Here is a 142,220-nt window from a genome sequence, read left to right as displayed (position 1 = left end):
TACATTGAGTGATACAATGGCCTAGAGCAATTTCTTAGAAGTAAGACAAAATAATATTGTATTATAATTACAACTAACAAGACTTATGGTATAATTTCTAATTTATATTTACACTGTCCTTTTCTACCAAAAATACAGACAATTAAAATTAAAATTAATTAATAAAACAGAAATAGAAGGTGGGTGCAGTGGTATGTGCCTGTAGTCCCAGCTATTTGGGAAACTAAGGTTGAAGTATGTCTTGAGCCCAAGACTTTGAGGGCATACCTTGGCAACATAGTGAGACCCTGTCTCGTAAAAAGAAAAAAAAAAATAGAAACAAAAAATTAACACAAAAAGTCAAGGAAAGTATATACACCAACTCCAAATAATAATAATAATAACTATTATTATTATTATTGTAGAGATGGGGTCTTGCTATAGCCCAGGCTGGTCTCCTATTCTCAAGCTATCCTCCTGCCTTGGCTTCCCAAAGTGTTGGGATTACAGGCATGAGCCACCACACCTGGAAGCAACTCCAGATTATTAAGAGGATGACTAAATTGGCAGGCAAAGAGAAAAGGGAAACAATGAACTGCCTGATGTTTCTTTTTTTTTTTTTTTTTTTTTGAGACAAAGTCTCACCCTGTTGCCCAGGCTGGAGTGCAATGGCACAATCTTGGCTCATTGCAAGCTCCGCTTCCTGGGTTCAAGCGATTCTCCTACCTCAGCCTCCCAAGTAGCTGGGATTACAGGTGTATGCCACCACGCCTGGCTAATTTTTGAATTTTTAGTAGAGATGAGGTTTTGCCATGTTGGCCAGGCTGGTCTTGAGTCCCTGACATCAAGTGATTCACCTGCCTTAGCCTCCCAAAGCGCTAGGATTACAGGTGTGAGCCACCAAGCCTGGCCTGATGTTTCTTTAGCAAACAAGAAGAAACATACTAGGACCCCAGAGGAAATAATATTTTCCTTGTTATTAAATTCTGAAAGAAAAATTATATAGATTTTATACAGGCTGAAATATTCTCAAAAAAAAATTTTTTTTTTTTGAAATAGAGTCTCGCTCTGTCGTCCAGGCTGGAGTGCAGTGGCACAATCTCAGCTCACTGCAAGCTCCGCCTCCCGGGTTCACGCCATTCTTCTGCCTCAGCCTCCCGAGCAGCTGGGACTACAGGCGCCCACCACCATGTCTGGCTAATTTTTTGTATTTTTAGTAGAGACAGGATTTCACTGTGTTTGCCAGGATGGTCTCGATCTCCTGACCCCGTGATCCGCCCGCCTCGGCCTCCAAAAGTGTTGGGATTACAGGCGTGAGCCACCGCATCCGGCCTCAAAAATATTTTTATAACAACTATGTACATACCACTTGAAGCTATATACTACGAGAGCTATCAGGAGTGCTGGTATTCTGTATAGCTGATAAGACTTGATCTGAACCTCAGAGATGAAACCATCAAGGCAATGTGATAGACTTACTTCCATAAAAGATATAAAACCAAACCAGCTTTATTATCCAAATGCAAAGGGTAGTACTTTACCAAGAATCTTCATGCTAAAGAATTTGAACTGTCTTACACCTCTTAGAAATGCTACTATATTTTTTAAAAGATAAGAAGTGTTGGTGAGGGTGTGGAGAAAGGGGAACCCTGATACGCTGTTGGTGGAAATGCAAACTGGTACAGCCATTATAAAAACAGTAAGAAGTTCCTCAAATAATTAAAAACAGAACTACCATATGATCTAGCAACCTCACTTCTGAGATTTATAGTCCGTATACTCCCCATGTTCTTTGCAGCACTATTCACAATAACCAAGATATAAAAACAACCTAAATGTTCATTGATGGATGAATAAAGAAAATGTGGTATATACATACAATGCAATATTATTCAGCCTTAAAAAGGAGGAAATTCTGCCATTGGTAACAACATGGATGGACCTTGAGAACATTATGCTAAGTGAATATGCCAGACACATACTGTGCGACCTCACTTTTATGTGGAATCTAAAACAGTCAAACTTATATAAACAGAGAGTAGAATGGTGGTTGCCAGGGGCTGGTGGGGGCAGGGAATGGAGGGTTGATGGTCAAAGTTACAAAGTTTCAGTTATGCAAGATAAAGAAGTTCTGGAGACCTACTATATAGCATAATGCCTATAGCTAAAAACACTGTATTGTATACTTCAAATTTATTAAAAGAATAGATCTTTGGCTAAGTGTTCTTATCACACACACACAAAATAATAATAACAATAAAGAGGGTGTGTGGAAAGTTTGGAAAGTGATTGACATGTGTTTTTGCTGTGATGATGGTTTCAGAGGTGTATACTTAATCTACAAACTCATTAATTGGTATACATTAAATATGTATAGCTTTTACATGTCAATCATACCTCAATAAAGTAATGCAAAAAACCTGCACCTTATCCTGAAGGTACCATAGAACTTTCTGGCGAAAAGAACAGAGCTGGAGTCCAACACGATTCTTACCCGACGAGGCTGTGCAGCCTTTTTTGGAGAACCGCAGCATGGTCCGTGTGTTCTCGGGACTCCCAACGCATCACACACACCATCTGCTGGTCATCCTTTGAAGTATTAATGGAGCTTCTACAGATGTCGCCTACACAGCTTCTCTGCTTTTTGCTCAGGTGGTCTTTCCTCTCTGGGTTGTCTCTCCTCATCTACCTTCATCCTTCAAATGTTCTCCATCATTTTTTCTTAAAAGCTGTCTTGCACAGAGAACAATGTAATGGTTGCCTAGTAGATTCACAGGCCTTAATGATGCAGTGGTAGCAAAAGACATGACCACAGTCAATGGTCACTGGGTCTCTCAAGCAGTCAAGACAGATGGAGAACCTCATCCTCCAGATTTCTCAGAGGGGAGGCAGCAGTTGTGATCACTATGCTCAAGTCCTGCAAAGAGTTCACTCTCAAAGTGAGAAATCACTTTCTAAGAAGACATGAAGAAAACAAAGAAGTTGTGAGTTTAATGAACATCAAAATGGAACCCATGAGAAAATAGTTTTTATGTTCAAACTGCTCCCAACCTTTTTTCTCAAAATCCAAAGTCCCTTCCAGAGCACTACTCAGAACAGGTTCTGGCTTGCAGTGCTTGTTAGACGAATGTTAATTTTAGGCAGCTATCTGCTGTAAGCATTTCAAAGGGTGCTCATATATGTAATTCCCCACCCCCCCCGCCCCGAGACAGAGTCTCGTTCTGTCACCCAGACTAGAGTGCAGTGGCGCAATCTCAGCTCACTACAAGCTCCGCCTCCCGGGTTCACGCCATTCTCGTGCCTCAGCCTCCCGAGTAACTAGGACTACAGGCGCCTGCTACCATGCCCGGCTAATTTTTTGTGTTTTGAGTAGAGACGGGGTTTCACCGTGTTAGCCAGGATGGTTTCGATCTCCTGATCTCGTGATCTGCCCGCCTTGGCCTCCCAAAGTGCTGGGATTACCGGTGTGAGCCACCGCGCCCGGCCTCATATATGTAATTAAGTGGGAGTATCCTAGAAGATTTTGGACAAGTAATTTCTCAATAAAGTCTAAAGGATTTGTGCCCACCTCTCAGTAGATCAGCTCAGTAAAATATATTTGCTGTAAATAATTCAAAAGTAGAAAATAAGAATTAACAAAATTTGGGCCTATATCTTAAAACTCATCTGAAAACATGAGAGCTACATATTAGAAACCACTAGGTTTTGGCCGGGCGCGGTGGCTCACGCCTGTAATCCCAGCACTTTGGGAGGCCAAGGCGGGCGCGGATCACAAGGTCAGGAGATCGAGACCATCCTGGCTAACACGGTGAAACCGCGCCTCTCCTAAAAATACAAAAATTAGCCGGGCGTGATGGCGGGCGCCTGTAGTCCCAGGTACTCGGGAGGCTGAGGCAGGAGAATGGCGTGAACCCGGGAGGCGGAGCTTGCAATGAGCCGAGATCAGGCCCCTGCACTCCAGCCTGGGCGACAGAGCCAGACTCCGTCACAAAAAAAAAGAAAAGAAAAGAAACCACTAGGTTCATCCACAGGTCTGTTATTCATACTCTGCCTGAGAAATCCCTTCATCATGGTTTAAACTAATTTTTTCAAATATGTTTTGAAACATCACAGTAAAAAAGGCACTCATGTCCCAGTCTAATATACATGCATATACACACACAGACACACACACACACAGATTTTGTTGGGTACCATTTTTCGTTATTATTTGTAATATGTTCTGATTTTTAAATTACAGTCCATTTTAAAAATGCTGGTTATAACCTGCAAAATTGGTTTTATGAAAGTAGGTATCACCTACACTTTGAAAAACAAATCAGACCACAACTTTATCACTAACAGTGACCTCTACCTACAGATGCAAACTCTGGGGAGCTACCAAGGCCTACTGAACAACCACTTGAATGTACTACTTGCACCTTAAACTCACACATCCAAATCTGCTGTCTCTCTCATTCTTCCTATTCCTCAGGAACATGTACCAATAGCCACCCCATTATCCAAGCCATTATAGACAACAGTAAGGAGGCTTCTCGAAAAATTAAAAGTACAGCTACTATATGATCCATCAATCTCACTAATGGATATATATCCAAAGGAAATGAAATTGGTATATCACAGAGATACATGCACTCCCATGTTCACTGCAGCGCTATTCACAATAGCCAAGATATGAAATTAACCAAAGTGGCCATCAAAGAATGAATAGATTTTTTAAAAATGTGGTGTAAATACACAATGGAATACTTTTCAGCCATAAAAAGAATGAAATCCTGTCATTTGTAACAACACGGATGAACCTAGAGGACATTATATTAAGTAAGCCAAGCAATAAAGGACAAATGGCACATGATTTCACTCATATGTGGAAATGCAAAAGCTGATCTCATAGAAGGAAAGAGGAGAATAGTGGTTACCAGAGACTGAGAAGGAGAGGGAGAAGTGAGGATGTACACTCAAGTGAGAATGTACACTGAAAACTATAAAAAATTGCTGAAATTGAAGAACTAAATAATTGGAAAGACATCTTGTGTTGATGGGTAGAAAGACTTAAAATTGTTAAGTTGTCAATAATATCCAAAGTGATCTACAGACTCAATTAATCTCTATCGAAATTTCGACAGCCTTTTAAACAGATATGGAAAAGCAGGTCCTTGAATTCATATGGAAATGTTCACAAAAAAAAACAGTGTTTGTAGGAAAAACAGAGTTTTGATAGGCAACTCAAAATCTATTCATCTTCATACTCATAACACTAACAAAACAATAACAATTCCAATAAAAATACTAGCATAGTTTTTAAAAAGAAAAAAAAGACTTGTTAAACTCTAAATAGATGAAAGACTTTTTAAAGGGGGAACTAGGCTGGGCGGTGACTCATGCCTGTAATCCCAGCACTTTGGGAGGCCGAGGTGGGCAGATCACTAAGTCCAGAGATCGAGACCATTCTGGCCAAGATGGTGAAACCCCCAACTCTACTAAAAATACAAAAATTAGCTGGGCATGGTGGTGTGCGCCTGTAGTCCCAGCTGCTCGGGAGACTGAGGCAAGAGAATCGCTTGAACCCGGGAGGCAGAGGTTGCAGTGAGCCGAGATCTCACCACTGCACTCCAGTCTGGTGACAGAGCAAGACTCCATCTCAAAAAAATTTTAAAAAGGAGGCCAGGTGCGGTGGCTCATGCCTGTAATCCCAGCACTTTGGGAGGCCAAGGTGGGTGGATCACGAGGTCAGGAGATCAAGACCATCCTGCCTAACACAGTAAAACCCCGTCTCTACTAAAAATACAAAAAATTAGCCAGGCATGGTGGCACGTGCCTGTAGTCCCAGCTACCCAGGAGGCTGAGGCAGGAGGATGGCTTGAACCCGGGAGGCGGAGGTTGAAGTAAGTCGAGATTGCACCACTGCACTCCAGCCTGGGCAACAGAGCGAGCCTCCATCTCAAAAAAAAATAACAATTAAAAAAATGAAAAAATAAAATAAATAAAGGGGGAACTAAAGATACAAGGGGATAAGGAAAGATGGAAGCTGCTGCTTTATGGAGACAAGGTGGAGGGACATCACCATGAGAAGCTATAGAGGATAAGCAGTTGAAGCTTTGCACAAAATGTAGATGACAAAGATGGGTAGCTCTGGATGGTTATTTTCTGCTTGTTTGTTTTGCACCTGCTTAAAAAGAAACTGATTTTTTTTTTCTGTGTTGCCACCTTCCTTCTTTCATTAAGAAGCTGCTGTTATGGCTCCAAATAGGACCTTGTGCCATGAAGTGCAATCTGCACTAACACATCTACAAATGCATGTCAATCACACCTAAAGTAGAAAAAGAAAGCTCTTGTGGAATTATTCTAAAGCCTAATGGAATTTTTCTTCCCCACTCTTAAGGGGCATCTCAGCAACAAGTTGTTATGGAACTGTGGCAACATCTTAATATTCCCATTCTCAAAATAGTTCAGAAAAAGTGCATGAAAATTGGGGGAACTACTTAGTAAGCACTTCAGGATAGAGAATGTAGCCAAAATGAGTAAAGTGGAGAAGGAGTCAACGGCGTTGTGCACAGCATTGTATTCATAGCTTGCTCCCTTAAATCATGTTTGGGACTTGGCTGCTATTTTGGTACAGCTGCTATTACTCAGTGCAGAACATTAACATATGGGGGAAATTGTATATTACACAATGCAGCTTCCACATTATGCTGACACCATTCCTCTACTTGTCCATTTACTTTAAGAGACACTTACTGATGCAAAGGAGACTGAACAGTGAAGGATCTCACTCATAATCCTGTCCACAATCTGTCCAGTTTACACCTTACCCCAAAGAGGTAATCTCTTTTGTTAATTACCTGTGTATCTTCCAGTTTTTTCCTGATAATATGAATAATGACTCTTCATTCCCTCTTTTTTTAACACAGAGGTAGCCTGTTATACAACGTTCTTCACCTTATTCTCTCACTTCACAATATATCTTGGAGATCTTACCAAAAGTGCACAGAGACCTCCTGCATTGTGATTAGCTTTTCATTGCATAATATTCTGTTGTTCGTGTGTGTATGAGTGTTTAGTTAGTCTCAAATTGATAGGTGCATGAATTTTTCCAATCTTTTGTTAAGGCAAGCAGTATTGAATAAACTTATACATAATATTTTTGCATGTGTATAATTATATCTGTAGAATGAGTTTCAAAAAATGAAATTGAAGGGTTTAAGGCTATATTCACAAACAATTTTGAAAGGTATTGATTGCCTAATTGTCCTCCAAAAGGTTTGTCCCAAACTGGACTCCTATAACCAATAAATCAAAGTGCTTGTTTCTCCATAGCCTTGTCAACAGAGGGTATTGCCAAACTTTTAGCTTTTTGCCAATCTGACAGGAAAGACATGGTATCTCCTGTAGTTTTTCTTCTTCCTCTGGTAAAGGCAAGGTTAAGTGTTTTTTCATGTGTTTAAGCACTATTTTTGTTTCCTTTTCTGAGTTTCTTCACAGTTCCCGAGACAGAAAAAAGGAAAAAGGATTTCAGCAGACAGAATTTCAACAATTGTCTGTTGAAATTCTTTTTACTTTTTCTTTCAGAGATTGCTAGTCTCTTTCTTCTCAATTTTAAGGTGCATTTTAATTGCTAAAGAGGTCATTTCTTTGGATGTGATATGCATGAAAATATTTCTATAAGTTTTTCATTTGTCTTTTGATTTTTTATGATATTTTCTGCTACTCGGAACTGCTTTTTATGTAGTTCAATTTATTAACTTTCTGTCCTATGGCTTTTAGGATTTGGAGTTACAGTTAGATAGCCCTGCTCCAAAGTTATAAAGGAATATTTCCTTTTTTTCATTGAAAACTTTGACCCATTTGGAGTTTATCATGCTATACAGTTGGAATTGTGCCCAACTTTAAATATTATTTCCCATGTAGTTATCCAGTTATCTCAAGAGCATTTATTGAATAGTCATCTATCTTTTCCACTGATCTGAGATCCCATTTTTATCATCCACTAAATTACTGTATGCTTGGGTCTATTTCTAGACTTCCTTTTATTTTTCATTGATCTGTCTGTTTATGTACCAACATCACATTCTTTTCTTTATTGAGGCTTTAGAATGTTTTCATATTTGGCAAAGCCAGTTTTCCTCAAGCTCCCCTTGTCTGAGGTTTAGTTGGTATTCTTTATTTTTCATATGAATCTTTGAATCAGTTTATCTAGTTAAAAAGAACACCTGGCTGGGGGCGGTGGCTCACGCCTGTAATCCCAGCACTTTGGGAGGCTGAGGCCGGAGGATCACCTGAGGTCATGAATTCGAGACCAGCTTGGTCAACATGGTGAAACCCCATCTCTACTAAAAATACAAAAAATAGCTGGGGTGGTGGTGTGTCCCTGTAATCGCAGCTACTCAGGAGGCTGAGGCAGGAGAATCGCTTGAGCCCGGGAGACAGAGGTTGCAGTGAGCTGAGATCGTGCCATTGCTTTCCAGCCTGGGCAACAAGAGCAAAACTCTGTCTCAAAAAAAAAAAAAAAAAAAAAAAAAAAAAGAACACCTCTGGTATTTTTATTTTTTACAAGTTAAATTAAGATTAGCCCAGAGGGATGATAACTTTATGATGATCAATGTATGTATTCAAGAACTATTTTAGGTTTTTAAAGTATTTAAGTGTTTGTTACATATAGGTATCACACATTTCAAAGTAAGTTCATTCCAGAGTATTTTATCTTTTTGTTGATATTATAAATAGTATCTTTTCTTCTGTTATATCTTCTACCTAAATGTTGATTTGGATACATGAAAACTATTTACTTCTTCCTATAGCTATTTTATCCTGCATGTTAGGGTAGAAAACAAAACTATAATAATGGAGAAAACTATAAATGAGATGACTCAAACAAAATAGTTTTATCTCCAACTCAACAGTCTTGGGTAGGTTTATCAAGATGGTGAGTGGTTGTACTCTATGAAGTCACTTAGGGATGCATGCTATTAGAAGTTCTTCTATCTTCAACATGTGATTACAAGATCAATTTGCTTCAACCAATGATGAACGGTTTCAAGAAGGGCTGAAGTTCAAGGTCTCTTTAATCTGTGAGGTGACTGTTTCATTTATCACAACTTATATTCCTTTGTCAAGACCCTAGTCACATGGCTACATCTAACTGCAAAGAGGGCTAGGAAATGTGGTTCAGCCAGGTCTCAGCTATACTTTATTTGTTTGAAAGAAGGAAAATGGATTTTGTGGTCAGTTAGAAGTCATTACACAGACCAGCAATGGTCACCGATAATCCATATATACTCTACTTTTCACATTTAGAAAAAACTCACCTCACCCCTTAGGGAAATATCTCATCCAGTTATGACATCCAGCTCAAAATCCAGGATCTTCAGGTGACATGCAGTTCTCTATTGGATATACATTTGAGTCCTCATGGTCCAGTCACCCGTAAAGTAATAAAATCTAAATTATCACCCCCTACCACATAAACACAGATAATATACAATGGTGAAGTGAGAACAGGGTAATGGCAAAAGAAACTCTTATTTAAAAAACAGAAACACACAATCATTGGCCCATAGCAATGATTAAATCTTACTGGGTGGGAATCCTAAATTATCCTTGCCCTCTCAATGGAGTAAGTTCCAAGGTTAGTCCATGTGGCTATCACTGGTCCTCTCTGTGGGAGGAACTCCTTTGTTTGTCATCCTGACCACTGGCTTTGCTTTCTGGAAGATTCTTTCTTCTCCATTATCTACCATAGCCAATATAAGAAGAACTGAGGAGTATCCATTTCTTAGGATTGCCCTGTACAGATTTTGCAGCCTGACTTCTGTGGTTGCAATTTGAGGGCCTATGAGTTATTTTAAGCTTAACCACAGGCTTTTTAATGTTAGGCTTTACGGCTTCCTTGGGAATACAATTTCTTCAAAAACTAAAAGGGCTTCTTGTTTATTTGTTTCATGCATCAATGACCACAGCCAAAGTTCTTTTCTAGGTCTGATTCTGAAAACTTTTGTTCTAAGCTCTCTTGAATGACTCATGCCACTCTTAATTTAATGGTAACAACTTTGAGTGGGAAGAAAACTCCTTTAATCTAATTGTTTCCTTAGGTGTCTGTCCTTCTGTTTGCCTTAATACAAGGCCTTTGGGAAAAGCTTAGAGGAAGGTATTAGTTTTTTATCACTGACTTAACAAATTACCGTTGCTTAAATATAAATTTATAATCTATAAATATAATATAAATTTAATATACGTAAATATAAATTTATGATAATATAATATATAATATATTTTATAATATAAATTTATGATCTTACAGTTCTGTGAGTCAGAAATCCAACACTAGTCTCACTAAGCTAAAATCAAGGTATCAGTAGGACCGCATTACTTCTAGAGGCTCACAAGGAGAATCTGTGTTCTTAGAGGCTGCCGGCATTATTTGGCTTATGACCCTGTTTCTCCACCTTCAAAATCAGCAATATCACACATCTCTCTGACCCTTTGTCCCATCATCACATGTCTCTCTCTTACTGCAGCTGGGAAAGATCTTCTGCTTTTAAGGACTCATGTGATTAAATTGGGCCCACTGGAATAACGCAGGATGATCTCCTCATCTCAAGGTCCTTAATAACATTTGCAAAGTCCCTTTTGCCATGTACGGTAACATATTCATAGATGCTGGGGACTAGAATGTGGACATTTTGGTGGGGGGACAATCATTATTTGGCCTACCACAAGCAACTAAAGCCATATTTCCTGTTATCTGACATATAAAAGCATTTCTCAATCTTAGAAGGACTCATATCTCCAGACTCTATTTCCTTCAATCTCTGCTTGCAATCTGGTCATTTCTTGCCTGAGTTTGCACTTTCTTATAATATTTTGCTAAATGCAACAAGAAGCAGGCAACACTGGAAACAATCTAAATTTCCATCAACATTTGAATGAATAGACACATTGTAGTACACCCATACAATAAACTACTATATGGCAATAAAAAGGAATGGACTATTTATATACTCAACAACATGGATTAATCACAAAATAATTATGCTGGATGAAAGAATCTAGACAAAAATAGAGTACATACTATGAGTTCATTTATGTGAAATTCTAGAAAAGGAAGCCAACCTATAGTGACAGAAAGCAGAACAGTATTTGCCTGGGGATGGGTTACAGCATGGGTTGAATTCAAAGAAGCAGGGAAAATCTATGGGGGCGGTGACAGATATATTCATTATTTTAATTGTGGTGATGGTTTCACTGGTGGACTCCTATGTCAAAACTCATCAAATTATATACTTTAAATACATGCAGTTTACTAGTCACAATAGCAAATACATGGAACCAATGTAACTGCCCATCAACTGTAGACTGAATAAAGAAAATGTAGTACATATACACTATGGAATACTATGCAGCCATAAAAAAGAATGAGATCATGTCCTTTGCAGCAATATGGATGAACCTGGAGGGCCATTATCCCAAGTAAATTAATGTAGGAACAGAAAACCAAACATCACATGTTCTCACATATAAGTGGGAGTTAAACATTGAGTACACAAGGACACCAAGAAGAGAACAATAGACATTAGGTCTATTTGAGGATGGAGGGTGGAAGGAGGGTGAGGATCAAAAAACTACCCATCAGGTACTATGCTTATTACCTGGCTGATGAAATAATCTGTACAACAAACCCCTGTGACACACAATTTACTCACGTAACAAACCTGCATATGTGCCCCCTGAACCTAAAATAAAAGTTGGACAGAAAAAAAAAAAAGAAATCTGGAAGCAGAAACACACACAAAGAGTGATGGCTCCAAAGACAACCAGGCAAAATCTGTTACTTTATCAACAAAAGTACATTATTTTCATTCCCTGGTATTTGTTGCTAATGTAAATGTTGTTCAACAACCTGAATAGAATTAAGCAAAGCTTTGGGAATTTTTGCCAGGCAGGTACAAAAATATCTGCGCTATTTTTGTTCTACATCTTGAGAGAGCATGAAAAACATAACTATGTGCAGTTTATTGAATATCAGTGGGACTCAATAAAGCTTTTTTAAAGGTGTACTAAAAAATAAACAAAGAGATATACTCATAGTATTGCATATGGGATTTCACTGAGACATAAGCTCATGAAGGTTGGTGCCTTTGTTTGGTTCATTACTGTATCACCAGAACCTATGATAGCACCTGGCACATATTAGAGGTTCAATATGTCCCATATAACTTGTAGAAGGCAGAAGAATGTCCCTCGCCCCAAGATGTCCATGTCCTAATCCCTAGAACCTGACTATATTATGTTATATGGCAAAAGAGAATTAAGGTTGCTAATTAGTTGACTTTTTAAAAAGGGAGGTCATTAGGCCCTATGAGGTCCAACCTAATCACACCAGTCTTTAATAAAAGTGGAAGGAAGAAGAAGCAGAAAGGAGTTCAGAGAGATAGGACATGAGATGGACATAACCAGCTGTTGTTGGATTTGAACACAGAGAAAAGAGGCTATGAGCCAAGGAATTCTACAGCCCTTTGAGCTGTTAATAGCTCTGTTTAAAGCCAGTAAAAAGACATGAACCTCAGTCCTCCAACTACAAGGAATTGAGTTCTGCAAACAACTAGAATGAACAGAAAACAAATTTTCCCCTAAAGCCTTCAAAAAGAGATGCAACCGGCCAGGAGCGGTGGCTCACGCTTGTAATCCCAGCACTTCGGGAGGCCGAGGCGGGCGGATCACGAGGTCAGGAGATCGAGAATACGGTGAAACTCCGTCTCTACTAAAAATACAAAAAAAAAAATTAGCCGGGCGTGGTGGCGGGCGCCTGTAGTCCCAGCTACTCAGAGAGGCTGAGGCAGGAGAATGGCGTGAACCCGGGAGGCGGAGCTTCCAGTGAGCCACGGCACTCCAGCCTGGGCAACAGAGCGAGACTCTGCCTCAAAAAAAAAAAAAAAAAAAAAAAAAAAAAAGATGCAACCACACTAGCAACTTGATTTTAGCCCGTTGAGACTTGTTTCAGACTTCTGACCTACTGAGGCAAGATAAGTAAGGTTAGGAGGCCATACTAACTTGTCCCGTCTGTGAAGCCCCATGGCTCCTTTTACAGTGAATTCTTTTCACTTGCACCCTCCCGCATCAGCACTGAAGTCTTTTGCAAGACAAGCAGTCCTGCAGGATTCTGCTAGGTGGTTACAAGTTCTTGATACCCTATACAGCCTGGGAAAGAGAACAAAAGCCCTTTGTTCATGATGTAGCTACCCCATCTCCAGCCAATCAGCACCAAAAGCCCAAGAAGCTATTAGCTACAAAATCCTGCCTTGGTTGGGGTGGGTGGAGGCGTGACTGGGAACTTCTCCAGGGTCTTGCATACACAGCTAGGCTCAAGGTTTAGCTTATGGTGACTTTTTCCTCATTGTAATAGCAAAAAACACACCACCACGTGGGGATTTCATACGCTAATGATACATGGGATGCGTTTTAGAGCAAGTAGCTCATGTGCCAACCACAGGTCTGCCTTTGCTTACTTGATCTCACCAGTATTTTATTAATATGTATGTACAGTTTCCACAAAGGAAATTCCCCATAAGGCACTAACTTCTGCCTCTAGCTTTGAGCTAGCTTTGAGCAGCCCACTCTGCCTCTCAGAGTGTACTTTCACTTTGCAATAAACTCCTTTGCCTAGTCTTATTTTGGACTCACTCTCAAATTCTTTTGTGTGGTCCAGAATCTGAATCTGGCCCACCAACGACATTGCAGAAGTGTAAGAGAATAAATCCGTGTTGTTTAAACAGCTAAGTTTGTGGTAATTTGTTACAGCAGCAATAAAAACCTACTCCATAACTAAAAGAAGCCATGTTCTGGTCCCTAGAAGCACCAAAGAAGCTGCAATGTCCTCGGTCCCCAGTTTAGGGGAATGGAGTGGATGTTGAAAGCTTCTGAGGGGAGAAAGAGCCTGAAAGACATTCTCTAGGAAGGAAAGGGCAGACTGGGAGTGGGTCAGAGCTTGATGATTGACTACACTCTTTTATCATTCATAAAGACTGTCAGAGGCATTCCAACCAGAGCGACGCCATTTTGAGTGAGGGGTAGGAAAATGAGGCTGCGACTTGCTGGGGTGCATTTCCAGAAATATAGGTATCCCTAGCCTCTAGACATTTATGGTTAAGGGAATAGATTAATAATGTTTACTAGGCCAGACAAGGTGGCTCACACCTGTAATCCCAGCACTTCAGGAGGCCGAAGTGGGTGGATCACAAGGTCAGGAGTTCGAGACCTGCCTAGCCAATATCGTGAAACCCGTCTCTACTAAAAATACAAAAATTAGCTGGGTGTTGTGACATGTGCCTGTCCCAGCTACTCGGGAAACGGAGGCAGAAGAATCGCTTGAACCCAGGAGGCAGAGGTTGCAGTGAGCCAAGACTGTGCCATTGCACTCCGGCCTGGGCAACAGAGGGAGACTCTGTCTCAAAAAAAAAAAAAAGTTTACTAAACTGACCCAGATTTAGCAATGTCCAGATAATCCTGATACCTGGAGAACAAAGGCACTCCTAATTTTGCTTTAAAGATAATAATATTGATTCTTGCAAAACATAGTAATTAAGGAAATTAATCCTTTATCACAAACTCTTATAGTAGAGCACATCTTCCCATGATCTTCTTTTACCATATATAAATATGATATATATAAAGATATATATATAAGCATTGTACCTAGGGTGGATGCATTCCTCCTCTTACTTTCTGGAACGCCCTACTCTGTCTATGGGGTAGCTGATCTTTCACCACTTTACTTTCTTAATGAACTTGCTTTTGCTGTGCACTCCAGCAGACTTGCCCTGAATTCTTTCTTGCACGAGATCCAAGAACCCTCTCTTGGGGTCTGGATTGGGACCTCTTTCCTGTAACAGGACCTCCTTCCACAAATGGACCCAGGTTCAGTGTCCACTCTGATTCACTGTCCCATGCTGCCCTCCCTAAAGCAGGCACTTTGCCACTGGTTTCACACATCTGGGGTGAAGAACTCTTCTTGGTTTGTCCAGAACCTTTCTGGTTTTGCGTGGAAAGTCCTGCGTCCTGGGAAACTCCACAGTCCCAGGCATTCTATACCATGCTTCATTTGCCAAAAACTGTGACCCAAAAAAATTGTGAACAATGATTTTACTGCAAAATGTTGGAAACTCTGTATAAAGTAGTTGTATGGTATGCTGTGAAAATAGGGAATTTTTTTTGGGTATTTGATTTTGTAACACTTTTCTGATTATAAAAGCATTAAATACACATTTGGAGGTACTTGGAGAGACAAAGGAAAGCTTAAAGCAATGCTTTTCAAGCTTTGTTATGTGTAAGAATATCTTGTTTGAAATGTAGAGTCCCAGGCTGCAACTCAAGAGTGTGCATCAGGAAGAGTGGAGTGTTGCCCCGAAATCTGGAAGGTAAGAGAAAAGGCTAGCCACTAATAGTAGCTTAAATGAGTTGAGAGTCTGGTCTACATTTTGCGTGTCTAATAGACATCTCAAAATTAGCATATCCAAAATCAGATCCAAATCCTCTCCCCTGGTCTGTTCCTGCCCATGCCCCTACCCTTTGTTAAGTCTTTCCCATCTCAGCATCCTTCCAGTTGCTCAAGCCAAACACCTGGGCATAATCCTTGTCTCTATTGTTCCTATCACACCGTACCTAATCGTGTTAATTCTATCTTCAAATGTATTCTGAACTTGACTATTTCCCACAACCCCCATCATCACTTGCCTAGTTTATTTCAGTGGCCTTCTGACAGGTGTTGCTACCTCCATTCTTGTTTCCTTGGTTCCATTTTCAACAGAGGAGCCAGAGAAATTAAAACATGAGTTAAAGCCTATAGTCAGAGCCTATCAGTCCTTTGTCCTTTTAGTGCCATCCATCTCACTCAAAGTAGAATCAAAGTCCTTAGAATGGTCCATATGGTCCTACCCAGCCTGGACCCACTCACTTCTATTGAGCTAATGTCCTGCACTTCACCTGATGACCTCATGTCCTGCACTTCACCCCTCCTTCACTCTGGTCCAGACACACTGGCATCCCTACTGCTCCTTATACTTGCTAGGCATGCTTCTGCCTCAAGGCCTTTGTGCAGACTCTTCCCATTGCCTAGAACACATTTCTCTCAGATATTCTCAAAGCTGGCTCTCTAACCTCTTTCAGGCATTTGCTGAAATATCACTTTCTCTGTAAGGACTTCTCTAACCTCCCTATTTAAAATTGTAACATTTTCTCCCCACTCCCTATTCCCCTTCTTGGTTTGTGCTAATTCATAGTACCTATCACCATCTAATATTACAATTTTTTTTTTTTTGAGACCGAATCTTGCTCTGTCGCCCAGGCTGGAGTGCAGTGGCAGGATCTTGGCTCACTGCAACCTCTGCCTCCCAGGTTCAAGCGATTCTCCTGCCTCAGCCTCCCAAGTACCTGGGACTACAAGTGTGTGCCACCATGCCCAGCCAATTTTTTGTATTTTTAGTAGAGACAGGGTTTCACCATGTTAGCCAGGATGGTCTTGATCTCCTGACCTCGTGATCCACCCGCCTCGGCCTCCCAGAGTGCTGGGATTACAGATGTGAGCCACTGCATCCAGCATATTACAAATTTTTTATTACTTTGTTTGTGGTTTGCCTTTCTCCAACAGAACACAAGCTCCACTGGGATTTTTGTCTGTTTTGTCACTGCTTCATTCCCAGCACCCAGAAGAGCACTTAGCATAAAGTAGATGCTCAATGAGTATTGGTGAAGGCATGGATGGATACATAACATATGACAGAGCTTGCAGTGTAAAACAGTGGGGAAAATTAGAGGCTGTGCATTAGATGACACTGAGATAATTAGTTAACCATATGGAAAAAAGGGGAAACAAATATATATTTTGCTCTAAACACAAAAATTAATTCCAGATCTATAAAGATTTACATATGAAAGGCAAATGTCTTAGTTGTTCAGGCCTCTATAACAAAAATACCATAGACTGGGTGGCTTAAATAACAACCACTTATTTCTCATAGTTCTAGAGGTGGGGGAAGTCTGAGCTCAGGGTGCACAGTCAGTTTCAGATGAAGGTTCTCTTCTGGGTTGCAGACTGCTGACTTCTCATTGTGTCTTCACATGGTGGAAGAGACAAGGGAGCTCTTTGGGATCTCTTTCATAAGGGCACAAATCCCATTCAGTAGTGCTCTGATCTCATGACCTAATCACCTCCCAAAGGCCCCACCTCCAAATACCATCACACTGAGGATTAGGTTTTAACATATGAATTTTGGGAGGGACACAAGCATTCAGTCTATAGCAGCTAAACTGAAAAATATTTAGTTAACAATATAGATTATCTTTGTAATCTCAAGACAAGGTAGGACTTATTAAACTAGACCAAGAGTCCAAAACATAAAGATTGATATGTTTAGCTACTTTAGAATGAAAAAACAAATGCTTCTGTCTTCTCAAAAGATGACATAAAGAGAGAGAAACGACAAGCCAGAAACTCCAAGAAGATGTTTGTAACACATATAACCAACAAGGAATTAGTGTCCAGAATATACAAAAAAACAAATATTTCCCATAAATCTGAAACCAACCCATTTGTCCCGTAGGACTGATTATGTTTTTTTGTTTTTTTTTTTCAATAAACATAGAAATTTACCCTACAAGTCTTAAAACTTGAGAAACTTACATTTGTCTTATCTGAGTTCCTTTCTCAGGAAATTGACCATCAGGGCTCCCTGGTAGTATCAGGAAACTGAAACTTACCTTTCACGGCATCTGGTAAGACACCAGATCCCTCACCCTTCATGACTGCCTAACTGACCCCAGGCTTCCTGTTGACCAACTCCTCTTCCTTACCCCTCCCTAATTCCTGTTTTCCCATATGTAGTTACATTTCTTCCCTGCTCTATAAACCCTTAATTTTAATTAGTTGAGAAGAGGAGACAGAGTTAAGACTGATCTCCAATCTCCTCGGTTGCAACACCTGAATAAAGCCTTCTTCTCTCGCAATACTTGTTGTCTCAGTGATTGGCTTACTGTGCAGTGAGCAACCTAGACCAAATCCTTGGCATTTTGGTAAGAAATCCAAAAGAAAACTAAAAATAGCCAATGGAAGAAAGTATAAAAAACATAAAAGATAATATACAGAAAGAGAAATACAACTGGCCAAAAAAAAAAAAAAAGGAAAAAAGAAAGAAAAGAAAAATGCTCAGTTTCATTAATAATTAGGAAAATGCACATTAAAACCAAATGTGATAACATTTCACACACATCAAAATGGCAAAAAGTCAAAAGTCTGACAATTCCAAGTGAAGTTTCAGATGTGGTTTAATGGGAATTTCATCTGCCACTAAAGGGAATGTAGATTATACAACCCCTGGGAAATAGTCTCCCCTCACAAAGTAACACTATATATACTGCAACCACATTCTAAGACTCAGAAATTTCATTACTAGTTACATATTCTAAAAAGTCTTGCAGGTATGTGCCAGGGTACATGTATGAGAATGTTCATAGCATCATTGATTGTAACAGCAAAACTATGAAGACAAACCAAGTTCTAAGAATAGTAAAATGGAGAAGAAAAAAACATGGGACTTTCAAATTTGGAATACCACACAGCAGTGAAAATGAACAAGCCAAAGCTATATGCATCAAGATGGTGAATCTCAAAAATAAAGACAAGTCACAGAAGAACACATACATTACAATTCCACGTATACAAAGTTTAAAAATAGGCACAACTAGACAATATCCTGTTTAGGGATACATACATGTATCAAGGAAGTATAAAGAAAAGCTAGGATGACCGGTATGGTGGTTTGTCTTTAATCCTAGCACTATGGGAGGTTGAGGCAGTAGGATTGCTTGAGGCCAGGAGTTTGAGACAAGCCTGGGCGACATAGCTAGACACCATCTCTACAAAAATAATAATAAGAAGAAAAGCTCACTGGGACCGGGCATGGTGGCTCACGCCTGTAATCCCAGCACTTTGGGAGGCTGAGGCAGGTGGATCACCTGAGGTCAGGAGTTCAAGACTAGCCTGGCCAACACGGTGAAACCCCGTCTCAACTAAAAATACAAAAAAATTAGCTGGGCGTGGTGGCGGGCACCTGTAATCCCAGCTACCTTGGGAGGCTGAGGCAGGAGAATTGCTTGAATCCGGGAGACGGAGGTTACAGTGAGCAGAGATCACGCCATTGCACTCCAGCCTGGGTGACAAGAGTGAAATTCTGTCTCAAAAAAAAAAAAAAAAAAAAAAAAAAAGAAAGGAAAGAAAAAGAAATGAAACCAAATGAAAAGAAAAGCTCACTAGGCGTGGTGGTATGAGCCTGTAGGCTGAGGTGGGAAGATCCCTTGGGCTTGGGAGTTCACATGCTACAGTGAGCTATAATTGTGCCACTGCACTCCAGCCTGGATGACTGAGTGAGACCTAATCTCTTAAAAATAAAAATAAAAGCTGGGTGCTGTGGCTTACGCCTGTAATCCCAGCACTTTGGGAGGCTGATGGGGCGGATCACGAAGTCAGGAGATTGAGACCATCCTGGCTAACACGGTGAAACCCCGTCTCTACTAAAAATACAAAAAAATTTGCTTGGCGTGGTGGCACGTGCCTGTAGTCCCAGCTACTCAGGAGGCTGAGGCAGGAGAATCGCTTGAACCCAGGAGGCGGAGGTTGCAGTGAGCTGAGATTGCACCACTGCACTCCAGCCTGGGTGACAAAGCAAGATTCTGTCTCAAAAAACAAAAATAAAAATAAAAGCTAGGGAATGATTATCACAAAAAAATGCAGCTCTAGCAAAGAGAGAGGGAGAGTGATCTATTGGTTAGGAGCACCTAATAAAAGATATTGGAAATATTTGATTGCTTAGAGTGACAGATGATTACATAACATCCTTTATTATCTCATCAATATTTTAAAATGTGTATATGGATTATATGTACACTTTTGAACATATATTTCACAGTTTTTGAGTAAAGAAGGAGAGAAAAGGAAACAGAGAGCAGGTACAGACAATATTTTCTAATTTTGCTGTAAATGTGGAGCAGGAAAATAGGAGAGTACCTGAAGCAAAAACCTTTTAAAAACTTATGTTACCGGCCAGGCGCAGTGGCTCACGCCTGTAATCCCAGCACTTTGGGAGGCCGGGGTGGGGCGGGGGTCGGTGAGGGGGTGGATCACCTGAGGTCAGGAGTTCAAGACCAGCCTGGCCAATATGGTGAAATCCCGTCTCTACTAAAAATACAAAATTAGCTGGGAGTGGTAGGGGGGCGCCTGCAATCCCAGCTACTGGGGAGGCTGAGGCAGGAGAATCGCTTGAAACCCAGAGGTGGAGGTTGCAGTGAGCTGAGATCATGCCATTGCTTTCCAGCCTGGGTAACAAGAGCAAAACTCCATAAAACAAAAACAAAAACAAAAAAACTTACGGTATCAAGGAGTTTGTTTTGTTTTGGTTTTTAAAGCGATATATTATAACATGTTTGTATGCTCATGAGAATAATTCAGTGAAACGGTAAAAAAAAATTGCTGAAGCAGGAGAGTAGATATTTATAGATGGTTAGTCCATTTTTGAGAAAACAAGAGAGGATGGGATCTAGCCTTGTCAGAGAGAGTAGAGACATCAAGGTGGTTCTGCTATGGCAGAACTTGCTGGAAACCCACTCTCTAGGGTGCAGGCAAAAGCTATTCATACTAGAGACACTCCAGTATAAAACGCCTTCAGGAGGGGTGCCTAAAGAAGCTGCTCGCTGCTGGGTGTTGCTGACTGTGACTGCAGTAACTGGACACTAGGTAAGTTTTGGGTGCTGCAGGAGCAGGTGCTGGTAAACCATGCACTCACTGCAGGAACCTGGCAAACAGCACGCCAGAACCAGGAAGCAAAATCGTTTTTCGCTGCAATGACTCTCCAGTGCCCTCTACTGACAAAGCTTCAGGGCCAGCTGGCAGAGAAAACATAATTAAAAGATTCAGGATCATTTTTGGAGCTGAGAGGCAGTAAATCCATAACTCACAAACTGGGGAATGGAGGGATCAGGCTGACAATACCTGAATCTTCCATCAACTCTACCATCACTAATAGTGGGATGAGATCATATACCTCTAAATATGATACCATATGTACACAGCACTGCTTTTGAAGTATTCTTAAAAAATTGAACCCAGCTGGGAGCGGTGGCTTACGCCTGTAATCCCAGCACTTTGGGAGGCCGAAATGGGTGAGTCACTTGAGGTCAGGAGTTTGAGAGCAGCCTGGTCAAACATTGTGAAACCCCGTTTCTATGAAAAATACAAAAATTAGCCTGGCGTAGCAGCGGGCGCCTGTAATCTTAGCTACTCAGGAGACTGAGGCAGGAGAATCACTTAGACCCAGGAGGTGGAGGTTGCAGTGACCCGAGATCGCGCCACTGCACTCCAGCCTGGATGACAGAGAGAATCCATCTCAAAAACAAACAAACAAACAACCCCAAATCTGATAAAGCCTTTTAAGTAAATAAAAATAAAAGCTAAGGAATGATTATCACAAAAATGCAGATTGACACTTACCTCTACAGCAGAGAGAGACGGACTAGTAGTATCTGGGTTAGGGACATACGGTGAAAGATACTGAAAATGTTTGATTGCTTAGAATGAGAGATGACTACATAGCATCCTTTATTATCTTATGAATCTTATCTAAGATACACAGGAAATAGAGGAACAAGTTAATTGATACCATGAGGAAGCAATCAACCAAATCCAGTACGGGGACCATTCTACGGGATAAATGAACTGGCTTCTCCAGCAAATTAATGGAATGAAAATAAGGGAAGGGTAGATTGTTATAATAAGATTAAGAGACATAATAATAAAATGCAATGTATTGCCAAAATATAATTTTTAAGAGTCAATGACAGTAACCTATACAAAGAAAAAGTGAGCATGTATCAAAGATGTACTAACAAGAGAGTAGTAAAAAAGAACTAGTTCAAAGAGAATTTGGAAGATTGAATGTACATACACTGGACATACATCTTCTATACCTCCACTGAACAAAATTCGTTGACATTGCTATTTACCAAGCATCATTTCCATTGATATTACTTTTCTACAAGTTAATGTCTACCCCTAAGGAGTACTCTAAATACCCTAAAATACTAAATCAAAGTTAAACTACCCTAGAGAATTAGATAATTTTTACATAGGCCTATTAGAAAATGCTACAGTGTCGGCTGGGCGTGGTGTATCAAGCCTGTAATCCCAGCACTTTGGGAGGCCAACGCAGGAGGATTGCTTGGGTCCAGGAGTTTGAGACCAGCCTGGGCAACATGGCCAGACCTTGTCTCTACAAAAAATACAAAAATTAGCCGGGCATGGTGGCACACACCCGTCCCAGCTACTCAGAAGGCTGAGGTGGGAGAATTGCATTAGCTCAGGAGGTCGAGGCTGCAGTGAGCCATGATTGCACCACTCCACTCTAGCCTGGGTGACAGAGTGAGACCTTGTTTCAAAAAAAAAAAAAAATTTTTTTTAAGTTGAATTTGTCATTATATATTATACAATATATTTTCACTAACTTTTGAGCTAATAGACATTTAAAAGTCACCAAATTTGGAATACAAAGTATTTTAAATGACATCCCAAGTCATATAAGAGATTGGTTCAGCCTACGCTTTCTGTTCAAAACCCAGTAGTTAATGCTATTAGCATTCAAAATGCCTTTTTTTTCCTTTTAAAAAGGACAGTTAAACCTGTTATTTTTTATCCTGCAGCCAGTTCTTAGCACAAAAGCAGGCAGATTTTAGTAGCACAAAAGTTATTTATTAGCTTATGCCTCTACCAGAAAACAGAAATGTTGGCTTAAAATTGTTTCATTGATGTAACTTTTACCTTTTCCTTTGCAGATATTCATTTATTCAATCTGGCCCTAATACCAAGGTATCCTTCACACAAAAGATTCAAACAGATTCTTTGCATCTTTACCAATGGGAGTTTCATGTTTTCAAGTTTTTTGTTTGTTTGTTTGTTTGTTTTTTGTTTGGAGGCCAAACAAAGCACTCTAGTATTCTTAAAATCCTGAGATTCTGAATGCTATGTTTTAGCTCAATATGTTTATACTAAACTTAGGGGAAAAAAACTAATATATTTTCCTTACCCGTCATAAGGTTTATGGTGAGACTCCAATAACAAAAAACAGACTAACAAGAGAAAAGCATGCACATTTATTTTATCCAAGTTTTACGTGACATGGGAACTTTCAGAAACGAAAACCCAAAGAAATGGGGACATTTGTGTAGTTGTATAGACAGGCAGATGTATGATTGCATGGACAAAAGTGTATGAGCTAATGGTGATAAACTGAGTAGTTGGAAAGGCCTATCTATTCAGTTTCTTCTTGGCATACCTGTGTGGCAGTCCCTCCCTCAGGGCGTAGGAGAGGATGCCTGTTATATAAGGGCCTTCAGATGAAGGAGGGAGAAGGAGGTAGCAGGTCAGAGAGTGACCTTCCTAGATTTTGTGGCCTGCTTCAGGGAAGAAGGGGCAAGGGGAACTCTAGTTTCTATGGCTTGCTTCAGGGCAGAAAGGAGCAAGATGTCAGAGAAACCTTCCTGTTTCTGCTATTTTCTCAATTTCCAAGGTGCCATATTTTGGGTTGGCATTTCCTGTACCCTGTCATATACAAACTCATTTTTAGACAGTGGCCTTTAGTTCCTCCTTAGGTTAAACCAGAGCTGCTCAAGGAATATACCTACTAAATCTTCTTGCTCCATTTAAGATATTTATTTCAAATGCAAATAATTATACCATACCCTTTGGCCTAGTCAGCACTGATTCACTGTTTCAAAGCTTTACATTTAAGCCTCATAATAACTGTATGAAGCAGATCTAGCTACTTCCATGTTACAGAAGAAGAACCTGTGGCACATAGAGGTTGAGCAGCTGCCGCAAAGCCTCACAGAACGTGGCAGACTGGAGAATTCAACCCAGAACTCTTACCCAGCCCCATATGCTGCCCTGGCCTCAATCTGGTATGACCACAGAAATGGAGAGCTGGAGGAAGGAATTTCAACTCTGCTTCAGAACCTTAAATGAAGCAGGAAGCTGTAGAGGGGCACAAAGCTACAAAGCTGCTACAAAGCTGTCTCCTCCACCACAAAGCAGAAATTGTGTTCCCAGCGTCCATTTCTGTTACCCTTACTTGGACTTGAGAAGCTGTATCAATCAAGATGTAGTGTGGTGGGAGACGGACTCAGTGCCTGACTGATACCCAGCCAAGCAGGGCCAGGCAGCTTTAGAAATACCCACACTGGGGAATTGAACAATGAGAACACACGGACCCAGGAAGGGGAACATCACACCCCGGGGGCTGTTGTGGGGTGGGGGGAGGGGAGAGGGACAGCTTTAGGAGATATACCTAATGCTAAATGATAACAAAACTGCACGTTGTGCACATGTACCCTAAAACTTAAAGTGTAATAATAACAAAATTAAAAAAAAAAAAAGAAAAAGAAATGCCCACACTGAGCTCATTTTATTTAACACACATTTATTTACATGGAAGCCATGTGCGTGGAAGACAGGTGTTGTCTCAACTCTCTTGGGGCTTACATTGAGGGGGAGGAAGATGGAAAATAAACACATTGACAAAGAAATGAAAAAGGTGCTTTCAAATGGCAACAAATGCATGAAGAGAGGGAAACAGAATAATGCATGATGGGGAACTGGTTTCAACTGGGTAAGGGAGGAAGACCTTTCTGAGATGCCAATTAAACAGAGACATGACTGACAAGAAGCGGGCAGCCATGCAAGGGGCTGGGGCAGGAAGTTTCAAGAACAGGTGTAAGGTGAAAGCACAGGGACAGAGGGAGAAGTGTCATGAGGGAGGTCAGAGAGTTAAGCGGAGCTGTCATGTCAGGAGCCCCAGCCCCTGCAAGGGTCTTCCATGCCCCTCTAAGTGTGCTGAGAGGATAGAGAATTTTAAGTGGGGTGGTGGATTTGTGGCTGGAGTCTGCCCAGAATGGTCTGTGAATAGGCCAAAGACCTCAGGACAGGGAGAGAACGCCTAGTGGCACAGCATTATTTTTTTTTTGCTCCAGTCCCCAGGTTGTTGTGCAGTGGGGCGATCTCGGCTCACTGCAACCTCCGCCTCCCGGGTTCAAGCGATTCTCCTGCCTCAGCCTCCTGAGTAGCTAGGACTACAAGTGGGCGCCACCACGCCCGGCTAATTTTTGTATTTTTAGTAGAGACGGGGTTTCACCATGTTGGCCAGGATGGTCTCGATCTCTTGACCTCGTGATCCGCCCACCTCGGCCTCCCAAAGTGCTCGGATTACAGGCCAGGCGTGAGCCACCGCGTCCGGCGGCAGAGCATTATTTAGGGAGCATGTTAAACACACTTTCTTCCCACAACACCAACTAAAAAAGCAGGTATCAAGAGGGTCTAGGTAGGTGCTGAGACCACCTCCAGAGCACAGGCCCGCCAGAGTTGCGCTCAGCAGGTGAGGTCTACACCCCTCCCAGCCCGGAGGGGCAGCGTGAGTTATACTGCTGGACAAAGGGGAAAAACACAAAATGCCGGGCTTGGCGAGAAGGGAAGGACGCGGGATGTTAAATGTGGGCGTGGTTTCTTCTGAATGTCCCACCCACTCCACTACACTTTGCTTAAATGCAGTGCAAATTTCCCTACCCCCAGCGGAGGAGGGGTGAAGACTCAGCAGGTTTTAGGGTGTAGGACCCTGAGGTCCTCCATTCATGAATACCCAAACAACTGTAGCCCACCCTGTCACCACTGCCTAGGCGGGCGACCAGTGTCCCCAGCTAGATCTCCACCCTTAGGAGCAGGGCACTGGCTGACCCGGAGAACCTGCGCCGCCTCTTCCCAGCCTGCTGCCAGCCCAGTGTACGAGTTGAACGCCGCTGCCTCCTGGCTGGCCGGCAAAGACGGGGATCTTGATGCGGCGGCGCCTGGGACACGGCAACCACAGCACAGGGTATGGCCCTGCGGCTGGACTGGACGCGGCGTCTGCAGGTAGAGCAGGAAGCGAGCGCAGGCTGGGCAGCGGCGTACGCTTCTGCGGCGTCAGCTTCCGGGGCCGTGGGCGGGGGCGCGCCCGAGCCTCCTGGAAACCTCCCCACCAAGGACCTGGGGAACCCGAGTCTCGGCCCGCTTTGCAGCCTCTGGTTTCTAAATTCAGCGTCGAGGAGCGGAAACAACCCCCCTGAACTGGGCCCAGATCCTTAAGCTTCTGGAACCTCAGTTTTTCCTTCCGTCGAATGGCGACAATGGCTGTCTGGTTGAACGTTATTTTACCTAGGAAGTAATAATTTTCGTAAATAGGTCTCTGAGAGTAGTTGCTTGCTAAAATCCTGCTTTGTCCTGGAAGCAAATTTAGGCCACGTTAGGGGAAGGGACTTCTTATTTAATGTTGAGCACCTGGCGAGCGCCACCTTCGCCTCAAAGCGCCCTCGGACCCTGATCCAGCATAAGGCCAGAGTTGGGCAGTGAGGGGTCTCGAGGGGTGGAGAGGGGATTATTGCCCTCTCAAGAGTCCTACGTAGGGGCCTCCTAAGCCTTACTCCCTTAGACCATGTAACTCCCTTAGACTGTGTAACTCCCTTAGACCGTGTAACAGGCCACCCCGATTACGCGCCAAACTCAGGCTGCGGTTTTTGGCGCAGCCTCGGTCCCGCCTGATTTCAGTTTCCATTTCGTTGCCCCTGGTGCCCCACCGCCCGCGGCTGTCTGGGGATTTGCCCGGTGATCAGTGACGTAAAAGAGACTAAGGTTCCTATTGGAAGGCGAAGTTCGGCAGGAGCCAATCCCGGGGCTGGTCCGGGAGAAATCTCGGCGAAGGGCCCCGAATAGCCGGGAGATTACGGGGCGGGGACGAGCTGTCGCGCTGGTTGCTCGTGTAGGAGCGGGACCCGGAACAGACCGCCGCGAGAGAGGAGGGGCCCCGGCCGGGATTCGCGGCCCGGAGCTCGGGACCGGTGAGTAGGGGGTGTCAGATGAGACACACAGCGAAGCAACAGTCTCGCACGCTCCCCGGGTTTGGGGCGACCCAACGCAGCCGCCGGGCCCGGGTTCAAAACGGGGCCAGGCCCCCGGGCGGGCTCACGAGGGGGTCAAGTTCGCTGCGTCCTCCCTGGCAGCCAGATCCCTCCTGTTTGCTTGTCCTTCCATTCTCCCCCTCCTCCTGGGTCTTTCTCGCTTGCTGGTATCCTACTCAGACTCCCATCCATTCTAGTCTGCGGAACCAGAAGTAAGCGGGGCCTGGATGACCGTCCGGTTGCTTGGAGCCTGGTAGATAGGCGACTAATCCAGCTCCCTGACCAAAGTGTCATGCTTGCTTTCTCTTTTTTTTTTTTTTTTGTTCGGAGTAAACCGATTTAACCACAAATACTTGGAGCTGTGCTTTCACTCCTTCCAGCTCATTAGCATTTTTCTTACTGATTTTCTCCCTATTTGGCCTTAGGAAAAAAAGTGTAAATTTAACTCTGTGGAGTAAATGGGAGGGACATACTTCCAAATCTCCAGTAGATTTCAAATTTTGACACCACGATTTGTGTGTACTTCAAAAGAGGGGAGAGTGACATTCGTTTATGCGTGCCTTAACCTCCTGTTTTTAACTGTTAGCTGAAATCATAATCCCTAACATATTTTTCCCCAAGTTCAAAAAAAATCTTCAAAAAAATAGGCTTTTTATGTTTCAAAAATTCCAATTTATTGTTTAAGTAGACTTTATTTCTTACTACACTTTTAGATTTACAGAAAAATTGAGAAGAGAGTACAAAGTTCCCACATGCTCCAAACCGGGTCCCCTGTTATTAACATCTTACCTCAGTGTGGTACATTTGTTGCAGTTAACCAATATCAATACATTATTATTGACCAAAGTCCATAGTGTGTTCAGATTTCCTTAGTTTTTACCTCAGTACTTTTTCTGTTTCATGATCTCATGCAGGTTACCACATTACATTTAGTTGTCATGTCTCCTTATGCTCCTCTTGGCTGTGGGAGTTTCTCAGACTTGTTTTGATGACCTTGACAGTATTGAAGAATACTGGTCGTATATGTTGTAGGATGCCCCTTTATTGGAATTTGATGTTTTTCTCCTAAGACTGGGCTTATGGGTAACTGGGAGGAATACCACAGAGGTAGATTGCCATTATCATCGCATCGTGCCAAGGGCATGTACTAACACGATTTATGACTTAATACTGTTTTGGGTGAGATAGTGTTTTTCAGGTTTCTCCACTGTACAGTTAGTCTCTTTTCCACTCTTTGCGTGTCTTGTCCTCTTTAGAAGGAAGTCACAAGTGCAGCCCATACCTAGGGAACTGAGAGTTGTATTCCCCCTTCTTGAGGGCAAGTATCTACATATTATTATTTGCAGTTATTCTGCATGGAAGATTTATTTCTGTCTTCTCCCCCATTTATTAATTTATTCAATCATTAATTTCAGTGTAGACTCAGGGACATTTATTTTATACTTTGGTTTATAATCCAATACTACTTTATTTTGTTGCTCAAATTACTGCGGCTTTTCTTTTCACATTGGCTCCTGTGCTCCTTCATAGTATTTTTATAGAGCTTTTTGCTAATGAGACACTTGTACTTACGTGACCTTGCCTCAACCTCAAATAGCCTGGTAAACTTGGCAAAATATTTTCCCCTCGTTAAGAGGTAAGGAGACTGAAGGCCCAAGGCAGTGGGTGACTTCTTAGATATCACTTCCTGCAGGGGAGTAACAGGTTGGACTCAGATTGTGTGTGACCACCACAGAAGACACTGCAAACCCCCGAAGAGAGTCCGTGGTCTGAATTGAGGCTTCTTGGAATGACTTCAGACTTGGACCCCCCAGGATCAGAATAGAAAAGACACGGAGAATGGGAAGTTGGTTTCAGAAGACAAAAACATAATCTGGCTGGCATCAGGATGAATTAGATTCTGCCAGCTTGATAGAAATGGAATTTTGTTCTTCCCCCCAAAATTGTGTGTGTGTGGAGGGAGGTGAGGAGAGATCTAGGTAATGTGTGTGGCCAAGAATGTCTAATCTAAGGAGAGCCCTGGAAGCCTGCTGCTGAAGCAGAATTTTAATGTGGGAAAGGGGGGTGTGTGGTGAAAGGCGGAAGAATGGAGATGGCAGGGCTCTGGAATTAGAGGAGGTCATTCATTTCACAAACATTTGCAGACCCCCTACTTTGTGCCAGATATTGGAGATAAAAAGGTCAGTGAGGCATGACCTTTGGGTTCACATTCTGGTGGGAGAGAAGACAGATAAAAATATCAATTACAGCCACTTATCAATGGCTTAGTTTTCCGTGGTTTCCGTTACCCGTGGTCAACCTCAGCCCAAAGACAGTAAACAGAAAATTCCAGAAGTAAACAATTCATAAGTTTTAGATGTGCATTGTTCTGAGTAGCATGATGAAATCTCTTGCCCTGCCACTGTTCCTTCAGGACAAGAAGAGTGAGTACAAGACAGTTTGAGAGAGAGAGACCACATGCATATAACTTTTGTTACAGTATATTGTTGTAGTTATTCTGTTGTGTTATTATTGTTAATCTATTTCTGTGCCTACTTTATAAACTTTATTACAAGTGTGTATGTGTAGGAGAAACATAGGTTTCAGACATCCACTGGGGGTTTTGGAATGCATCTCCTGAGGATTGAGGGGACTCCTGTATGAATGTATCTTTAGTGGATGGGGGGTGCTACTGTATGAAGCACTGTGATAGTGCTATTGTAGAAATACAGTATATGCAAAGCTGCAGGAGGAGGGATACATTCAACTCAGAGATGGGATGGGCACAGCAAACACCTCACAGATAAGGGGACAAATTGTATTCAAGCCTTCAAGGATGCGCTGGACTGGAGAGAAGAGCATGTACAAGGGAATGGGTGGAGAGTGGGGAGTGAAGAAGGGGCTGTCTTCCTGGTTCAGTGTATCTAATGACCAGAGAATTAGGTAGGACGAGGAGGGATTTGGGGCTGGATGGGTAAGTTGGGGCTAGCCGGATGCAGAGCAGGGGAGGATGTCTGTGCAATATATATATATTTTTTTGAGTCGGAGTCTCGCTCTGTCACCCAGACTGGAGTGCAGTGGTGTGATCTCGGTTCACTGCAACCTCCGCCTCCCGGGTTCAAGCGATTCTCCTTCCTCAGCCTCCCAAGTACCTGAGACTACAGGCGCGTGCCACCGTGCCTGGCTAATTTTTGTATTTTTAGTAGAGGCTGGGTTTCACCATGTTGGCCAGGATGGTCTCGATCTCTCGACCTCATGACCCGCCCGCCTCGGCCTCCCAAAGTGCTGGGGTTACAGGCGTGAGCCACCGCGCCCGGCCACCTGTGCAGTTTTGACCTCAGCTAGTAGGAGTTTTTTTGGTTTGTTTGTTTTTATTTTTATTTTTATTTATTTATTTTTTTTAGAGACAGAGTCTCCCTATGTTGCCCAGGCTGATCTTGAACCCCTGGATTCAAGGGATCCTCCTGCCTCAGCCTCCCAAAGTACTAGGATTATAGGCATGAGGCACCAAACCCAGCCTCAGCTAGGAGATTTGAAGCAGGAGAATAACAGGATGAGATCCTGTGTGCTAGAAGGATGATCCTGGCAGCACTTTTTAGGAAATATGCCACATCTCACCAAATCTAAGATGCTATTTGTCTTAATCCATTTTCTGTTGCTGTAACAGAATACCATAGACTGGGTAAATTGTAAACAACAGATGTTTATTCAGCTCATGGTTCTGGAGGCCAATGGACTCTAGCAAGAATGGCATTAATCCATTCATGAGAGGTCCACCCTCATGACCCAGTCACGTCTTAAAGACCCCACCTCTTAATACTGTTACATTGGCAATTACGTTTCCAACACGCGAAATTTTGGGGGACATGTTCAAACCACAGCACCACCAAATCTTCTATGTGCCCTTATTTTATGCTCCACATCAAAAAAATATTTTGCCAGTTAAATTATGACATGCGATTGATCATATTTCAGAGATGCTAAAATGTGATGTCACAGGTGTCTCAAATTTGATGAAAAGCACTAACTCCCTTGCTGATGGCTTAGATTCCTCCCTTTCCCTGGATTAATGGTTAGAATGTCTCCATCTCACTGACTCATAGACAGTAAGTTACCAAGGGAAAGAAGAACAGAAGCTGGGTGGGCCCTTCCCCTTCTCTCCCCAAAGATAAACATTTACAACATTTACTGGTTGGGTCGAGGAACACAATATCTGGTCTGCTGCTATTGGATTCCTTGGCCTGTTACTGGGCCTGTCTCATGCTGTTTCCTTTTGGGGAGTTAAATACACACACACACACACACACACACACACACACACACACACACACACATATGCATTCTATATCCCATCCTCCAGAGTGGCAAAAATTAAAGCTGATATTATCAGGTGTTGGTGAGGCTGTGGGGCAGCATGGGTGCTCGTAGCCTGCTGGGCAGACTACACAGCACTACAGTCACTTTGGAAACAGTTTGGCCTGCTTAGTCAAATTGAGGGTACATCTTGCCTGTGTGTGCTAGAACATGTATGCAGAAATATTCACTGAAGCAGTGTTTGTAATTGTCCCAAACTGGAAACAACTCATATGGCTATCAGTAGACTGCATTAAAAATTGTATAGTTACAGAGCAGCAATTAAATAAAATCAGCTCATAATTGCATGAATGAGCCTCACAAACATGATGTTGACAGCCCCCCACCCAAATACATGCAAAAAAAAAAAAATGGAAAAAAATTCCATTCATTTGAGGCTCAAAACCTGAGAAAATAAACTCTGTTGTTTATGGGGTGTATACCTAGGTCTAAAACTAAAGAAAAGGGAAGGAGTGATTCTCACTATTACAATTTACTCCACAACAACCATTTCCTCAGACACAGCTTTTTCTTCTCCTGGTTTCTGTAAGTTCCTGGAGCGAAACCTTGGATACGATGATTTGATGGTGACGTGCAGCCCACTGTTCTTGCTGCTACAGGGAATATGAGAGATTGCTTCTCTCTCTACCAATTTACTACCATCTTGCGGGAGAGAAAGGGCAGGTGGCTAAGATTGTTCACATTCCTTCAGCAGATGTGTAGGAAGCATCTTCTTTGTGTCAGATACCCTGTGCTTGTGTTTTGTTTTCTCAGGCAGTTTTTATTGTCTACTCTGTGCCAAGTACTATGTAGATTCTGGGGATAAGACAGACACAATCTCTCTCCTTGTTTCATGGAAAAAGCTGGTGTTAAGCGAGTAATTACACTAGTAAGTCAGGACTTAAAATTGCAGAGAAGTACAGAGTGCAGCATGGGGTGTTTTGGGGCTGTATAACTAGACTACATGTGGACCCAATCTGACAGGTCAGGAAAGAATTGCCAGAGGAGGTGGCTTTCAGCTGAGACTTCAAGCTAGAAAAGGCATTTGCTAAGTGGGAAAGGGATGGTGTTCTAGGCAGAAGGAATTACATTGTCAAAGGGCTTCGCCAGGAAAGAGCATAGCACTTTGAGGCATGGAGAGCGGTTTGGTTCGGCTGTGAGTTTGAGGTGGGGAGTGGCAGGAAATGAGCCTGGAGACACAGGCTGGGCCATGATTATCTGGGAATCCAGCTAGGATCTCCTGGGACAGCCTCCTCACGGAAGAAAGGAAGGACAGGAGTTTTGACTTTATTCCTGGAGCACCAGAAAGCCATTGAGGGGTTTAACCTGGTTGGTCACCCGGGCAGATTGGCAGTTTAACACGTGACTGAGTGTGTTTGAGGCTCAAAAGGCAAGAGTGGCTGCAGCACTGGGGCAGCAAAGGGGAGAGGAGGTTTATGTAAATCAGGAAACCCTTGAGGGTTTGATAATCCCACAGTTGGATCTGATTTCAGCTTCTAAAGGATTCCTCAGGTCACTGGATATAAGTTCTGGTAGGACAGGGAGTTTGCCATTTTTGTTCTCTGCTGTAACCTCGGTGCCAGACACATAGTCGGCACCTAATAAACATCTGCTAGCTGTTGAATAACTTTTAACATCCTGCTGCTTAAACCCTCAATGGCTTCCCAGGGCTGTTAGGATAAAGTCCAAAATTCTTAACCTGGGTCACAGAGTCTTGCATAATCTGTTCCCTCCTGTTGCTCCACCCTCCCTCTGCTCGCCTCACTGCACTCCACCTGTGGCCAATTGTCAGCTCCTCAAATTCACCGCTACCCTTTCTCCGGCAGATGATATCCTCTGCCTGTGAGGCTAACCCTCCACAGCACTCCATATGGGCAGGGAAGAGTTCATTTTCCAGGCACCAAAGTGCAGTGTATGGTGGAATGGAAGGAGCCCAGAGCTGGGAGGTGCACCTCACCCCACCTCGTGCTAGTGCTGGCCTTGCTGCCAGCCAGCTCTGCTGCTGGGCAAATGAGTCCGAGGCTCTGGCACTCACTTTCCTCCTCTGTAAATAAGGGGTTCTAGTGATTCACAGTCCTGGATAGACTTCAGAATCTCCTGGGAAGTTTGTTTTTTAATACCAGAGCCTGGGCCACCTCTGGAGATTCTAATTCAGTTGGTCTGGGTATGTTTTGAAGACTCACCAGTTTGAAGACTAAAAATCTGATGTGTAGTCAAGGTTTGAACCATTCCACAAGATGATAAAGGATTCCTTCCTGTATTCGGTGCAAAGCACCAAGTGACACTTACGAATATTTTAGACAAGAGAGAGCTTGGTTCATGATTCAACATTAGACAGATATTCCCGCACAAATATGAAGAACTCCCAATTTTCCCCTGTGGGTCAGCTGCAAGACCAGGGCACTTTAACGCCTTGTCTCATCCACCTCCCAGCTGGCTGCTACCTCCTGCCCCTCTTTGAGCCCTGTGGGGATTTCTAGCCTTCAGAGCCCTGGTGGTTTTTGTGGCCTGCACTGTGCTTCAGAGCACCACTGATGCTCAGCTCCGTGGGGAAAGTAAGCCAAGTGTGACCAGGAACGCATCATCCACAGTCACTGGGATCTCCTGGGACAGCCTGGGATCCAGGCCTTTGGCCTGGCCAGTAGGGGTGCAGTCACTCCTCTAGTATGCACATCCAGATCACTTGCTTTTTGCCCCGAATTCTGGCCTCTCCAGGTTTGCTAGAGGTGTCTCACGGAGGTTTACCCCATGGAGAGTTTGCTTATCTCAGATTAAAATACGGGGATTAATCTGGGACCCCAGGAGCCCTTAAATGGAGTACCCACAGGGAATGGAGCTCTAGGCTAAGTGCTTTGGGATTACAGGTGCTTTGCTCTTGTTTGGAGGTCCAGACGTATGCTTGAGAAGTAGCTTGGGATACTCAAGAGAGTCCTGAACTGGTACCCTGGAGGCCAGGACGAAAACCCAGGCCACTCCATTTACTTTCTTGGGTCCCAGAGTCCACATCTGGGATTCAGTGTCTACCAGGGCACCTCTCTGGGTGGCATCTAGGAGCCGGAGGCAGTCCAGAGTTTCACCCAGGCTGGAGTGCAGTGGCGCAGTCATGGCTGTCTGCAGCCTCAACTTCCCGGGCTCAGGAGATCCTCCTGCCTCAGCTTCCTAAGTAGCTGGAGCTATAGGCATGCGCCATCACGCTCAGCTAATTCAGCTAATTTCTTTTTTTAGAAACAACGTCTCACTATGTTACCCAGGCTGGTCTCAAACTCCTGGGCTCAGGCAGTCCTCCTGCCTTAGCTTCCCACAGTGCTGGAATTACAGGCACAAGCCCCCGTGCCTGGCTTTCAGCTAGTTTTTGCAGTTCATAGTGATTATTCTTGGAGCCAATAATCGTGCGTGCATCCACATCTTGAAATTATGTGGTGTCACCTTGGCCAGTCTGTTGACATATGCAGATTAGGTATTTATGAGATCCAGAGACTTATAGGGGAGGGGTGGATTTCAGGGAAAGGGGAACCTCTTAGAGAAAGGTAGGGAGTGTCTCCAGTTCTGCCTGTGAGGGGGGTACCAACACATTGCAGGGCTTGTTTGTTGCATCTTCCTGGTTCTATAGAATTGCAGCTAGCTTCTGGTTTTTTTTTTTATTTTTATTTTTTGAGATGGAGTTTTGCTCTTGTTGCCCAGACTGGAGTGCAATTGGCGCGATCTCAGCTCACTGCAACCTCCGCCTCCTGGGTTCAAGCGATTCTCCTGCCTCAGCCTGCCGAGTAGCTGGGATTACAGGCATGCGCCACCACACCTGGCTAATTTTGTATTGTTAGTAGAGACGGGGTTTCTCCTTGTTGGTCAGGCTGGTCTCAAACTCCCGATCTCAGGTGATCCACCCGCCTCTGCTAGGTGAGTGCTAGGATTACAGGCAGAAGCCACTGCACCCGGCCGCTTCTGGTTTATTGAAGAGACAGAAAAATGCCCCCTCACCCCCAGCAGGGATGTGTGACTTCTGGTGCAAGGGAGTTCATGAAGTGACTTCTTCAGGTTCAGAATTCTCATCTGAGTAAAGGGAGTGGGGGTGGAGTGGGTCATCTCCGAGGTTTTTTTTTTTTTGGCTCTAATTTTGATTTCTGTCTGCCCAGGAGCCAGGAATGGAGAGAAGGGTGATGGTTTTACCTCTTATTGTGGAAACCTGTTGAGATAATCACAGAGAATATACTGAAGGCATAAAAGGGCAGAACCATAGCAGGGTGTGGCAAGTTGGGGAAGAGTTTTTGGAGAGGGTGAATTTTGTACTGGACCTGACAGAATTGTGTATGGGGAAGGGAAGTGGTTATTCTGGTCTGCTCACATCTCTCATGCTCAACCTCATTTCTCCTAATTCTGAAATCTTGAGATCCTCCATCACTAAGAAGGAAAACTACTGTCCAACAGGGACACTTTATTGCTCACCCCATATGTGAAAGTTTGTCATAGCTAAGGCTAGGGTGCTTTTGGTCAGTATCAGCAGAATATATGCCCCTTTTCTTTTGTCAGCATTACTCCGCTTACAAAGCCCTTCCATGTAGATGACCTCATCTGAGCTTCCTAACAAAGGAGCTGGTATTAGACCCCATTTTACAGTGTGCCTGGGTAGGGAAGAGAGTGTAGTGGATTGAATGGAGGCCTTGGCACCAGACACTGCTTCCTAGCCATGTGCTCTAGGGCAAGTTGCTTAACCCTGCTGAGCCTCGGTTTCCTCAGAAGGAGTCTGTGTAAGCAAGGGAAGGGATTGGTCATGGAAGTGGTACTGTGTTTCGTTTATCTAGTTATGGCAGACTCTCAAAAACAAATGGTCCTATACAATTAACATTCTCTGCAGTTCCCCTGAATCCATTCACTTGTTCAGTAAATGTGTATTGAGCTTCTACAAGGTGTCAAGCACCATGATCTCTGTATCAGTGATTTAACCATTTTTGATGGTTACTACAGACCTCTTTAAGAATGTGACAGAAAACTATAGCTCCCTCCCCAGAAAACTTTTCTAGCTTTTTATTTTGATTTGCAGTGAGCCAAGATAGTTCCACTGCACTCTGGGGGACAGAGTAAGACCCTGTCTCAAAAAAAAAAAAAAAAGAAAGAAAGGAACCATTTCACATTAGGCGGGAGACATGGAGCTCTAAATACTACAGCATCCATTGCCTAGAAATACAGGTATTCTCAGCCGGGCGCGGTGGCTCACGCCTGTAATCCCAGCACTTTGGGAGGCCAAGGCAGGTGGATCACCTGAGGTCAGGAGTTTGAGCCCAGCCTGGCCAACCTGGTGAAACCCTGTCTCTACTAAAAATACAAAAAATTAGCCGGACGTCGTGGTGGGCACCTATAATCCCAGCTACTAGGGAGGCTGAGGCAGGAGAATCGCTTGAACCTGGCAAGCGAAGGTTGTAGTGAGCCAGATTGCGCCATTGCACTCCAGCCTGGGCAACAAGAGAAAAACTCCATGTCAAAAATAAATAAATAAATATATAAATAAATAAATAAGAAGTATAGGCATTCTCATACATAACCTCAATAAATACCATTAAGAAAATAATTTTAGACATGGTGCAGTTGCTCATGCCTATAATCCCAGCACTTTGGGAGGCTGAGGTGGGAGGATGGCTTGAGCCTAGGAGTTTGAGACCAGCCTGGGCAATATAGTGGCAACTCTTCTCTACAAAAACCTTTAAAAATTAGCCAAGTGTGGTAGCATGCACCTGTTGCAGCAACTCGGGAGCCTGAGATGAAAAGATTGCTTGAGCCAGGGAGGCAGAAGTTGCAGTGAGCCAAGATAGTTCCACTGCACTCTGGGGGACAGAGTAAGACCTTGTCTCAAAAAAAAAAAAAAGAAAGGAAATAATTTTTTAATATGATCCAACACCCAGTCTATTTACAAATTTCCCACAATAGTTCCAAGACTATTTTTATAACCTTTTTTTTTCTTTTTACAGGATCCAGTCAAGGTTCACGTATTGCATTTGGTTATTATTTCTCTTTAGTCTGTAAAAATCAAGAGCAGTTCTTTCGAAGGTTTTTTTTATGACATTGACTTTTTAAAAGACTAGGCCAGTTGCCATGTGCAATGTCCGGCATTCTGGATTTATCTGGTTCTTTCCTCATGGTGTGGTTTAATTCCTCCATCGGTACTTTTTCAGTTGTAACATACTTCAGAGTATTCCTTTCCTTTATATTTTTTATAAACTGGAAGTTAGATCTAAAGGCTTGACTAGATTCATTCAAGTCAAACATTTTTGGCACAAAAACTTCATAGGTAATGTTGTGTGATTCATATAGTGCCATGCCAGAAAGCACATGCCACTTTGCCCAGTCTGCTGATGACGCTGGATTTGGTCACTTAGTTAAGGTAACCACTGGATCTCTTCCTTATGAAGGTAAGTCAGGAAGTAATCCATTCGTTGGTGCTTTGGCACCATGGGTACTATCTCGTCCCCCAAAACCTTTCACCTAATAGTTTTAGCATCTATTGATGATCCTTGTGCTATTATAATGGCAGTCGCAAAATGATTTTCTAATTCTGTTATCCCTCTTCTACTTATTTGCTGATTAATCTTACAGAAGGTTATTCTTCTGTAATCCCCAGACAATTTTAGGTATCTAGTACATATGCAATAATTTTTAGACAGTTTCAGAAGGTTTAGAGACCATCAAACCCCAGCATGGAGCCTGGGTGATGAGGTGTCCTATTTTGCATGGAAGAAGAGCTGTAGCTGAGCTTTTCATAGTCCTTTTATTCTTCTTATTTTGCAAGTAAATTGCAAAATAAGTTCCCAACCCAAAGATAACACAGGCTATCCTTCAACAAAAAAACCCTCAGCTTTTAAACTTCTAGGCCATTTGGCAAAGAGGCATGATAAAGGGCTTGAAAGCCCACAGACACGCCCAGTACCATTCCTTTTTCCTCTCTCCAAACACTTGCAGTATGTTACAACTGAAAAAGTGCTGACCCAGGCTTATTTCCTCAACGTAAAGCCAAGGAGTTGGACCAGGCAATTCCTAGCATTTCCTTCTTTCTTTTTTTTTTTTTTTTTTGAGATGGAGTCTCACGCTGTCACCCAGGCTGGAGTGCAATGGCACAATCTCGGCTCACTGCAACCTCTGCCTCCCGGGTTGAGGTGATTGATTCTCCTGCCTCAGCCTCCTGGGTAGCTGGGACTACAGGTGCATGCTACCACACCTGGGTAATTTTTGTATTTTTAGTAGAGATGGGGTTTCACCGTGTTAGCCAGGATGGTCTCGATCTCCTGATGTTGTGATTCACCCGCCTCGGCCTCCCAAAGTGTTGGGATTACAGGCGTGAGCCACCGTGCCTGGCCAATTTGTAGCATTTCTACCAGCATTACTAACATGTAGGAACTTGATATTACTTTAACTTGACAGTTAAATTCCTTGATTCCTTCATTTGAGCTTTGAAGGTGCTTGATTTTCCCCTCATTATGTCTCTTAAAGTCACACATACCTAGATCCATTAGTGCTTCCAGTTGGAATTTATTGTCAGCACTATAATAGTCTCTTATATTTATGTAGTCCTTTTACGTTATAAAACACTTTTTATGTATTATTGTACTAGACCCTCAATGATTGGACGTTATATCCCTGTTTTGTTTACTCTTGGGTCTTATAGACTGGGGGTTTTATTTCTGTCCCATTAATGTCACTACTGACAGAGGCCATTGAACTCTGTTGCGATGGACTTTCAGCATACATAATCATTAATAGTATTGATTTGCCTGTAATTCAGGTTGCTTCATTCCAGCCTCACAGTCACCTCTGTGCCCTGCTGGTTGTCTTCCCAGCGCTGCTGTAGTTGCCTTCCATGGATCTATAGGAGAGCAAGTCCTCCAGGTACTGCCCCGTGATGATGTTGTTGAACTCTGTAGCACGTGTGTCACTGTGGCTGGTTCCGCTCACTTCCTCTTTTGCTGGCACTTTTGAATTTAACTCTTTGTTTGTGATTTGGACACTCACTGGATTTGGAAACCAGGGGTTGTGGGTTCTCTCCTAGATTTCCGTCTATATACCAGGCTTGTGCTTAGTACTTTTCCCATAATTCTTTCATATGACCTGCTTAGAAACCCTTAAAGGTAAGTATCACTCTTCCCATTTTACAGATGGATACACTGAGGCTCAGTACTTAAGTGACTTCTGTATTGTCACACAGAGTCAGGGACAGGAGGCTGCTTTTGGGTTAGATGTACTGAGGCTCATAACCTCAGCCTGGAACTGGGCCAGGACTACAAAGGTAAACAGAAGCAGAGTCCTTTCTGTGTGTCCCCACTCCCTGTACAAGCCAAGGCCTCACAGCACATAGCAGCCACAGCCACCTGAGGATTCCTCCCAGCTAGACGAGGCAGTTACAGCCAAGAACAAGTCCATTGAGGCTAAACTGTGCTCCTCTGGAGGGCTGAGTTTAGAGTCCAGCCTTCTAGGGGAAGCAAATTAAACCCAAACTATAGAACAGCCCAGGGAAATACTCACAAAGGGAAATGCTGACAGTCAGACTCCTGAAGCTTCCTGATGCTTCTTGAGTTTTGGTAAAGAACCTCAGTGCTCTTTGTTTGTTTTTTTAATGTTTTCTGGTTTTTTGTTTGTTTTGAAACAGTCTCTTATTCTGTTGCCCAGTCTGGAGTGTAGTGGTACAATCATGGCTCACTGTAGCCTCCACCTCCCAGATTCAAGTAATCCTCCTGCCACAGCCTCCTCAGTAGCTGAGACTACAGATGTACGCTACTACACTGGGGTATTTTTTTAAATTTTTAAATTTTTTTAGTAGAGACAGGGTCTCACTGTGTTGCTGAGGCTGGTTTCAAACTCCTCGGTTCAAGTGATCCTCCTGCCTCAGCCACCCAAAGTGTTGGATTTACAGGGTGAGCCATGTCACATTGCCCTCTCTTAGTTCTTGAAACCTGAAACCTTGAGGTGCAAACAAAAGGGATCTCTTGGCCAGGTGCGGTGGCTCACGCCTGTAATCCCAGCACTTTGGGAGGCCGAGGCAGGCGGATCACGAGGTCAGGAGATCGAGACCATCCTGGCTAAGACGGTGAAACCCCGTCTCTACTAAAAATACAAAAAATTAGTCAGGCGTGGTGGCGGGCGCCTGTAGTCCCAGCTACTCGGGAGGCTGAGGCAGGAGAATGATGTGAACCTGGGAGGCGGAGGTTGCAGTGAGCTGAGATCGTGCCACTGCACTCCAGCCTGGGCGACAGAGCAAGACTCCATCTCAAAACAAAACAAAACAAAACAAAAACGGGGGGTCTCTTGACTGTGTCAGGACCCCAATGACTGCTTGTGTGTCTTGTGCTTTGCATAGTTGAGTGAAGGAGCACTGTGTCCACAGTAGACATTGTAGATTTATATACGTATCATTATGAGTTTCCCAGTAGGTAGTGAGTGATTTTTCTATTACAGTTGATGCATTACAGCGATTTTCCAACAGATAGAAGGAAAGGGTGTTGAGGCTCTCCCAACAGCAAGGTATAGGCTAGTGGCTGTCCTGCTCTTCACTCTACCAAGCTAATCTTTCTGGGTTTCCATATCCTTATCTGTACAATGAGGGAGTTGGACTAGATCTATAAGGTCCTCTTCTCTTTGACATTTTGTGAGCCTTGTAGGAGCTGGTGGTGTCTGTAGATTGATTGAGTGCTGGAGCTGGCAGCCCTGTGCAGGCTGCCACCTTTGCCCCTTTACTGTGCTTGCTCCTGACTCTATGTCGCGTCTCCAAGGAGAAGTCCTCACCAGTGAACGGAGACATCTCTGAACTAAGGATACCATGGCCACGTCAGCCCCACTACGGAGCCTGGAAGAGGAGGTGACCTGCTCCATCTGTCTCGATTACCTGCGGGACCCTGTGACCATTGACTGTGGCCACGTCTTCTGCCGCAGCTGCACCACAGACGTCCGCCCCATCTCAGGGAGCCGCCCCGTCTGCCCACTCTGCAAGAAGCCTTTTAAGAAGGAGAACATCCGACCCGTGTGGCAACTGGCCAGCCTGGTGGAGAACATTGAGCGGCTAAAGGTGGACAAAGGCAGGCAGCCGGGAGAGGTGACCCGGGAGCAGCAGGATGCGAAGTTGTGCGAGCGACACCGAGAGAAGCTGCACTACTACTGTGAGGATGACGGGAAGCTGCTGTGCGTGATGTGCCGGGAGTCCCGGGAGCACAGGCCCCACACGGCCGTCCTCATGGAGAAGGCCGCCCAGCCCCACAGGGTAAGCCCTCTTCACCCCTGAGGGTGCCTTGCCACCTTCTCTGGACGCTCCACCTCGCAGTCCTCAGAGGACTCAGCCTGAGTCTCCTTCCTGCCCCAGCCCAGAGCATCCACCTGTTCCCACTGCTTGTTTTTCCACAGGAAAAAATCCTGAACCACCTGAGTACCCTAAGGAGAGACAGAGACAAAATTCAGGGCTTCCAGGCAAAGGGAGAAGCTGATATCCTGGCCGCGCTGGTAAGTGAGGCTGTTTCAGGAAGCCCTGAGGCGGTGCGCCCATGTAGGGCAGGGTGAGCCTGGGCAAGTAGGCGGCAGCTGGGAGGTGTTTCTAGGTGCTGCTCATAGGGAGGACGGGTGTCAGCCTGGCAGTAGCAGACTTGGGTTTTAGCCCAAGTGCTGTCTTTCTGAGCTGTGTAGTCTTGGGCCTGTTTCTTGTCTGAGAGACAAATGGGCTGCCTGGATGTCAGCTAGAGTCCCTTCCATTTTCTGTGATTCTCACCTTGATGGCAGGGCCCATGTCCAGCTGCTGGTTCTCTTCTGCCAGGGGACTGAAGAAGGTGTGGCTTCATTCTTCCTTTCAGAGAGGGAGAGAGAGAGAGAGACAAGGTTGCCTGAGAGTGGAGAGGGTTTAGAAGGACAGAGCTGGCTCCAGGGTAAGAACTGAGAGGGAAGGGCTAGAGAACAGCTAAGGCAGGCCTGCCAATTCTGATGGTGCTGTATGTAGTGAGGCCCAGGCCCAGGATCATGGTTGCCAGTACAGTAGGACCTCCTCCATATCTGTGGGTTCCGTACCGGTGAATTTACCCAACCATGGATCAGAAATATTCAGAAAAAAGAAAAAGCATCTCTACTGAACATATACAGATTTTTTTTCTTGTCATTATTCTCTAAACAATTCAGTGTAACAGCTATTTATATAGCATTTACATTATATTAGGCATTATAAGTAATCTAGAGATAATTTAAAGTATATAGTAGATTTTATGTAACTATTATTCCATTTTACATAAGAACTTGAGCATCCTTGGATTTTGGTATCCTTGGGGAGGGAGATCCTGGAACCCATCACCCACTGATACCAAGGGACAACTGTAGTTAGATAACAGGCAGCACATTATGTACTTGATTAGAGATGGGGTTGGGGGGAACTAATCAAATGGTTCTGATTTTCTGGGGAACTGTGTATGTTGAGGAAGTGGGCAGTGGAGGAGTAGTGGGGTCAGGGCCAGTGGTGAGTCATTAGGCCTAGGGAGAGGGAGAGAGTAAGCTAGAGACAGCTAAGTCCAAGGACCCCTCTAGGCCCTCAGTGTGCATGGCTGCCCTCAGCCCCGCACCAGTCAGCAGGGCCACTGAGGACTCCCCCAACCCCAGCTGGGGAGGAGATTTGGAGGCAGGAAAGGACATGGTCCCTAAGCACAGAGGTCACACAATTTTGCTGAGGAAGGGGTGGGGTACATATAGATATTTTAGACTGAACAGTGGGGTGCTGAAGAGAGGGCTGGTTAGGCTTAGATGACATTAATCAAGCCAAACTTCCTGGAAGAGGTGACAGATTTTGTCCAGGAGGGAAAAGTGCGTCGGCTTATGAGTGAGACCCACAGTTTCTCTAGGGGCTCCAGAGCGTACTGGTTTAGCTAGAACAGATTGTGGCTGACCAGTCAGGTGGAGACAGGGTTTTGATCATATAGTAGTGGGGTGAACTGAACTAATTCATTACTGGAGTCTTCTTTGAGGAGTGTGGACCAGGAACCCTCTATAGCTCCTCCCACTCCAGATCCTGTAGAATTCCTGAACGGAGGTAGCGAGGTGAACGAGCCAGCCTTGCACACCTCCAGCACTGGGCCCTCCACCCTGAGCAGAGGTGTCAGCCCTTCTCCCCTTCCTGCCCCCTGCAGAAGAAGCTACAGGACCAGAGGCAGTACATTGTGGCTGAGTTTGAGCAGGGTCATCAGTTCCTGAGGGAGCGGGAGGAACACCTGCTGGAACAGCTGGCGAAGCTGGAGCAGGAGCTCACGGAGGGCAGGGAGAAGTTCAAGAGCCGGGGCGTCGGGGAGCTCGCCCGGCTGGCCCTGGTCATCTCCGAACTGGAGGGCAAGGCGCAGCAGCCAGCTGCAGAGCTCATGCAGGTGAGAGGCCGTCCCTGGGCAGGGCACCAGGGACCGGGACGGTGGGTCCCAGCCCTGCCATTCACTTGCAGGAGCTTAGAAGACTTGGGGGCTCAGTTTTGTCATCTGAAACTGGAGATGATAATCCTTACCCCTGCCAATTAATCTGTAGATTGCATGAGCATAAAATGAAATAACTGGCATGCTGTCACTTCAAAAAATAAACTTTCTACACAAAACTGTTCAAAAAACTAAATGATATAGTAGAAAATGGAAGGGAAGATTATTAATATCATTTACCATCCTCCATCCTCATCACTGCCATCACAAGCCCTCTTCACAAGTCATTGGCAGACACTTAGCAGCTGGTGGAAGCTTTTTACGGTGTTGTGGTTGGGGGTGGCTGAGGGAGGGCTGACCAGCAGCTCCTCTCAAAGACCCAGAGGATCCGGAAGAGATAGGGTAACTGGGGAAGGTAGACAGAGATGGCCAGGTTTTCTCTGGGCCCGTGGGATTACCACACAGAGAATAAGATGGAAAGCAGACAAGGGGGCCTCAGGGCGCCTCCTAGAGGAGGGGGCTTTGATAGTGAGAAAGGGAGGCTTTGGGGCTGAAGAACTGGCTGTGAAGCTGAAATGGCACCACATCTCCTCCCCTAGGAGCCTCTGGGGATCACACTACCCTGAAGAGGGCCCAGCAGCCTTTGGAGGGGTAGAGGGCTCCACCTTCCTGCTCTCATAGGCTGGGACGAGAGGAGCTCTCTGATGGTATTCCCCCACTTGCACTGTTTAGGGTGGCTGGGTCTGTCTGTCAGCAGCAGAGCCACCCAGGATCTCTAGGAAGGTGGAGTCCCAGGCCAATGGCAGGACAAACCAATAGCCAGGAGGGAGAGATAGCAAGGCAGGCTCTGCAGTATGTGCACCAGGACAGACTGCAGAAGGAGGCGGCCACCTGCTCCTCATTGTTGTGAATTCAGATGTACAGAATGAGGACTGGCAGGGATTTTAGACCTTCCAGTCCAGCCCCTACTGATGAAGTCACTGAGGTCCAGAGAGTGGAAGGAGTTTGTCCCAGGCCATGGGGCAGGTGTCAGGTCACAGCTTGAGCCCAGATGTCCTGACTCCTGGGCTCTGAGCTCTTGTTCTTATTTTGTCCAGAATGGCTCTCTGGCCCCCTCTTTTCCTCCAGATGTCATTCTGTTCCCTCAGATTTCTCTCATCATACTCTTTGACTGGGTCATTTTCTGCATCTCCTTTTGCCCCTGTTTCTCTTCTCCTTCCTCTTCCCACGCCCCTGCCATGTGTGAATGCCTACTGTGTGTGGAACAGAGGCACACAGCTGAGGATGTGGTGGGGCTGAAATCCATTGTGTTTGCCCAGAGGGGTGCCTTTTCCTAATGCACCCAGAGAAGTGGCCCTCAGAGCAGAGGCCTGGCCCTCAATGAGTCAGAGCACTCAGATTACAGCTCTCCCTGGGATGGGGTAAGGTCAAGGGAAGGGAGAGAAAATGGTGTCTGCTTGAAACTAGTATAGGAAATGTTATTGGTACTGGTAGGTTTCTTTTTTTGTTTTGTGTTTTCTCTTTTAATTTTAGTGCTATGTAATGTATATATTTATGGGATATAGAGGTTTTTGTTTGTTTGTTTTTGAGACAGAGTCTCGCTTTGTCTCCCAGGCTGGAGTGCAGTGGCGTGATCTCAGCTCACTGTAACCTCCGCCTCCTGGGTTGAAGCAATTCTCATGCCTCTGCAACCTCTGTCACCTGGGTTCAAGCGATTCTCCTGCCTCAGCCTCCCAAGTAGATGGGATTACAGGCGCACATCACCACACCTGGCTATTTTCTGTATTTTTGGTAGAGTCAGGGTTTCACCATGTTGGCCAGGCTGGTCTTGAACTCCTGACCTCAGGTGATCGCCTGCCTCAGCCTCCCAAAGTGCTGGGATTACAGGCGTGAGCCACTGTGCCTGGCCTAGAGTGATACTTTGATACATGTATATAATATATAATAATCAACTCAGAGTAATTAGTATATCTATCACCTCAAACACTTATCATTTCTTTGTGTTAGAACATTCAAAATCCTCTCTTCTAGCTTTTTGAAAATGTATAGTAAATTATAGTTAATTATATTCTGCCTACAATGCTGCACATTGTAGGCAGAATTTATTCTTCCCATGTAGCTATAACTTTGTATCTGTTAACCAACTTCTCCCCACCCTCCTCTCCCCAGCCCCCTTCCCAGCCTCTAGTCCTTACTATTCTACTGTCTTACTTCTATGAACTCAAATTTATTATGGATGAATAGTACTCCATTGTGTATATATGCTACATTGTCTTTATCTATCTGTTGATGGATGCTTAGATTGAGTCCACATCTCAACTATTGTGAATAGTGCCACAATAAACATGAGTGTGCAGGTATCCCTTTGATATACTGATTTTCTTTTCTTTGGACAAATACCTAGTAATGAGATTGCTGGATCATATGGTAGTTCTATTTTTAGTTTTTTGAGAAACTCTCATACTGTTTTCTGTAACGGCTATACTTATATGTAGAAAAACCTAAAGGCCCTACCAAAAAACTCTTAGAACTAATAAACAAATTCAGTGAAGTTGCAGGATACAAAATCAACATAAAAAGTCTACTGCATTTTTAATACACCAATAACAAACTAGCTAAAAAAGACATCAAGAAAGCAACCCCATTTACAATAGCTACAAAAGTGAAATAAAATACCTGGGAATGAAGTTAACCAAGGAGGTGAAAGACCTCTATAATGAAAACTACAAAACACAGATGAAAGAAATTGAAGAGGACACAAACAAATGGATTAGAATTAATATTGTTAAAATGACTATCCTACCCAAAGCAGTCTACAGATTTAATATAATCCTGGTTATCAAAATACCAATGACATTCTTCAGAAAAATAGAAAAAAAACTAAAATTCTTATGGAGTCACAAAAAACTCCAAATGGCCAAAGGAATCCTAAGCAAAAAGAACAAAACTGGAGGCCTCACACTATCTTACTTCAAAATATACTACATCCAGGTGTGGTGGCTCACACCTGTAATCCCAGCACTTTGTGAGGCCGAGGTGGGCGGATCACGAGGTCAGGAGTTTGAGACCAACCTGGTGGTCTCAACCTGGTTGAGCCTGACCAACATGGTGAAACCCCATCTCTATTAAAAATACAAAAATTAGCCGGGCGTGATGGTACACAGCTGTAATCCCAGCTACTTGGGATGCAGGAGAATCACTTGAATCCAGGAGGCAGAGGTTGCAGTGAGCTGAGATCGTGCCACTGCACTCCAGCCTGGGCAATAGAGTGAGACTCCATTAAAAAAAAAAAAAAAAAAAAAAAAAAAAAAAATATATATATATATATATATATATATATATATATACCACAAAGCTGTAGTAACCAAAACAGCATGTATTGATATAAAAGCAGACACATAGACCAATGGAACAGAATAGAGAACTCAGAAATAAATTCACATATTTACAGCCAACTGATTTTCAACAAAGGCGCCAAGAACATACAGTGGGGAAGGGACAATCTAATAAATGGTGCTGGGAAAACTGGGTAACCAACCATACGCAGAAGAATGGTATTGGTAGATTTTTTCTGTGTGCATATTTGAGTTTGATTGTACCGTGTGGGAACTGGACAGCTAACTCCCTAATTAGCATTAATATTTTCCCAGAGATTATTTGGCTGTCAAGGTATAGTAGGAAAAAGACCTAAAATAGGGTCCAGAAGTCTGATAGAGAAATACAGGTGAGGCTGGTGTGGTGGCTCACACCTATAATTCCAGCACTTTGGGAGGCTGAGGCAGACAGATTGCTTGAACCCGGGAGTTTGAGACCAGCCTGGGCAACACAGATCCTGTCTCAAAAAAATTAAAATAAAATAAAATAGAAATACAGGTGAGAGGGAGAAGCAGCAGGACAAAATGTGTAAAATAGAAGAGACCTTTTGATAGAGGTGATAGGAAAGGAAAGACAAACCTATGGGCTAGGAACATCAAGAAGACATTAAAGGGATTGGGGTGACAGGAGAGGCCCAGAGAGACACTGCATCCTGCCCTGGTTAACCCGGGCGGGCCCTGCAGGATCAGGTGGCATGCTTGCACCCTGCTTCTGCTGCTGTACACCCCCGTGAAGAACTTTCTTGATGCTCTCTGTTAGTAACCGGGCACATCCCCTCCGGGAGCTTGCCATGACTCATTGCCGCAGCCCCACTGCTCGGCTCTGCCTGTTTCATGACAGCTTCAGATGTCTTGGGTGAGAAGAGTCCTCCAGGAGACTTGGACAGATCACTTCCCTCCAGAGGCCCCGTATGTGGCTGTGGATGGGGGCTCCTCAGTCTTTCAGCTTCTTCTCCGCAGGGCCAGCCCTGCCCTGGCTCTCAGGACCCCACCCTCTCTGGGCTGCTCACAACCTTTAACCTTTAGAGGACTCTTCTTTCTCCTGTATGATTCTCTCCCTTTCTACTGTTCTAGGGACTTCCATGTCAGGAAATATGCCCAATTGGGCCTCTGGCCCACACTCCAGCTACTGCTCCATTCATTTGCTCTTTTATACCACCTTTGTCAGCAGAGCTGTCAGGACATGCTGTCTGTTTTGTTGCCTGTCCTCTGAAGCTGCCTTGGCTTACATGTTTTGAGGGGCATGTTAGAGGACTTGGCCAGAAATGTGCTACCAGTCTCTGGGCATTTGCTTCATAGCGGGGGGTTGGGATGTGCCTCTGACTTCTTGTCTTATTCCTCTGGAGTAAAGCTCACAACTCTTCCCAAATTTTTGGAAGCAGTCATCAGCAGCCACAATTTGTTAATTCCATTTGTTTCCCAAATCTCACCCTCTCCAGGAAGCCAGCCTGCACCCCACCGGCCCCTGCTCCCATCCCCCTTCACTCTGCTCTCTTTTCCCGTGGTGCGTATCACTCACGTAGTATGATGTATTTGCTACATTGATTATTGTCTGCTTCCCCCTGCTAGAATGTCAGCTCTACAGAAGTAGGGATTTGTCTCTCTCTCTCTTTTTTTTTTTTTTTTTTAACTGTTCTGAGGCTTCTAGATGAGTGCCTGGTACCTAGGAAGCACTTAATAAATATTTGTGGAATGAGTGAAAGGAAGGCAAAAATCAATTAATACAGAGTATTAAGGAGGCTTTTGACTCACAAAAGGGAATCTGAGCATCTCAGAATAGCCCTCTTCCCACTCACCCTGCCCTACCACCTGTCTATCACAGAGATAGCACCACCATTCTCCCTCCTGTACAAACCATGCTCTGTTCTTGTTTATCCTTGACCAGTATGTCCAGTTGAATCTGTCTCTAAAATACCTGGAATGTATTGCTTCTTTTTTTTTCTCGCTACTGCCACCACCTTAGTTCAGGCCATCTTTAGCTCTCCCTGGTCCACAGCAAAAGCCTCCGGACCAACCTCCCCAAGTTCCTGTTGCCTCCTTAGTCCCTTCTCTGTGGGGCAGCCAAGTGAATGGTCACTTAGGGTTTGGGCTCGCTGCTGTACAGTGACGCAAACAGAATAGAAGTTTATTTCTGCCTCGGTTAACAGTTCAGAGGTGCAGGGTCTAGAGCTATCACAGTAGCTGTATATAAGCTTATCCAAGGGACTGGGTTACTTCCATGTGGTTCTTCTACCAGCTTCTAGATGTTGTCCTCTGCTGTGTGGTCAAAGTTGGGCTCACCACCACCATGTCCAAAATTCAGTTGGGGTAAAAAGGAAGTAGAAAGCAATTTTCTTTTTTTAAAGGACAATGCCCAGAATTATGGTCATTGCTTTCTATCACATTCCATTGGCTGGAACTTAGTCTCATGACCAGACCTTGTCGTAGGGGATCTGGAAAATGTAATCTTCCCAGGTGGCCATCTGACCAGCAATAACTCCAGAGGTTCTATTATTAAAAGGAGGAAGGGAAGAGTGGACTCTGGAGGTTACACAGCAGTCTCAGCCACATGTAGAGCAGATCACACATATCATGCCCCTACTTGAAACCCTTGGTGGGTTTCCACTATACGTGGAGCAAAAGTCAAACTCCTTACCATGCATATTCAGCCTTGTGCAATCTGGCCTCTGCCACTTTCACCAAGCCCTTTCCTGTTTTACCTTACCTCTCTTCATCTGGCCAGTACTTCTCATCCCTCAATTCTCTGCACAGGTATCTCCCAGAGAGGTTGCCCCTGTCATCCCCCAGCCATGGTGGCTTCTGTCATTGTGCTGATTTTGTTTGTTTTCTTGCTGTTTTATCCAGTGACCCCCGTGGAATGTCAGCTGCATAAAAAAGGGACCACATTTGTTTTGTTCACTGATATGTCCCACCTCTGCTACAGTGTTGGGTGCAGATGCATTGAAGTCTTATTTGATTCATATTGATACTTGTGCTTTTTTTTTCCCCCTTCTAGGACACGAGAGACTTCCTAAACAGGTAAGAGTCTCCTCTCCATGGTGTACCTCATCCCCCTTGTTTATGTTTCCTCCCCTTCTGACCAGGTGCATTTGAATTCATGGGGAGTGGTATGGTGCCAGAGGTACTCACATCCCATGGTTCATCCTGATGCCCTTCTGAGGAGCAGGACATATCCTTGAGAACTGGAGACTTGCTCTCCTCCTTATGAGTTCTCTGTGTAGCCCCAGCAACTTGGCCCACTGGCCTTATTTGAGGTGGGACAGAGCAGAGAGGTTAGAAACATGGCTTAGTAGACAGAGCACCCTGGATGTGGAGTCTACTGATGGTCTGAAGCCCTGGCTCAGCTGGTGTCTTTGGGCCACTGTTTTTCTGTCACTTGTTTGGGGATAATCGTACCTTTCCTGTCCCCTTCATAATTGCCATGAGGATTGAGAAATAAGTATGAAGGAAAGTAAGAAGAGCTGAGTAACAGGTTGTTACGTCTGTCATCTTCTCAGGTATCCACGGAAGAAGTTCTGGGTTGGGAAACCCATCGCTCGAGTGGTTAAAAAAAAGACCGGAGAATTCTCAGATAAACTCCTCTCTCTGCAGCGAGGCCTGAGGGAATTCCAGGGTAAGGGTTGGGGAGCGCACAAAGGGTGGGAGTCAGAGCAGGGCTACCTCGTAGAAAGAGCGCACCCGCTCCTTTCCATCACCTTGTCGAGCCTCACTCTTCTGAGGGCCTCCTGTCTTAGACATGGATCCCTATCAGGAAATTGATACCGCTCGAGCAAGAAATGGGCTCATAAATTTGCGAGACTTGAGTCATTGCTGTCCTTTTTTTCTCCCCAGGGAAGCTGCTGAGAGACTTGGAATATAAGACAGGTGAGTGTCTAGAGGGTGGTTCCCAGATGTACATCAAATATAGAAAACTCCGCCTGCAGAGATTCTGACTGCCCAGTTTTCCCCCAGGTAGCCTCTTTTGCAACAGGAAGAATTTCCCAGCTGCACAGTAGAAGCCCCCCTCCCTCTTTGCACTTTGTAATCAGCCTACTCTTTAGTCTGCAGTAGAGGCCTCTGCTTGCTAGTCTGATCCTTCTCTGCCCTGTGCTTGCTTTTCTTTTTCCTATCCTCACAGGTCCTGCCACCAGTCCTTTTCCTGTGGCCGAGCTTTCTCTCATCTTCCTGGCTGCATGGCTCCTATATTCAGAGCAAACAGCAGGGGCAACCTAAGGCCAGAGGCCATATCCACCACAGGCCCCACTACTGTGCTCCCTCTCAGCCCTGCAGTTAGGTTGTACACTGCATACCAACCACCAAGGAGCGCCATCCACATAGACCGAGCTGTGAATGGTGCCCCTTGGATTGTGAAGACTGGTGGTCTCCTCCTGGCCCACTTTCACACTTGCTTTCGTGAGAACCATTGAGGAGATCGGCCTGTCTGGGAGCAAACGAGGCCCTGAGAGCTCCTTCTAGTTCACAGGCTAAAATCCCACAGCAGAACTGAGTTAGCAGTGGTTAAACCTTAGGTGGTTGTAGCTTCTTTATTAATGTCTGAGCTGTCTGTGAATACCATTGAATTTTACCCCTCAGGTTATTCTAATTATAGAGAATCCTATGAGGATGATGGTGAGGATTATCCCACTCTGTCAGTACATGTTCAGGGTTTCTTGAACCATCTTACAGAGCAGCCTGGTAGTTTTGAAACTGAAATTGAACAGTTTACAGAGACCCTGAATGCTTGTGTTACAACAGATGATGCTTTGCAAGAACTTGTGGAACTCAGAGGCCACATCTGATCCAAATTTCTTTCTTTTTTTTTTTTTTTTTTTTTTTGAGATGGAGTCTTGCTCTGTCTTCCAGGCTGGAGTGTAGTGGTGTGATCTCAGCTCACTGCGAGCCCCGCCTCCCAGGTTCACGCCATTCTCCTGCCTCAGCCTCCTAAGTAGCTGGGACTACAGGCGCCCACCACCACACCCGGCTAATTTTTGTATTTTTAGTAGAGATGGGGTTTCACTGTGTTAGCCAGGATGGTCTCGATCGCCTGACCTTGTGATCCACCCGCCTCGGCCTTCCAAAGTGCTGGGATTACAGGCGTGAGCCACTGTGCCCAGCCCCAAATTTCTCTTATATGGGAGCTTACCTGTGTAATTACCTGGCCCATCATCTGACAGTTAGCACAGAGAGTAGCACCTTCCGCCAATTTCTACTTCAAAGATGTCGGACTGAATATGACATTAAATATCAAGCTGCAAAAGGGGATGAAGTTACTCCAAAACAGTTTCGTGTGTTTGTACCCTTTCTGGGAGAACTTTATCATAACCTGGAGATCAGAGGAACAAATGGACAGGTTACAAGGGCAGATATTCTTCAGGTTGGTCTTCGGGAGTTGCCTAATGCCTGAATGCCCTCTTTTCTAATCCCATGGATGACAGCTTAATTTGTACAATAAAATTGCTGAAGTTGACAGGGTCAGTTTTGGAAGATGCTTTGAAGGAAAAAGGAAGGACTGATATGGAAGAAATTATTCAGGAAATTGAAAATGTTGTTATAGATGCAAACTGTGGCAGAGACATGAAACAGATGCTCTTGAAGCTTGTAGAACTCCAGTGCAGTAATTGGGGTAGAGTCCATGCAACTTCATCATACAGAAATGCAACACCCAAAAAAGATCCCAATTACTGTGTGAATGAACCAACATTTTATAGTGTTCATTCACACAGTAATTGTGTTTCATAGTGTTCCTTTCACTGCAGCTGGATCCGGATTACCAAGAGGCGTATCAAGAGTTACTTGAAAAAGAGGACTTTTTTTCTGGATTATGAAGAAAATGGAACAGATTTATCAGGGGCTGGTGATCCACACTTGGATGGTATTAATGATGAGTTGGACCCAGAGATCCAGAGATAGAGGAAGCTTATGAAAAGCTTTGTTTGGAATCAGAGCGTAAGCAAAAACAGTAAAGTTAAATTTCAGTATATCATGTTTATAAAGCAGTTTAGTTATGGTGATTTAGCAGAATACAAAGCCAGAAAATGTGTCACACTTATACCAAATTAAGGATGTTGAGTTATATTACTAATATATGCAACTTTAATTTTGTTTAACACTGTCTGCCAAAATAAATTTTATTCCCTCTGACTTAAACAAAACAAAACAGTGATGCTGTTTTTTTTTTTCCCCTTGTCCCCACAGTGAGTGTCACCCTGGACCCACAGTCGGCCAGTGGGTACCTGCAGCTGTCAGAGGACTGGAAGTGCGTGACCTACACCAGCCTGTACAAGAGTGCCTACCTGCACCCCCAGCAGTTTGACTGTGAGCCTGGGGTGCTGGGCAGCAAGGGCTTCACCTGGGGCAAGGTCTACTGGGAAGTGGAAGTGGAGAGGGAGGGCTGGTCTGAGGATGAAGAAGAGGGGGATGAGGAGGAAGAAGGAGAAGAGGAGGAGGAGGAAGAGGAGGCCGGCTATGGGGATGGATACGACGACTGGGAAACGGATGAAGATGAGGAATCGTTGGGCGATGAAGAGGAAGAAGAGGAGGAGGAAGAGGAGGAAGTTCTGGAAAGTTGCATGGTGGGGGTGGCTAGAGACTCTGTGAAGAGGAAGGGAGACCTCTCCCTGCGGCCAGAGGATGGCGTTTGGGCGCTGCGCCTCTCCTCCTCCGGCATCTGGGCGAACACCAGCCCCGAGGCCGAGCTTTTCCCAGCACTGCGGCCCCGGAGAGTGGGCATCGCCCTGGATTATGAAGGGGGCACCGTGACTTTCACCAACGCAGAGTCACAGGAACTCATCTACACCTTCACTGCCACCTTTACCCGGCGCCTGGTCCCCTTCCTGTGGCTCAAGTGGCCAGGAACGCGCCTCCTGCTGAGACCCTGAGCCCTGACATCTGCCCCCGGCCCCACACCCTCAGATGCTTCACTTGTTTGGAATTCCAGGACTCTCAATGGGGGAAGGGATGCCTGGCCTAAGTACCTGGAGCAGGGGACCCCATATCCACTGGCAGCCACCTCCCCATCACTGTGGCCCCCTGAAATCTCACTCAGTGCTATTGCTCCATCTACTGCCCTAATGGGGCTCTTCTCCCACCTCCTGCTGGTTTCCTGAGGGAACTTCTGACCCTGGAGTCCATGAGGGCTCCTTTCCTTTTTGACCACGACCTTGGCCCCAGCTCTGCACTCTCTGTGGAGTAAGGGCCTGAAGCAGCATTTTCTTGCCCAGTGTGGCAAGACCTCGGAAAAACCAGTCGATTACGCCTAAGATCATTTTGCTGTCCTTAAACCCCCCAGGTTCCTTCTTGCACAAATCCACTCTGCTGCCCACCTTCCCTGGCATTTTAAACAGATCTACCCCACCCCAACTCAGAGTTAAGCATATACACGGCAATACTGAAAATAAACAATGAAAATCCACTGAGGCTTCCCAGGCCATTTAAGGCCTGGAGTACCAGCGCATATCATCTCATGGGGTCCAGAGTGGAGTCCAGGCTTCTCTGAAACCAGGGCTGAGCATATTTCCATAGCCAAGGAGGTGGGACTCCCTGGAGCTATCTGTGGTCTTAGGGAAGGATCCAGACATACACGGCTTTGGGATACAAGCTGTGATCACTGATCAATAAATTATCTCTGGATTGGTCCTTGTGAGGGGAGTTTTAAGAATCCAGAACATCTTGCTCTTGATCAGCACATCCAAAAACACCAAGACAAATATCCAGTGGAGCAGAACCTCTCCTGCCTCGGGAGTTCTGACCAGGTTCCCCGGCAGGGTGTTAAGCCTCTGTCTCTGGCCCTACCAGCATCCAGGTTCCACTTTCCTAGGAGAGAGTGGAGATGGGAAGACAGGGAAAGGAAGGCAGCAGGAGGCCACAAGCCCACCAGGTCTTCATGTCAAGAGAGGGAGTAACATGTCTCCTCACTGCCCACAGACCCAGCCTCTGTCCAGGCGCCCCTTATGGTTACAGTTTAACACAAGCTCTCCTGCTCCAGCCAAATTGATCTGCCAGTCTTGTCCTTACCCATTCCAAGTGCTCTGCCAGCCCCTGTTCATCCACGTTTTAAGTCCTCCACCCTGTTCTAAGAGACTGTTCCAATGGCTCTGGGCCTCAGTGGTCTCTTGACCACCATTGTCTCAGAGCTGCCCACTTTGTGTGTGTCACATGCTGCCTGAGTCACATGTACATCTTATTTCTGCCTCTAGTTTTGTAAGCTCCTGGAGGGCGGATAACATACTACTCTTGTATTCTCATGGCACCTAGTGCAGTGCTGGGCACAGAGTAGGTGCTCAATAAAGACTTGTTGAATGAACAGCCTGGAGATCTATGTCTGTAGGTCTATATATTATATCTCAAATGCCACCAGACCTCAGTCTGGCTACAGAGAAATTCCACTGATAGCAGTAGCCGAAGATTTTCCTTCTGTGCCTTCTGTAACAGTGTAACTTTGCTTTCTGTTCTCTGCATACATGCTGTCATTTCTGGAAGTCCCTCAAAAAGAGCCTACTGCGGAACACAGACCAGTTGTCGCATGGCTCCACCTTGTTATTCCTCCTGCAGTGGTGCCCTTGAGCTGAGGTCAAGCGTTTTGGAGCAAGTGATGACTCTCCCTGAGAAGGGAGACATCCAGTATAGCACACCCAAAAATTCTTTCTTGGAAAATAAGCACTGCCTCAGAGGAAATAGAATGTGCAGAGATTCAGCCTTGCATCCTAACACGGTCAACTGTTTTTCTTGTCCTTTCTGATTTATTTATTTATTTTTTTTTTTTTTGAGTTGGAGTCTCACTCTGTCTCCCAGGCTGGAGTGCAGTGGCGCCATCTTGGCTCACTGCAAACTCTGCCTTCCAGGTTCACGCCATTCTCCTGCCTCAGCCTCCCGAGTAGCTGGAACTACAGGTGCCCGCCATCACACCCAGCTAATTTTTTTGTATTTTTAGTAGAGACGGGGTTTCACCGTGTTAGCCAGGTTGGTCTCGATCTCCTGACCTCGTGATCCACCCACCTTGGCCTCCCAAAGTGCTGGGATTACAGGCGTGAGCCATCGCACGCGGCAGTCCTGATTTTTTAAATTGCCATCTTAAAGGTGGAAAAGGGAGGATTATACGAAACTACCTGTAAAATTACACTAGTGGCAAAGAGCATATTTCCTCTCTGTTCTCTAATTTGTGGGCTCATGTAAGTTTTCCCTTTTTATTTTTTATATTCATAGTTTTTAGTTTTGTATAACTATACTTGCACATATGGTAAACTTTCTATAGTGCTTCTTACAAATAGGAACATTTCCCTGCCCCATTCCTCCCACCAAAGACCCAGTTCATACCTTTTAGCAAACTATTTTGTGTTTGCCTTGATTTTTTCTAAATAACTCGTGTTTGGGGCCTTATCCTCACATTTCCCACTGTGGAGCAGGAAGATGTAGCCCTCTACTCTATCCTTTATCACACACACAGACATTCTCTTCCATCCATTACCATCCCTTCAGTGTGGTACTAACTGGTTAAACAAGTATTCAGTGTGCTTGTTATTACATCTGTGTAAAAGCTATTCACACCTGAGCTGTGCATGTGGCCACGATCATTTTTCCTTCTTGCAGAACCTTTTGTCTTCCTGGAGTTCCTTTTCCCTTTTTGCATCATTTCCTATGTCTTTATTACTTATTGGACTCCAAATTCCTTCACTGGTTGTCAAAATCTCCAGGTCCTCATTCACCAGGTGCTCTTACCAGTTTTGTCTTGATGCATCTCTGAAGCCTCCTGGCCTTGAATCTGGAATAGCTGCTTCCCCACCTGTACGTGGCTTCCTGGATATTCCTTCACCATCATACTGGGGGTCCTGGATTGCTTCTATTTCTTTATCCTATGTTTTCTCTCTTAATTTACTTCATTTTGGTGGAACATTTTCTAGGAGCTTTCTGAGAAATGGTGCATGGAAGTTGAATTTTTTAAATCTCGAATATCTGGAAATATCTTTATCCCACTTTTATACTTAATTAGGTTCCTTAAGTTTAGGATTCGTGGTTGGAAATAATTTTCCTTCAGAATTTCAAAAACATTGCTCCACTGCCCTCTGGCATCCTTTGTTGTTGAGAATTCTTGTGACACCCTGATTTCTGATCCTTTGTATATAGCCTGTTTTTTGTTTTTGTTTTTTACCAGAAGTTTTGGGTCTTATCTATGTTCTTACTCTTAAAGGTTTCTTCTCCTCCTCCTCCCTTTCCTCCTTTCTCCTCCTTCCGTGGTCCCCCTCCTTTCTTCTTTTAGAGACAGGGTTTCACTCTGTCATCCAGGCTTGAGGGCACTGGTGCGTCATAGCTCACTGTGGCCTCAAAGCTCCTGGGCTCCAGTATTCCTCCCACCTGAACTTCCCGAGTAGCTAGGACTACAGGAGCATGCCACCACACCTGGCTAATTTGTTTATTTTTTGTAGAGACGGGGTCTTCCTATATTGCCCAGGCTGGTCTCAAGTGATGCTCAGCCTCCCAATGCATTGGGATTAGAGGCATGAGACTCCATGCCCTTACTCTTAGATTTCTTGATGTGACTTTGTATGAGCTTTTCCCTCCATTGTGCTAGTTAAATCAGTGGGCTCTTGCATTCTAGAAACTTATAGCTTTCCAGTTCTGGGAAATTGTATTGAATTATATTATTATTTTTAGAGATGGAGTCTTGCTCTTTTGTCCAGGCTGGAGTGCAGTGGTGGGGTCATAGCTCACTGCCACCTTGGAACTCCTGGGCTCAAGTGATCCTCCTGCCTCAGCCTCCTGACTAGCTGGGATTACAGGTGTGAGCCACCACAACTGGCTGAATTTTTATTATTTTAGAGACATGGTCTTACTCTGTCACCTAGGCTCTAGTGATGGTGCATTCGTAGCTTACTGTGGCCTTGAACTCCGGGGCTCAAGTGGTCCTCCCACCTCAGCCTCCCAAAGTGCTGGGATTACAGGCGTGAGCCACTGTGCCCTGCCTGAATTATTTCTTGTTGACTTTTCCTCCTATTTTCTGTATTCTCTCAAATCTGTTATCTCCAGGCTTCATATGTCTCCTGAATTCATTTATTAAGTACCCGTGATGTGCCAGGATGTTTCTAGGTTACAACAGTGATAAGGTTAACAAAGTTCTGCACTCTTGGAGGTTATATTCCAGCAAATGGTGACAGGAAATATGTTAAAATTGAAAAAAAAATAGTAATTAGCACTATGCAAGGAAGTGAAATAAGTCTGTGGTAGATAGTGACCTAGTATCTATTTTATAATGTGTGATCAGAAAGGAGTTCCCTGAGAAGATGGCATGAGAGCTGAAATCTGAATGGTGAGAGGGAAGGTCTAAGATCACATCAGCTAGAGAGAACAGCAAAGTCCTAAAGCAGGGACAAACTGGGTACAGAAAGAGTGCATTTAGAGTATGGTTATGGGAGAACAGAAAGAGCCATAGATTTTCTTTTTTTTTTTTTAATAGAGACGGAGTCTCGCTCTGTTGCCCAGGCTGGAGTGCAGTGGCGTGATCTCGGCTTACTGGCAACCTCCACTGCCTGGGTTCAAGCGATTCTCTTGCCTCAGCCTCCCAAGTACCTGGGACTACAGGCTCACGCCACCATGTCTGGCTAATTTTTTGTGTGTTTTTAGAAGAGACAGGGTTTTGCCATGTTGACCAGGCTGTTCATGAACTCCTGACCTCAGGTGATCCACCCGTCTTGGCCTCCCAAAGTGCTGGGATTACAGGCATGAGCTTTAAAAAGGAACTTTTTAAAAACTGATGCATCCCAAGTACCCAGAACAATGCCTAGCACATAAGTCTTGACCTGAGGCCGGACTGATGTGGCGCTTTTGTTGTTGCTGCTACTGCTGCCACCAGGCAAGAAAGAGAGGGGAGATTGAGCACTCCCATGCACCCCCCTGGACAAATCCCATCGCCACTGCTACAGGCTGCTGTGAGACCAAGGCATGAGAAGACTGCACTCCCTGTGGCTACTTGTCCTTGCTGTCCCACCTGAGAGGGGTTCTGCCCTCCCGGTGGCAAACCCGTAGTCATTATTCTGAGAGCTCAAACACCTGGGTCTGCATTCTGCCCTTGGGCCTGGCTGGGGCTGCTGCCGCCAAGCCAAGGCTAAGTTGAGGAGGGAGAGTAGAGATGGGGCACTTCTGCACATTCCTAGGACAAATCCCACTACTGCTGCTATGGGCTGCTGTGGACAAAGGTGTGAGCAGACGACACTCCCCACAGCTACTTGCTCATGATGCTCCAGCTGAGAGTGGCCCTGCCTTCCCTGGTGGCAGGACTACAGTGCAGCCACCACAGCCAGCCCACACCTGAGCATTCTGCCAGTGGTCTGGGAACCTCCCCATCTCTGTCTATTACAGCTAGTACCTGAATGCATTGCGGGGGGACCTGAGGACAGGTCTGCTGGCCTGATCCCATCCCCCCAGTACACAAGCACATCATCCAGGGGCCCGGAAATTGCCCAGCCCAATCTACCACCACTGGCATCTGAATCATTCCTGTCAAGATCTGAGGTCAGTCCAACTCAACCTACCAATATCGCCACAGCTGACACCCATCCACACATGCTACCAGTGGGTCAGGGTACTAGCCTGCTCAACTTGTCACAGCCACCACCAACACCAGCACAGACTGCTTGGGTCCTAGCAGGTTGTTCCACCACCGCTACTGCCATTACCCATTTCACACCAGCTTCCCAGGAGCCTGAGAAGTAGCCCACATGCCTGGCCCACTGCTGCCACTGCTAGCATCTGAGCAAAGCACCTGAAGGCCCAAGAATTGGCCCTCCAAGACCCACTAACACTGTTGTCAGTTTAAGCCACTCTGTGGGCCCAAGTGCAGGCTCATTCAACCCACTGCTGCCATCACTAGGGCCTGAAGACTGGCCTACCTAGCATCTTAGTTCCCAGCCAAACTTCACCACAGCCTTCACTAATAAGTGCACCTTAAGTCAATGAGGAAGTCACAGATACCACTGATGTGGTATACTGCCAAATAAATCATATAGAGATCACACTACTATAGGCACTCAAAATCAAAGCCAAAGCACCCTACTCAACAAACAACATGTAAAATCTTCAGAAAAAAAATCCTCCCCTATGAAAGCAATTTCAAAAATGGAAGAAGTGACTGGCGCACTAAATGTGCACATATCAATGTAAGGACACAGGAAACAAAAGAACAAAGAAATATGACACCAACAAAGGAACACAATACCTCTCCAGCTACAGTTATCAATCAGAAAGAAATTCATGAAATTCTAGATAAAGAATTCAAAGTACTGATTTTAAAGAAACTCAGTAGGCTGGGCGTGGTGGCTCATGCCTGTAATTCCAGCACTTTGGGAGGCTGAGGTGGATGGATCACGAAGTCAGGAGATCGAGACCATCCTGGCTAACATGGTGAAACCCCGTCTCTACTAAAAATACGAAAAATTAGCCAGGCGTGGTGGTGGGTGCCTGTAGTCCCAGCTACTCAGGAGGCTGAGGCAGGATAATGGCGTGAACCTGGGAGGCGGAGCTTGCAGTGAGCCGAGATCGTGCCACTGCACTCCAGCCTGGGTGACAGAATGAGACTCCATCTCAAAAAAAAAAAAAAAAAAAAAAAAAAAAGAAACTCACTGATATATAAGAGAATTCTGAAAAACAATAGAAAGAAACAAAAAAGATAATAATGTAGGATATTAATGAGGAATTTACTAAAGCAATAGATTGTTTTTTAAAAGAATCAAATAGAAAATCTGGATATGAAGAATTTATTAAAGGAAATACAAAATACATTTGAAATCTTCAATAATAGAACTAGATTGGGGAGAAGAAAGAGTCTCAGAGCTTGAAGGCAGCTCTTTTGAAATAACCTAGTCAGACAAAAATAAAGAAAAAATAATTTTAAAAAATTCAATTTACTTTGCCTAGATAAAAAAAATTAGCAAAGCCTTCATGATATTTGGGACAACATAAAGCAACTGAATATATGAATTGTTAGTATCCCCAAGGATGATGAAGAAATGAAAGGATTAGAAAATCTATTTAATGAAATAATAGATGAAAACTTTCCAAGCCTAGCAAGGGATTTGGACATGCAGGTATAGGAGGCTCAATGTTTCCCAGGCAGATGCAATGCAAAAGGTCTTCTCCATAGCACATTATAATTAGACTGTCTAAAGTCAAAATAAAGAGCAAATTCTAAAAACAGCAACAGAATAGTGCCTAGTCACCTAAAGGGAAAACTCATCAGACTAACAGTGGATTTCTCTGCAGAAACCCTACAGGCCAAAAGATAATGGGATGGTATATTCAAAATGATGAAAGAAAATAACTGCCAGCCAAGAATATTAGATCCAGCCAAATTAAATTATAAAGGAAAGAGAAATAAAGTATTTCCCAGACAGGCAAATACTGAGGGAATTTGTTACCACTAGATCAGTCCTACAAGAAATGCTCAAGGGAGTCCTAAACCTGGAAGTGATAGGATGACATTTACCATCATAAAAACACACAAAAGTATAAAACTTGCTAGTAAAGCAATCACACAAAGGAAGAAGGGAAAGGACTCAAATGGTGCCTCTACAGAAATCCACCAAACCACAATGACAAGAAGAAAGGAACAAAGAATATATAAAACAATCAGAAAATAACAATATGACAGGAACAAAGTCTCATATATCAATAACACTCTTGAATGTAAATGGAATAAATTCTTTACTTGAAAGATGTAGAATGGCTGGATTTATTTAGAAAGATAATCTACCTGAAAGCTGCTTCAAGAAACTCAGTAAAGTTTCTTACCAGTAAAGACAAATATAGACAAAGTAAAGGGATGGAAAAAGATATTCCATACAAATGGAGACAAAAAGTGAGGAGTAGCTATACTTATATCAGATACAACAGACTTTATGTCAAGAATTGTGAAAAAAAAAAGCCAAAAATGTCATTATATAATGATAAAGGGATCAATCCAGCAAGGAGATTCAACAGTTCTAAATATATATACACTAAACACCAGAGCACCCATATTCATAAAGCAAATATTACTAGCTCTAAAGAGAGAGACAGATTGGAATACAATAGTAGTGGGGGACTTTAGCACCTCATGCTCAGCATTAGACAGATTATCTAGACAGAAAATCAACAGAGGAACATTGGATTTAAACTGGACTTTAGACCAAATGAACCTAACATTTACGGAACATTCTATTCAACAACTGCAGAATATATATTCTTTTCATCAGAACATGGAATCTTCTCCAACATAGACCATATATTAGGCAACAAAACAAGTCTCAATAAATTTTTTAAAATTAAAATCATATCAAGTATTTTCTCAGACCACAATAGAATAAAATGAGAAATCAATACCAAGAGGAACTTTGGAAACTATACAAATACATAGACATTAAACCACATGGTCCTGAATGACCATTGGGTCAATGAACAAATTAGGATAGAAGGCCAGGCATGGTGGCTCACACCTGTCATCCTAGCACTTTGGGTGGCTGAGGCGGGTGGATCACCTGAGGTCAGAAGTTCGAGACCAGCCTGGCCAGCATGGTGAAACCCTGTCTCTGTGAATAATACAAAAAAATTAGCTGGGCGTGGTGGCGGGCACCTGTAATCCCAGCTACTTGGGAGGCTGAGGCAGGAGAACCGCTTGAACCTGGGAGGTGGAGGTTACAGTTAGCCGAGTTTACACCATTGAACTTCAGCCTGGGAGACAAGAGCAAAACTCCATCTCAAAAAAAAAAAAAAAAAAAAAAAAAGAAAAGAAATTAAGATGGAAATTTAAAAAATTCTAAAAACAAATGAAAATGGAAACACAAACAAAACCTGTGGGATTCAGCAAAGGCAGTGCTAAGAGGAAAGTTTACAGCAATAAATGCTTACATTAAAAAAGTAGAAAGATTACAAATTAACAATCCAACAATGGACCTGAAGGAGCTAGAAAAGCAAGAACAAACCAAACCCCAAATTAGCAGAAGAAAAGAAATAATAAAGATCAGAGCAGAAAGTAGAGACTTAAAGAAATACAAAGGATCAATGAGATGAAAAATTGGTTCTTTGAAAAGATATACAGAATTGATAAGCTACTAGCTAGACTAACCAAGAAGACAGAAGACCCATATGAACAAAATCAGAATTGAAAAAGGAGACATTACAACTGACATCACAGAAATATTAAAGATCTTCAGAGACTGTTATAAACAACTAGATAAAATTGGAAAATCTAGAGGAAGTGGATAAATTCCTGGAAACATACAACCTACCAAGACTGAATCAGAAAAAAATAGAAAACCTGAGCAGACCAATAATTAATAGCAAGATTGAATCAGCAATTAAAAGTCTCTCAAAGAAGAAAAGCCCAGGACTGGAGGGTTTAACAGCTGAATTCTACTAAACATACAAAGAAGAACTAATACCGATCCTCCTGAAACTGTTCAAACAAGTCAAAGAGGAAGGAATTTTCCCTAATTATATGAGGTCAGCATTACCCTAATACCAAAACCAGACAGATACACCACAACACCAACACAAAGAAAATTATAGGTCAATATCCCTAATGAACATAGATACAAAATCATAGATAGATACAAAAACCCTCAACAAAATACTAGCAAACCAAATCCAACACCACATCGAAAAATACTACATCAAAATCAGGTGGGATTTATAGTAGAGATGCAAAGATGTTTCAATACAAATAAATAAGCATGATACATATTATCAATATAATGTAGAACAAAAACCATATGATCATCTTAATAGATGCAGAAAAAGCGTTTGATAAAATTTAACATTCTTTTAAGATAAAAACATACAACACACTAGGCATAGACGGAACATACCTCGAATTCAAATGAGCCATATGTGACAAACCCATAGCTAACATGCTGAATGAGGAAAAGTGGAAAGCACAAGGTGTGATTTCACCAAAGAACTCTTAGATTTGATAAACGAATTCAGTACAGTTTCAGGCTACAAAATTAATACGCAAAAATCAGTAGCATTTCTTTACATCAATAATGATCTAGCCAACAAAGAAATCAAGAAGGCAATCTCATTTAGAAATTTTTGCTACCAAAAAGAATTTAGGATTGAATTTAACCAAGGAGGCGAAAGATCTTTACAAGGAAAACTACAAAATACTGTTGAGAGAAATTCAAAACAACTCAAATGGAAAAACACCCTATGCTCATGGATTGGAAGGAATATCAACATCATTAAAATGACCATATTGTTCAAAGTAATCTGCAGATTAAATGCAATCCCTAACAAAATATCAACATCATTCTTCACAGAATTTGAAAAAAACAATCCTTAAATTCATATGGACCAACCCCCCTCCCCAAAAAAGCCCAAATAGCCAAAGAAATCCTGAGCACAAAGAACAAATACTCTTGGATTAAAGAGAGTTTAGTAATTAATAATTTAGTAATACTTGCTACTAGAGATGTTTTTGTCAGGTTTGTCAAATATCAGATGGTTATAGGTGAAAATCAAATCAAAACCACAATGAGATACTATCTCACACCAGTCAAAATGGCTATTATTAAAAAGTCAAAAAGCAACAGATGCTGGCAAGGTTGCGAAGAAAAAGGAATGCTTTTAACACTGTTGGTGTGAGTGTAAATTAGTTCAACCATTGTGGAAGACTGTGTGGCAATTCCTCAAAAACCTAGAGGCAGAAATACCATTCAACCCAGCAATCTCATTACTGGGTATATACCCAAAGGAATAGAAATCATTCTCTATAAAGACACATGCATGTGTATGTTCATTGCAGTAGTATTCACAATAGCAAAGATATGAAATCAAACTAAATGCCCATCAATGATAGACTGGATAAAGAAAATGTGGTACACATATACCATGGAATATTTTACAGCCATAAAAAGGAATGAGATCATGTCCTTTGCAGGGACATGAATGGAACTGGAGGTTGTTATCCTTAGCAAACTAAAGTAGGAACAGAAAACCAAATACAGCATGTTTTCACTTATAAGTAGGATCTAAATAATGAGAACATATAGACACATGGCAGGAGGCGGGGGGAATAACACACACTGGGCCCTGTTGGAGGGCGGGGGTGGGAGGAGGGAGAGGATCAGGAAGAATAGCTAATGGGTGCTGGGCTTAATTCCTGGGTGATAGGATGATCTGTGTAGCTGACTACGATGGCACACATTTACCTGTGTAACAAACCTGCACATCTTGCACATGTACCCCTGAACTTAAAAGTTGAAAAAGTTTTAAAAAAAGAAAAACATTAGGGAGTAGCTGCCTATGGGAGTGAGGAGAATGGGAATAAAAATTGGGGAAAGAGGAGAAAATACAAATAAAACCAGAAGACCTTGCATGGACTGATGATGATAGTGTTCCAAGAACCGAGAGGTATGACTGAGTCAACGCTGTACACTGGAAGTCTGAAAGAAGGAAAGAACTGAAAATGAAAGAGAAAATAAAGGCCATGAGTAGAGCTAGGAAGCTTCGTTATAGACAGGAGAATGGGCGCCACATCCAGAGCAAAGTAAGCCGACCAGAGAGACAATGCATCTGCCTAGGCTCTAGTTCCCATTACAACCAGCTCACTGTCATCACAGTTCCTGGGCTCCAGAGAGATTCCATTATAGGTCCCACCTTGGTCCTTACAATAACCCCTCTGGTTCTCTGAGGCACCTCAGTGTGACTGCTCCTCACATAGTCCAGCAGCCTAGCAGTTCTTTTGTGGGGTCTCTTTGCCTCCTGCCCAGTAGTGGACAGAACTCAGCACTTGGAACTCAGGAACACTTACAAAAAGCATTAGGGGCAAGATAGGTTGTGTGGAGGATCCTGTAGGGGAGATAGAGGACAGTTTTACATCACAAACACAGGAATACAGCCATCCTGCGGCTCCAGCTGGACCACCAAATGAATCATTTCCTCTGCTTTTCCTTCAGGCAGCTCTCACTCCTCACCCTGAGGTCTTAGCCACTCCCAAATTTCTTTTGGCTTCTAAATTTCTCTTTCCTTTCTTATGCAGAACAATTTATTAATATAAGCACACAGCCTCCAAATGTGCATATACACACTTTTAAATTATCTGGACCACTCTAAAATTAGAAGTACCAGAGACTTGGAAATACAGTGTGCTTATGGTTCATCAGTTCTTTTTTTTTCTTTTTTTTCTGTTTAATACGGAACCAAAAATGCCCTGTCTGTCTAAAACATGAATTCAATGGGTAGCAAATGAAACAAAGCCCCATTGGGATGTGTCTGTTTTAGAAGTCTGAGTGTGGTGGAAATGTGACTGCACTGAGCTCCAGGACAGGTGGATTCTACTTCAGCAGGTCACAAAGATCAGCTGTGAAAATTGTTAGACAAGTTCATTTAACTGTGTGCCAGTTTTCTTAACCACCAAATGAGAAAAACAAAATAGGTCTTATGTATTTCACAGGCTTGTTGTAAGGTTCAAATGAAGATATAATTAAAACAAATGTTTTTGACTTTATAGCCTTGTGTAATGTTTGACCAGTGTTATAATTAGCATGTGTTGAACATAGTTTTTCTTTTGGAGGGGTTGCAAAGAATATTTATGGCATAATCTAATTTATGTAAAAAAAAGAGAAAGCAATATATATTTGTATTCAAAACTTGCAGGATATACAAAAAATTGATATCAATGATTAACTATGGGGAGTGGCAAGGGGAAGTGTTGAGTGGGTGGGGAAAGAGGTTTTTATCTATACACTTTGAAAATGTTTGAATCTTCTTAACCATGAGCATATACAACTTTTATAATAAGCACTGGGCAATACTGCTACCACTACCACTACTACTACTGCTAGGTTGGACTACCAAGCCACTTGGGTCAGACAAGGATGGCTCTGCTCACCACACTGGGGGGCAGAAGAAACCCCACATTGTCTGGTTTCTTTTATACCAAGAACCTCTATTTGCCCAACAGTCAAGTTAGGGTTAATTATTCACATCACAATGACTCATGTTACAATTTTTAAATAAAATTCACATATGGGCCAAACTCTTTGAATGCCTTTAAAACATCTGAGCCATGCTTTAGGAGCAGGGCTTATGCAATAATGAAGATGTTCTTTGTTTTGTTTGTTTGTTTATTTCTTGGAGACGGAGTCTCACTCTGTCACCCAGGCTGGAGTGCAGTGGCGCAATCTCAGCTCACTGCAACCTCTGCCTCCCGGGTTCAAGTGATTCCCCTGCCTCAGCCTCCCAAGTAGCTGGTCTGCCACCAAACCCAGCTAATTTTTGTATATTTAGTAGAGATGGGGTTTCACCATGTTGGCCAGGCTGGTCTCAAACACCTGACCTCAGGTGACCCACCTGCCTCGGCCTACTGGCGTGAGCCACTGCACTGAGCCTGTTTTTTGTTTTTTGTTTTTTGTTTTTTTTTCGAGATGGAGTCTCACTCTGTCACTCGGGCTAGAATGCAGTGGCTTGATCTTAGCTCACTGCAACCTCCGCCTCCCTGGTTTAAGTGATTCTCCTGCCTCAGCCTCCTGAGCAGCTGGGATTACAGGCGCCCGCCATCTCGCCCAGCTAACTTTTATATTTTTAATAGAGACAGGGTTTCACCATGCTGTCCAGGCTGGTCTTAAACTCCTGACCTTAAGTGATCCACCTGCCTCAGCCTCCCAAAGTGTTGGGATTACTGGCGCAAGCCACCGTGCCGACCCTAAAGTGTTCTTGTACACAGGGAACCTGGATTGGAGTTGAAGGCAGATTTTCTTCAGAGGTTGGGGTGAAAGGGTGAGAATGTGAGTGTTCAACTTGACAGGAGAAAGAGTAGGGGTGGGAGGAACCATCACTTGCATAGGGATTCATACTTCGCTTTTTAAAGTTATTTTAACCTCTGGTCTGTTGCTGTGTCCAAATAATAACTGCAATAATAACAAATATTTGAGAGGTTAGTTAGACCTGAGCAAAAGCCTCATTTTATTAAACAGTGGGGCCTGGTGATTGTCCCACTGTCTGTCATCAGGGGTGTCCTGACTAAAAGAAGGGACAGGATTGTGTCTTGGTCACAGAGGGATCAGCACCCTTCCTCTCTGCATCTACTCCCTCGAGCCATCTCGGCCCTAAATTGCCAGCACAGGCAGATTCCACTAGATTTAAGCCTTTCTCCAGTCCCATCAGCGCTAATTGGACACATGGAATCCAGAGGTCTGTGAGTCACACTTTCTTAGGACATTCTCTACAAGTCCAGAGAAATGGCCAGAAGGGAAGGGAAAGGAAGGGGCCTTGGGGTCCACCCAGGGCTGATGAAAAGGCCGTAAGCCCTACAAAGGTGGAGGCATCTTCAGGTGTGTGTCAAAGTACGAAGTTAACTGCATAAATTAGTGCAAGTCCAGCAAAACCCTGGTTTTTCCCACGATGATTATTTTGAAACTGTTTAAACATTTTATTTTAGATGTCTTTTTCTTTTTTTTCCCCGAAAGCCCGCTGACTCCTAGGTTGGCTGTTGCCCTAGGCACAGCCAAAGCCCCCTGTGGTTCTGCACTCAGAGGTGCAGAGAAGGCCGGAATGTCACAGGGAGGCTCAGGACGTCAGGGAGCTGAGGGCCTAAGATAAATAAAGTAAAAACAACTGCTGTTCGAGACTCAAGTCCCCTGTCCTCTCGCCTTACGCGGGCACAGGGAGCTCCCAGGCCGCACGCTGGCCAGGGGCGGAGCTGGATCCCGGAGAGCCGCCGTCTCTGCTTCGCCGCCCTTCGCGCGCCACGCTTCAGCCTTTCAGCGTAAGGCAGGAACCTTTTTTCCAGACGGCAAAGAAAGGGAAGACTTTGCCGGAGAAAGAGGCAGTAAAGGTGAAGATGGGCTCCTGGGTCTGGGCGTTGTGGAGGGTCACCCGCCCCGCCTCGTAGTCCAGGGTGATGCCCACGCCGCGCGGGATCTCGCTCAGCGGCAGGTCGGTGCCCGGAGAGGTGCTGGCCCAGCACTGCTGGTGCGAGATGATCACGGCCCAGACGCCGTCCTTGGCGCTGAGGCCCATCTCCCCCTTCCTCCTCACCCCCTCCCCGGCCACCCCCACCGTGCAGCCGCCGCCGTCGCCCAGCTGCAGGTCAACCTGCCAGTGGTGGCGCCCGGAGGAGAAGCCCGGGAAGCCCAGAACCGCCGGGAGGCCGTCGAAGCGCAGAGGGCTGTCTGGCAGGTTCTTCTTCTGCCGGGTGTACCTCACTGACTTCCTGTCTTCCGAGAGAACTAGGCTCCGGCTGGCGGTCTGAGGGTCCAGAGTGATGACCCCTAGAGGGAGGAGAGCGCAGACATCAACAAAAGGCGGCAACCACAGATGTTCCTAGAGCAGGCAATGCGCGTGGGAGGCAGAAGGAGTACTGGACTTGGGCAGCCTGCCATTGGGCCACTTCTCTGAACCGCCCTTCTACCTAATCAGCAAGTGGTGCTGTAAGGATTTGCTTCTCATAGTGCAGCGGGAGGGACCAGCAGCATCCCCATCGCCTGGGAGTCTGTTAGAAATGCAGAATATTGGGCCCCATCCCACCCTACTAAATCAGAATCTGCATTTTAACAGGATGCCTAGGAAACCTTTCTGCGTATTAATTTTGAAAAGCACTTATCTATACCAGAGTGAGGTGATGCTTATGGAAACAACTTCTAAATTAAGCACCAATTTAAAAATAAATGTGATTTTTTAAAAATTGCACATTATTTGTTCAAATCAATAAAGAGTCCAGCACAATGCTGCTCAAAAAACTAGGGCTTGATAAGCATTTTTCAACGAGTAATATCTATACAAGTAGATGACATTAACTGAGCACTTACTATGAGTCAGGTAATATACTAAGCTCTTTGCATGTATTAATTTATTTTGTCCTCGCAGCTACTTATGGGACAGGTACAGTACTTTTATTTTCATTTTACTGATGAAGAAAATATTGTGGGACAGAGGCTTAATAACTGCCCAGTGTCTCAGAGCTAGCAAGAACTGGAATCGAGAACTCAAGCAATCAAGCTCCAGAATTCATGCATTTTATTGCTCTGTTTGCGGCCATGGATTGAATGGGTGAATGGAAGAATGGTTCCCCAAATCCCAAGCTGTTTACCTGAATCTATTTCCAGATGATGCGCCAAGTTTTCTGAGGGAAGCAGAAATAGAAAGAGAGATCTGTGACTTATTACTTCTTATAGGCACCCCCAGGGTCAAGGTGTCTTGAGTACAATGTGAAGATGAGGACAGAAGCCTCGGCTTCTGCTGTGGTGTAGTGGAGGAGAAGTGGTCCTCACCCTCCTGGACTCTCAGTCCCGCACCTGTCCTTAGGGAGTGGAGGAGATGCTCTGGGAATGGTGCCCCTGAATAAATTGAGATCACTAAGGGAAGGCTCTGGGGAAGGAAGATGCCTTGAGCCAGGTTTGGAGGGCAGAGAAGGATGGAGATGGGTGGAAGGCAGGAGGGCAGCTAACGGGACTGGGGAAAACTGCGGCCCCTTCCCCTTTACCTGAGAACACCCTCATCATCTCTGGGAGGGTGAGTATTTTCCTGTGGAAATCACGGATCTTCTTGACAAGGTCAGGAGAAATGGCCTCAGGACTCACAAAAGTCTTCATCTCACACCTACAGACAGGTTTGGTAACCAGTTAGGTCCAAATTCCAAAAACAAATGTTCAGGTGAGACCAAGTGAGGCTAAAATCAGACTAAAGAATGATCTTGGCATCTGTGGTGAATAATCAGATTGAGTATCATTTCTTTACTTTTGCTGGAAATATATAGTTACTAAAGTAGTAGGCATTTCAGTTAAACCTAAGAGGAACAAACGATAATTACTTCTCAAGAATTGGAGGTAAGCCCCTTTAGGAGAATGTTTGGTTCTGCAAGGGCTGAGGGACAGAGATCATTACCCCTTTTGGCCTCTAGAGGGCAACAGGGTACCATTTGAAAACAGCCTTAAACTACCCTTGTGTATGCCGCTATTTGTAAAGGAAAAGAGGCTAGAAGGGAAGAAAAAAAAGGATAAACGAAAATACATACTGCAATGAAAAAAACTGATTCTGGTCCCAGCTCAGTCCTCATTAGACACTTGCTGCATTACCTTGAAGACTCTTCACCCCCCGGGTCTCAGTTTCTTCATCAGACTGGAAGACCTCCAAGCCCTTCTAGATCTAAACCTCTAATGCTCTTTGAAAAGCATGTTTGGAGACACTTCCTGATTCCTAGACCCTGGGTTTATCCTCCCTGCACGTGAATAGGCACAAAGCACGTGACAAGTGCTCCCTAGTCACTACACCCCTCCTCATCTCAGTGCAGACTGCTAATGCTTATAGCAGACAGGGAAGGAAAGGGCCATGCATTTACAATGCCTCTGGCTCCTGGTGGCTGTTCTTTTACAGTAGCATTAGAAAATTCCGAAGGAAACCAGAGATGTGTGTAAAAAATGAATGAATGAAAGAACAGGCTGGTGTTCCCAGTTTCCATGCTTATCATAGTCTACAGAAAGTATTCCCCTTTTAAATTACATTTTAAGTGGTGTTAGATACTGACTCAAGTACTAATAATTTCATAGATTAAATAAATGTTCCCGGATCAACCTAAAAACATGATTATTATTTATAGCTTTACTTCTAGAGGAAAAAAATGTGTCCCCAATACCAACCAATCAATTTAAAAATGAACCTTCAGAACGCAAATCTTTAGTGAGTTTGGACTGTTTGTGCACGGTTGAATGAGACTGTGTCTGCCAGAGTGCCTTTGCTTTCCTGGCAAAATGGGTGGCAGTAAGTGCCCCTGCCCCTTCCCCTTCAGTCTTGATGTTGAGTAAAATGAGGCAGGACTGGGGAGTGGGCCCTACCTGCTCTGGTTGACTCTGACGTCCTACAAAAGAAAGACAAGAACATACATTTAGGTTCCATAAGTCCTTCCTGTCAGGGATTCTGTACATCCCTTTTCCCTTAATATATGAGCTCAAAACTCTCTTGCAGAGAATTGTCCTGTTTAATTACCTACTCATTAGATTGTTCTTTCACATCATGTTTTCTTACTAATTTGGGTTTCTGTAGTCAGTTCATTTGTGCTGGTTTCCCTGTTTCAGCCTTACTGTGGGGGTGGGTTGTGTCTGCAATGATTAGGAAGTGGTAGAGAGCAGGGGCCTGCCTTCAGTTATCAGCTGGACCTGATGTAAGCCAGGATCACATATTCATAACCACAGCAGACACTAGTTATTGAGTTCTTTCTGTGTACCAGGAGCCATGCCAAGCATTTTATATGGATTGTTTCTTATAATTCTGCAACAACTTTATGAGGGAGGTGCTATTGTTGTTCCCATGTTTAGAGAGGTTAAGAGACTCACTCAAGTCACACAATTGGAAGAGCCAACATTCAAATCCAAGACTGTCTGACCCTAAAGCCCTTAACATGACCACAGTGTATGACTTGGGCAAGTCTCCAGCCCCTCTGGGTCTGCACCCCCTTAACCTCTCTCCACTTCCCTTTCCTGCCTCTCTCCAGCCCACAGCATGGTGCCCACCCCCTTCCCCGTGGAGTCCCTCTCCTATCCCACAAAGTGGTGAGGTGTCTCTCACTTGTAGAAGCTCACTTGCTGGCTGCTGACATTTCTCCTCCAGCTCCTTGACCTGGGCTCCAAGCCGGGTGACTTCCTCAGAGACCTTTGTGATATATTCATCCCTCTCCTTCCAAATCTGCTGCTCCAGCTCCCTCAGCCTGGCCAGCAGGAGACACCGCTGTTGCTCCAGCTCCTGCTGCAGCCTCTCAAAAGCTGTTTCCACCTGATGCTTCTTGCTTTCAATCTGAGTCTGCAAGGGATAAAAGGCAGACATGGTTAGGAAGGGGCTCAGAGATAGCTTCCAGGATGATCATCTATATACTTATTATTGATTAACAAGGATAGGGAGTAACTGGTTCCAAGACTCATTCCATTTACTAATATGCCTAGAAGTAGATAGGTCTCAGGATGAACTTACCAATGATGAGGGCTATGCTATTGTCTTAGCTAGAGATTCTAATAATGCTACATTATGCTCTCAGAATGATGTTGAACTTTTCAAAAATATTTCCACAACTACAATACCATTGTAACCCTACTATCCTTCTTAGACTTAGGTTGGGAAGACTGTAGTCATTTCTTAGAGACAAAAGGAAGTTGTGATTGGAGTCAACACAACTTAGTGAGAGAGTGTGTAATTTTGGTTTTAGCCATGGAAATCACCAACTACAGGGCATACTTTGATGAGAGCTGAGGGGTGATGGAGAGGTTGTTTTGTCCCCACACTGTCTCCTTGGTCAAGGTACCAGAAATCCCCACACTGCGATTCCTCCATAACTTTATAGCATGAAAAAAGAGGCAGTAGGGAGCCAGATGTAGCCACACCGTTAGCCTACTGTCCTCAAGGTCAGCCTGTGGTCCGGACTAGAATCCCAACACTAATATATACTTTCTGACCCCAAGCTTCCCATCTGAAGGTGGTGTGTTCAGGCAGACAGACTAGGATGGAAAGAACAATGAATTAAGGGTCAAGAGATCCAGGTTCATCATGAACTTGGGCTTTGCTATGTGGCCTTGGGAGCATTGCTTTTCTGGACCTAAGTTTTCTGCTCTGTAAAATGTGATATACAAGATGGATCTTGGATTGCAAGACATCAGAACCACTTCTAGTGCTCATGGTCTGAGACCCTAAATGGCTTTGTGCTGCCACAGGAAGGTGAATGAGAACAGTTTGTCAGTTCTTTTCAGCCAGAAAACAGATACCAGCCAACAGGTTTCCCCAGAGTCTCTTAAGAAAACCTTCAAAGGAAAAGGTAGCCAGTGACGTGGCCTGTACCAGCAGCACTTGAAGCTTCTGGTCTTCTCGACACTTTACGTCCTCAATCTCATCTCTCTCCATGCTCAGAGCTTCCAATCGACTCCTGAGACGATCCTGTGGGGAGAAGAATGGGTGGATAGAGGTGACTGAATTAATAATTCAACTCACAATTATTAACTATCACATCCTGGGCACACTGTTGAGTGCTGAAGGATTCAAAGGTGGAAAAGGCCCAGTACTTGTCCCTAAAGAGATCACTATCTCAGGGAGAAGTCAATGTCAAATGATTAAAATACAGATGGATAAATGCAATAGTCCAGGGGTATACAAAGTGAGATGGGAACACAGATGTCAGCTCTGCCTGTAGGCCTAAGGGAAGGTTTGGAAAGCAGAAAACATTTACAGTATGCCTTGAAAGGTAAATTTCCAGTTAAATAGAGAGGGAGAGAAAAGGACTTAGTGCCCACAGATGTGAAGGACTTCTTCAAGGAGAACTACAAACCACTGCTCAAGGAAATCAGAGAGGACACAAACAAATGGAAAAACATTCCATGCTCATGGATAGGAAGAATCAAATATTGTGAAAATGGCCATAGTGCCCAAAGTAATTTATAGATTCAATGTTATCCCCATCAAGCTACCATTGACTTTCTTCACAGAATTAGAAAAAACTACTTTATATTTCATATGGAACCAAAAAAGAGCCCACATAGCTGAGACAATCTTAAGCAAAAAGAACAAAGCCGGAGGCATCATGCTACCTGACTTCAAACTATATTACAAGGCTACAGTAACCAAAACAGCATGGTACTGGTATCAAAACAGATATATAGAACAGAACAAGGGCCTCAGAAATAACACCACACATCTACAACCATCTGATCTTTGATAAACCTGACAGAAACAAGAAATGGGGAAAAGATTCCCTATTTAATAAATGGTGCTGGGAAAACTGGCTAGCCATATGCAGAAAACTGAAACTGGTCCCCTTCCTTACACCTGATATAAAAATTAACTCAAGATGGATTAAAGACTTAAACGTAAGACCTAAAACCATAAAAACCCTAGAAGAAAATCTAGGCAATACCATTCAGGACATAGGCATGGGCAAAGACTTCATGACTAAAACACCAAAAGCAGTGGCAACAAAAGCCAAAATTGACAAATGGGATCTAATTAAATGAAAGAGCTTCTGCACAGCAAAAGAAACTATCATCAGAGTGAACAGGCAACCTACAGAATGAGAGAAAAATTTTGCAATCTATCCATCTGACAAATGGCTAATATCCAAAATCTACAAAGAACTTAAACAAATTGACAAGAAAAAAACAAACAACCCCATCAAAAAGTAGGTGAAGGATATTAACAGACACTTCTCAAAAGAAGACATTTATGCAGCCAACAAACATATGAAAAGAAGCTTATCATCACTGGTCATTAGAGAAATGCAAATCAAAACCACAATGAGATACCATCTCACGCCAGTTAGAATGGTGATCATTAAAAAGTCAGGAAATAACAGATGCTGGAGATGATGTGGAGAAATAGGAATGTTTTTACACTGTTGGTGGGAGTGTAAATTAGTTCAACCATTCTGGAAGACAGTGTGGTGATTCCTCAAGAATCTAGAACCAGAAATACCATTTGATCTGGCAAACCCATTACTGGGTATATACCCAAAGGATTATAAATTATTCTGCTATAAAGACACATGCACACATATGTTTATTGCAGCATTGTTCACAATAGCAAAGACTTGGAACCAACCCAAATGCCCATCAATGATAGACTGGATAAAGAAAATATGGCACATATACACCATGGAATACTATGCAGGCATACAAGAGGATGAGTTCATGTCCTTTGCAGGGATATGGATGAAGCTGGAAACCATCATTCTCAGCAAACTAACACAAGAACAGAAAACCAAACACTGCATGTTCTTACTCATAAGTGGGAGTTGAACAATGAGAACACATGGACACAGGGAGGGGAACATCACACACCGGGGCCTGTGAGGGGATGGGGGGGTTAGAGGAGGGATAGCATTTGGAGAAATACCTAATATAGATGACGGGTTGATGGGTGCAGCAAACCACCATGTCATGTGTATACCTATGTAACAAACCTGCACGTTCTGCACACGTATCCCAGAACTTAAAGTATAATTAAAAAAAAAGAAAAGGACTTAATGCCCCTGAATTGTATACTTAAAAAGAGAGAGAGGTGGGAGGAGGGGAGAAGAGTATTCTAGGAGGAAGAGACTATGTGCAAAAAGTATTGGAAGCAGGAATGAATAAGACAACTCAGGAAAAAACAGCAAGCGCAGCTCAGTCTGGCCAGACACATGGTGCCTTGAGGAGGCTGGCTGAGCAATGAGGCCGGACAGGGAGGAAGGATCCCGACTGCAAAGGGCCTTGAATGTCTTGCTAAAGACGTTGGACTTTCTTTGGGCACTAAGAATACATGGGAGGATTTTGCGCAGATGAGTGACTTTGTGTTTTAGGAGGATCTGTCTCCCAGCAGATTGGAAGGTGACTGGAAAGGGTGAGAATGGAGACAGGGAATGCCATGGAGACTGCAAAGTCTGGACAAGAGATAGGGAGAACCTGGCTGTGAGGATAAGGCAGAATTAAAGATTTGGGAGATGTTTCTAAGGAAACAACTTCCAGACCTGGTGACTGGATGACAAGAGAGAGATCTGAGGGCTGACAGGAAAGTGCCCCAAGGCCAGATGGGGAATTCTCACAATTCTGGACTACTGCAACCCTCCCTTTCTCAAGAAGAGCAGTGCTAGCAGGTTCCCCTTCCCAGCTCCTCCCTCCCCTCTGCGCCCTGGCAGTCAGGGCCCTATAAATCCCATTTCCAGTCTGGATCCTGGGAGAACAAGTTTACCCTGCCCATAATCTGCAGAAGATCCCACTCGGCACTGGAGCTTTCTTTCCATAGTGAGTGAAGCCAAGGCTACAGTTCTTTGCACTCCATTTCTGTGGAGTCTGAGAGCTGGAGATGAAGTTCCCCCCAGACCAGGAACTACCATACATCCAAGTGGAGCCCTATCTGCCTTCAGTCTGGAATGCCTCGAAAGTCCCTGTAACCTTAGGGTTCCCTGATGTGGAAGCCTTTCATCCAGATCCCCACCGGATTTCCTCCCCTCATAACAGGACATCATCCTGCCCCAAACAGGCCCTAGGTAAAGCCACACTTCTTACCCGGTAGGGCTCAATGGCCTCGTCCAGGAACCCCACGGTGTGAGCCTGGTGCGTGGGACCCTCTCTGCAGAACACACAGAGGAACTCGGCGTCGTTCTCGCAGAAGAAGTAGATCTTCTCGCCGTGCTCCTCGCAGTAAGTCTCTCCCAGCGGGCCCAGGGGCACAGGGGCCATGTGAGTCTCTGTCTGCTCCTCCTCTTGGCAGAGCGGGCAGAGCAGGATCTTGCCCGAGGACTGGGCCCCCATCTGGGAGAGCGCGGGGAGGCAGAGCCGGCAGAAGGTGTGTCCACAGGGAACGGTCACCGCATCCTCCAGCGGCCCCGCACAGAGGGTACAGGCGGGCAGCTCATGGACCACCTTCAGGGAGGGGGTTGCGGGCATCACGGTGCCTTCCCCAGCCCGTCCACTCCGGCCTCCTTCTCAGCCCACGCGAATTCCCTTTCCCTGAAATCGAGTCACACTTATATGAATCGCAGAGGGAAAGGGCTGCAAGGCTGAGAGAGAGAAAGAGACAGAGAGAGAGAGAAAGAGAGAGAGAGAGGCAGGAATGCCAGCACAGGGAAGCCACCTGGCTCCGCCTCTTGTGTTCCCTAGAACCCTGGCCACCACCTATCAGCGGAGTGGGTCCAAATTCCAGGGCGTCTCGAATTACCCAGAATTTCCCAGTGGCGGCCAAGTAAGCCAGTTCTTTACTCCTGGCTCCTTCTGGTCCCTAGGGTGGAGAACAGAGCACACCATGAGGTCACAGGGGGATGGGTTTCCTGGAATCTGTAGACCACAGTGGCTGGGGAGAACTGGGGAGCGGACACTTCCTGTCAGATTGAGCAGGTGGGAGCCATAAACTTCTGGCTCTGAGGCGTGCCCACAGCATCAAAGTCCAGGCTGGAGTGAGAGGTGTGGACTTCGGGAGATTCTGCGGGAAGTGTGTGGGCGGGACGCTGTTTCAACACTGCAGGTAGGGTGTAAGGCTTGCTCATCGGGTCCTCTCTTCTGCTCCCCTTTCCTCCCTCACCACATCTGCCCATGGTGGCCCCTCCTACGGTCCCAAATCCCCCACCACCTGGCACAACAGTCCCCTTTGGGGTTCGGGTAACACTTGACTATTTTATTTATTTATTTATTTATTTATTTATTTATTTATTTATTTTTACTGTAGCGGGGAGAAGGCAAGAAACCATAATGCAAATGATTTATGTTGGTACACATTAGAAAACGATTAGTCAGAAAAACAGTTTCAACCACATTTATCTAGGGTTTAGTATTTTTATATTACTACATTCAATTTTAATAACCCTCTAGGCAAACATTATTACCTTCATTTTACAGAGAAAGAAATGTAAACTGACTTTCCAAATGTAAAGCGACTTTCCAAAGGTCACAAAGGCTAGAAAGTATCATGTCAGGGACGATTCCAGTCTCCTGGCTTAAAGCCCTACGCTCCTCCCACACCTCACGCCAAGACCAAGATCAGCAGCCACGGTCCTTCACCCATGCACACATCTGTGGATAAAAGCAGGCCTTCCCCCATTCTCCCACTGGGTGATCAGCCTAGCCCCTTGTGGTTGCTCCCTTTTTACTCTAATCACTTTATTACCTCCCCTTCCCATCCAGTCTCTGCTCTTCCTGCCACGAGTGAAGCCCAGGAACTAGTTTGTCCAATACAGGAGCCACCAGCCACATGTGTCTACTGAGCACTGAAGTGTGGCCGGTCTGAATGGCGGCATGCTGTATATGTAAAATACACACCGGATTTCTTTTTTTCTTTTTCTTTTTTTTTTTTTTTTTGAGACGGAGTCTCTCTCTGTCGCCCAGGATGGAGTGCAGTAGCGCGATCTCGGCTCACTGCAAGCTCCTCCTTCCGGGTTCACACCATTCTCCTGCCTCAGCCTCCCGAGTGGCTGGGACTACAGGCTCCAGCCACCACGCCAGGCTAATTTTTTTGTATTTTTAGTAGAGATGGGATTTCACCGTGTTAACCAGGATGGTCTAGATCTCCTGACCTTGTGATCCGCCCGCCTAGGCCTCCCAAAGTGCTGGGATTACAGGCGTGAGCCATCGCGCCTGGCCAACACACCGAATTTCAAAGGCTTTTCACAAATTAAAAAATGTAAAATATCTTATTAATAACCTTTTAAATGGATCACATATTGAAATGATAATATTTTGGAAATATAGGACTAAATAAAATAACATCATTAAAATTACTTTCACCTGTTTAGACTATTTTTATATGGCCACTAGGAAATTTTAAATTGCATATGTGGCTCACATTGCGTTTATGTTGAATAGCATTGCTCGGAAGACATAGATCTGACAGCAAATTATTTATGGTCACTCGCCTTCTTACTTGTGTGCCTTGGGCAAGCTGAATAACCTGGCTGGGCCTCAGCTTTCTCATTTATGAAATGGAGATCCTAATAGCACTGATGTTACAGAGCAGACACAGAAATAAGATCATACTTTTTAAAAATTTTTTTATTTTTATTTTTTATTTTATTATTATTACACTTTAAGTTTTAGGGTACATGTGCACAATGTGCAGGTTAGTTACGTATGTATACATGTGCCATGCTGGTGTGCTGCACCCATTAACTCGTCATTTAGCATTAGGTATAACTCCTAAAGCTATCCCTCCCCCCTCCCCCCACCCCACAACAGTCCCCAGAGTGTGATGTTCCCCTTCCTGTGTCCATGTGTTCTCATTGTTCAATTCCCACCTATGAGTGAGAATATGTGGTGTTTGGTTTTAAGATCATACTTTTAAGTTGCTTATATCAATGTAAGTTGTACCGTCATTGTAAATAAATTCTGGCCATTACTAGTTTTCTTTCTCCTCCCCATCATAGGGAATATTCCAGCCTCTTTTGAGGCCTGCAGCAGGCCAGTTGAGGCATCACCATTGAAGTTGCTGGTGCAGTGTACACCCTGGCACAAGGACCTTATCTGAGTCCCCACACTCTCCTGCTTGCTGATGGGCAAGCCCTGGGCTGGCTGATACCTCCAATCTCTTTGGAGACAGCTGGCCATATGGCAGAAAGGCTGGAGTGGCATCTCCACTCTCTGACCCAGTCTCCCACCTGCCCCCAAAAGAATATTTCTTTTGACAGTGGACAGCTGACATATCACCACTTTCCTTCTACTGTGTCTCTGGATGGGCAGAAAGGAATGGCCACCCTCTGGTTATGGTCATCTAAGGTCACCTCTGAAATGCTGTGAGTTCCTCTTCCTTCCTCTCCTCTGCTATTTCCCATCTCTGCCGTTGGCAGGAGAATAGAACTCTGGCTGCCAGAGATGCAAGTGTGTGACGTTATGGGTGCTGGTGCATATTTAGTATGTGCCTGTGTACAGCCATGTGCACATGTGGGTGTGTGAGTTTGTGGCCCAGCCCCTCCCCTGTGGCCAAGCAGAGAGAGTGGCCTTGAGGAAGCCATAGCAGCAGTACCAGCATGGCCTCTGCCGCCTCTGTGACCAGCCTGGCAGATGAAGTCAACTGCCCCATCTGCCAGGGTACCCTCAGGGAGCCGGTCACTATCGACTGCGGCCACAACTTCTGCCGGGGCTGCCTTACCCGCTACTGTGAGATCCCAGGCCCAGACCTGGAGGAGTCCCCTACTTGCCCACTCTGCAAAGAACCCTTCCGACCTGGGAACTTCCGGCCCAACTGGCAGCTGGCTAACGTGGTGGAGAACATCGAGCGCCTCCAGCTGGTGTCCACTCTGGGTTTGGGAGAGGAGGATGTCTGCCAAGAGCACGGAGAGAAGATCTACTTCTTCTGTGAGGATGATGAGATGCAGTTGTGCGTGGTGTGCCGGGAGGCTGGGGAGCACGCCGCCCACACCATGCGCTTCCTGGAGGACGCCGCGGCTCCCTATAGGGTAGGAAAGGGGAACTGGGGGATCCCAGGGTGGACTGGACTGGACTAACAGAAACAGCAGAATTGTGGATTATTTAGGCCACCCTGAGGCCAAATTCTTTCTCCTTACTTACATGATCACCCAGGCAATAGACCCAGCATGGAAAATTGTGTTTATGTTTCATGTTTTTTTGAGTGTGTTCTGTGTTCACTTGTGGCCAACAGATAATGGGAGTTCAACAAATACTTGTTGAATGAATGAGTGACCAAAACATGAGTGTGTGTGTCTGTGCCATGGATCAGGTGTGTCTGAAGTTTGCATTTGAGGGAATGATTGTACAGTGTGTATATGTGTTAATGTTTGCATGTTTAGAAGTGTGTCTGGTGTGTTTGGGTGGGAGTCTGAGTATGTATGTATTTGAGTGTGTAAGTGTAACTGAGAGCCTGTTTGTGAATAAATTCGTGTTTACGTATATTCAGGCTGAGTAAATACATGTGGCATGCCATTTTATCTGTCATTAAATGAGTGTGTGCTGGTTTTAGTTGTTTATGCATTGTGTTTATGAATTGTGTTTTAGTACAAGTCTGTGTGTGGATGTCTTAATTAGTTAATTAGCAATTGATAGTGAGAATTCTAATATATCTTTGAATGCACATATTTATCATGTGTGTGTACCTGTTCCTAACTCTATTCTGGAGCAAATAATTTTGAAAACAATTTATCAATTACTTTTACATTACCCAAGTTTCTTCTCCCCTCTGGAGTCATACACAGATAATTGATTTCAGTAACAAGGGAGGGTTGTTATTTACACATGTTCCTTTGGGATGTGTCGGAAAATCAGAATGATTTCAGTGCAGGGCATATCAAACTCAGGACAGACCCCAGATACCACTTACCCAAAGCAAAACACAATAGAATGTTTAACCTGAAGAAATACTCAAGTGGGAAAACCAAGTCACAGCCTCTAATGGCACAGGATAAAGGGGGAAAGTCCTGACCCAAAGTCTTGGAAACAAATCAAGAGGAACAAGACCCAAAGGGAGTAAGCTGTCAGGGCGGTGAAGGGTCGGGGATTGTCAGCTAAGGAAGAGACTCCTCTCCTGGGGCCATTTCATTCCTAGAGGCAGAGGGTCAGATGACAAGACAACCCTGAACAAATCATTTTCCATCTTGAGTATTTTATGTTACTTCTCCCCAGGAACAAATACATAAGTGTCTTAAATGTCTAAGGAAAGAGAGAGAGGAGATTCAAGAAATCCAGTCAAGAGAAAATAAAAGGATGCAAGTCCTCCTGGTAAGTCATAACCGTTTCCCCAGGTTCCTCCCCTTCCTCAGGGTCCAGTGTCTTCCTGAAACTGAGGCAACATAGATTATAGGGCTTTGAAGTTATTATGAGTTTAAACCCTGACTCTGACACTAACTCTATGACCTCAAGCAACTCCAGCTTCAGTTTACTTATCTGTAAAATGGAGAGTAAAAATCATCATGACCTCATTGAATTACTGTAAGCATTAAATGAGATTGTGACTGTAAAGTAGCTCAGGGCTGTGCACATAATGTGCTTTTCATACAAGACAAGAGGTAGGGTGTCCTCACCGTCTCCTCCTACACCTCGTCTAAGCCCTACCCCTTTTAGAAGCTGCAGCAGATGGTGCTGAGACAGCACTGTGAGTCTTGCTCCCCGAAATGGGATGACAAGTGAAAAGGAAACCATGACACAGTTCCAGATCTACCTGGGGACAAGGGAGGAGGAAGAGGAGCAGAGGGAGAAGGAGGAAGCAAACTTTCTCTTGGGCTCTCCTCCTGCCCCCTCAGACTCAGGTGTCCACCAAGAGACAACAGGTGATTTCTGAGTTTGCACACCTGAGGAAGTTTCTAGAGGAACAGCAGAGCATCCTCTTAGCACAATTGGAGAGCCTAGATGGGGACATCTTGAAGCAACGGGATGAATTTGATTTGCTGGTTGCTGGAGAGATCTGCCGGTTTAGTGCCCTTATTGAAGAACTGGAGGAGAAGAATGAGAGGCCAGCAAGGGAGCTCCTGACGGTGAGGCCTGAACCTGAACACTGCCCCACCTGTGCTGTCCTGTGACTCTTACATCTTTTTCTTGCCTAAGCCATGTCTCCCTGACTCACACATCTCTGTATCCCAGATGGAAGGTGGGTCAGAGGACCAGAAGATCTCAATTCTAGTTCATGCTTTTCCAAGAGTTCCCTGATCACTTTTTGCTCTCTGGTCTCCACCTCTCAGTCCCACCATTTGCCAAATAGGGAGGATACTTTCCTTAAATATTTCACAGGGCTTTTGTGAGGATCCAACAGGAAGATGGAAGTGAAAGTAGCACTTTGAAAAGTATTAAGTACGTTGCAAACCATTCTCTATAACCTAAATGTCACCAACCGCCAGTCAGGAAGTTTGTCCTGGTCTGTTTCACTTCCTCACACTGGAGGAGAGATATTGGGGTCCCCACAAGGTATTGGAAAGGCAGCATGACTTAGAATGATGCTCTTAGGACTGAGAAACAGGAGACCTTGGTATGAGACTTACTTTGCCACTAACGAGCAGGGGAAGATCACTTCACCATCTTTATCTAAAAAATAAAGGCTTTGAGCTCTGATCCACAGAGGTGGGTGAGTCCTAATGCTCTGTGACTCTACGCATCTGGTATCCTTTTCCTGTCCAGGGCTAGAAATATATTTTGTCTTTTCCAGTCATAAGAAAAGTGGGAAGAACCTGGGCAACATAACAAAACCCCATCTCTACAAAACAAAAAAAAAAAAAAAAAAAAAGAAAATTAGCCAGGCGTGGTGACAAACACCTGTAGTCCCAGCTACTCAGGATGCTGAGGTGGGAGGATCCCTTGAGCCCAGGAGGTTGAGGCTGCAGTGAGCTGTGATCACGCCACTGTATTCCAGCCTGGGCACCAGAGTGAGACCCTTTCTCAAACAAACAAACAAACAAAAAATAAATAAAATAAAAGTAAAAAAAGAAAGGAAAGAAAAATGGAAAGGAGAAGCTGGAAACTGAATCCCTGGTATCTCTTTCTCCTAGGACATCAGAAGCACTCTAATAAGGTAAGCAATATAGTTTCTCTCTTTTCTTTTTCCATATAAATATACATACATGTACCGCATGCCTAGTTATTGCCACACAAGTATATAACATTCTCACTTAAGGATACAAATTTACATATAAACCTCTATATACCCAAATGCCTTCTCAGGTATATCCATAGATGCCCAAAAATGGGCAGTGGGATTCATCCTAGAGGAAGTACGTCTGCCTGCAGGAACTAGCACCTTCATGCCCTATTAGAAGATGACCGGCTGAGTCTGGAGACATTATTAAGGATGATAATTCCCAGACCCAGCCATTTCTGTGCCCCTAGATGTGAAACCAGAAAGTGCCGGAAACCAGTGGCTGTGTCCCCAGAGCTGGGCCAGAGGATTCGGGACTTTCCCCAGCAGGCCCTCCCGCTGCAGAGGGAGATGAAGATGTTTCTGGGTAAGAGAACCCCAGGCCTCCACAGAGCACAGGTGGCCATGAAGCCCGGGTTTAGGAGTGGCTTCCACGCTCCACTGCTGAAAGGTGTGACTTTGGCAAGCCTTATTCCTTCCTGTGCCTTGATTTCCTTATTTGCAGATTTTTTTAAAAATCTGCCTATTAGGATATTGTGACAATGAAGAAACAGAATAAAGGTGAATATTTCTGGTAAAAAAGCTAAACTGATTTTAAAATAATTCAACAAATCTGATCAGTGGTCATTAAGCAATATGAAAGATAATGATTAACAATATATCATTCTTAATAAGTTAAAAAATCCCACAGCAACATTTGTAATATGTGATAAGTTTTTGATGATGAACATTGTTAATTAATAGCCAACAGCAGTATTTATCTTGACCCTGTGGTATCTGGCTCGTCCCTCCTTCCTTCTCACTTTCTTTCTGTTAGTCTGGCTCAGAGTTAGACGGTCCTGCGGGGACTATGCTCCACTTCCTTTTCCGGAACAGGGAGTGGTGGTAGGGGGTGGGGGAGGGTTTGGAATGAGAGTCAGGAATGGGATATGGCTCTCTGCCAACCGCCTCCTCACTAACCATGACAGAATGAATGATGACACCAATTTTTAAATGACCCACCCACAGTGATGTCACCCTAGAAGGACTTTTCCCATAATTCCATTTCCTGCAAATACTTCCAGCGGCCTGGCAGTGAAGGAAATTTCACCCTGATCAAAGGCTGACCTTTGACTCTCCCCAAAATTATTTCCAAGTGGAATAATAAATAAATGAACCCATTTCTCTATTAATTAAGCAGATATTTCTTGAGCATTTACTATGTCCTGGGCTCTGCGGGTACAGAGGTGAGCAAGGCAGACATGGTCCCTGTTTGCTCAGGGCTATGGCAGTGGGGCTCCCAGCAGCAGCAGCAGCAGCAGCTGCATTGCCCAGGAACTTGTTAGAAATACAGATGTTCAGCTCCACCCCAGAGCACCTGAATCTGAAACAGATGTGTTTTAGCAAGCGCTCCAGGTGATTCTAATGCAAGCTTGGAACCACTGGTCTAGAAGATTCCAACTTCCATTCTACTTCTTGTCCCTTCCCTCTTCTTGGCCTCAGTTTTCTCATCATTAAGTGTCTGATGGTTTTGTAAGACTAATAAAATCTCATCCTGGTTTATTTTCTTTACAGAAAAACTATGCTTTGAGTTGGACTATGAGCCAGGTAAGCAGCCTATGTCAGGATGGGAGAGAATGAGAAGTCCTCGGAAAGGAGAGACAATTTTGCAGGATTCTATACTGGGCACTACAATAGTCATAACAAACACCCATGCATACATATACACATCATATATATTATATATACACATATGTGTGTGTACATAATACATGTGTATATATATACGTGTGTGTGTGTCACATTCTTTGTAAGGCTCTCAGGAGAAGCATGAAGAAAGGACAAGCACATACACATACTACATTCGTGGTATGAAGCTCACATCCTGATCTGCACATGCTGAGTAGATAGAAAGATTAACACAGAATGGGATAAGGTCCATCTGGGAATGCTTTCTGGATAAAGGGGACTTTGATCTGGGTTTATAATCACCTCTTTAGAACTGTGAGGAACCCCTGCTTCCTCTCAGATATCATTTCACAGATGACAGAAGGAGGGCGGCCTGTGTGTGGGAAAGAAATGAACAGAATGGACTCCTTCAAGGCTGTCGTTTCTCAATCAACCAGCCCAAGACCCTGGGAGTCATGGAGTTGTTGGAGGGGGTTCTCTAACCCATGGATGGACCTAAATTTATGGAAGCTTCTCAATTTATGAATACTAAAAGTAACAAAATGCAAGGCTCTGCAGTAGTTTTTGGTGTTAAAAAGTGGTCCTCAGAATTCTGACAGTTTCAGAATTACTGAGGCAGAGTGAATAACCCAGAGGTGAGCCAGAGAACCTGCCAGGAGGGAAGACTGTAAATGAGTCACCAGTGCTCTGGGAGGAAAGCAGGGAGGAATCATGAAGTTTGGGCTACAGGGAGAAATGTCTCTGCACTCCAGGATAGAGATGGGAGGAGGGGAGAATGTGGCGTATCAGCCCCAGGAGATCGAAGCTGGCACACACAGCTTTGGAAGCCAACCAATTTGCAGTGAGCAGAAGAGCTTTCCCGAGGACCACATTGAACTAAATGAGAGCTTTCGCATCCTTCGAGGCAGGCTTTTCAGGCTTTACCTATGCGCGAATCACCTGGGCATCTTGTTAGGATGCAGATTCTGAGAGTGTATGTCGAACAAGTTCCCAGGTGATGCCACACTGTTGGTCCACGTAGGCACTATACATGTTTTTGGTAATAATAACACTAACAGGAGGGGCCCAGGGAAGTTTCTATGCCTTCCTTGGAGGTAATAGCATGTCTGCTGACATCTGCCCCTTTTGGTTATCCCCACAGTTCACATTTCTCTAGACCCTCAGACTTCCCATCCCAAGCTCCTCTTGTCCGAGGACCGCCAGCGGGCTCAGTTCTCCTACAAATGGCAGAACTCACCAGACAACCCCCAGCGTTTTGACCGGGCCACCTGTGTTCTGGCCCACACTGGCATCACAGCGGGGAGACACACGTGGGTGGTGAGTATAGACCTGGCCCATGGGGGCAGCTGCACCGTGGGCGTGGTGAGCGAGGATGTGCAGCGGAAGGGGGAGCTTCGGCTGCGGCCAGAGGAGGGGGTGTGGGCTGTGAGGCTGGCCTGGGGCTTTGTCTCGGCTCTGGGCTCCTTCCCCACATGGCTGACCCTGAAGGAGCAGCCCTGGCAGGTGCGGGTGTCTCTTGACTATGAGGTGGGCTGGGTGACCTTCACCAACGCTGTCACTCGAGAGCCCATCTACACCTTCACTGCCTCCTTCACTAGGAAGGTCATTCCCTTCTTTGGGCTCTGGGGCCGAGGGTCCAGTTTCTCCCTGAGCTCCTGAGAAGGAGCAGTTACCTACTCTCCTCTAAGTACAGGATTCAAATCAACCCATGTACAACATGGACTTGATCCCTGGCTGAATCACCTGGACGACTTGGAATAGAAATGACTGACTGCTTTAGAAGATGGGATGGGGCCGGGTGGTAAGGGATAGAGGAGAGGACACTCAATCTACTGATCAAGCCCTTTCCCCAATGCCCAGTGGATGGCCAGGGTACCTGGGGACTCAGGCTGCTGCCAGCTCTGCTCACCACCATCCTTGCTTGGCACAGAAGTAGCTGCATAGAAAGAGCACTGGATTTGAAGGCAGAAGACCTGGGTTCTTGAACCAGCCTTGCAACCAGTTGTATGACTTTAAACAAGACATGTCACCTCTTTTCATCTTGTTTTCTTCCAATAATGTTAGAGTTCATGTAATCACATTCTCTAGAACCATTTATTTTGTGTTAACTATGAACCAAGCAGTGTGGTGGCCACTGGTGATTTGAAAATATAGAGAAAAAAACCCTATTCTATATCTGAAAGAGCTCTTGGGAAGACAGAGAAACATAAAGAGGAAATTACAGCACAGTGTGGTGGGTGCTATGGGAGGTCCAACCCCAGCATTATGGGAGTTCAGGGGAAGGTGCATAGCCCAGCCTGGAAGGAGAGGGTGAGTAGGGGATGGCTTTCTGAAAAGGGTGGTCTAAAGGATGCCTATGGTCATAAGGAAAAGAGGGGAAGAAGCATCTTAAGAAGAGGAAACAGCAGAGAACTGGCTGGATGACCTGTGACCCATGGAGCACTGGGTTGTCTCCATTGTCCATGGATGTGTGCCATCCCCAGCCGACATCACTCACTGCCTCCTTCCTCCTGGTGGTGCCACTTCTGGCTGAGATGAAGGGTGCAGGGCCTGGGGGCAGGAGGACATAAGGTATAGCCATAAATCATAACCCAGGGACCACACTCAACCCTGGGGAAATTGTCTTCCTGATCAGTTGATTACCCTCTGAGGTCAAGAAATGAGATAGTGGAAGCAAATGAGTCACAAATAGCTCAGCTGTGGGCTCAGAAACAGCTAGGTAAAAGAATTCCAGAAGGAGGCCAGGGCATAAGTTGGATGACCTATGACCTTTAGCCTAAAGAATTGAGACTATCATAGTTGAGATACTGTAGTGACATCTGAGAAATGGGATGGAAGAGTGACCATGTTTTATTTTCTAGTTCTTGTCAATATTGTATTTTATTTTGCATAATCATGCCCTTCACTGACAGTCTCCTTAACATCATCTCTGTTTACTCTGCTCAGATGTAAACTACAATGGTCTGTCATCTCCCTACTGGGTCTCCTGGGAGGAGGGGAGCCATCCAGGGTGCAAACTCAAAGGCAGAGGGCACAGCGTGCTTAGGCCCAAGTTTAGAATTCAGTTGAGAAGTTCTGTTGTTCATCCTTAGCTCAGCAGGTAGAAAAGAGGTGGAGATCAGAAACCAGGGATTAGAGATTGAATTGCTTTCCCTGGGAGTGTGCAGTATCTCATTAAAATGTTGTATATTCAAAAAAAATACAGACACACACAAGTGCCTATATAATGATAAAACATATCCAAAGCACCCAAACCTGTGATTCCACTAAAAAGTAGATCCTATTTTTCTGTTTATTTTTATTGGCTTTAGCTGTGTCTTTTGAAAGGACTATTATCCTCTAAAATGTATGTGTATGAAGATCCTGGCTTGCTGCTCAGGAGCTTTACACACCTTGTGTCACTTTATCTTGGTAACTAGCCAAGATCATGCAACCAGTTCATCCGTGTCTGACCCAAGAGTTCTTAACTGCTGTGCTGCACTGCCTCATTCAGAGATAGATGCCTGCATGGGTCCTGGCGATTATTTTAATGCTGGCTACACCCCCACAGGTGACTTGGATTCAGAAATACAATTTATATTTCTTCTTTTAAAATTATTTTATTTTATTTTTCTTTTAATAGTTATATGTCAGTGAAAACAATTTATATGTCTTACACTGAGAAATAAAACTGCTCATAAGTGAAAACACTCATGTTGGTCTGTCATTACCTGCTTCTCCCCTAGGGTAATTTTACTTGAAGTTTACTTGCTTTCGGAGTATGGAGTCAGCACAGGGGAAGTGGATAGATCCTAAAACCTGGTAACTTCAAGATAAGGCAGCTTAATGAACCTCCTTGCTCTGCTGGCCGGAAGTGGGACTCTGGGTTCCCTCCCCAGGAAGTGCTCAAGTCTAGAGGCCCCAGAGTCCCAGCTACCCTTTCCGACTCTGAAGGACTGTTGCACATTTGTAACATCCACAGTTTACACCTCATTGTTCACAGCTTACATGGTAGCAACCCTTTCTATTGCAAAGAAGTAAGACCCACTCAAGTTAGTTCAAATGATAGGTAAGTTTATTATAAAAGCAGAAATAAGGAAAATGGGATTTTCCACCATGAGCCAGGCCCCATGAGAAGCTATGTCAGGGGTGAGTGAGTTGGTGGGGTCACCACTCGTTCCTGTAGGAAGAACTAGAGATTCCAAAAATGTTGATAACAATCACACACATAGAACTTATTTTGGCCAAACACCATAATAAATATTTGTATGTATTAACTCACTTAATCCTCACAACAACCTCAGGAGGTAGGTGCTGTTATTAATATGCCCATCTTGTACATAAGAGAACTGAGACATGTGGAGGCCGAGCAGCCAGTCTCAAATCAGCTGATAGTAAGTAGCAGAGCCAGCATTTGAAGTCTTGTGGTTTGGCTCCCGAGTCTGTGCTCATGACCATTATGCAGTGGTATGTTGTATGCCCAGGACCTACTGGTAAGAAGTGGGCTCAAAGTCCAAAGAAGCGTGAAGACTGGATCTTCCTACGGCCTCTCAGCAGCATGGGTTGTGGACACCTGTTCCAATATATCGTGGCTGCACATGCATCTCTGATTCTCTCTGTGTCTGCTCTTCTTGCCAACTAATGACACATTCATCATGGATCCCTTCTGAATCTCTGAGAGGACCTGATGGTTTCAGTTAATTACTATTGTCCCTCTTTGATAAGGTCTTCCTTGACAGGTGACCTCATAGACTTGTTTGGCCAATTATCTGCTGTTCAGACTCCCACCCCTGGCCCGATTATCTGCGGTCACATCAGAAGGGACCAAGGGGGGCCTGGAAGGCATCTTCAGTATAACTGAATTCTCTCCTGAGGAGAGACCCTGGGGGCTGTCAGTCTCCTCCCACTCCTGGTACAAGTTCTCTTGGTGACATTAACTCCATCTGGGATGCAGGAATTGCTAGCTGTCACCTTCAGGGGTGTTCTTTCCTTGGCTAATGTCTTGCTCTTAGATTTGGGATCTTATGTTTCTCTGAGATCTGCAGCTTCTTGCCAAATAACTATACCTTTTTTCTGAACATCTACACTAGGCTCTTTCTCCTCCCCTCTCCTTCCAACCCTCAACTCTCTGCCCCAGTCCTTCTTGTGCAAATGATCCAGACTGGCTTTCATTAAACATCACTTCTCCCTTCATTCCTGACTCAGAAACCTCACTATGTCTTGGTGTCATCCATTTAGCCTGTTGACTTCTGGTCTTCCCCATTCCTGAACATTCCAGCCTAACCAGGTCAGTTTCCTCACACTCCTACAAAGGTGCTGTGGCTTTTTCCTACCTCTATGCTTTCATTCATGTGGTTATCGTGACCTAGAATGTTCTCACCTTCCTCTCCCAGTTGTCCAATCCTCACCTCCCCCACAAAACCTACCAACTTTCCCAGGCTCGCTGTGTCTTTCCTCTGAATTCCCAGAGCACTTAGCCCCTGTGATACATAATTCAGTGCAGTTACACACACTCTTCTTATTCTGTATCTGTTTAGTCATAGTTCCACAGCTAAATTATAAACTTCTGGATGGTGAAGTGGAATTTATTTAAATTTTTTTATCATTCCATATTTCATTTCAAAAGGGGAAGTGGTTTTTTTAAAAAAAGATTAAATGAAAAAGGATGAGTTCATGTCCTTTGTAGGGGACATGGATGAAGCTGGAAACCATCATTCTCAGCAAACTATCGCAAGGACAGAACACCAAACACCGCATGTTCTCACTCATTGGTGGGAATTGATCAGTGAGAACACTTGGACACAGGGTGGGGAACATCACACACCAGAGCCTGTTATGGGGTCGGGGGAGGGGGGAGGGATAGCATTAGGAGAAATACCTAACGTAAATGACGAGTTAATGGGTGCAGCACACCAACATGGCTCATGTATACATATGTAACAAACCTGCACATTGTGCACATGTACCCTAGAATTTAAAGTATAATTAAAAAAAAAACAATAAAGCCAGAATACACCAAAAATAAAAAGATAAAATGAACATATCTGAATGTTTACGTTTTAGACACTTTAGTAGATACTCAGCATGTATTTAATTCTGATAACAATCCCAGGCCACAGGTACCATAACCCTTATTTTAGAGGGGGGAGTACAGAGGTTCAGAGAGGCTAAGTAATTTGCCCAAGGTTACAGAGGCATTAGGTGTCAGGACTGAGACCTAAACTCAAGTCTGACCCTGTAGTTTTCACTCTTTGCACCACCACATGGCTTGTTTTATTCTTGTGGCCATGTTTTATTCCTTATATCTCTCAGTATGGTATTGACTACTTTGGCAAGGGCTCAATAAATACTGTTTATAAGGTAATTGGTGGCTCCTTTTAATCAGAGGATTGAGAAGAGCCCTTATGCTTTCTTATTAATTCATTTATACATGCATTTAAAATTTTATTGGACACCAGCTATGAGCCAGACACTGTTCTAGATATGAGGACACAGACAGAGTATGATCCCTGCTCACCCAAAGAAGTGAGGCTTATACAAAAATGACTAATATACAATTGTATTCATTATCCATTACACCATAAAAATTACCACAAATTTACTGCCTTAAAACAACACACGGCCAGGCGCGGTGGCTCACACCTGTAATCCCAGCATTTTGGGAGGCCAAGGTGGGTGGATCACCTGAGGTCAGAAGTTCAAGGCCAGCCTGGCCAACATGGTGAAACCCTGTCTCTACTAAAAACACAAAAAATTAGCCAGGTGTGGTGGCAGGTGCCTATAATCCCAGCTACTAGGGAGGCTGAGGCAGGAGAATTGCTTGAACCTAGAAGACAGAGGTTGCAGTGAGCCGACATTGCACCACCGCACTTCAGCCTGGGCGACAGAGTGAGACTCCATCTCAAAAACGAAAACAAAAAACAAAAACACACACACACATTTATTGTTGCACCGTTTCTGTGGATGAGAAGTTTTGGCACAGCTTCACTGGGTCCTCAGCTTAGGTACTCAAAAGACTATAATCAAGGTGTTGGCTGTACCAGGTTCTCATCCAGCTCAGCTGGGGAAGAATCTGCTTCCAAGCTCACTCAGGTTGTTAGCAGAATTCAGGTTCTTGCAGCCACAAGACTGAAGGCCTCTGCTTGTTGTTGGCTGGAGGCTGCTCTTGGCTCCTAGGAGGGGCTCTAAATTGGTTGGCCAGCAAGGAGGAATTCTATACAATGCAACACAGTTGCCAGAGTGACACCCTATCACCTTTGCCTTATTCCATTGATTAGAAGCAAGTCACAGATCCCACTTACACTCAAGGGGAGGGGACCAAACAAGGGAATGAATTCTAAGAGGTGAGGATCACGAAGGGAGGCTGTCTTTGAGTCTGTCTTCCACAACAATAATAAATAAGTGCCAGGTGAGTGGTACAGACAACAAGTGCTGCAGGAGCTCAGCTGGGCTCCACATGTGAGGTGGCATCACTGCTGATGAGCTCAGGCCATTCAGAGGCCTGGAGGATCCTATTTTAATGAGATTGTGAGAGATGGGCACTATCATCAGTTCACAGGCAAAATGGAGATTTCACAAATGCTCCTGGAGACCATGGGCGCCGACCTCCACAGTGGCAGCCTCAAGCATGAGCCTGTCCTGGAAGGAGGCTGGCTATCGTCCAAGAGTCAGAGGGTCAGGCATCAGGTGATGACCATGGACATGAAGAAATGGTGACATGTTCAGGAGCTGGAAGGCCCAAAGATGCACTGGGTAGACCTAATGGGGGCCTGGACAGGTTGGAGCAAGGAGAGAGAGGAGGCTGAGGTGAGCCTGAAGTGAGGTGTCCCAGGGATGAACAGGTCAGAGCTTCTGAGGGTGGCTGAAGAAGGAATTCACTGACTCCTTTCTCCAACTGAGGATAAATAACCTCTAATTTCTGTGGAGCACTCCTAGAAACAAAGAAATCCTTCATAGATTAATATGTACTCACATATTCCATTGGCTCTTCCATTGGCCATGTAGCATGAAGATATAAAAGCTAATGGAGCAGTGAGTCTCCTTGACCTCTGTGCATGTCTGTGTTGTGTGGGTTTATATGCGCATGTGGGAAAGAAGAAGGGACAGCTCCTACCTGTTCAGTAAGTCACCAGCATTCTAGGAGAGAGAAAAAGTGAGAATCATAATTGGTTCTCAGGTTCCTATCACCTCCAAATTCCTTTCCCAATTCACTCTTGGAGGCCACTCTGGGGTGCCACCTTGAGAACTGGGGGAACATAGCAACACCCCTCTTCTGTGCCCATTCTGCTGCAGCAGCACTCTGTAGCCTAGAACAAGCCACATCTACCACAAGTCACCACATATCACACGGGCCCCTCCCTCTTACACCTCCCAGAAGGGTGATGCAGATGGGCTGCCTACTATCGGGGAGATTCCCAGCCCTTGGGGGAGGCCTCAGGGTATGCACCTTCAGTGTGTTGGTGTCTAATTCCTTGGCCGTCTTCTCCAGATCAATGACCAAGCTGCTGAGCTGTGTTACTGCCCTGGAGATGTCAAGGATTCTGGCCACTTCTGCTGGCATGTGCTCCAGCTGGCCCAGCCACTGCTGAGGGAGGGCATCCAGCTGTTCCCTGGTTTGGTGCTGGCTCTCCAGCCCAGCCTCCAGCCTGTGGTTCCCATGGTCTACCTGAAACTACAGGAAAGGGGCTCCCTAAGACTTAGTGTCAGGTGGCTCCCTCCTGGCCCTTCACAGTCTCTGAATGTCTGAGCAGGAATGCTGATTCCTCAATCCTCTTGCCTCATGGTGTTGCCTCTGTGTGTCACAGGTATTGCAGAAGCAGCTGTGATTCTCATAAAGGCAGGGACACCTCACCTTTCCACTTCACTCTCTGAATATCTACAGGTGCCATGTGACCAAGAGGAATAGAAAGGTAGACTGTCAGAGACAGAAACGGAGGCCTATGGCGGCCGGGCACGGTGGCTTACACCTGTAATCCCAGCACTTTGGGAGGCCAAGGCGGGCGGATCACGAGGTCAGGAGATCGAGACCTTCCTGGCTAACATGGTGAAACCCTGTCTCTACTAAAAAATAGAAAAAATTAGCCAGTCATGGTGGCGGGCACCTGTAGTCCCAGCTACTCAAGAGGCTGAGGCAGGAGAATGGCGTGAACCCGGGAGGCGGAGCTTGCAGTGAGCCGAGATCGCGCCACTGCACTCCAGCCTGGGCGATAGAGCGAGACTCCGTCTCAAAAAAAAAAAAAGAAAAAAAAGAAAGAGGCCTATGGCTTGTGTAGTAATTTTCAATTGACGAGACACTGGTTTCCTTTGATCCTTACTGTGATCCAGGTAGAGCAGGACTGGTTCTCATTTAACATGTAAGTCACATAAAGATCAGAGGGCTTAACTTGTGTAGGTCACTCAGCCAGCAAACTTTGACGCCAAGGCCAACACCCAGGTTTTCAGCCTCCACGACCATCTGCCCACATCAGGCTGCTCCAGGGACAGACAGATGTCCAGAACAGTTAAGTAAGGGCCCCTGAAAACACTCCAGGGAGTCCTTCCCAGGAACCTGAAAAACCCACCTGCAGAGCCTGCAGTTTCTTCTCCTGCTGAGCCTTGAGCCGCTGAAGTTCTGCAATGTCCTTTCTGAGCTTCCTGCTCCGGCGATTGAGTCGTTCCTAAAGAGACAGACACACCTGCTTGTCAGACTGGGAGTGAGGGGGGCAACCACTGGGAGGAGTCAATGGAACACGGTAGGGGGCCTGATCCCAGGATGCAACTAATGTAAAATTCTGCCTACAAAGAAATGCTTTTAAAGCATCATGGTTGGAGTAAGGGACTTGAGAGTTTATTTATTGGATAATGATGGGGGGAAATGGTAATGGGAAATTTTTTTACAGTCTTAGAAGTACAGAAAAAATAATAGATAGCAACAGAACCATTTCTACTTGAATTCAGGGTGCTTTCTCTCAACATATAAAAGTTATATGACAGTCTTCTAGCACTTCTTACTATTTTACATTAACACGTGAAGCCAGTCTGGAGGGAATTGCCTTAAAGAGGAGATGGCAACCCTCTGCTACCACTGCTCCCTGGTCCTCACTAAGATGAGTGACAAGATAGGTGCAAACTCATAGCCCAGGTAGGCAGTGCCTTCTTTCTCAATCTTAAATCAGTATCTGGGTGTGTCACTGTGTCCTTGAAGCTATGGAGATAATGAATGAGTTTCTAAAAAAATTTTGCTTTCAGGTTTTTGATGACCTATAAGAGAAGCAAAAATAACAACAAATGCTTTAAATGGCTGCCCATGGTTCAGGGGGGCAGTTGGAGGGTGAATGATAAAATGGAAAACAAAACGAGAAGAGATTTGTGAACTAAAGATCAGGATGCGCTATTAGCTGAAAAGTGTGTGTTTCACTAAATCTTTCCCACTTCAGATTTTTTAAAAAAAATCTTTTTTGAGGAGATTTTGGAGATATACAGGTAGAAGTCAGGGGATGGTGAAGACAACTGAAAGTTCTTTCCGGCCTGAGACTTTGCTGGTGAAATCAAGGTCAAAGGACTGTGTGTGTGAGGGTCACCAAGGGCATTTGGCAAACAGAAAGCTGCAGTAAGCAGAGAAGACAGTGATGTCACCATGAAGTTACTAAAAATGTGTCACGTCACTGGGTGTTTCCTGCAGGCATTTCCCTAGCAGAGAGGAAATAAAAAAGTCGTAGGAGTGGGAGGTAATAAATGGGCACCATGGATGTTGCTCATGAGTCTTGCTGAAGAAGGTGGCGGGCTGGGTTGGTGTGGAATTGTTTGTGTGAGCACAAGAGTTCAGGTCCTGAAAAGCACAAACAGCCTTCTCCCCTTGCATCTACTCACTTGCTGCCCTCACAGTCAAGTTGTTTGGTGTGGCTATCTTCACCTCCTCACTGCCGTCATTCCTCAGCCAGCTGCCTTGTTTCTCATTACTCCTTTGAAGCCTCTCTCTCCAAGGCCACCTGGGATCTCCAGCCATGAAATCCACAGGTGCCTTTCTGCACCTCCTCTCCACTCCATCCTTCCTAGACCTGTGCCTTCTGCCACTGCTTCTTTGCCTCTTCATTTTTCCTGTAAAAAGGAGCCTTGAAGTTGGCCCCTCAACCCTTTTCTATCTCAAACTATGTCCTTAGCTTTCCTTTCTGGAGGCTTCAGATCTTGGAATTCCAAAACCAAATCTTTTTTCCTAGCAATCCATCTCATGCTTCCAAGTGAGAGCTAAGTACTGCCTACTGCCCTGTTGGCAGCTCAAAATCAATATGGTAGAATCAAACATGCTGCCCAGTTCCCCACCCTCTTCTGCAGTCCACTCCTTCTGACCTTAATATTTCTGACATTGGGACTGCCATTCTGCCTGCCATTCAGCTTGAAATCTGTCATATTTCACCTTTTTTGATGTTACTCCTCTCTTCAAAATGGCTTCTCAGCAACAAAGATAAGCCCAAACTCCTTCACCCAGCATCCAAGGTGCCCCAGGACCCAGCCCCAATTGACGTTGTCCGGGATTCTCTCTGTGCTCCCTCTGAACTCTCTTCACCAGCACACAACATTGCTCTCTGCTTCCTGAACACACCCATGCAGCCACACCTCCTCATGGCCTATTTTTTACTTCTCTCTGTCAGGAATGCTTTATTTTTCTGCCTGTCAAAGTCAGGCCTATTAAGGTCCAGTTCAAAAAGCCACAGTCCTATCATCTGGCAGTTTAAAATTTAATAAAGCCAACTACGGACATTGTGTAAATGAAAAAAAGAAGGCAAAGATAACAGCAATAAAAAGGCAAAGAACAACTGAAGATAATACAGGCGTATTGTTTACAATATTCAAAACAAGTAAGGTAAAGTTCTCTGTTTCTAAAAAATACTTTTTCACCAATTTTTGCATTAAAATATTTAATGGGTGCATATCATATAAATAAGACATGACACTCATTAGAATTGAAAAGCCAAATTCTATACACTTTCACCTACCAAAATATTCCTTAGAGAAAAAAAGACAAGTTGAAATCTAGAAAATAGTTGAAGACCTGTCTTGTCTAAATGAGTATTTTAAATTCTGTCAGACATTCAGATTAAATCATATTAAATTTTTAAAATCTGACAAAAAAAGGGCATTAAATTTGTTCTCAAACAACTTGGTAACACAATGTACAAAAGAAAAGTGGTTAATAGACAAAAAGTACCTATTCCTGACACTGAAAAAAAAAAGAAAGAAAAATTAACAGCTTTCAAAATGCGTGCTCCTTACAGAACTGTGTCCAAAAATATGGATTAAAAACAACGTCACTCACACGATTATGATCTAGAAAATGTCAGAAAATTTTAAAAAATGTATGAATAAATACATGAGCTCAGCAAAGAACCTCATTTGAATCTACAAGTAAAAGTTGTCAAAAAAAAGTTATAAAATACATAGTTACCCTCAACAGAGTCAGGGCACATGAGGTTTAAGTAAAGACAATTTAATATCTGATTCAGATACATACTGGAAAGCCGTTAGTGATATATCTTGGTACTGGTTGAGAAGACTAACTAAACCCCCAAAAGTTATGATTCTTAATCAACAAATTTAATGCAATAACCATTAAAATCTTATGGAATGCTCTATAAAATTTAGAAACTTTGTAAAAAAGCACTCATCTTAAATGACAGTTAAAAATATCAGGTAATAAAAATTATTAAATGGCAAAAATGCTGCTAGATTTAAAAATAAACCATAAAGAAATACGTATCAAAACTATATAACAGTAGCAGAAAGAATAATCAATGGACTAGAGTAAAAAAAAAAAGCCCTTCATAAGAACTTAATTAATGTCAAGCGAGAAACAACACATAAATGTGGAAATGACTCACTATCATATAAATGTTTTGGGAATAACTGGATACCAGAATAAAGAAAAATTAACATGGAGTCATCCTTCACACAACATACTATATGAAATTCCAAGTAAGCCAGGAATTAATAAACCTTTAAAAATAAAACAGAGCAGCACACTCATATTAAACAAATTTCTGTGGATTTAAGACATGGAGATTATATTATGAAAAAGAATAGAGCCAATTTAAATACAAATTTCTAAAATTTTGCCCAAAAATATAATTAAGAGGAAATAACAGAATAAAAAAATGTAGGTTAAACACAACTAATGGAGCTCATTATCCAAAAGATAAACTACTTTGATGCAATCATGTAGAATTTACACCCTGATTCTAGGGAAAAATGCAGACAGCAAGTCTTCATGGATAAAAGCCTCACCACTGCTAGCATTCATAATCAAGCAACGTAAAACAACAAACATCACTGTCATACACTTGCTAGACTAGCAAAATACATTAAAGTGATTGACACTGGCATTGCTTGGTCAGTGAGGAAACAGGTATACAAATAAGAATTTGTAGCTTTTATAAATTTTTTGGTCTTTTTAGAGCACAATCAGGGATTATATGATTCTTTTAAAAGAACATAATTTACAATACTTAATCTATAAAGTTTAATTCAAATAAATAGAGATATGGTGAAAAAATCAGTTAAAAAACCCTCCTTAATTTCAAAAATATGCTCTCAATATCCATGAGTACACATAGGGTCCACCATTATAATCACTTCTTCAGAAATACACTCAACTCCCTTACCCTCCCTCTCTGTTGTAAGGACAACTCTGTATCCATGGTAAAATGTACCATCACCTTCCTGTTTGCTGTCTGTCCTCAAGCAGCCTCCTGAAACATGTTAAACATTTCAGACCTCAAATTGGTGCTACATACTGTCTGCCAACCCTACACAGTTTCTCTTGTGAGCGCTCTCCCACACTGCATCACACCATCTTCTTTCTTTTCGAACCTTTCACATCCATCCTGATCCCACCCATACTGCTGACGTTCCTTCCTCACATATTATGAGAAAATAAAAACCAGAACAAAACCTGGATTTCCAAAACTGCAAAACTACGTAGGCTTGCAGACACCTTCTCTTGTTCCCTGTTATTACTACGGAAGAAGTGTGCCTCCTCCCAACCCAGCTCTCCTGCCTCTCCCACCATCTTACTGAAGTGTCAGCATCGTTCAATGCAATCTATTATAATCTCTTAAAATACCCTTCTCTCTTAGCAACTGGGACACCATTCCCCTTGTTTTTCTCCTGCTTTTCTAGCAACTCATCCTGTCTCCTTTGCTGGGTCCTCCTCTGCCTACATCTAAATGACGGCCTTTCCCAGAACCTTACCCCAAAACTTCTTTTCTGTCTAGCCTCTTTTGAGGCAATTACATCAGTTTCCTTGGTTTCTTGGTTGTTTGTTTCTTTGTTTGAGATGGGGTCTTGCTCTGTCTTCCTGGCTGCAGTGCAGTGGTACAATCACCGCTCACTCCAGCCTCACTCTCTTGGGCTCAAGCAATCCTCCCACCTCAACCTTCCAAGTAGCTGGGACTACAGGCATGAGCCACTGCACCCAGCCCCAAATTGTCACGTCCTGTTTTTTAAATCCTGTTAATTTCACTTTGTTGTTGTTGTTGTTGTTCTAGAGATAGTATCTCACTGTGTTGCCTAAGCTGGTCTTGAATTCCTGGGCTTAAGCGATCCTCCCACTTTGACCTCCCAAAGTGCTGGGACTACAGGTGTGAGCCACCGTGCCCATTTTTCTTGGATTTAAATATTGTCTTTGTCCTGATGGATCTTTCTTCTCGGTTCTAGGAATATGACTCTGGAGATCTAAATTTGTGATCCAGCTGCATATGTAAGATCCTATTTTGATGTGTCTCAACTTGGACTCAACTCGTTTTAAATGAAACTCTTGGTGTTGCGTTCAAACCTGTTCTACCAAGTTCTTATCTTTCACATCATCCATTCAGTTTCTCAAACCAGAAACTCATGAAGTCATCTTTGACCTTCCTCCTTCCTTCAACCCACTTTTAGTATATATACTTTAAGTTCTGGGGCACATGTGCAGAACGTGCAGGTTTGTTACATAGGTATACACGTGCCATGGTGGTTTGCTGCACTTATCAACCCATCATCTACATTAGGCATTTCTCCTAAAGCTCTCCCTCCCCTACCCCCCATCCCCTCACAGGCCCTGGTGTGTGATGTTCCCCTCCCTGTGTCCATGTGTTCTCATTGTTCAACTCCCACTTACGAGTGAGAACATGTGGTGTTTGGTTTTCTGTTCTTGTGTTAGTTTGCTGAGAATGATGGTTTCCAGCTTCATCCATGTCCCTGCAAAGGACATGAACTCATCCATTTTTATGGCTGCATAGTATTCCATGGTGTATATGTGCCATATTTTCTTTATCCAGTCTATCATTGATGGGCATTTGGGTTGGTTCCAAGTCTTTGCTATTGTGAACCATGCTGCAATAAACATATGTGTGCATGTGTCTTTATAGTAGAATGATTTATAATCCTTTGGGTATATATCCAGTAATGGGATTGCTGGGTCAAATGGTATTTCTGGTTCTAGATCCTTGAGGAATCGCCGCACTGTCTTCCACAATGGCTGAACTAATTTACACTCCCACCAACAGTGTAAAAGCATTGCTATTTCTCCACTTCGTCTCCAGAATCTGTTGTTTACTGACTTTTTAATGATTCCCATTCTAACTGGCATGAGATGGTATCTCGTTGTGGTTTTGATTTGCATTTCTCTAATGACCAGTGATGATGAGCATTTTTTCATATGTCTGTTGGTTGCATAAATGTTTTCTTTTGAGAAGTATCTGTTCGTATACTTTGCCCACTTTTTGATGGGGTTTTTTCTTACAAAGAACCCACTTCTATTCTACCAGGAAGTCCTGTCGATTCAAACTCTAATGATAAATTCTTCAAATATAACAAGACTTCTCAGGTGTGGGCATCTGCATGCACTCCTTACCCCCTGTCTTTGCACTGGTCGATTTCTCTTCTGCCAGCCCTCAGCTTCAAGGTCACTTCCTCTATGAGGCCCTCACTGACCAAATGGACATGGGCCACCCATTACTGTTCATCCCAGATCCTTGTTTATTTTCTTCCTAACTAATAAAAAGTTACAGTTCTTTTGGGAGGCCAAGACAGATGGATCACGAGGTCAGGAGTTCAAGACCAGCCTGGCCAAGATGGTGATAGCCCGTTTCTACTAAAAATACAAAAATTAGCTGGGCCTCGTGGCGGGTGCCTGTAATCCCAGCTACTTGGGAGGCTGAGGCAGAGAATTGCTTGAACCCGGGAGGCGGAGGTTGCAGTGAGCCGAGATCATGCCACTGCACTCCAGCCTGGGTGACAGAGTGAGACTCCGTCTCAAAAAATAAATAAATAAATAAATAAAAAGTTACAGTTCTTTGATTACTTATTTGTGTCTCTCTTACTAAACTGCAAACTCCTGGCAGAAGGAATGGCATCTGTCTTCATTGATTCCTAGCATATACTGCAGTTTCTCACACACAGCAGGAACTTATTAAGTTTTTACTTAATGAACAAGTGTCATCGTTATTTATTTGTTTTAGCTTTCTTGTCATTATTTAAAGACAAATTTGAAACAAGAATTATGAATCATCTTTGTACTTTCTACAATGCCTACTAACACAAAGTACAGATCTGAAAAAATCATTTAGTGAGGAAATAAATTTCTCCATCTTATGCTATTTCATCGGTAGGTGAGGAATCCCTCCCCACTCTGCTGTGGACACTGCACCTAGAGGGAATGATGTTAGAACCAAATAGAACTTTGCCCCTGGCTTTTTCAATTATTTCTCTACCTTTCTGTAGTCACTTTTAATCTGGACTCCCCACTTTCTCATTCTGTATCATAACATGTTCTCCAAAAGTCGAGTATCTCAAAGCTACCTCAGCTTTGGAAATTCAGCCTTCACTGTTGGATAGAAGGATGCCATGTGAAAATATTGTCAATTGTCCAGTCATATACTAACTGGATTGGGGTCAGGGGAAAGGTTGATAAAAATAATTCTAAAGCTAATTGGCAAAACAAAGATACACAAATATCTGCACAAATTCTGAAAAATAAGAGTATTGTGAAGATTCTATCAAAATACCTGACATTAAAATATATGGTAAAGATAAAATCTCTTAAGTACCTTGGTTTATAGGCAACCATAGACAGAACAGAACAGAGAATCAAGGAAATATGCAAGAAAATATGCATATATGGTATATTATGACATTGGCATTCAAATCAATGGGGAAACTATATGAATCATTCAATAAATGGTGATAGGACAAATTGATTATAACTTGGAAAAACTAAAGTTAGATTTCTACCTTATGCTGTCACCAAAATATATCTTGGATATTCTAGGTCCTCCAATATATATGTTGAAGGATCTTCATTAGTACATTCTGTGTAATCTTAAAACAAAACAATAGCTTGAAAATAACCCAATGTCTGCCAATTTATGGTACATTGATAGAATTCAATACCACACAGTTGTTGAAAATAATTCAGAAGATCTATACATGCTGATGAGAAAATATCCAAGCCATACTTTTAGATAACAAAAATGAGTTACAGAAAAAAATAGAGAGAATCCTTTGAAAGAGAGAGAGAGAGAGAGAGTGTGTGTGTGTGTGTAAGAGTGCATTCATAAACACACACATTTTTTGGAAGGGTGTACAAAAATCGAACAATAGTTACCTCTGAGGACTATGAATGGAGGGAGAAAGGAAGACAAGTTTTTAGTCTTGAGTTTATACCTTTCAGTGCTTTTTAAATTTATTACCTACAGCATGTAACTTTTATGATAGAAAATTTAACAGAATAAGATAAAATAATTGCCATAGCAAAGAAAGGAAAAGGAAAGAAAAGAAAAGACAAATGCAGAAGGAAGAGAAAGAGAAAAAATTATGTACTAAGTTTCAGGTTTTAATATATTTGCATGATAATTACTGGTATATATAAAACCTGATTACATTTCTAGCTGTTTCTAGTACTATCAACCAGGAATTCACACAGTCTTAGTCCTGAAAGGGTATGCATTAGTTAGTCCAATTACTCCATTCTACAGATGAGCAGACTGGGACTCTGACATCACAGTGACAATATCCTCTTTTAGACAGACTCACATTAATGCATTGAAACATCAGCCTCAAAATATACACAGAAAAGCAAAGACAAGGGTCCAAAACAGGATGAAGCAGAAGAAACAAAGAGAGGTGTCCACAGTTGAGCTACTCTGAGGTGCCAGGCATGATGAACATGTAGGATGCAGCACCTCAGGGAGGTGGGGGCAGGGCCTGGCTGCGGTGACCCAGGCTTACCTTGTAGTGGCTGAGGGCATTTTCAATGGTCAGTTCATGATGAGACATGTGTTCAGGGGACACCAGGCATTCCACACATAGAAGAAGTCTGCTCTCCTCACAGAACCTGCACACCCTCTTCTGGTGGTTGGGGCAGATATAGCCTGTCCCTAGCACCTCCTCAGAACAGGGCTTCCGGCAGAGGGGGCAGCAGAAGATCCCGGAGGCTGAGGCCTTCTCCACGTGCTGTGTCAGGCACACTCGACAGAAGAGATGTCCGCAGTTGGTGCTCACGGCCTCCTTCAGGCTCTCCTGGCAGATGGGGCAGACACCCTCCTCCTGGTTGTCCTTCTGCAAAGGGATCATGGCCTCGTTCCTACCTTGTCAGCCTCCTGTCTGCAGGGCCTCCTTCTTCACTGATCTTCGGAAGGCCTGTCGCCCGCAACAGTCCCAGATAAGAAGGCCCAGCCGGAAGGGGGCAGCCCTGGAGCAGCCTGGAGGACAGGACACAGCCTCCAAGTTCAGGCAATTGCCCGCTCTCCATCAAGGGTGCCATGACACAGACCACACAAACCACAACTCTGCACAAGTTTCAGAAATAGCTCATCAGCTTTGACATGGACCCTGCGGTTTCCTTGTATTTGTTAAACTTGAAATTATTTTTCATACACCTAGAGGAAGCAAGTGATTCAATAACCAATTCTGTTTTCCTCTTGACAGCTTTCAGTGAATATTTGTACAGGCCCCAAATTAAAAGGGCAAGGTGTCATTGTCATGGCCAAAAGCCAGACCACTATAAACTTAACAATTTGAGTCTCCGCTGATTTGCCATCAGTAGAGAGAGTTTGGCAGGAGTTTGGACTGTTTTCTCCTACACTGTCACACCAGGTGGCCCACTGCTGCCCATTATTACCACCAATCATTACAGCAGCATCTCCATCAGCTGGTCATTCTCCCAACTAACATCCCTCCCAGGGTCATATAGATTTCACACTGAAAGAATGAGACAGAAAACAGGACACAGAACAGACCAGAGACTTGTATAATGTTTGAAGCCACTTTGTTCCTTCCTGTGAAATCACCACCAAAGATGACCCAAAGAAGGAAGTCCCCCGCCACCTGCCACTTCCCTTAGATACTGAGGATTCACTCTTATTCTCTCATGCTGCACCTCTTGCCTAACCCCACTCCTGAAAAACTTTCTTAGTATCTTACCTCAATTTCTCCTGCTACAATTTCAGATCATTTTCTCCGGCTCCAGACCTGGAGAGATGGTCAGCAGGTGAGTGGTTCTTAAATCATGCCAATCATATGTGTTCATATGTCAGTAAATCTCAGGGTGGGGGGTGGAAAGACTCACGCTTTCCTAGAAACACTGAATTACCAGGAAAATTACCTAGGGTAGCTGGAAGGTGAGATGGACTTTGACTGGTGCAGGGCGTGGCTTGTTTGCTCATGGGGAGGAGGAAGGTCTTGGGCCTTTGATGTCGATATGACAGGAAATGAGACTCAACTAAGAATGGACATCCTAGAACCCCAGCTTATGGAATCCCAAGATCCAGGTGTCACAGAACAATGGCACCCACTCAAGATGCTGGAACATCAACTGCCCACCCCATTTTCTAAGTTCCCTCCAGTCAGGCTAGTCTTGGCATTGAGGGAGCCCCCAAGGGGTGCCACTAATAAGGGCTGTCACTTGAAACTTTTAAGGGTCCAAGATGCTTGTTGAAAACCTCATTTCAGAGCCTCCTCCCTCAATCCCACTTTGCCACTGTTTGCTGTGGGTTGTGTGATATTGTGAGATATATAAATATATATATATAAAATTAGTCTTGGCACAGAGCTCCTAAAACCCTTGAACAAATGATCCTTAACTTATGATGGGGTTACGTCCCAGTGAATTCACTGAAGTCAGAAATATTGTAAGGTGAAAGTGTACTCAATACTCCAGTAAACCCATCTTAAAGTAAAAAATTTTAAGTTGAATCATCTTAATTCCAGATGCACCTCAACTACCACATGGTTATGTTCTGATTAATGTATCTTTTATTATTTATAATAAGCCCTTTTCAACCATACCAGGGTTTATGCTAATGAGGTGACTCTTGGAGGAAGAATGGGGGCTGGTTGGCAGAAGAACCATGTGATTAGAGCGTGGGAACTTTCTTTCTTTTCTTTTTTTTTTGAGACAGAGTTTCACTCTTGTTGCCCAAGCTGGAGTGTAATGGCACTATCTCAGCTCACTGCAACCTCTGCCTCCCAAGTTCAAGCGATTTTCCTGCCTCATCCTCCCGAGTAGCTGGGATTACAGGTGCACACCACCATGCCCAGCTAATATTTTGTATTTTTAATAGAGACGGGGTTTTACCATGTTGGCCAGGCTGGTCTCGAACTCCTGACCTCAGGTTATCTGCCTGCCTTGGCCTCCTAAAATGCTGGGATTTCAGGTGTGAGTCACCACGCCCGGCCAGTTGGAACTTTCAGTCTCACCTCTGACCTCTGGGGAGGGGAGAGGAGCCCAGGGACTGAGTTAATCACCAACAGCCAGTGATTTGATCAATCATACCTACATAATGGAACCTCTGTAAGATCCTGAACAAGGAGGTTTGGAGAGATTCCAGGTTGGTGAGTGCATCCACACGCTGGGAGGGTGGCATATCCCACACTCCACCGGGGACAGAAGCTCCTGTGCTCAGGACCCTCCCAGAACTTGCCCTTCATCTGGCTGTGAAATCACCATGATCCTGGTGATTTCAAAGACTATGTACATGATCATTTAACACCAAGGTCTTTCAGTTCCTTGTCCTGCTCACATCCAGTGACCTTTGCTTTTGCCACCCACCCTAGTGGCCACTCTCTTGACCTTGTCAGGATTCAGATTTCACCACCTGAAATTACAAATCTAGGCATTGTACTCACTTATAGTTATCTTCCTAAGCCATTTCTGACAATGTCTGTTTTTTAACCTTCAATCCTTGACCCCTCCACAATCTACGTTCCTGTCATATCTCATGAAATTATATAAGAAACAAAAATGTGGACAGATTAAGTAACCTGCCCAAGGCCACAGTGGTGTAAACATAGAGCTGGAATTCAGATCTGGATGTCTGTCATCCCAGCCTACAGGCTTCATTACCATAAAATGTCATCTCTCTCTATATATACCTTTTCTTTCTCTTAGAAAGAATTCAGTAAAAGCTTGATAAATGGATGGGTTAATGGACAGATGGACAGATAGATTGATAATTAGATGTATGGATAGACAGATAAAGAAACAGCACTCTGTACCAACTTATAGTATTGATTATATAGTTACTTCTACTAGTTACTTAGGTACTTTTCTTGATTTTCCTACTGGCTTATTGAGCAACTTGAAGGCAGAAATCCACTGTATTTAACTAGCAGTAGCTTGAGAATGTTTCAAATGTAGAAACCATAAAAGGAAAGAAAGATAAATTCAGCCACATTAAAAAAGACCTGCATGGGGGAAAAAACCATAAGTACAATGTCAAGAGACAAATGACGAAATACCAATGGAAGAAGAAAAATATTTACAACTGCCATCAAAATCAAAGGGCTAATTACCCTTTATATACAGCTCTTACAAATAAGAATTTATCAATTACCAAGAAGAAAATTGGGCAGAGGTATCTCAGCAGACATTTCATAGAAAAAGTAATACCAAATGTCTCTAAAGCATATTAAAAGATAATCTCAATCTCATGGAGAAAATACAAATTAAAATAACACTGACATACTATTTTTCCTATCAGATTGACAGATATCCAAACATTTGGTAACACAGTGTTGGTAAGTGTGTGAGGAAATAGGCACTCCCATACACTGCTGATGGGAATGCCAATTAGTACTCCTCCTTTAGAGGAGTAGGAATTTGAGAATTTCCTCCAAGATTACAAATGTACATTCTCTTTGAGCCAGCAATTCTGATGTTAGAAATTTTACATATATACTCATGCATATGTGAAATAATATATGCATATACGTATTGCATCAATGTTTTAGAAACATTTGCTTCAAATTTTAGAAAAAAACCAAATGTTCATCAATGGAAGTTAAGCTAAATAAACTAGCTACATTCATACAATAGAACACTGTGCAGCCATTAGCAGGGGGTGGGGTGTGGAAGGGAACGTTTGCTATTGGAATAATCTCCAACATAAATTGATACATTAAAAAAAAAGCTTGGCCAGGCATGGTGGCTCACGCCTGTAATCCCAACACTTTGGGAGGCCGAGACAGGTGGATCACGAGGTCAGGAGATTGAGACCATCCTGGCTAACATGGTGAAACCCCGTCTCATTAGCCGGGTGTGGTGGCGGGTGCCTGTAGTCCCAGCTACAGTCTCCCATTCGGGAGGCTGACGTAGGAGAATGGACTCGGGAGGTGGAGCTTGCAGTGAGCCGAGATCGCGCCACTGTACTCCAGCCTGGATGACAGAGCCAGACTCTGTCTCGAAAAAAAAAAAATAAAGCTTGATGGTGCCCATCTCATATCAGCCAGGAACAAAGCAACCCCCTGTTTATCCCAGCTTGGCTTCTGGTCTATGCCCATGCCTGGTTTATGCTTTGGACACATAGATTACTGATGTTAAAAAATAAAAATAAATTAAATTTAAAAGCAAGGTACAGAACACTGTGTATAATATGCTATTATTTGAACAAATTGGGGAAGAATAAATACATTCTTACTTGCTTTTTATGCAAAGAACATCTCTGGAAGAATACATCAATGAACTAGTAAATGTTGCTTCTGGAGAGAGAAACTAGACGTGTGGAAACCAGGGGCAAGAAGGAGAATTTTCCCTGTGTTTTTAAAATTTTGAGCCAGTAAATATGCCATCTATCTCAACAATTACCTAAATTTTAAAATGTTTAAGAAGAGGATGGTCAGAATGAAAGGAATTCTGGACTAGTCAAAGAGTCTGGATTATGGTCCTAATTGTGGAGATTTGTAGCTTCATGTTCAGGGGCAGCCACAAATTCAGCCTCCTTTACAGGAAAATGGAAGAAATGTCAAAGCTGGAAATGGATGTGCTTCATAAACTACAAACTACTGCCAATTGTCAGGGTCCTTATTTCCCTGAGTCAGCCTATTCAGCATAGCTCCTTGAATATATTAGGTGCTCAGTAACTGTTTTAAAGGAGTGATCTTATCTAATTTCTCCTGCTCTAAAAATACTGGAGCCAAGAGTCAGGTGATTTTTGTCTTCTCCCTCTCCTTTATGACTCTTAATTGCCTCTGTTTTAACATTTCCCAGCAGAAAAGACCTACCGCCTACCTCTTTCACACAGCTGCTCCAAACCCTTCACATCAGTGGAAGCCCAGCTCAAGTCCCAGTTTCCTGAATGAAAGTTTCCTAACAGGTCAGTCTTCATTCTGATGAATGGGGGCTGAGACCTAGCCCACAGGTTGCTTGCCAAGCTGTGGGCTCTGGCTCAGGGCAGCAATGGCCCCAAGAAAGTGAACTGATCCATCCTAATTTGCACAAAGGTGTCAGAGGGGCCTGCAGGTTCTACATGGATCTCTGTTTCCTAAATCACTGTCTCATTTATTACCATTTGATTTTTGCCAACTTCCCTGGCTTTGGCTCATATTTAGCTTCATGAGGGATAGGACTATGTCTTTCTGTCTTTCCATACTCTCCTATGCCTGGCCCACGGCTGGGCACCTTAAACCACTCTCTAAGGGTCTCCAACTAAGTCCTAAACTCAAATCTCAGAGATATTTTCTCAGTTCATATCCAAACTGATGACTCAAACCTTAGATCATCAGCAGTCCCCTCCTTAAAATTCTCCTCTCCACTGGCTCCTGGGTTCCCTCTCACTTATTTGATCATCCATAAAAGGAGATCTACTCTATTTTAGTGCAGCGAGGTGGAGCTACGTGGACTTCACAGGCGGAGTGGCCGGATTCAGATTCCCATTCTTCCGATGCACGGTTGTTAGCACTATGCAGATCCTGTAACCTCCCTGAGACCCGATGCCAGCTTGGTATTGATATCCCTATTGAGTTTAAACTTCTGTGCATTCTTAAATGTTCCATCACCACCTCAAGTTCAATGTACCTTCTGATTATTCTTGCCTGGATTATCTGCCACCCTCCGCAGAACAGGCAATGAACAGGGTCATTCAGCTGTTTTCGGCAGCTGTCTCTTGGTGGGCAGTAGGTGGCGCTGTCTTTCAAGACAGGACACCGCCTCTCTTCACCGCCGGCAGGTGGAGCATTGTTGCCAAGACTCTAGGGCACTGGGATATTTCGTTTTTTAAATGGTGGCTTAAAAACTGGTAGCATAATTCCTCAGGGCAAGAAACATCTGACTGTGGAAAGCTAGCCGTGAAATATGTAGATTGGAGATGGAAGGAGAGAGAAGGGAAGGGGAGCATAAAACTCTAAGAGGAAGAGGTGTGGCCCAAGAGAGATAGAGCCTGCAGGGCTGCAGAAGGCAGGCGACCAAGGAGGAAAGTTTACCAGTGAGAAATGTCTTGGGCAGAAATAGTGAAGGAATGTTTAAGAACAGAAATGCCTAATATTGAACCTTAAGTTGTCTGCTCTAAGATTGTGTCCTCTGATGAAACCTGTCCTCTAGCTTAGCACTCAATACTTTTATTGAAGTCTATCCAGGAATCAAGCAGTCAATCTATCGTGCACAGTGACTTGAGTAAGAGGAAATTTAGAGAAATCGCAGGAAAGGTGCTATGCTCTATGTTTGATGATGCAATTCTCAGAAAAACAGGGTTGGGGAGGAGCAGGGCTTCAAGATCTGAGATTCAGAAGGCACGGGGGACTCAACAGAGCCCCTGGGAGCTGCTGGTGAAAGCAACAAGTTATTGGTAGAAACCTCTGAATTCCACCCAATGGCGTGGAGGAAACAACCTCCAATACAGCATGACCTCACTTATACTCGGAGTGTAAAAAAGTTAACTCGTAGAAGCAGACAGTATTAATACAATGGTGGTTACCAAAGTCTGGGCGTTGGGGGCACAGGGACGGGTTGGTCAAAGGTTACAAAGTTTCAGTTACTTCAAGGAGAAATACTTCAAGAGATCTATTGTACCTTCTGGTGATTTGTTAGTAATGATACACTGTGTTCTTGAAAATTGCTAAGAGAGTAGATTTTAAGTGTTCTCACCACAAAACAAGAAAACCAAATAAACAAAACTAAAACAGCCTGAAATGTATTGAGGCTATTAGGCATTCACCTGGTTGTTACGGAATCCTTATTTCAAGTCCTACAAAACAGCTGCTTCTTTGAATCACAGCCAGATGGACCAGTGTGAACATTACAGATGGCGAGGTTGTAGAAAGCAATGAATCCACCCCGAGTGGAATGCGTATGAGGGGCTGGCTTACAGTAAATACTTAACTGGACACACCTATTTCAACAAAAGGATAGGGTTACACAATCAGCCACTTCCCTATAATAGGGGAATTTATGAGCTTCCAACTCCAAACTGAGGCACAGGGAAGAATCAAAAAGGGTAAGCAAATGCAGAGAGTGATGTTCAGTGAGACAGACAGTACAAGTCAGCCTGAAGTGGGACCCCAGTGGAGAGACTTCAGGGACAATCCTGTTGCAGTCGTGAAGTGTGCAGAGGAAGCTCTGCCATTAAGTTCATCCTTTGCACTGGTCCTTTCCAAGACCCTGGAATTCCAAGCAATGTGTTCAGTATGGTCATGCTAAGCGTTTTGTAAAATTTGCGAAAGTAACATATTTTAACCACAGTTAGGATTACTGTCTCCTTCCACGTCAACTTCCCTCTGTCACAGTTTCTCTTGTATCAGGTAGCATTTGGGGGATCTAGCTAAGGGGAAATTAAGTTGGGATTACATTGTTTGAGCTTACTAGGACATGTGGTTCATAAACACTTTCATGTATAGTCAAGTTATTGCTACCCATCTCAGTGTAGAAGTGGCTTACAGGAACCACCACCCACTGAGAGAACTCACCTGACATCAGAGACTAAAGTGAAAGGTCAGAGATCTATCACAATAAGAATGTGTGCTGAGACATGAGGCACCAGAAGTCTGTGGACAGTGAAGCCAATAAACCCTTTTAACCCCTAGATGTAGAAAATTATAAGCGTAGTACTCAGTCTCATCAAAGTCTAGTCAAAATGGAAGTTCTTTTCTTTAGGAATATACTTATTAATTATACATATACAATTATACATACATCATGAAATAAAATGATCTCTTACATATTTGCACATGAAATTAATAGAAGTTATTCTGACATCAAAAAGGGAATTGGAAGAAGAAAAAAAAAATTGGTTCCAGCCAAAACCAGCAATTTATTGAAGGGAAGGGATACATTTTAGATAGAACAGATGCCTAGATTATTTGACAATCACTTGATGAAGAATGAACCGCATAAACACATTAAAACTTTAAAAAATTGTTGTTTTGGCATAAAATATTGACATCTACAAACAATTTCATACTACACATTTACAACAAGGACTTAACAAAAAACAGGCCAGTGACTTTTAGCAACTTAAAAAAGTATTTAAGATTAGTCACAGCCCAGAAAAACTTGAAATGCCCTGAAATCTCAGGCTTACATAGGAAACTCTTCACAGAGGCTTCTCCAAAATCAATAGCACTAAAAATTTGCATAATATTACCGATAATGACTGTGAAACGGATATTAACGTTTCTAAACTTTCAATAAAAACTTTTTTTGCCTAACTATGCTAGACGAAATACCAAATTATTCATTCTCACCCAGGAAAATACATTACAAAAGTGTTGTGAAATGAAGAGGGAATCAAAAAATATGAAGGGGAAAATATAAGGGTGGTTCAAGCAGTTATTAGAACTTTTTTTGGATTTTTTTATGTTTGTGATATGTCAATTTTTAAACATTTGTCATTTGCTGTCACTGCTTTTCCTCATTCTAAGTCATATTTGCTTTTATTCTTAATTTTGTCAAATTTTGTATCCTTTTTCTTTTCTTTCTTTCTTTTTTTTTTTTTTTTTTTTGAGACGGAGTCTTGCTCTGTCGCCAGGCCTGAGTGCAGTGGCACGATCTTGGTTCACTGCCTCACTGCAGCCTCCGCCTCCCTGGTTCAAGGGATTCTCCCGGCTCAGCCGCCCGAGTAGCTGGGATTACAGGCACACGCCACTACGCCCAGCTAATTTTTTGTATTTTTAGTAGAGACGGGGTTTCACCATGTTGGCCAGAATGGTCTCGATCTCCTGACCTCGTGATCCACCCACCTCGGCCACCCACAGTACTGGGATTGCAGGCGTGAGCCACCGCACCCAGCTGTATCCTTTTTCTTGAAAAGGTCCAACACTGTGTAAGCTTTCAAGCCCCACAAACCTGGGCCATCTCCCTGCCCCAGGAGAGTTCTCCGGCAGTGGGAGAGGTCCAGACAGGCTCCCCAGATAGGGCCGGTTTCCAACAGGAGCCCTAAGGGGAGCTGAACCGGAAAACAAGTCTCTTAGTAGCGCTGGTCCTAAGTGTCAGGGCTCAGTGGATAGAGGAGGAACAGGTGAGAAGCAGAGCCCCCGCCCAGTCCCCAGGGGTCCCCTTGGAAGCTCTGCTGAAGGTTCGTAACCATCCTGAGGGGCTGCGGCTCCGGGGCTCAGGCCGTTTTGAGTTCCTATCTTTGAGGCGGCTCCAGAATTCCAGGGGCAAGGCTTGCGCTCTGTCGTTTGCAGAAGACCGTTGCCAACTGACATCTGGGCCCTTGGGTGTTTCCAGCCCCACCTCCTCTCAGCCTTTCTTGTAACTAACCTGATCGAATGTGTGAGTTGGGATTTCTTTTAAAAGCCCACCTCAACTGAAATGGGGACAGTATAATCAGGGTTCCCGCTCCCCCCACCTTCACCTCAATCGGTTGCTTTTCAAATACAGTTTTTCTAAAACGCCGCCAGTCACCCGGGCGTGAGGGCGCGCGTCCGGCGTTCCTGGGCGCTCACCCCGTGGTCCGCGCCCCAACCTCCCTAACGTTCCCCAACGGCCGTCCGAGCAGCCCCACTCTTCGCCCGGTCGCTGATGCAGAGGCTGTCAGGCCTCTCTGAGTACGAAGCCCATCACAGCACCTGGGCCCGCAGCCAGCGCCGGGCTGTCCGCTTCCCACCCCAAGGCGGTCCTCTCGAGTCCCCACACCACCTCCTTCGGATCGCTCCTCAGCCTGCGGACTTCGGGTCGCCGGCTCCTCACTTGGGTCCTGTGCACCTCGGGCTTCTCACAGAGTAGCCGTCTCCATTCTACGGATAGGGAAACAGAGGCCCAGAGCCCCGAAAGTCGTACGCCCAAAGGCCCCTGAGAGTGGTCTCCAAATGCTAGTACTGTGGCTCTGGAAAGATTTACATTTTATTTCCTGCAACAAAGGCAGCCTCTGAGAACTGGCCTCCAAGCCTTTTCCGTGCAGACCCCCAATCCTTCAAGTCACCACAGACCAATTAGGTTGACAAAAGCTCTAAGAACAGTACACTCCAAACCAATGGAATAAAAAAATTTCGTTTAGTTGAGCCTGCAGAACTCTTAGCTGGCTTACAGATTTCTAAGGCAGCATTTGGCACCTCTGTTTTCTGTTTGGCTTCTCTTTCGGCCTCTAGAGCTGACTGCAGCTCCAATCTCCTTGTCACATCCTGGTCTGCAAACTGAGACCTCACAGGGGCCTTTACGCCATAGGGCAACTCCTTATGCCATTGTCACACTGAAGCTAGAATTCTCAAAGCTGGAGCACTTAGGTGTCTGCATTTTAGAGGTCCCAGCCTGAATATATGCACAAGCACGCTTTTTGTTTCTGAGCCCAGTGAAGAGGACTGCTCTGACTCCAGCTCTTCTGAAATATTAGATGTGTAAAATGCAAGGTTCTCTTCCAGCCCTGACTGGAGGTGATGCAGCGATGTGTGTATGCAAGAAAAGTCCGTGCAGACTTCATACAGACTTTACTACTATAGAAAAGAGAATCTTTCTGAAAGCTAAGGCCCCAGAGAAGAGCAAACTACTGAAAAACTAAGGCCTGCATCAGAAGGGCTTCTGCTTACATTAATGGACTAAGTAATTCAGACCAAGCCTCCATTTGAAGACAACTAAAAATGCTGGGTAAAATATGTTTAAGTATCTTACTTAAATATTCAAAGGTTAGTGAGGAATTGCTGGGCCAAAATTTGGGAAACGAAAGGAACATGGAGGTGAGCCTGCAACTGGGGTTGCTTCTGTCCGGGAGCATTTGCTGAAGAGAGTTTAAGAATCCAAGCTGCATTTTTGGTAGCCTTTAAAGGCTTAAAGGGAATAGAAATGGTGTCCCAAGCCCAGATAATCTCAAGTAACCACTGAACTTGTTTAAAGTGACTCTAAACTGCTAGTGTCAAAAGCAATCATTGTGGGAAGAAGGTAACAGCATCCTAGGCCTCAAATGCATCTAGCAAACAAGCAAAAATAATCAAGTCCCAGAGAGGCGAGATTGCAGAAATAGGCCAGGTGCAGTGGCTCATGCCTGTCATCCCAGCACTTTGGGAGGCTGAGGCTGGGGGATTACTTGAGCTCATGAGTTCGAGACCAGCCTGCACAACATGGTGAAACTCTGTCTCTACAAAAAATGCAAAAGTTAGCCGGACGTGGTGGTGCACACCTGTAGTCCCAGCTACTAGGTTGGCTGAAGTGGATGGATGGCTTGCGCCTGGGAAGCAGAGGTTGCAATGAGCTGAGATCACACCACTGTACTCCAGCCTGGGCTGTAGAGCCAGACCTTGTCTCAAAAAGAAAAGAAAAGAAAAAAAAAACAAAACAGACAACAGAATCAGGGCTTCCAGACTCTGGGGTTATTGGGCATAGACTGTATAACAATGTATATGCTATCTTCAAAAGGATAAAAGCCATGCATGAAACATTTGGCAGAGAGCTAGAAATTATAGCAAGTGACATAGCAGATTTTTTTGGGGAAAAGGAAATCTAGATTGAGACAGTGAAGGGCACTAGAGTTATGAAGTCATGGAAACTCAAGTATGGTGGCTGTGTTGGTCAATCTGTGAGCTTAGAAAGAATTAAACATGAGAGGCTATGTGACCACAGAGAGAAACGGAAAGAATAGCTTCCTATTTTTCAGTTGAGTTTTTTGCTACTACAGAATTACATAACCAAAAATAGATGATTTTAACTATGTAACTTAAAGGGTTATACATTCACTTGGCTCAAAAAATAATATATTAAAATGTATAGATTAAGTAGGACTGTGACCACCTTGCCCTTCTTCGTTCATTCCATCTACCACTACCCCCATCCCTGGCCCACTGGTACACACTTTTCTTAGTTTTCTGTGTATCCTTTCAATGTTTCTTTATGTAAGTAGAAGTTAAATACAACTATATATAGGTATTTTTCCCTTTTATTAAGCAAAGTTTTGCATACTAAACACTGTTCTGTCACTTTTAACAATGTTGCCTAAAGATTGTTGTCACTGGAATATAGAGAGCACGTATAAAATGGCTGTTTAGTATGGCAACTGAAAAATTAGCTGTTTTGTGCCAGGTACCATGGTAAGTGCTGAGGATGTAAAGATGAGAAACCATGGTCATGGGTAAGAGCTTTTATTTTCACAATCTTAAGTGGAAAATTTTTCTAGAGTTTGGCTTTGGGAGGGATTAGACTGCTACCCCTGGGTACTGAATCCCACTGCTTCCCATCCATCTGTAATGTGGACTCACTGGCATGGTTGGCCCGTGTTAGCTGGCTTTGTGCATTGGAGCAGCTGGATGCCAGCCCAGAAGTTTCTGGCAGCCTGGGCCCAGCAGTTCTGTGCCCACTCTGGGCCAGAGCACACTGCTGTCTTGCAGGAGAGAAGGGAGTATCAGCCTTCTACTTCACAGACTCAGCAGAGGCTTGATTTCAGATGTGAGCTGACCTTGAGACAGGACCAGTCTGACTCAGGAATCAACTTTAAGGTTCTGTCAGGTCTCTGTGGAGCTAATAAATGGAGTAGGGGACCATAGGGGCAAAAGGTAGGTCAGACAAGTGGAAGGAGAGGCATCCTCATTTGGAACAAAAGCTGTCTGTTTTTAAAGCCCCCGTAAATGGTTCAATATTTGAAAAGTTTTTTATTTTTTAAAAAGCAATTTTTAAAAACACTCGGGTTAAAAACATTGACTAGGATATTTTACATAAATTAAATAGTGGAAGATTTGAATAAATGTTCTGTATAACTAAAATAGATTTCTTTTCTGAAGAGAACTTCGGACTTTCACCTATACCTGACATTTGGGCCATTGTTCTCCGATTAAAGGTGCAATTTTTATCTATAGAAAAGTCATAATTCAAGATAAAAAAAGGAGCCCTTTTACGATGTTTTTACAATGCCCCACCCTTGTTCCCCCACCCTCCACCACCCAACTACTCCCCAGGAATATCTTTTTTTTTTTTTTTTTTTTTCTGGTGAGGAGTCTCACTGTGTCACCAGGCTGGAGTGCAGCGGCGCGATCTCGGCTCACTGCAACCTCTGCCTCCTGGGTTCAAGTGATTCTCCTGCCTCAGCTCCTCGAGTAACTGGGACTACAGGCATGCGCCACTACATCCAGCTAATTTTTGTTTTTTAGTAGAGACAAGGTTTCACCATGTTGGCCAAGCTGGTCTTGAACCCCTGACTGCAGGTGATCCTCCCACCTCGGCCTCCCAAAGTGCTGGGATTACAGGCGTAAGCCACCACACCTGGCCCCCAGGAATATCTTATATTAAATACAGGAGTTGATAGGCAGGCTTATCTCTCATTCCCACCCACATCCATCCCTCCTCCCCACCCTCTGATCAGCTGAAAAAATTTGGAAAGATGGAAAAGAGATTAGTCCAGCACAGGGAAAGGGAGGTCAATTGTCACATTGTCAGGAAAAACATACGATGCTCAGTTAAACTTGAATTTCAAGTGTACAACAAGTAATTTTTTAGTCTGTCTCAAATATTGCATTATTCATTGTTTATCTGAAGTTCATATTTAACTGAGTGTCCTGTACTTTTATTTGCTAAATCTGACAACCCTATTTGGCAAATCTGGGTCACAGGGTATCAGGCCGTCTGGAAAAGACAGTCAAGGAATGAAAGATAAGTTTAGATGAAAGGGAAGAGGCCCATGGAGTAGGAGTTGGACTTTAATCTGTAGAAAATGGGGACCAATTGAAGGTGTCAGGTTTTTTTTAAGTAATATTTATTGTGGGATTTTTTTAAATTGTAAAAGCAAGTATGTTAATTGTACTATATTTGGAAAGTACAGAAAAGTATAAAAGAATATAATTACCCATAATTTCACCAACCAGCAATAACAAGTGTTGGCAACTTGCTGTTAACTGCCTGCAAGTTGATGCTAGCTTTCACCTTCTCAGGCCCATTTTGACAGCTCTATTGAAAACTGGAACCATATCGCCTGCTCTTCATACCCTCTTTCTGCTTTATTTTTTCCTCCATAATACTTATTTCCTCCTTAGAACCTTAATGTGAAAAAAAAATATTTCCTCCTAATGTATGATTCATTTGGTTAACTGATTTACTGCCTGGCTCTCAGTGAGTGGGGCTTCTGTCTACTTTATTCACTGTAATACAAGTGCCTAGAATTATGCCTGACACATAGTAGTAAGTATCCATTGTAATGAACAAATAAGTTATCCTTCTGGTTTCTTTTCTCTGACTATATATGTTTTTGATTACTTCTTTATGTAACCATAATAGATTTGTTGCCCAACAGGCACAGAAAGTCAGTAAGCTGAAACCTGGTTGCAGCAGAGAAAGAGGTTTAATCCTAGGGCCGCCAAATGAGGACATGGAAGGGAACTTCAAATCCATCTCCCCAAATAATTTGGAGCTAGAGATTTTAAAGATTTTGGAGTGGACCAAAGTGATTGGCTGAAGAGTGCAGGGTGAAGTCATGGGACAAGGAGATGAAGAAGCTGTATTATCATGCTGAGAAAACAGTTCCTTTGTGGAGGTCTTAAACTAGCTGTCATCAGCTGTTCTGCTGAAATTCAGGATCTGCTTAAGCAATTCTTTTGAAAAATTTTTTTTAAAAATTAATAATTTTTTTGTAGAGATGGGATCTTGCTTTGTTGCCCAGGCTGGTCTTGAACTCCAGGCTTCAAGCAATCCTCCTGCCTTGGCTGATTCTTATGTCAGAAATCCTATCTATAGCAACAGTGGGGATATGACTGGTCAGTATCTAGTGTTGCGTGACTTTTGGTTTCAAGGAAGTGAGTCAAAGTGCAGCCTGATTAAGGCTTAATTATAACTATATTTCTGTCCAGAATTATTGCTAACCCTGTGAAGATGACTTCACTTAGGGGAAATTTTTAGGCATGAAATTGCTGGGCCAAAAGGTTTTGGGTTCATTTTAAAATAATTTTGGTATATATTGCCCACATACAGTCCAGAGGGGCTAAACTGGCTCACATTGCAGCTGCAGGATTGTGGAGTGCCTGCACTGAAGTTTGCAACACAGGGAAGAGGAGATGAGCACTGCTCCATCCACTAGGAGGTATAAGGGTCAGGACACCCTTTGTGAAGAGCTGGAAACCCAGATCTGGGGTTGTGGGGATGGAAGGTGGGCTCTGCAGTGATATGGGAGTTCATCTGTGTATTCTTTTGCCAGGACCTCCATAACAAAGTACCACAGGCTGGGTGGCTCTAGCAACAGCAATTTATTTTCTCAAAGTTCTGGAGGCTGAAAGTCCAAGATCAAGGTTGTTGCTTGTGAGGCCTCTCTCCTTGGCTTACAGATGGCCGTCTACTCACTGAGTCCTCACCAGGTCTTTCCTCACGTGGAGCATCCCTGGTGCGCCTCTGTGTGTCCAAATCTCCTCTTCTTATGAAGATGCCAGTCAGATTAGATAAAGGTCCACTCTGATGGGCTTATTTTAACTCTGAGGACTAAACTCTGATCTTTTTCCTTCTCTTGCCCAAATTTCTATCTAAGGGGCCTGGGGAGTCATGTCCTACAAACCGTAAAGTCTCATCAGAGGGGTTTTATTTAACCCTATATAATGTAGCCTACTTTCCAAACTGGCTCTGGCATAACATTACGTAACAAATAAGGAAAGAAATCAAAATATTTTAACCCCGTATATATTTCCTTGCCATATCTTGAAATTGCCCTGCAAAGTCGTCTCTTGTGGGGGAAAAATCTACATTCTATAGAGAATCCCCTTTTCCCTTTTTTTCAGGTCCAGGAGATAATCAAGAGTCTGGGCACCCTTTTTGAGTCTAATAAAAAACATTTACAATCTATTCTCTCTGAAGCCTGCTACCTGAAGGCTTCCTCTGCACATTAAGAACTTTGGACTGGGTGCGGTGGCTCACGCCTGTAATCCCAGCACTTTGGGAGGCCGAGGCAGACAGATCACCTGAGGTCGGGAGTTCGAGACCAGCCTGACCAACATGGAGAATTCCCATCTCTACTAAAAATACAAAAAATTAGCCAGGCGAGGTGGTGCATGCCTGTAATGCCAGCTACTTGGGAGGCTGAGTCAGGAGAATGACTGGAACCTGGGAAGCGGAGGTTGTAGTGAGTTGAGATCATGCCATTGCACTGCAGTCTGGGTGACAGAGTGAGACCTTGTCTCGAAAAAAAAAAAAAAAAAAGAGGAACTTTTCTCTCCACAGTTCTTTATCTCAACCCAGACATTTCCTTTCCATTGATCCCAGGTCTTTAGATAAACTCAACCAACCGTCAACCAGAAAATGTTTAAATCTACCTATAACCTGGAAGCCCCCTACTATGAGTCATCCTGCCTTTCTGAACCTAACCAATGTACATCTTAAATGTACTTGATTGAAGTCTCATGTCTCCCAAAAATGTATGTATGAAACCAGGCTGTGCCCTAACCACCTCAGGCACATGTTCTCAGGATCTCCTGGGGGCTGTGTCATGGGCCATGGTCACCCATATTTGGCTCAAAATACATCTCTTTAAATATTTTATAGAGTTTGACTCTTTGTCAACAATTTAATCAACTTTCAAAGGCCCTATTTCCAAATATAGTCACATTTTGAGGTTCTTGGAGTTAGGGCTTCATCATACAAGTTTGGAGCCGTGGGTGAGAGGGACACAATTCAGCCCGTGGAAATCTGCACAGAAGTGTTGAGACCATGGCAGGGACAGACATCCACCACAAACCTCGCCGCATCTGGAAGGCAGCACTCTGTACTCCTGGGTCTCTCAGGGCCAACCAGATCCTCCTCATGCCTCCTGAAATGAGATTTCAAAACTGCTTGCCATCCAAGTGCCCTCCTCTCAAGGCAGTCCAGTTTGCGGGTACCTTTATTAAAATGTGGTTCCCAGAGTGAGTTACCAAGAGCTCTGTGTTAGGCTCTGGACATGGTACTTCTGTGGGACAAGAATATTACATAGTCTGATGTGTTCTGATAGGGGCATTTAGATCCTCAAACCCAAGCATATTTTTATTTCTTCTTGCCACTTTTCTCTCAACCGCTTTTCTCTGATGTCATTTATTGTAGAAGCAGCATAACCACAGCAAATAACTGGGTAGCGCGGCCTAGCCAAGTTGACATATAAAATTAACCATTCCACAGGCCAATCCAATAAGTTAAATAATCTAGATAACCGAGTCAAGCGAAGGCCAGGCCTTTTCAGCTTCTTCCCCGTGCCCTTGCTCCTAAGTTGGAGTCGCGGTGTTAGGAGGACTGCAGTTTCTCCTGGCAGAGGGAGAGGAGTAAGACCACCCTGAGGTTCTTCCATTTGCACTGGCACAGCAGCCCTTAAACTATCTCCTGATTTATGCTTCTATGTTTTAATGGGTTTCTCTAAGGAAGAAAGGGAGCTTTACATTTTGTTGGGGTTTTTAATCGCATGACTGATCCTTTGGTTGAGCAATTCAGCTCAATGTTATATTGACTGTTATATAAACTGACCTTTGTTGCTCCATTTATTTTGATGGCCCTCCTATTTTTTTTTCTTTCTGTTTGCATGTATATAATCTCTATAGAAAACTTTAAACTTATTTTTAATGGGATGATATACATGCAAACAGAAAGCAAACATTTTAATCATTCTGGTATTTTAAACAGAACTGTTTTTACGGCTAAGTGCCGTGACTCATGCCTGTAATCCCAGCACTTTGGGAGGCCGAGGCAGGCTGATCACTGGAGGTCAGGAGTTCAACACCAGCCTGATCAACATGGTGAAACCCTGTCTCTACTAAAAATACAAAAATTAGCCGGGTATGATGGCACAGCCCTGTAATCCCAGCTACTTGGGAGGCTGAGGCAGGAGAATCACTTGAACCTGGGAGGTGGAGGTTGCAGTGAGCCGAGATCGCACCATTGCACTCCAGCCTGGGCAACCAAAGCAAAACTCTGTCTTGAAAAAGAAAGAAAGAAAGAAAGAAAGAAAGAACCCTGGTTTTACTACCTCCTGTTTCTAATTTCTAACTAAATAAAATCTAGCTCTCTTGTTGGGAGACTGGTTATAGGGTATCTCTGTGTAAGCTGTCCCTTGATTTCATTTTGACCCCACCGTCCCTGACTTATCTTGAAGCCTAAAAACCCTTTTGAAATCCTGTGTGCATTTTATTTTTCTTATAATATTCTTTCTAGTCACCCTTCAAATGCATTTTAAGTCATTTGCCTTGAGGCTTTCGAAAAAGATAGTGCCCATTCACACTCCAACCAGCCACATATGAAGAGTTCCATCTTTCCACATCCTCATCAACTCTGGATATTTTTGAAAAATTTTGCCAATCTGATGAGTACAAAGTTTATCTCATTTTTGTATTTGTATCACATTATTTGTATTTTCCTGAGTAGTAGGGAGGGAGTTGAACTTTTTCTTAATTTTAGAATTCCTTTGAATTTCTATTTCTATTTCTATCCATTGTTCATTTTCTACAGTTTTCCTATTTTAACTAAAATATTTTATTTTGGAAAAACTTAATATAGAAAATAATAGAAAATCATATAACAAGCACCTTATAACCACAACCTAGAATTAACAAATACAAACATTTTGCTATGTTTGCCTCAGATTTTTAAAAATTAAATATTACAGATAAATTTGAGGTTCCCTCTGTCCATTTACTTCTCTTCTTAGTTCCATTCCTCTCTCTCTCTTTCTCTCTCTCCTCCCGGAAGCAAACACTGACATAAATTTAGTATGTATCCTTTCAGGCCTTGTGTTTAAACTTCTACCACATATATGGAAACTGCAAACTATATGAAGTGTTGTGTGTTTCTAAGTGTATGTAAATCACCGCATACTCATTACTGTTTTGAGACCTAGCCATATGACTACATACAGATCACTGGTTTTCCACCAGAGGTTTTGTCCCCCAGGGACATTCGGTCATGCTTGGAGACATATCCCCCAGTTGTCACAACTAGGGGATAGGAGTGCTACTGGAATCTAGTGGTAGAGGCCAGGGATGCTGGTAAACATCCTACAGTGCACAGGACCACCCCACACCAAAGAATTATCCAGCCTAAAATGTCAACAGTGCTGTCATTGAAAAACCCTGATATAGGATTTATTTATTTATTTATTTATTTATTTATTTATTTTGAGACGGAGTCTCGCCCGGTCGCCCAGGCTGGAGGGCAGTGGCGCAATCTCGGCTCACTGCAAGCTCCGCCTCCCAGATTCCCGCCGTTCTCCTGCCTCAGCCTCCTGAGTAGCTGGGACTACAGGCGCCCACCACAACGCCCAGCTAATTTTTTGTATTTTTAGTAGAGACAGGGTTTCACCGGGTTAGCCAGGATGGTCTTGATTTCCTGACCTCGTGATCCGCCCGCCTCAGCCTCCCAAAGTGCTGGGATTACAGGCATGAGCCACCGCGCCCGGCCAATATTAATACTGTTACAGGCATCTCTGAGTGCACATGTGCAAGGTTTTCTCTAGAGGGGCAGAATCATACAGGGTGTAAGAAGGCTCTAGAGGCTACCTGGGTTAAAGTCCCCATTCCACTATTTACTTACTGAATGACCTTTGGGGCAAATTACTTAATCTCTCTTGATCTCCATTGACTTGTCCTCAAAATGGGAATAATAATACTTCCCTATATAAATGAGTTAATACGCAAAATGCTTGGGACTGTGCCTGGCACATGGTAAGCATTCAAGAAATGTTAGCATTTATTTACTGGCAGTAGTATTTTCATCATCATCATTATCATTACACAACCTTGAAATGAAGGTACACCGTTTAAATTCTACTAAATATTTTTAAATTACAGTAATTTATACTCTCACCAGTAGGGTATAGGAGTACCTATTTCTCCATGTCCTTGGCTATATTTGATATTCCAGACTTAAACTTAAGATATAAAATGATATCTTCTTTTATTTTAATTGGCATGTTCTTTTTTCTTTTTCTTTCTTTCTTTCTTTTTTTTTTTTTTTTTAGAAAAGATCTTGCTCTGTTACCCAAGCTGGAGTGCAGTGGGGGGGCTAAAGTGCAGTGGCCTGATCACGGCTCACTGCAGCCTCGATCTCCCAGGTTCATGCAATCCTCCTGCATCAGCCTTCCAAGAAGCTGGGACTATAGGTGCATGCCAACATGCCCAGCTAACTTTTGTATTTTTTGTAGAGACAGGGTTTCACCATGTTGTCCAGGCTGCTCTTGAACTCCTACGCTCAAGAAATCTGCCTGCCTTGGCCTCACAAAGTGCTGGAATTACAGGCATGAGCCAATGAGTTCAGAGTGCATTTTCAAGATTACTGTTTTCAGGTATTTATTGGTTAATTGGTTTTATTGCTCTGCAAATGTCCATTTCATTCTCTGTCCATTTTTTGATTTACTATTTAATGTTGTAAAAACATAATGTAAAAAGTACTAGAAAAGAAAAAAACTTAATGTATTTATACAATTAAAAATTCAAAAAATGTAATATGTCATACAAAGAAAAGCCTCTCTTCCACCCCTGTTCCCTGGCTAGTCAGTCCCTCTCCTTAGAGACAACCGTTGTTAGTTATTAGATTCTTATCCTTCCAGAAAGAACTTATTTGGATGTTCAAGAAAATAAGTATATTTTTCTACCCAAATGGTAGCATAGTACATGCATTTTTCTGCATTATTTGTTTTTTTTTTTTCTTCACATAACAATATATCTTGGCCATATTTTCCATTTGTAAATAAGGAACTCCCTGATTCTTTTTTATTTCTATTCCATCATAAAGCTGGGCTATAATTTATTTAAACATTTCCATACTGATGTACATTTAGGTTGTTTTCTAATATTTTGCTAATGCAAACATTACCACAAAGTCCAAAATAAATTTATATGTGTGAGTATATCTGTAGACTAAATTCCCAGAGGTGGAATTTCTGGGATAAAGGGAATGAGCATTTGTAGTTTTGAAACATATCACATTATTTTCCTCCATAGACACTCTACCAATTCATATTGGCCCAGAAATGTGAATCCTGAGGCAGGGGAAGCTTCTGTAGCTGGAATCCTGATGCAGGGAGGTTTATGTAACATTGTGGGGCTGTCTAGTCTGACAACTGAGCTTCTTCTAGCCTTCACTGGCCTCTGATAAGGTGTCTCATCCCATTAGTCTTGGCAGGTCCCCTCCAGATCTGTGCACCCGCTGCTGCATGGCTCTGTGTCTGCTTTCTTGTGTGTGACAGCTGTCTCATGTGCATGAGGCTCTGCATCATTTCCTGTTCTATGGCTAATTTTTATAAACTCTATGCCTCAGAATTGGCTTGGAAGTCCTTTGGAACTAACACAATACCAACTCTCTCAAGACCCTAGCCCTTGCAAACTGGAGGCATTTGGTTTCAGACTACTGAGCCTACTAAGAGTTTAAGATATCCATTCAAGGGCTGGGCACAGTGGCTCACAACTGTAATCCCAGCACTTTGGGAGGCTGAGGCAGGTGGGTCATCTGAGGTCAGGAGTTCAAGACCAGCCCGGCCAACGTGGTGAAACCCTGTCTCTATTAAAAATACAAAAAATTAGCTGGATATGGTGGCGGGTGCCTGTAATCTCAGCTACTTGGGAGGCTGAGGCAGGAGAATCGCTTGAACCTGGGAGTCAGAGATTGTAGTGAACCGAGAACTCACCATTGCACTCCAGTCTGGGCAATAATAGTGAAACTCTGTCTCAAAAAAAAAAAAAAAGGAGAAAGAAAAAAATATATGTATTATATATATATCTCCATTCAGTCCAGTGAATGGATGACCCAGGATAACAATAATAATTCTGAGAGAGTAAAGTACCTTTGAAACACTATAGATTCTCCTTTTTTATGTCTAAATTTCCTTCCTCATGAAGCCATCAGTACCTGTTTGGTGACAGTTGTTTGAAACTCTCCAGTGGTGTTCATATGAGTATTTTCATTCTCTCTGCTGGCTTGCCCAGCTTCATTGAAATACCAATGTTCTTTTAAATATTTGTTTATCATTTTTAAAGATTACTATTTGTTTTCATTAATGCTGAAACAAGAAAGAATAAAGAAGACTTAATGTGGAATAGGAAACCTGGAATTAAGTCTGAGATCTGTCATTTATTAGCTGGATGAGCTGGAACAATTAGTAGTGTCTCTAAACCAGGGGTTATCAATGTGTGAGCCTGCATCAGGAGCATCGACTTCTCCAGAGAATTTGCTTAATATGTCAATCATCAGGCTCCACCAAGGACCTGTTGAAACAGAAAGTCTCTACTGGAGTTCAGCAAATCTGAATTTTAACAAGTTTTCCAAGTGATTCTGAAGAATACTGAGTTCCTTTTTTGAGAAAGGATAAAGATGATTTCTTACAGGTGAGACTTAAACGAGGTAATATAAGCAAAATAAATCTATAAATCAGGGTCATAATGTCAAATGCCTTCAAGGGCCGAGGAGATGTGAGGTAGCAGAGTGGTGGGGAACATAGCCACCCTCTCTAAAGGCATCTACGTTATCATTATTTTCTAAATCATCATGCCGGTCAAACAAAACCTGTCAAAAGTTAAATTCTGCTTCTGGGGGACAGCAGTTTAGAAGTATGAGTAAAACAATTTACAGATGTTAGACTGTTTTAATTTAACCCTAAAACAAACAAACAGAAAGGTCTGAAGGTATAACATTTCTGAAAGTCTTTGGTTTACAGCAGTTGCTATAAGGGGAGCCACATAATTTATAGTCCAAACTGGACATTTCTGAAAGTGAAAGGAGGTGCTATTAATAATTACACCAGGACAAAGTGAAACCCAGGATGGTTCCAGGCAAAGCAGAGTGTATGATCACTCTGGCTATTATTATAAAATCATGCACAAGCCCTGTTTGACCTAAGATTAAGATCAGATAAAAATTAATGGTGTACTTCTTGCTGGGGACAGACGGCTGATAATGGACAGTGGGGAGGTGAGGGTGGAAGCTATACCAAGGGAAGGGGTAGGGAGGAAGCACCCTTTTCCTTAAGACAAGAGGCAAGGAGGGAAGGTTAGGACATGACTGTACAGAAGGGAATGTATGTGACACTGGTTGATATATTCCTAGTCATAACAAAAGCCATAGGAGAAGGCAAGTCAGGGATCAGAGAAGTGCCAAGAAGGAAGAAGAAGCACATATAGACAGAATTGGCAAAGCAAAGAATGGGCACGGAGACACCAGCGTACTGGAGACATACAGAGAAAAAATCAACAGAGGACAGACTGCTACAGGTGCTGTGGGAAGGCGGAAGATCCCCAGGGGCAAGAGCAAAGTGCAAAAACAAAGAACAACTTTTCAGAAAGGAAGTTCCTTGCCTATCCTACTGAACTAGGGAGGGGTTGGTTGACCCTGTGACTGGAAATTCCCCAAGGTAGGTGATGATAACCTCCACATTTTCACAAAATTCTGTGAGGAGCCAAAGCACCTGAGGTAGAGAATTGCCCTTCCCTTACTTTCCAGATGCTCTACCAAGGCTTGAACTTTGCATACAAGATGCCCAAAGCATTGCAGTGAACTGGCTGTGACCTTTCAGTAGGCATCACCACCCACCCCTCCACTCCCTACTCAGAGTTGACTGGGAAATCCCCCATAAGTGGTGTTTGGTGCCCCGGTCATTCTGATCTTAGTCAACCACCATACATACATACCTTTAGTCCAAAGTTCAGGGCAACTTATTTCACTTTATAAGCAGCCTATTACACATTCAAAGTATCCATTTGTTTTCAAGAGGTAGCAAGGTAGGACTGCCCATCTGTTTTCCTCTCTTTATAATATTTTCTAGATCCTAAATTTTGTGCTTTTCTATCATTTCTTTATTTTTTTCTCCGTCTTCTTTTCCTGTCTCTCTGCTCTTCTAACTAATTGGCAGAATCTCTGACCTCCACTTTCTCTGACTCCCTCCTCCCTTCCTAGAAACAGTATCCACAGTGGACTCCGGGGCTCCTACACACTTGGCACAGCTTCCTACAGTCTTGAAACAGCCCTGTTGTTCTGTCATGGCCAGTGGGCAGTTTGTGAACAAACTGCAAGAGGAAGTGATCTGCCCCATCTGCCTGGACATTCTGCAGAAACCTGTCACCATTGACTGTGGGCACAATTTCTGCCTCAAATGCATCACTCAGATTGGGGAAACATCATGTGGATTTTTCAAATGTCCCCTCTGCAAAACTTCCGTAAGGAAGAATGCAATCAGGTTCAACTCGCTGTTGCGGAATCTGGTGGAGAACATCCAAGCTCTACAAGCTTCTGAGGTGCAGTCCAAAAGGAAAGCGCCTACATGCCCGAGGCACCAGGAGATGTTCCATTATTTCTGCGAGGATGATGGGAAGTTCCTCTGTTTTGTGTGTCGTGAATCCAAGGACCACAAATCCCATAATGTCAGCTTGATCGAAGAAGCTGCCCAGAATTATCAGGTAGGCATTTGAGGTTTCTTCCCTGTTCCCCCATCAGCCCAGGAGTTCAGTGAGGCCCTGGAAACTGCTACCTTCCCACTGAGGGTTTGTACTCCATTGTCCCCACCCCTTGGGCTTGAGTGGGCAGCTCGCAGTCAGGCACAGTGGGTTCAAAGAGCTGAGTCTGGGGAACTGCTGACTCTCTAAATCAAGGTGCAATGGAGAATGGAAAGGATGTGAAAATTTGACTCAGAAGGTTTGGGCTCAAGCCCAGTCTTGTGAGTTTACTCTACAACCTGCAAGGAATCACTTTACCTCTCTGAGCCTCAGGTACCTCACCTTTCAAATGGCAAAAACAAAACATCTCTCTTAAAGTTGTTGGTAGGACAGATGAAGGGAAGTTTGTAGTTCTTTGATAATTCCAAAGCACCATCCATAGTCCTAGTTAGTCATAAATAACTATGTTCTGGTCATTTAGGTCACTTAGGCTCCAGATTTCTCCCTTCCCAGCAACCCCTTTCCCCGCCAGCTTGAGAAAGGCGAGTCCTTAATAATTACACAAGGACTCACCTGGAGAGTGTCACCAGCACTCCTAAGAGACCAGGAGGATTTTATGAGGCCAGAAATCTCCAGGCACAGCCTGTCCAAACGGCCCTCTTTCCGCAGGGGCAGATTGAAGAGCAGATCCAAGTCTTGCAGCAAAAGGAGAAGGAGACAGTACAAGCGAAGGCACAAGGTGTACACAGGGTCGATGTCTTCACGGTAAGAAAAACTCCATCCCACGATCTCTGGAAGCAGAAACATCTCTGCCAAAGCTCCTGGAATCCCCTATTACACTGACCCCTCAGAAAAAGATCCAGTGATAAAGAAAGGGTGGCGCAGATCGGAACAGAGAGCCAGAGGAACAGACTGGGACAGAGGGCTTGGCATGGCGGGTTGGGCCGTGTCCTCTCCTCTGCGCCTCAGCACCTGACCCGCCAGGCGGCATCATCTCCCGCGTCGGCCTCGCTATTACAGCGGGCTGACTGCTCAGTCTCCACCTGCAGACAAGGTGGGGCACGGAAAACCCGCGCTGGTCTTAGAATCGCAAGTACAGTTTTTTAAGGCCCAGCTGCGCCCTCAACGGATTCTCCAATTAGAAAATGAAGACATTGGCCGGGCGCGGTGGCTCACGCCAGTAATCACAGCACTCTGGGAGGCTGAGGATCGCTTGAGCCCAGGAGTTTGAGACCAGCCTGGGCAACATAGCGAGACTCTCCTCTTAATTAAAAAAAAAAAAAAAAGAAAGAAAGAAAACTAACCGCGCCTGGGACACGCCTGTAGTCCCAGCTACTAGAGAGGCTGGGAGGTGAAAGTATTGTTTGAGCCTGGGAGGACAAGGCTGCAGTGAGCCATGATCGTGCACTGCACTCCAGCCTGAGTGACAGAGTGAGAGCCTGTCTCAAAAAAAAAAAAAAAAAAAAAAAAAAGAGAGAGAGAGAAAGAGAAGGAAAATGAAGACATTGTGACCCCACTTACCTATTTTCCTGTGTGTGTGAAAGGAATAAAATCTATATGAAAGATTATAAACTGAAAAACCTTCTGGAAATGTATTAGACAGTTCCTTGAAGGCAAATGGTAAACCGTAAATTAATAATTTCGCTTAAAGCTGAGCACGTAGTAGGTGCTTTTAAAAGTTTGTTCTCCTCTCCTTTCCCTTCTTCCAGGTCTGCCCTGGCACATTGCTCTGGTTGGGAATTCCATATAAACTTAATAAAATTAATGGTTGAATAAAGTGGGCTAGAAGGACCTTCGAGGCCATCCTCTCATCCTCTGCCCGTCCCTGTTTCTTAGGACCAGGTAGAACATGAGAAGCAAAGGATCCTCACAGAATTTGAACTCCTGCATCAAGTCCTAGAGGAGGAGAAGAATTTCCTGCTGTCACGGATTTACTGGCTGGGTCATCAGGGAACGGAAGCAGGGAAACACTATGTTTCCTCCACTGAGCCACAGTTGAACTGTCTCAAGGAGCTCATTGATTCCCTGAAGACCAAGCAGAACATGCCACCCAGGCAGCTGCTGGAGGTGAGTCCTTTGGGGGCAGAATTGCAGAGCGGTAGCAGCCCATCCCTAGTCTCAGGTCAGAGCATGGACCACTGGCAGAATACCTGAGATAGTCCCAACCACCCTACCTCTAGCCCATTGCTGTCCGATAGCAATATGTGAGCTGCATGTATTAGAATGAAAATGTGAGCCACATATGTAATTCATAAATATAATTCTGGCCACATGTGTGATTTAGAAATGTAATTTCAGCCACATATGGAATTACAAATTTTTCTAGTTAGTCACATTAAAATGATAAAAGTGAAATTAATTTTAATAAAATATTTTAACTCAATATATCTGAAATATTATCCTTTCAGCCTGTAATGAATATTTTAAAAGTATTAATGAGATATTTCACATTCTGGGTTTTTGGTGGTGGTTTTTTTTTTTTTACACTGAGTCTTTGAAATTGTGTGTATATTTTTCACTTTGGCACATCTCAATTTGGATGCTAAATTGTCGATTGCTAAAGTAAAATATAGTCCTACCAAATCAATAAAGTTGTGTTTAATGGAAAAAGTACTTTACCCTTCTTCTATTTATTTTATTTTATTTTATTTTTTGAGATGGAATCTTGCTCTGTTGCCCAGGCTGGAGTACAGTGGCGCGATTTTAGCTCACTGCAACTTCTGCCTCCTAGGCTCAAGTCCCAAGTAGTTGGGATTACAGGTCCCCACCACCACGCCCTGCTAATTTTTGTATTCTTAGCAGACACGGGGTTTTACCATGTTGGCCAGGCTGGTCTCAAACTCCTGACCTCAGGTGATCTGCTCACCTCAGCCTCCCAAAGTGCTGGGATTACAGGCCTGAACCACTGTGCCCAGCCTCTATTTTTAATTTAAATTTGAATTAGTAAAAATCAAATTAAAAACTCAGTTCTTTGTCACACTAGCCACAATTTCCAATGTTCAGTAGCCACATGTGGTTGGTGGCTACCATATTGAACAGTGCAGGTCTAGCTTGTGCTTAAAATAAGCTGAGATGATCCCTTCTCAAGTCATCTATTCTCCCACAGGTTCAAAAACCTATTTATTTTAAGAAAGATCATGCAAAGCCATTCTAGCCTTTCTCCTGTCCTGGCTAGCAGGGCTCCCCTGTTCAGTCTCAGAGCCAAATTCATCTTCTAAATCTCACTCTTCTCTTCTTCACTCAGTTCTTCTTGAGGTCAAAACACTGTTCTGCTTACTGGCAGAGCAGTGCTTCTTGGAGAAGCCCTCCGTGGTGGGGAGAGGGGAGGAGGATGGGGTAAGAGAGACTTGGAGGGGTTCTTACTCCTCCTGCTCTGCCCCACACCCAGCAGGCTCTGCACCTCCTCCTTGGCTCCTGGGAATTAGCCAAGTGCTGAGGCTGTGCTGTTTCTCTTTCTCTTCTAGGATATCAAAGTCATCTTGTGCAAGTATGATGGGCCACCCCAAATGTATTTTGCCTACTGATTCATCCACATACAATTCTCAACATATATCCAAATGCAGTCAACATTCCTCTCTCAGAAATACCCACCCACCTCTAACTTTGCATTCACACATTTAGGCTGCAGCCGGGGAAGGCCTATGCCAACCATATTAGCACGTGGTTGGTTGTTAAAGAAACCAACTGTTTTCTCAGGCTTCCTCCTTCTTCAGCACAGATTCTACTATTTCCTGAATGCCCCCTTGCTCAACTGAATAGCTCCTGGGTCCCTACTCTGTCTCCCTGAACCTGTTTTTTCTCTCCTCTCTGTCTCCATCTCCCATCTTCATTTCCATATGTCCCTATGCCCTACCTCACTCCTGCCCCATATCCCTAGCCCTGGCTTTCTGACTCCCAGCTCACTATCCCTTAACCCCCAGGTCTTTTTTTTTTTTTTGAGATGGAGCTGTGCTCTTGTTGCTCAGGCTGGAGTGCAGTGGCGCAATCTCAGCTCACTGCAACCTTTGTCTCCCAGGTTCAAGTGATTCTCCTGCCTCAGCCTCCCAAGTAGCTGAGACTACAGGTGCTTGCCACCAAGCCTGGCTAATTTTCGTATTTTTAGTAGAGACCGGGTTTTACCATGTTGGCCAGGCTAGTCTCGAACTCCTGACCTCAGGTGATCCACCTGCCTCAGCCTCCCAAAGTGCTGGGATTACAGGCGTGAGCCACCGCTCTCAGTTGTACCCCCAAGTCTTCATCCCCTCATTTCTCAACCCCATGTCTCAGATCCTCCTTCTCCCACACCTCATCCCCTGATCTCACCAACCAGCTCAACCACATCTTCCTAGGAGTGAAGAGTTTCAGTTTCTCAACCCAACCCCTGTTCCTCTGGAACTGGAGAAAAAACTCAGTGAAGCAAAATCAAGACATGACTCCATCACAGGGAGCCTGAAAAAATTCAAAGGTAAGGAAGAGGCTGTATTTTCTCTATTCACCTACTTCTAGGAGATTCTCTTCCTGCTCACTCCACTGAAATGGAACTGTGACTCATACATGCCAACAATCCCTGGGCCCTTCTAATGCCAGGCTCCTGGCTGAGTACTTTCCATGCATCCGTATGCCTCCTCCCAGGCATTTCTTACATTCTGTCTTCGTGATATGTTATTTATCTGCCTCCCTGACTCCTGCAAGAGCCATAGAGGGCCTGGACCTATTCCCCACGTGGACACCTGGCCTAGAGCAGTGGCTGTTGGGAAGTTGGTGCTGAGTTGTCTGGTGGACCAGAGATGGCCTCTGGCAGGGACTGTCATCTCTGGCTTCTCCTTCTTTGGGGCACACTGGTGTCTCCTGCTGCCTATAGAAGAAGAGAAAATAAATTCAAAATCAGTGACATTCTGGGGAGAAACATCTTCCAGCCTTACAGGGAAACAGAAATCAGCAGAACAGTAGTGGGTAACTTGGGTTTTAGATGTTCGTCCAGATATTTTTCATAAACCTGTCTGTGTTTGCAACTAGGAAGAACGGTTGGTATTTGTAAGGACTCCCCTTACTGTGAAGACTGTGTTGGTCTAAGGTGGGCATAAAGACAGCTAGATGGAATCTTCTGAAATTATCATCTGGAGTTCCACACCCACCTCCCCCACCCCTACTCCCAGCCCCTCATACACAAACACTTCCCCTTGGGACTACGGAAAAGGAGGACCAGGGCAATGCCCCAAGATCTCCACCCATTCAGCCAGGAATCTCCACTCGGCAGACATAAACAGGAAAGCATGTTTTGGTTTGTTCTTAATTTTGTTGTTTGAGCTTTTCTTTTGTCCAGTAATTGCTTTGCTTTGTCCAGCTCGTCCCATCCCACTGGGCATGATCTCAGCCGATCCAGCAACTTTATTTATTTATTTGTTTATTTATTTATTTATTTTTGATGGAGTTTTGCTCTTATTGCCCAGGATAGAGTGCAGTGACGCAATCTCGGCTCACTGCAACCTCCGCCTTCTGGTTTCAAGCGATTCTCCTGCCTCAGCTTCCCAAGTCACTGGGGTTACAGGCGCACACCACCATGCCCAGCTAGTTTTTTTGTATTTTTAGTAGAGACGGGGTTTCACCATGTTGGTCAGGCTGGTCTCAAACTGCTGACCTTGTGAGCCACCTGCCTCATGCTCCCAAAGTGCTGGGATTACAGGCGTGAGCCACCATGCCTGGCCCGATCCAGCACCTTTATAGGCTCTTCAGGTCAGGAATAGTTTGGTTCTAGTTTGGAATTTCAATAAAGGAGCCCAGCCCTTTCCACTTCATCAGGTTTGGAGTGAGGAAGACCAGTGTGGTCTGCTCTGTATCCCCCTATTCTCTCCCTCTTTCACATACACAAACACACACACACAGTCCCCCAACTCCCATTTGGCCTTATTTCCTTCTTCTTTTTCTCTGTTTTATTTTTATTTTATTTTTACCCCAAAGAAGAAGGCACAATGGCCACCTGGCCCTATTAAAGCCCAGGAAATACAGGAGGTGGTAGGGAGTCTACTTATACCACAGGTCCAATCTCCACAATTCTTATTATGAGGGTTGGTTCTCCCTGCTCGGGGTGACTGGATCTGGAACCCGTACATGGAGAAGGGTGTGGCTGGGCCCTGAAGTGGCTAAAGGCCCTTGTAGGTGAAGTGCTCCCAGGCAGTGTTTCCTATGCTACAGGTTTGCAGACCCCTCCTAAGAGGGCCCCCGAGTCTCCCCTGAGCAGTCCCCATGACTGGGCTGGTGGCTCTCAGGGAAGCTGCCCACGCTTGTCCCACTACCTAGCCCCAGGCTGTCTTGTGCTATCTTGGGGCTGCAGGACACTGGGGGAAGGGTGCTGGGGCCAGAAGTAGCTCCCTATCTAGGGGCTCCACTCTACAGCTCTTCACTCAGTCCAGCACCCCTACAGGAAATCTAGGCCAGGAATGGGCCATTGTCCCCAACTTCTGGGCTCATCCTCTACCTGCAAAAGGAGTCTCTTATGCCCTGCCCCTATTTCCAGCAGGGGTGAACTGGGAGATGAAGGCACTCAGCCTCCCCTTGCAGGAGCTCTGTCTTCATTCTCCCTCTCAAGCCCTCTTTCATGTGGAAGAGGGCAGGACTGCCATCCAGGCTTTAGGAGAGTGGGGCCCCCCTCTTACCCCACCTGGCTCCTGGGTGGCTAGACCCACAGTAGGCCTTCTGAAGCTAAAGGGTGAAGCCTCAAGGCACTCTTTGTCCTGAGCACCTACCTTTGTCAGGTAGTGAGAAAGGGACTAGCTCTGCACTGTCCAATTTAGTAGCTGCTAGCCACATGTGCCGACAGGCACTTGAAATGTAGCTAGTCCAAATTCAAACATGCTATATGTGAAGAATCATTAATTTCACAAGATTAAGTGTAAAAAGAGACTGTAAAAGATAGCAATAATTTTTATAATACATGTTGAAATAACATTATTTTGAGAATATTGAGTTAAATAAAATATATAATTAAAGTTAATTTTACTAGTTTCTTTCTACTTTTTAAATGTGACTACTAGAAAATTTAAAAATCTATAAGTGGTTCACATTTGTGACTCAGATTCCATTCATACTGGACAGTGCTGGGCTAGGCAGCCACCACAGGAAAGCAGAAAGGGCATCTCTCAAGGGTTTCATACCTTCCTGGTCCAATAAGATTATGAGAGACAAATGCAGCTTCTACTTCTCCCAGGCATTTCAAATTAGTGCCTTGCTGTGTGATACTGAGTTCTTTGCTCAACCCCTCTGGACTCTCACCATTTCATCTCATTCTTTATTCCCCAGACCACCTCCAGGCTGATAGGAAAAAAGATGAAAACAGATTCTTCAAAAGCATGAATAAAAATGACATGAAGAGCTGTAAGTGAGAAATGATGGTTGGTTGCTCCTGCCATTTGGGGAAAGTGAGAAAAGGGGGAGAATTGTGTCTCTATGATTAGATGAAGGCCAGATATAAGTGAATGCCCATTCCTCAGCCAATTGAGAGAACATGCATATGGTTGTTTTATTATTTTAAACCTAGGTAACTCACAAAACAGTCACTAATCCCAAATTTTGAAGTATTCAGAAGTAATAGAAAATTACAAATGTATTTCTTCACTCCTAGAGACAGGGAGGAAAAAGTGGGACAAGAAGGAGGCAGCTCCACCTCTGTGGTATTTGCTGCCCCTACAGGGCACCAGGTTTTGGGGCAAACTCCTCTGGGTGTGAGGTCAGGACAGCTCAGGGGATGGAGACCCACTGTAATAACAGCCTGTGCTAAAGTCATTAGATATGGTTCTGCCACCTAAGATAATAACAGTAGAAGTATCGTTTCTTAAAGGACCACTATGTGCACATCTCATATTTCAAAACCCCACAACTATCCTCCAAGATAGGTGTTATTATCTGCAACTTACAGTGAGGTCCATGTAGCTTCCGGGAGGGGAGGTAAGTTACCCAGGTCATATGATTATTAAGTGAAAGAGAGATAATTAGAACTCCTTTCTCCAAAGCCAGAAACTACAGAATGCATTCCAAAGCCAGAGAGCAGGATTTAGGGATCCTATTCCACCAGCATTTCTCCACAAAAGGAGCTACCGGTGTTTAAAAAGGCTGTCTTTGTTATGCTCCATGACTTTTGCCCTGTTAAATGCTTAGTATCCCAGGCCCCAGAAAGCCCTATAAGCCAGTAGAGAACCACACTCTTGTTGTCACTGAGACAACCTGAAAGGTTTCCACACTTCCCCCTGGGTGGGGAATGGGCCCCACTGAGAACCATTGACTGTTCTGATTGATGATGGCAGGGTGCTTGTTTTTGTTTTTAATTTGCAGCTTCTGGTTATCAAGACCTAATTGGTTTTCTCTCCCCAATTTTTAGGGGACTTGTTGCAGAAAAATAATCATAAAATGAACAAAACCTCAGAGCCCAGGTCATCTTCTCCAGGTAAGAGTCCTGTCTCTGAATACTAAGGGACCTCTAAGTCTACAGGTGGTCAAAATGCTGTATCCACCCAATTCCACCAAATGGAATAAATGAATGAATTCATTTATTCCATTTCCTCAGTTCCTCCCCAAATTACACCTCTGCCAGGAAACAGTGGGCGCTCCAACTTGTTCAGGTGTACTTTCTTGAGTTTCATCCCTCCTGCTGTATGTAGAGCTCATACAGCTCCTGCTGTATGTAGAGCTCAGCTGTGCTGTCTGGCAACGGAGAACTGCTGCTGAGGTGCTCCCACTGACCTCTTTTCTCCTTTCCTTCTACCGCAAAGGCGGCAGAACAACTACATCGGGGCCACCAAATCACCACTCCTCAGCCCCATCCCACTCCCTGTTTCGGGCCTCCTCTGCTGGGAAAGTCACTTTTCCAGTATGTCTCCTGGCCTCTTATGCTGAGATTTCTGGTCAAGGAGCCAGCTCTCAGGACACGAAGACATTTGGCGCTGCGCTGTCCAAGGAGCTCCATGCGGCACTGAGTGAGTGGCTGACAGCGATCCGGGCTTGGTTTTATGAGGTTCCTTCAAGCCAAGCCAGCTCAGAGAACACGGGGAGCGGTGGTGCTACACGGACTTCGGAGCATAGAGTGGCGCTGAGTGAGTGGCTGAGAGCGATCACGGTTCTTGACTTAGTGGAATTGGGTCAAAGGAGTGGAGAATGGGAGGGCTCGGGCTACTGAGAGTGGAGATGGGGGCGGGGGTGGTGGTGAAGAGGGTTGGAGAAGGAATGGACGAGTTCTTGAGCAAAAGGAGGGGAAAAGACAATCTCCAGTCGTCCGCTCCACGCTTGACTTCTTATCACTTTGGCTGTGGTGCCGCCTAGTGGAAAAAGGAAGTCCCTGCAGCAGTCCCCGCACTCTTTAAGCAGCTGTTTACCGAGGGCACCCGTTCAGCCAGGAGTGAAGTACAGAGATGAGCAACGCCAGCCTGGGTCACAGTCCGTCAAACCCCATGAGCCCGACCACTCTCGCTCTTCCTTACATTCTCACGTCCCCCTTCTCTCCCAGCCCCTCATATCAGCAAGGGAAATTAATTAATGAGATTTGATAAATCAGTAGATAGAATGAGGTCCCCATTCTGAAATATTTAGCAGACTGGAACCACCACGCAAGCCTCTGTAGGGGGTGGATGGAGACACTTCTAACTTTAATAAACTGTGACTGAACGTGGAATCCTAGTAAAAGTGTGTGTATGTGGCGGGGGATGAATATTCCTCCTTTTGTATTCCAACGCTTCACTCATCCCTGTGTTTGAGGAACTCCACTTTAGAAAATTACTGGCCCTCAGAAAGTCTGAGCCTCGACACCTCTTATACTAGACTCAATTCTTGTCTTAGACATGGGAATTAGGGGCCGCGGGAAATGGACAAGGAAGAGATGGTCTCATCTTCGGGTGTTGAAATGATCTCACCACCACCACCAATGAGGAACTTCTCTCTGCGCCCACAGAACAACACATTGTGAAACTTAGGGATTAACTTTGAGGAGGAGGAGGCGGGGCCGGGCCTAAGACTTCTCTGGGGACCTCAAAGGCTGTGACTGGGAAGAGAAAGCCTCTCTGGCTACATCGAGCGGGGCGGGGGGTGAGACGGGGGTATCAGAGGAAGGTAGGGGGTTTGGACAACTTGACCCGGGGTTGGCCACCTCTTTCTCCTCATCTTCACACAGCCCCTGTGACACTGGACGCAGCCTCGGCCCACCCGGATCTCATCCTTTCCCAGGATGAGATAGTGATGCCGGACCTCGCATCCCAGGGCGGTTCGCAGAAGCCGGGCGACCCCCGACGCTTCTACCGGTTCCGCTGAGTGCTGGGTTCGCTGGGCCTTTGCTCCGGCCGCGGCGCCTGGGAGGCGGAGCTCCAAGGGCCCGGGGGCGGGGCCTGCGTGCTGGGCGTGGCCTTGGAGCTGGTTCCTAGGCGGGGCTTCCTGGAGGTGGAGCCCTTGACCGGCTTCGGGGAGCTGCACAGCACCGGCTCCCAGTGCCAGGCGCTCACCGAGAGCGGTTTCCGGGAGGATCTCCCGGTCTGTCCGAACAAAGTGGGCGTCCGCGTAGATTACTAGGGCGGAGAGGTAGTCTTCTACGACGCCACCTCGAGCACCCACATCTACACTTTCCATGCCTCCTTTCTGGGGCAGATCTCCTTTTTCCAGCATCTGTTTTCCGGCACCCGGATCACCTTGGGTCGCTAGAGTTGTTCTTTGCCTTCCTCTGCATCTCCTCCTCACTCGCTTCTCGCCCCTACAACCCCACTTTGGGATGTGCTGCAGCTGGAAGGGTTGAAGCTAGGCTTCCAGCAGCCCTATGGGAAGGTTACACCCTTCGGGCTTCCTCCTGATCCAGTCCTGATTTCTCTGACCCTGCTTTAAATATTCCTTCTATCTCTCAGTTCCTTTCTCCTTACAATATGCCTGGGTCGAAAAGAAAGTCTCAAATACACTAAAAGGCTATACACAAGGCTGTTCATTGCAGCACAGTTGGAAACAGGATAAGACTGGAAACAAACGTCTATCAACAGGTGGTTGAAAAAGCTGCCACGTGCAAGCATCCAGCTGCATCCTGGTTAAGACTGACGCAGGGGACTGGACCACTGACCCCGGCTTGTCTCCCTGTCTCCTCCTCCATCTTACCTCCTGCAGCCCCAGTGGCCCTGCACAGGGCTTTGACCCATCTGAACCCCATCCTGAAAACCGACATACGCAAAACTTTTCTAGTTCTTCATAATACTCAGAAACCAAAATTAATCCCACGACCAGATGCATCCTCCTCTCAAAACCACATCACTACTACCCGCAACAAAAGTCTTGATCATTCCTAGTGTTGCCATGTGAGGGACTGAAGTTAAACCCAGAGAAGGACTGCTCCAGTTTCCTGAGTGAGCCCCAAAAAGTAAAAGGGCGAGGAGGTTGGAAACGCAGAGACGAAATGACCTCTGGACAGTAAAACCCACGATTTGTGCCAGTTTGGGATGATTATGGGTTCCTTCCTCTTCCTCCCTTCAGCCCAGCTGGGGACTGGGTAGGCGGATGGGACCAGGCGTCTCTGGGCTTTTCCTGCTGCCTCGCTCCGGTAGGGAGAGGGCGGTGTTGCAGGAGGCGTGGGGAGTCGCCCGCCAGACCACGCTGCTGCCGGCGCGTGGCTGCGCAGCGGGAGGGCGGGCCCAGGTGTCGGGGCGGGAGTGAGCCAACGCCCGGAGCGCGGATTCCAGGGGCGCTCAGTCAGCCCTGGCCAGGCTCCCCCATCCGGTTCCCCTAGTCGCCCACAAGGCGCCGCCGATTACATAAACAGCCTTCACCTCCCTGCGGAGGGGACAACCAAGGGCTGGGGACACACAGGCCGAGACCCGAAAGTAACGCCCCTCCGGACTTTTATTCAGAATCAGCCGGGACTGCCCAAATTCCCTATTTACAGTTCTCACAGCCCTCGTCATGGTCATGGACTTCGCGCCTTTTACCTTGTTTCCTTTCATTGTGTACAGATTCAACTTCCTTACTACAAAGGGAGATCTTTCCCAACTGTCTTAAGTTGATTTTATACTTCCTGACTCTACCAACCCCTGACACTTAGCACGGACCCTGGAATGGGATACTTGATTAATAAACATTTACTAAATTAAAACCATGCCCTAATTTCTCTTTTCCCGCGAAAGACTGATGTCTTGGAAATCCCACTCAATTTTCGTGGACCAGCTCCACCTCACCTCCTCCAGGAAGCTTTCCCCAGGCAGGGTTCCTGGTTCTTTCTTTTGGAAAAGTGTGCACACTCCCAAAGCCACTACAGCCATCTCCCTGCAGCACTTATGGCAAGTTGACTGTGAAGTCCTCGAGAACAGAAGCAGCGTCTCACTCCTTTTCGTTTCACTCTCCCACGCTCCTTGAGCACTACAGGGCCTGGTTCCTAAAGGGATGTAAATGAAGGAAGGGTTCAAAGTAAATGAAAGAATACTTTGTAGCAAGGTTTAAATTTGGGGAGGTCTTCCAACCTGGACCTTAACCTTGAACTATGACCACACTCTTCTCAGCCGTGAGGGATAGGGGTCCCCTCTTTAGGAGCCTCTCAGAAGCTCATTTACTCATAGAGAGTCCTGGTCATTTATTCGATGTTATGGCTGGGAAGTCAAGTGAATGCTGAACCCTGGCCAAGATTTCCGTTCCCCAGTCCAAAGTGTTTTCTGCCTCTTCACACAGTTATGATACTACTAACAGCATGTTTACAACGTTGAACAGTTTACTAAATGGATTCAGATACATTATTCCATTTGCTTCTCACAACTGCTTAAATTAGGTATCGTTACATTCCCATATTCCAAATATGGTATGAATGTTCAAACTCAGGTCTTTCAACCCAAAGCACATGCAAAGTTGTCTTGAAAAGATAAAATCTCATAAAATATATTATAAAATGGCTATAACAAATAATAACTTTCCATGGTATTTCCCTACACAGACAGACAGACACACACACACACATATACATGCACACACACACACTTATCTGCTATATTAGTTTCCTAGGGCTTCCATAACACATCACCATAGACTGCGTGGCTTGAAACAATGACACATTCTCTTACAGTTCTGGAAGCAAGAAGTCTGAAATCAAGGTGTCAGCAGAGCCATGCTCTCTCCAAAGGCTCTAGGAAAGAATGCTTCATTGCCTCTTCTAGCTCCTGGTGTTTGCTGGCAATCCGCGGCATTCTTTGGCTTATAGATGCCTCACTCCAATCTCTGACAGCATTTTCACATGGCCGTCTCCCATGTGTCTGTGTCAAAATTTCCCTCCTCTTATAATGGCCCACCCTGATCCAATATGATCTCATTTGAACTTGATGAAAAGACCCTATTTTCTTTTTCTCTTTCTCTCTTTCTTTCCTTCCTTCCTTCTTTTCTTTCCTTCCTTCCTTCCTTCCTTCCTTCCTTCCTTCCTTCCTTCCTTCCTTCCTTCCTTCCTTTCCTTCCTTCCTTTCTTCCTTCCTTTCTTTCTTTCTTTCTTTTTCTTTCTTCTTTCTTTCTTTCTTTCCTTCCTTCCTTCTTTCTTTCTTTCAACAAGGTCTGGCTCTATCACCCAGGCTTCAGTGCAGTGGCA

General features: G+C 44.2%; 5 protein-coding genes, 1 long non-coding RNA gene, 1 other non-coding gene and 1 pseudogene across 15 annotated transcripts; 5 read left to right on the top strand and 3 right to left on the bottom strand.

The window, feature by feature from the left end:
- The first annotated feature begins 25,636 nt into the window (after window positions 1–25,636).
- Window positions 25,637–55,373, top strand: TRIM26 (tripartite motif containing 26). 6 transcript variants are annotated; one of them, XM_063665968.1, is made up of 9 exons: window positions 25,637–25,969; window positions 39,089–39,192; window positions 41,070–41,554; window positions 41,695–41,790; window positions 43,449–43,679; window positions 50,088–50,110; window positions 50,590–50,705; window positions 50,924–50,956; window positions 53,267–55,373. In XM_063665968.1, the coding sequence occupies exons 3-9, from the start codon at window positions 41,117–41,119 to the stop codon at window positions 53,947–53,949; spliced, it is 1,620 nt and encodes a 539-aa protein (XP_063522038.1). In that variant the 5' UTR covers window positions 25,637–25,969; window positions 39,089–39,192; window positions 41,070–41,116; the 3' UTR covers window positions 53,950–55,373. The 6 variants fall into 6 exon arrangements, with proteins under 6 accessions (XP_063522038.1, XP_063522040.1, XP_063522039.1 ...); XM_054491471.2 differs by lacking the exon at window positions 25,637–25,969 and adding an exon at window positions 26,369–26,931 and having other exon boundaries at window positions 39,104–39,192; XM_054491470.2 differs by lacking the exon at window positions 25,637–25,969 and adding an exon at window positions 26,369–26,931.
- LOC129038449 (polyadenylate-binding protein-interacting protein 1-like) lies at window positions 50,967–53,260 on the top strand (annotated as a pseudogene).
- A 13,071-nt stretch (window positions 55,374–68,444) lies between the features above and the next one.
- TRIM15 (tripartite motif containing 15) lies at window positions 68,445–77,581 on the bottom strand. The gene is made up of 7 exons (XM_054491468.2): window positions 77,047–77,581; window positions 73,853–73,948; window positions 72,596–72,826; window positions 71,866–71,888; window positions 70,518–70,633; window positions 70,125–70,157; window positions 68,445–69,306 (listed from the first exon to the last, which is right to left on the bottom strand). The coding sequence occupies exons 1-7, from the start codon at window positions 77,425–77,427 to the stop codon at window positions 68,789–68,791; spliced, it is 1,398 nt and encodes a 465-aa protein (XP_054347443.2). The 5' UTR covers window positions 77,428–77,581; the 3' UTR covers window positions 68,445–68,788.
- Window positions 77,582–80,143: 2,562 nt separating this feature from the next.
- TRIM10 (tripartite motif containing 10) lies at window positions 80,144–89,397 on the top strand. 2 transcript variants are annotated; one of them, XM_054491467.2, is made up of 8 exons: window positions 80,144–80,921; window positions 82,102–82,197; window positions 82,719–82,949; window positions 83,955–83,977; window positions 84,292–84,407; window positions 85,595–85,627; window positions 86,850–87,025; window positions 87,569–89,397. In XM_054491467.2, exons 1-8 carry the CDS (start codon window positions 80,493–80,495, stop codon window positions 87,650–87,652), a joined length of 1,188 nt encoding a protein of 395 aa, XP_054347442.1. In that variant the 5' UTR covers window positions 80,144–80,492; the 3' UTR covers window positions 87,653–89,397. The 2 variants fall into 2 exon arrangements, with proteins under 2 accessions (XP_054347442.1, XP_054347441.1); XM_054491466.2 differs by having other exon boundaries at window positions 86,850–89,397.
- A 2,361-nt stretch (window positions 89,398–91,758) lies between these two features.
- On the bottom strand, window positions 91,759–105,171 carry TRIM40 (tripartite motif containing 40). Of its 2 annotated transcripts, XM_054492666.2 has the most exons (6): window positions 105,122–105,171; window positions 103,928–104,577; window positions 95,248–95,343; window positions 94,134–94,358; window positions 93,801–93,823; window positions 91,759–93,618 (listed from the first exon to the last, which is right to left on the bottom strand). In XM_054492666.2, the coding sequence occupies exons 2-6, from the start codon at window positions 104,270–104,272 to the stop codon at window positions 93,363–93,365; spliced, it is 945 nt and encodes a 314-aa protein (XP_054348641.2). In that variant the 5' UTR covers window positions 104,273–104,577; window positions 105,122–105,171; the 3' UTR covers window positions 91,759–93,362. The 2 variants fall into 2 exon arrangements, with proteins under 2 accessions (XP_054348641.2, XP_054348642.2); XM_054492667.2 differs by lacking the exon at window positions 105,122–105,171 and having other exon boundaries at window positions 92,607–93,618; window positions 94,134–94,271.
- A 3,197-nt stretch (window positions 105,172–108,368) lies between these two features.
- On the top strand, window positions 108,369–108,504 carry LOC129039777 (small nucleolar RNA SNORA48). Its single transcript, XR_008503478.2, has one exon. It is a non-coding gene; the product is annotated as a small nucleolar RNA SNORA48 (small nucleolar RNA).
- A 4,794-nt stretch (window positions 108,505–113,298) lies between these two features.
- On the top strand, window positions 113,299–138,311 carry TRIM31 (tripartite motif containing 31). Of its 2 annotated transcripts, none has more exons than XM_054491328.2 (10): window positions 113,299–113,424; window positions 128,199–128,698; window positions 129,344–129,439; window positions 130,511–130,741; window positions 132,139–132,161; window positions 133,003–133,118; window positions 135,950–136,024; window positions 137,025–137,090; window positions 137,416–137,736; window positions 137,963–138,311. In XM_054491328.2, exons 2-10 carry the CDS (start codon window positions 128,282–128,284, stop codon window positions 138,001–138,003), a joined length of 1,386 nt encoding a protein of 461 aa, XP_054347303.2. In that variant the 5' UTR covers window positions 113,299–113,424; window positions 128,199–128,281; the 3' UTR covers window positions 138,004–138,311. The 2 variants fall into 2 exon arrangements, with proteins under 2 accessions (XP_054347303.2, XP_054347307.2); XM_054491332.2 differs by having other exon boundaries at window positions 137,554–137,736; window positions 137,963–138,309.
- LOC129038383 (uncharacterized) lies at window positions 133,114–138,957 on the bottom strand. Its single transcript, XR_008503136.2, has 3 exons — window positions 138,783–138,957; window positions 135,805–135,961; window positions 133,114–133,508 (listed from the first exon to the last, which is right to left on the bottom strand). It is a non-coding gene; the product is annotated as an uncharacterized LOC129038383 (long non-coding RNA).
- Between the last annotated feature and the right edge of the window lie 3,263 nt (window positions 138,958–142,220).

The sequence above is a fragment of the Pongo pygmaeus genome, chromosome 5, assembly GCF_028885625.2.
Source record: "Pongo pygmaeus isolate AG05252 chromosome 5, NHGRI_mPonPyg2-v2.0_pri, whole genome shotgun sequence".
NCBI classification, from domain to species: Eukaryota; Metazoa; Chordata; class Mammalia; order Primates; family Hominidae; genus Pongo; species Pongo pygmaeus.
Note: the sequence above shows the minus strand (reverse complement) of the source record. Positions and strands in the feature narration are given on the sequence as shown.

Bases quoted from the DNA above. Each gene is read 5' to 3' on its own strand.
- TRIM31 (XM_054491328.2), top strand. From the start codon at position 128,282: ATGGCCAGTGGGCAGTTTGTGAACAAACTGCAAGAGGAAGTGATCTGC. The intron at 130,742-132,138 runs GTGAGTCCTTTG...TTTCTCTTCTAG, and splicing joins CACCCAGGCAGCTGCTGGAG to GATATCAAAGTCATCTTGTG. The intron at 137,737-137,962 runs GTGAGTGGCTGA...GGTGCCGCCTAG, and splicing joins GGAGCATAGAGTGGCGCTGA to TGGAAAAAGGAAGTCCCTGC.
- TRIM15 (XM_054491468.2), bottom strand. From the start codon at position 77,427: ATGCCCGCAACCCCCTCCCTGAAGGTGGTCCATGAGCTGCCCGCCTGT. The intron at 73,949-77,046 runs GTAAGAAGTGTG...TTCTCCCCACAG, and splicing joins AGGCCATTGAGCCCTACCGG to GATCGTCTCAGGAGTCGATT. The intron at 69,307-70,124 runs GTAAACAGCTTG...TCCTCCCTCTAG, and splicing joins TCATCTGGAAATAGATTCAG to GGGTCATCACTCTGGACCCT.
- TRIM26 (XM_063665968.1), top strand. From the start codon at position 41,117: ATGGCCACGTCAGCCCCACTACGGAGCCTGGAAGAGGAGGTGACCTGC. The intron at 41,791-43,448 runs GTAAGTGAGGCT...TGCCCCCTGCAG, and splicing joins CTGATATCCTGGCCGCGCTG to AAGAAGCTACAGGACCAGAG. The intron at 43,680-50,087 runs GTGAGAGGCCGT...TCCCCCTTCTAG, and splicing joins CAGCTGCAGAGCTCATGCAG to GACACGAGAGACTTCCTAAA.
- TRIM10 (XM_054491466.2), top strand. From the start codon at position 80,493: ATGGCCTCTGCCGCCTCTGTGACCAGCCTGGCAGATGAAGTCAACTGC. The intron at 80,922-82,101 runs GTAGGAAAGGGG...ACTTCTCCCCAG, and splicing joins ACGCCGCGGCTCCCTATAGG to GAACAAATACATAAGTGTCT. The intron at 82,950-83,954 runs GTGAGGCCTGAA...TCTTTCTCCTAG, and splicing joins CAGCAAGGGAGCTCCTGACG to GACATCAGAAGCACTCTAAT.
- TRIM40 (XM_054492666.2), bottom strand. From the start codon at position 104,272: ATGATCCCTTTGCAGAAGGACAACCAGGAGGAGGGTGTCTGCCCCATC. The intron at 95,344-103,927 runs GTAAGCCTGGGT...CTGTCTCTTTAG, and splicing joins ATGCCCTCAGCCACTACAAG to GAACGACTCAATCGCCGGAG. The intron at 93,619-93,800 runs GTAGGAGCTGTC...CTTTGTTTCTAG, and splicing joins GCTGGTGACTTACTGAACAG to GAGTGCTCCACAGAAATTAG.